Source organism: Wyeomyia smithii, chromosome 2 (genome assembly GCF_029784165.1).
Source record: "Wyeomyia smithii strain HCP4-BCI-WySm-NY-G18 chromosome 2, ASM2978416v1, whole genome shotgun sequence".
Lineage (NCBI taxonomy): Eukaryota > Metazoa > Arthropoda > Insecta > Diptera > Culicidae > Wyeomyia > Wyeomyia smithii.
Window position 1 is genome coordinate 267,367,940 of NC_073695.1, and position 109,889 is coordinate 267,477,828.

General features: G+C 39.1%; 3 protein-coding genes across 4 annotated transcripts; 2 read left to right on the top strand and 1 right to left on the bottom strand.

Annotated features, from left to right (window-relative positions):
* The first annotated feature begins 972 nt into the window (after window positions 1-972).
* Window positions 973-59,694, top strand: LOC129720986 (roundabout homolog 2-like). Of its 2 annotated transcripts, XM_055672988.1 has the most exons (7): window positions 973-2,192; window positions 24,264-24,451; window positions 44,898-45,084; window positions 45,146-46,832; window positions 46,901-47,042; window positions 47,113-47,164; window positions 54,627-59,694. In XM_055672988.1, the coding sequence occupies exons 4-7, from the start codon at window positions 45,150-45,152 to the stop codon at window positions 55,765-55,767; spliced, it is 3,018 nt and encodes a 1,005-aa protein (XP_055528963.1). In that variant the 5' UTR covers window positions 973-2,192; window positions 24,264-24,451; window positions 44,898-45,084; window positions 45,146-45,149; the 3' UTR covers window positions 55,768-59,694. The 2 variants fall into 2 exon arrangements, with proteins under 2 accessions (XP_055528963.1, XP_055528962.1); XM_055672987.1 differs by lacking the exon at window positions 24,264-24,451.
* A 17,959-nt stretch (window positions 59,695-77,653) lies between these two features.
* LOC129723591 (mitochondrial import receptor subunit TOM20 homolog) lies at window positions 77,654-78,978 on the bottom strand. Its single transcript, XM_055677908.1, has 4 exons — window positions 78,604-78,978; window positions 78,454-78,538; window positions 78,148-78,268; window positions 77,654-78,080 (listed from the first exon to the last, which is right to left on the bottom strand). The coding sequence occupies exons 1-4, from the start codon at window positions 78,728-78,730 to the stop codon at window positions 77,949-77,951; spliced, it is 465 nt and encodes a 154-aa protein (XP_055533883.1). The 5' UTR covers window positions 78,731-78,978; the 3' UTR covers window positions 77,654-77,948.
* Window positions 78,979-80,899: 1,921 nt separating this feature from the next.
* LOC129723590 (mucin-2-like) lies at window positions 80,900-106,408 on the top strand. The gene is made up of 2 exons (XM_055677907.1): window positions 80,900-81,641; window positions 104,787-106,408. Exons 1-2 carry the CDS (start codon window positions 81,441-81,443, stop codon window positions 106,170-106,172), a joined length of 1,587 nt encoding a protein of 528 aa, XP_055533882.1. The 5' UTR covers window positions 80,900-81,440; the 3' UTR covers window positions 106,173-106,408.
* Window positions 106,409-109,889: the final 3,481 nt, after the last annotated feature.

The following is a 109,889-nucleotide window of genomic DNA, read 5'->3' on the forward strand; positions in this document are numbered from 1 at the left end:
TAAACAGTGGAAGCAATTTTGGGAAACAATGTTATTAGTGCATTTTGACGATGCTTCTTGTGAATGAAAACATTTGTAGTATTCTGAAATGTGGTGAGCTGCTCAATAATATTCATTTTGGGCGGTTATCTTGCATTTACACAAAATAATACTATCTTAAATCTTGATTCTTGAACTGTAAAATATGTTAAAAATAAAATGAAATAAAACATCTGGTTACTAAACTAAATACTAACTGCTAATGTACTACGTGAAAAAAAAGTGAAAAGTTTTACTCCACATGAAAATATTTTAATCCAGTTTTATAATTTCACTACTTTTCTAATTCCACCGATTTTTGACAGTTTTCTTGTATTTTAGTTCATTCGTATTAATGTTGTATTGTTGTATTCATTCATTTTACTCTGTCTGTATTGTTTACGTCTTCACTGCGCAAAATTTCACATTACGATCATTTCAAGTCAAATTTCGAGGGAATATGCTCAATAGCAATTCATAATTTTAAATTAATAGATTTCCTCAACAATTAAAAATAGAAGTTCTTTTCAATATAATTTTAAAATATGAATTATCATCAAAGCCAACATAGCTTCGAAAAACCACCTCCAGAATATGCTCGGTTTTGGTACAACTCCCTCGTCATCGCTAGCTATGACAACTGGTTTCAAAGCTGCCATCTTGCTCTTCTTTCCCCAGCTAAACTCATAGGATTCCACAAGTTTGGTTCAAAATCTACCGCTTGTTGACATCCTCGAACCTCCGGTTGACAACAATATGACAAATCCACCCGTACAAACACACCCATTTCGTATGCTGTGTGCATACTATGTTGCAGGATGGTGTCTCTACCTGCTATTTATGCTACTGCCAGTCGCATCAACATAGAGTCGAGAAAAAAAAAACAAACACACTCGCACCGCAGCGCTCGAACATACACGCACACACATGACAACACCCTTTCTCGTGGACTGTGCTGCCGTGCTGCGTTCTGGCCGTAGAACAAATTCGACTGCGAAAAAGAGTGTACATATTGTGTTTTGGGGAGTGTTTTCTTGAAGAAATGAATTTTCACTTTTTCGCCGTCGAATGGGAACCTGAAAAGTGGTTCAAAGCGTGACCACGAGTGTACGGAAACCGAAACCGATTGAAGTTAGTTCCGGGTGGCCGCGACCGCGGAAGAAAAGTGAACTTTTTCGGACAAGGAAAATTCAGAATTGGAAAACTTCATTTTTGATCGCGCACACATTCAACTGGGACGGGGGGTAAAAAGTGAAGTTGGTAGGGAACGTGTGAAGGGTGATGTGTGATGTGAAAAAACAACTAATGTTGTTCGATAGCAGCAATGAAAGCTAAAAGCATATTGCTGGGGTGTCTTTTCATTCGATAGTTTTTGTTTCCTCTGTCAAACGCTGCGTGTCACTGCTAGAGTTCGTCAAGTTTTCCCATATTGCAAGTGAAATGAGTGAAAAACTTTCGAAACGACGTCGTACGAATGAAAATCAAATTTTCATCACATGCACGCCGAGGAAAAGAGGATTCATCCCCCTTGCCTAATGAGAAGAGTTGCCTCATTTCGGCCGTCTGTCCATTTGCTGGATTTACCCTTCGTGTGTGCTACTCTATCTCCACTCCAGTAGTGTGCAAAGGCGCCTCCTCGCCCTCGTTGGAGCCCCTGGCTCTCTTCTTCCATTGTGTGTGATGTGCGACTATTTTCCGGGCGTTTCTATCGATCAGTTACTCAAATTTTCCAAGTGGCGCTTTGTTGGACGTGTATTTTCAACTCTAAACAAAATCCCCGTTAGCGGTAAAAATGTGATCATCGTGAAATAGAAGTGGCAACATCAGTTTCAAGCTTGCTGTTCCCCTTTCACGCCCACGCGTGATTCGAAGAAGAAAAAAGAAAAAAAAAAGCATACACAAATAGTGTATCCTCCATATCTGAAGTGAAAACAAATCACAGTAAAAGAGAAGATATAAAAAAATAAAGAAGAAAACCGTGCATTTAAACCTCGTGATCAAAGCGAAGAGGGAAAAAGTGGAATAATTTACACATCAAAGAATATCTCGGCCCAGCATAGAACAGAACACGAAAACGAAACAAGCGGAAAATATGGATCAATGTTCGAGGAGCCTGCTGGTGTCTGCTTTGTTCAGCACGATTATCCTCGTCGGTTTATATAATCCAGTTGAAGGTAAATATATGCCCGCGTACTGGCAGCAACTACTCCTAATGCTTTGAAAGTCGTCCGTCCTTCTGCACAATTGCCACTGTTCCAGCCAGGGCTGGCGTTTCATTCATAACTCTTCGCCTGGTCTATTCAGGCTTCCACACATAAGGTTTGAAGCCACCACCGACCGTCGGGATCCACAGGGGAAATGAAAAGATGAACCGTGCAGCAGCACAGCTTCACAGTCGCTAGCCGAAAATCGATATTTTATCGGTGCTTTGAAAATGTGTGACAAAACAAAAAAAAAACGTTGAGAGCGGAAAGCCGTGACAAAAGATTTGTCGAGCGAGACAATTTTAGGGACTAATAAAGAAAGAGCAATTAGTCAGAAAGAGGCCTTTTGAAGGCAGGCTGAAAACATGCTTTTGGGATGAGCCCATTATGTGGCCGCAAATGAGGTGCAAATTTAAAACGAATCGAAATTTTAGGGGGCTTTGGATATTTATATCCGATTTGATTGTATTCTACTGAAGCGTGACAATCCGTCGTGATGAGAATGGCTTATTGCCACGTAGATAATTTCATTTTGATTTGCTAAAGTGCCACTTTGTCGGAACTTCGATAGCTTTGAAGTAACAATTGATATTTTCACCGCGCTATCTCTGCATCGACATTTAATCAGTGGCTAGCTGTGGTTGTAAAATGAATCTCAAATAAAATGCCGAAACCGAACATAAAATTAGTCAAACTTGTTAAAGGTTGTGCAAAAAAACATCATGAAAGAACAACATGGAATAAACCCTTCAACATACCTTGGATCAAAATTCAATACCTGCGCAAATACTCACAATCCGCCTTTTTATAAACAAAACAGTTGTGGAAAATAAAATTGTAATATAAGCAGACAACTAATCCACAAATAAATAAAACAACAACAACAATGCATTTATTCCTCCCAGAGCACAGGTTGGACAACGGCTGCTCTTTGATTTAATAGAACTTCTTCCCTCGCCACGTTTGATTTTGGGAGACTTCAACTCTCATGGCGTGGTTTGGGGTTCCCCATACAATGATAACCGCTCCTCTTTAATCTATAACCTTTGCGATGACTTCGACATGACTATTTTAAACAACGGTGAAATGACACGTATCCCGAAACCTCCAGCGCGCCCAAGCGCTTTGGATCTATCCTTATGTTCGACGTCGCTACGGTTGGATTGCACATGGAAGGTAATCCTTGATCCTCACGGTAGCGACCATTTGCCTATTCTTATTTCAATTAATAACGGGTCGACTCGCATGCGACCAATTGACATTCCGTATGACCTCACACGGAATTTCGATTGGAAGTTATACGAGGAAATGATTTCAAAAGCGGTCGAGTCGATTCAACATCATCCACCACTTGAAGAATACAACCTCCTCGCGGGCTTGATTCTCGACGCCGCGTTGCAAGCCCAAATGAAGAAATATCCCGGCGTAACGATCAAAGAACGGCCTCCCACTCCGTGGTGGGACCAAGAGTGCTCCGATGTCTACACGCAAAGATCCGACTCGTTTAAGGCCTACCAGGAGGGAGGTATACCTGGCGACTATTTACGGTATTCGGAGCTTAATACCAAGCTTAAAAGTTTGGCTAAAGCAAAGAAACGCGGATATTGGCGTCGGTTCGTGAACGAGACGTCGAGGGAGACATCGATGAGCACTCTTTGGAACACAGCCCGAAGAATGCGGAATCGCGTAACGGTCAACGAAAGCGAGGAGTCTTCAAGTCGGTGGATATTTGATTTTGCCAGGAAAGTATGTCCGGACTCTGTTCCTGAGCAAAACATTGTTCGCGATGCGTCTCCGGGCCACGACGCGATAGAATCACCTTTTACGATGGCAGAATTTTCAGTTGCCCTCCTGTCCTGTAAAAATAACGCGCCTGGGTTAGATAGAATCAAATTCAACTTGTTGAAGAATCTACCCGGCAATGCCAAGAGGCGCTTGTTGAACTTGTTCAATAAGTTCCTGGAGCAAAACATTGTACCGCAGGATTGGAGGCAAGTGAAGGTGATCGCCATCCAAAAACCAGGGAAACCAGCTTCTGATCACAACTCTTATAGGCCGATTGCAATGCTATCCTGTATCCGGAAATTGATGGAAAAAATGATACTCCGTCGTTTAGACCATTGGGTCGAATCAAATGGTCTACTATCAGATACTCAATTTGGCTTCCGCCGTGCCAAAGGGACGAATGATTGTCTTGCGTTGCTTTCAACAGATATTCAGCTGGCGTATGCTCGCAAAGAACAAATGGCGTCTGCGTTCTTGGACATTAAGGGGGCTTTTGATTTCGTTTCTATTGACATTCTTTCGGGTAAACTTCACCGACAAGGATTATCTCCAATTTTGAACAATTTTTTGCACAATTTGTTGTCCGAAAAGCACATGCATTTTACGCACGGCGATTTGGCAACTTTTCGCATTAGCTACATGGGTCTTCCCCAGGGCTCATGTTTAAGCCCCCTTCTTTACAACTTTTATGTAAATGACATCGACGAATGTCTGGCAAACTCATGCACGATAAGACAACTTGCAGACGACAGTGTAATCTCTGTTACAGGAGCCAAAGCTGCTGATTTGCAAGGACCATTGCAAGATACCTTGGACAATTTGTCTGCTTGGGCTTTACAGCTAGGTATCGAATTCTCTCCGGAGAAGACTGAGATAGTAGTTTTTTCTAGGAAGCATGAACCTGCTTAGCTTCAAACACAATTAATGGGTAAAACGATTTCAAAGGTTTTGGTACACAAATATCTTGGTGTCTGGTTCGACTCCAAAGGCATTTGGGGTTGTCACGTGAGGTATCTGATGAAAAAATGTCAACAAAAAGTGAATTTTCTTCGTACAATAACCGGACAATGGTGGGGAGCCCACCCAGGAGACCTTATAAGGCTTTACCAAACAACGATATTGTCTGTCATTTAGTACGGGTGTTTCTGCTTCCGCTCCGCAGCAAACACACATTTGATCAAACTGGAGCGAATACAATATCGTTGTTTGCGTATCGCCTTGGGTTGCATGCAATCGACCCATACGATGAGTTTGGAGATCTAAGCTGGAGTACTACCATTGAAAACCCGCTTCTGGAGCCTGTATTCTCGTTTCTAATCAAATGTGAGGTCTTGAACCGTCCCGTGATTGAAAATTTTGAAAGGTTAATCGAACTTAATTCTCAAACCCGTTTTATGACATTGTATTTCAATCACATGTCCCAAAATATTAACCCTTCTTCGAATATTCCAAATCGTGTCGACTTATCAAATACTTCTGATTCTACTGTGTTTTTCGATACATCCATGATAGAAGAAACTCGTGGAATCCCGGATCATTTACGCGTGCAGCAGATCCCTAAAATTTTTTCCAATAAATATCGAAACATCAACTGCGACAATATGTACTACACTGACGGATCACTTCTTGATGGGTCCACTGGCTTCGGTATCTTCAATAACAATTTAACCGTCTCCCATAAGCTCGATAATCCTGCTTCTGTTTACGTCGCAGAATTAGCTGCAATTCAGTACACCCTAGGGATTATCGAAAAAATGCCCACGGACCATTATCTCATCTTTACGGACAGTCTCAGTTCCATTGAGGCTCTCCGATCGATGAAAGATGTTAAGCACTCTCCGTATTTCCTGGGGAAAATACGGGAACATCTGAGTGCTTTATCCGAAAAATCTACTCAGATTACCTTAGCGTGGGTCCCTTCTCACTGCTCGATACCGGGTAATGAGAAAGCGGACTCTTTGGCTAAGGTGGGCGCAACAAATGGTGATATTTATGAAAGACCAATTGCCTTTAATGAATTTTTCGCATTTGTACGTCAGAATACGATCATCAGTTGGCAAAATTCTTGGACCAAGGGGGAACTGGGAAGGTGGTTATATTCCATAATCCCCAAGGTTTCGACGAACCCGTGGTTCAAGGGGTTGGATGTAGGTCGGGATTTCATTTGCGTGATGTCCCGGCTTATGTCCAATCACTATAGATTTGACGCGCATCTCCGTCGTGTTGGGCTCGGGGAGAGTGGTATCTGTGCCTGTGGTGAAGGTTATCACGACATAGAGCACGTTGTTTGGTCATGCCCTGTACACCGTGACGCCAGGTCTAGATAAATAGCTTCCCTGCAGGCCGAAGGTAGGCAGCCGGCTGTTCCTGTTCGTGATGTCTTGGCGAGCCGTGACCTATCCTACATGTCCCTTATATACGTTTTCCTGAAATCCATCCACGCCCCAGTTGAGTCCTATCCCCTTCCGTCTACATCCAACCAAACGACAAGAACACGTTAAGACCCCGGATCCGGAAACAGCAATCAGACCCGCACGATACTCTCAAGGCCCAATATGCCAGTCCGTAATATCTTGGCCCAGCAGCGGAACAAATTTAATATGCTGCTTACCTATGGCAATGAAAACCATCAAACAGCAAACCTGTGCTTTTAATGCAAAATATTCTAGCTTTAAGTTAGATTTAGTTTCAGCTCGTAGTCGGCAGCGAGGATAAAAAATTTGCTCTTAGTTATTAAGATACTTTAGAAAGTAAGCTACCAGATATAATTGGCCGTGTCAAATAAACTATAGATGAAGAAAGAAAAAAAACAACAATGCATTTCAAAAATACCCTAAAAACAATTGATAAAACAGAAATTGATGAAATATTGATCAATGATTTTAATAATCATCCAATGTTTTGAAAAAAATTTGACATTGGGTGTTTAATAACTTGAAAAGCCATTCGACCTTTTCCAAAATACAATGGTCTTTTTTCCCGACTTATAATTTATTGTTACCACCAAGTCAAGAATGAAGTTTTTGCATTTTAGAAATATAGAATGTACTGAAAGTTTAATAATAGAAATGTAAAAAAATTAAGCGAATTTTTGGCACTTGACGAATAAAAAGACCACGTGGTTTAAGTCGCAAGGAGGGGAGGGGGTTCGCCAAAACACCACGAAAGACCACGGGAGGGGGGGGGGGTTAAAGGGGTATAAAAAGTGATCAAATAATAAAATATTAAGGAATAAACTAATAACTAATAGATGATAATATCAGCACAATTGAGGGTAGAAAAAAATTTCAAAACAGCAGAGACGGCTCAGAACATGAAAAAAACCTATTAAAATTAGATGAATCATAATCACCTACAGTTGTACCAAATTATACCAAACGTCTTAAAATTACTGAAAAAAATCAATTTGTTGAATAATGGATTTTTTTTATTTGGGGTTATTGTAATGGTTTGTAATGGATTAATTAAACTGTGATACAGCGATTTAGAACTTCTGAAGTGACCTAGTGTAGGTTGTAGGCCTTGTTGAGTGTAACATTCGTTCATACTAAAATTTTTCCAAACACCCCCAAAATCTGAAGTTATGGTCAAAATACTGTTTTTTGGACCTCAGTGCATTCAACTATTTTTAACTCAGTCATTTCTGCACCGATTTTCAATATTTTAGCAGTTTTTGAGTTATATATTTTTTATGAAAACCAGAATTTTTGGTTTTTATCGCACAATTATTTCACGGTGCTACAAATGGAGAAAAAATGCAAGAACTGCTTAAGTGACCTAGTGTAGGTTGTAGGTCTTGTTGAGTGTAACATTCGCTCATACTAGAAATTTTCCAAACACCCCCAAAATTTGAAGTTATGGTCAAAATACGGTTTTGGACTTCAGCGCATACATTTTTTAACTCAATCATTTCATGACCGATTTTCAATATTTTAGCAGTTTTGGAAAGGGGACATAATTTTTCAAAGATTTACAGATTTGTACCAACTTTAGACTTTTCACGCAATTTCTCAACTTAACTTGAAATTGGCCGCCACACAGAGTTATTTATAGTTTAATAATAATATGATTGTATAAGAATAAGAAACATTCGAGGAAATTATTATGAACATCGCAACTGGAAAAAAAAATAAAAATGAGAAAAACTGACAAACTAGTAAAAAAAATCAGCTGCAAAGAAATGCATCCATAAGCATTGAAGTTGATAAAGCAATGGAAATGATAAATTGACAAACAATGTAAAAATAGTTTGCAACTAGGATGACTTGAGAAAATGCAAAATTTGAATCGAACTTTTTTTATTCGACTGACACTTCGCATAACTACATGTTGATATAAAAAACTGAGTATGTTCCACAAGAGACATTTTTTAAGTCAAGAGAATTTTTTTTTTTGAAAAGGTATTAGCACCAGCGTTGCAAAGCGAACGAAAAGCAAAACCTTTCTCTTCCTTTCTGCTTGAGAACGAGACCTATGCTACGCATCTCAAGTCCCTTGCACACACGCTTTCGAGATACTCTTTTCTCTTCATGCATTCCCCTGAGTAGCAGCATGCGCGCACCGACACGCAAAAACTCTTTTGTACTGCTACTCAGCGACTGTAAAAGAGTACGCAAGTTCCTGCTTGCGAGTAGGAGTACTCGACTAAAATAGCTCGACTACTAGTGCCTGAGAAAACGTGCTCGAAAACGAAAACGATAATGCTTCTTCATCTACCCGGTTTTGCTTCGTGCACCGACAGCCGAACGTGGGGGAGAATTTGTAAAGTATCGCATACTGGAACGTTTAGGGTATCGGGCTGCTTTGATAAGTTTTTTTTATTGCAGTCTAATGCAAAACCAGCCGAAGCAAACCGCTACCGAAGTAGTCCATTACGCTGTTTCAAATATTTTTTTGTCCCTCCGCAACTATCGTAATGCATCTTGAGACAATGGTACTCGGCTGGTTGTACTCGCGAGAGGGGAACTACACGCTAGTAAAAGAGAAATGATCCCGGGAGCAAATGCGAGCAAGGAAGACAGCGAGAAAGAACGCGGAATAGCTTGAATGTAGAATTCTCCAGTGTATGATATCAGCAGCAACGAAAACCTCTTTTGAGGTGTTGCATGCTGTTTATGAGTGACACTAACAACACTGATTAGCACATACTTTAGTTAAAGTATTGTAGCTCAGAAAGGTTTGATTTTGTTGTAAGACAATACTGAAGTTTTCAGGAAAAATGTGAAGATCAACACCAAGTTTTGAAACATTTAAAACGTTTAAGTTTTAATAGCATTTTAAACTAAAGTCTACATTAGAAATAGATTAAGATATTTGTTAAAAATGAACAAAATTTAGAAAAAAAAAATCTGAAGAACTCAAGAATAATCGCAAGTGATAATTTCGGAATTATCGGACTCAAGCTATTCATGACTTGAAAAAAATCTGAATTTGAGGTGGTTGCTCTGAAAAGCCTCAAAATGTCATCTGGAATCTAGTTCCGACATCTGGATATAATCCCGATTTCGGAAATACTCACATTAGGTGACATTTGGCCATTTTTAAAGTAACCGTCTTGGATTACAAAATGATGTCTGACCAAATGATGTTTTGGTCTCTGAGCATTATCTCGTTTCCGTAATGACCATTTTTGGCTGTTTTCCAGAAACCAGAAATTCTGAACCACTCCATTTTGGGCCTCTGGGTATCACCATGATTACGGAAATATCTATATTGGGTGGTACTTGATCATTTCCGGAAACCAGAAGTCCGCAGCTGGGATTTCAAAATAGCGCCTAAAGTCGATTTCTGGTCTCTGGGCATCATCTCGATTCCGGAGTGTTCAAACATCATGACATCAAAAATATCTCACTATGATTTTCAACAGATGAGCAGCGAATCCGCCTCACCTGAATGAATATGTACTTTAGTTTGTTTACATGATATAAACTGAATTGGTTAACTTGTTCTGTATTTTATTATCTACGGATTTGTGTAATATAAAACTGAACATGTTTTTAATTTCAATCTATTCCTTGAAAAAAAAAACTTACAAATATTGTGGGAGGGGGAGGGGAGAAGAGAGATGTTGAAACCTTAAGATGCCTTATTATGAGGGGGTCCAAATTCAAAAAAAAAGTTCTTACGTAATTTGTGGATGACGTCTTACTAGAAAGTTGCAATCGGGCACTTCAAAATGAGGTCTGGAGAAGTTTTCTATCCTCTAGATGACACACAGACCTCCGAAATTTCCCTGGATAAATTGGATGGTATTTAACCTTGTTTTCAACTTCAATAGGTTAAACTTTGCGCTCAAAACACGGCTCGACATTTATCAATGGCACAATAGTTTTTTTGGACATGAAACTAGTTAATTTTCCAATCGATTGCTACAAAAATTTCAACTCTAGATTCAATCAAGCAAAGGGAACCAAATTTGACATGAAGAGATTTTAGGATGCACTGCGCCTTCCTCTGGAAACCAGATTCATTAATAATTGATAATTAAAAATATTTTTTTTAAATTTTTCTTTTTCAGGTAGTTATTTCTTAATGTCTCAATCGAATTTTCACTGATTCCTTCTGGCTTTAGATTTTTTCTTGATTCGCGAGTGCTATCAACTTTGCTCTTTGGTCTTTTTCGAAAATATTCAGCAAATAGGACAGTCGCTTTTATATTTGTCTCTATATTCTATATTTGTCTAATTTACCTCCTTGTTCAAATTTCACCATTTTTGTTTTCGAAGTAAAAGTAATTTTAATTTCACTTCTCGATTTAGTCGAGTGCACAGTGGTTTAAAAAACTAAATTAATCCACCTCGCGGTCAGACTCAGCCTTTCTCATTCAAACTTATTATTTTTTTTTTTCTTCACATAACATTTATTTGACACGGCACAAATACAATTTAATGTTTAACGGCGCCAATTATATCTGATGACTTAAAAACTAAAGCAAATTTTTTATCCTCGCTGCCGACTACGAGCTGAAATTAAGTCTAACTTAAAACTAGCATGGGATTTCCAATCAGTGTTTTGTTGTTCAATGGTCGTCTGATAATCGTCGAATGGCATGTATGGATTCGTTCTGCTGAGCCACGATGTCGTGAGTTGGGACAGAGGCTCGTAGTCCTTGGGTCCTGGTTCTGTTGTGCGGGGTCTGGTTGCTGGTTTTGTGCTTAAGGTTCAAACGTGTTCTTGTCGTTTTGTTGGGTGTAGACGGAGGGGAACGGGACTAGACTGGGGCGTGGATGGATTTCAGGAAAACGTATATAAGGGACATGTAGGATAGGTCACGGCTCGCCAAGACATCACGAACAGGAACAGCCGGCTGTCTACCCTCGGCCTGCAGGGAAGCTATTAATTTAGACCTGGCGTCACGGTGTACAGGGCATGACCAAACCACATGCTCTATGTCGTGATAACCTTCACCACAGGCACAGATACCACTTTCCCCGAGCCCAACACGACGGAGGAGCGCGTCAAATCTATAGTGATTGGACATAAGCCGGGACATCACGCAAATGAAATCCCGACCTACATCCAACCCCTTGAACCACGGGTTCGTCGATACTTTGGGGATTATGGAATGTAACCACCTTCCCAATTCCCCTCTGGTCCAAGCATTTTGCCAACTGATGATCGTATTCTGACGTACAAGTGCGAAAAATTCATTAAAGGCAATTGGTCTTTCATAAATATCACCGTTTGTTGCGCCCACCTTAGCCAAAGAGTCCGCTTTCTCATTACCCGGTATCGAGCAGTGAGAAGGGACCCACGCTAAGGTAATCTGAGTAGATTTTTCGGATAAAGCACTCAGATGTTCCCGTATTTTCCCCAGGAAATACGGAGAGTGCTTAACATCTTTCATCGATCGGAGAGCCTCAATGGAACTGAGACTGTCCGTAAAGATGAAATAATGGTCCGTGGGCATTTTTTCGATAATCCCTAGGGTGTACTGAATTGCAGCTAATTCTGCGACGTAAACAGAAGCAGGATTATCGAGCTTATGGGAGACGGTTAAATTGTTATTGAAGATACCGAAGCCAGTGGACCCATCAAGAAGTGATCCGTCAGTGTAGTACATATTGTCGCAGTTGATGTTTCGATATTTATTGGAAAAAATTTTAGGGATCTGCTGCACGCGTAAATGATCCGGGATTCCACGAGTTTCTTCTATCATGGATGTATCGAAAAACACAGTAGAATCAGAAGTATTTGATAAGTCGACACGATTTGGAATATTCGAAGAAGGGTTAATATTTTGGGACATGTGATTGAAATACAATGTCATAAAACGGGTTTGAGAATTAAGTTCGATTAACCTTTCAAAATTTTCAATCACGGGACGGTTCAAGACCTCACATTTGATTAGAATACGAGAAGACAGGCTCCAGAAGCGGTTTTTCAATGGTAGTACTCCAGCTAAAACCTCCAAACTCATCGTATGGGTCGACTGCATGCAACCCAAGGCGATACGCAAACAACGATATTGTATTCGCTCCAGTTTGATCAAATGTGTGTTTGCTGCGGAGCGGAAGCAGAAACACCCGTATTCAATAACAGACAATATCGTTGTTTGGTAAAGCCTTATAAGGTCTCCTGGATGGGCTCCCCACCATTGTCCGGTTATTGTACGAAGAAAATTCACTCTTTGTTGACATTTTTTCATCAGATACCTCACGTGACAACCCCAGGTGCCTTTAGAGTCGAACCAGACACCAAGATATTTGTGTACCAAAACCTGAGAAATCGTTTTACCCATTAATTGTGTTTGAAGCTGAGCAGGTTCATGCTTCCTAGAAAAAACTACTATCTCAGTCTTCTCCGGAGAGAATTCGATACCTAGCTGTAAAGCCCAAGCAGACAAATTGTCCAAGGTATCTTGCAATGGTCCTTGCAAATCGGCAGCTTTGGCTCCTGTAACAGAGATTACACTGTCGTCTGCAAGTTGTCTTATCGTGCATGAATTTGCCAGACATTCGTCGATGTCATTTACATAAAAGTTGTAAAGAAGGGGGCTTAAACATGAGCCCTGGGGAAGACCCATGTAGCTAATGCGAAAAGTTGCCAAATCGCCATGCGTAAAATGCATGTGCTTTTCGGACAACAAGTTGTGCAAAAAATTGTTCAAAATTGGAGAAAATCCTTGTCGGTGAAGTTTACCCGAAAGAATGTCAATAGAAACGGAATCAAAAGCCCCCTTAATGTCCAAGAACGCAGACGCCATTTGTTCTTTACGAGCATACGCCAGCTGAATATCTGTTGAAAGCAACGCAAGACAATCATTCGTCCCTTTGGCACGGCGGAAGCCAAATTGAGTTTCTGATAGTAGACCATTTGATTCGACCCAGTGGTCTAAACGACGGAGTATCATTTTTTCCATCAATTTCCGGATACAGGATAGCATTGCAATCGGCCTATAAGAGTTGTGATTAGAAGCTGGTTTCCCTGGTTTTTGGATGGCGATCACCTTCACTTGCCTCCAATCCTGCGGTACAATGTTTTGCTCCAGGAACTTATTGAACAAGTTCAACAAGCGCCTCTTGGCATTGCCGGGTAGATTCTTCAACAAGTTGAATTTGATTCTATCTAATCCAGGCGCGTTATTGTTACAGGACAGGAGGGCAACTGAAAGTTCTGCCATCGTAAAAGGTGATTCAATCGCGTCGTGGCCCGGAGACGCATCGCGAACAATGTTTTGCTCAGGAACAGAGTCCGGACATACTTTCCTGGCAAAATCAAATATCCACCGACTTGAAGACTCCTCGCTTTCGTTGACCGTTACGCGATTCCGCATTCTTCGGGCTGTGTTCCAAAGAGTGCTCATCGATGTCTCCCTCGACGTCTCGTTCACGAACCGACGCCAATATCCACGTTTCTTTGCTTTAGCCAAGCTTTTAAGCTTGGTATCAAGCTCCGAATACCGTAAATAGTCGCCAGGTATACCTCCCGTCTGGTAGGCCTTAAACGCGTCGGATCTTTGCGTGTAGACATCGGAGCACTCTTGGTCCCACCACGGAGTGGGAGGCCGTTCTTTGATCGTTACGCCGGGATATTTCTTCGTTTGGGCTTGCAACGCGGCGTCGAGAATCAAGCCCGCGAGGAGGTTGTATTCTTCAAGTGGTGAATGATGTTGAATCGACTCGACCGCTTTTGAAATCATTTCCTCGTATAACTTCCAATCGACATTTCGTGTGAGGTCATACGGAATGTCAATTGGTCGCATGCGAGTTGACCCGTTAGTAATTGAAATAAGAATAGGCAGATGGTCGCTACCGTGAGGATCGAGGATTACCTTCCATGTGCAATCCAACCGTAGCGACGTCGAACATAAGGATAGATCCAAAGCGCTTGGGCGCGCTGGAGGTTTCGGGATACGTGTCATTTCACCGTTGTTTAAAATAGTCATGTCGAAGTCATCGCAAAGGTTATAGATTAAAGAGGAGCGGTTATCATTGTATGGGGAACCCCAAGCCACGCCATGAGAGTTGAAGTCTCCCAAAATCAAACGTGGCGAGGGAAGAAGTTCTATTAAATCAAAGAGCAGCCGTTGCCCAACCTGTGCTCTGGGGGGAATATATATTGAGGCAATACAAAGCTCTTTACCTTGTATTGTCATTTGACATGCGACAACTTCGATGCCTGGAATCGAGGGGAGGTTAATACGATAGAAAGAATAGCACTTTTTAATCCCTAAAAGTACTCCTCCATATGGGGTGTCTCGATCAAGGCGAATAATATTAAAATCATGGAAGTTGAGATCAATATTTGAAGTAAGCCAAGTTTCACAAAGGGAAAATGCATCGCATTTGTTTTTATTTATCAAAACTTTAAACGAATCAATTTTTGGTAAAATACTTCTACAATTCCACTGTAAGACAGAGATAGAATCCTTCATATACGCAGTTGAATTAGGCATCGAAGGATACAATCGCTGCAAGGAGAGGCCATTGGGCAGTCAACTGCTTCAAAAATGATCTAACTGTTGGGAGGAATGCTGTAAGAAAAATTTTAATTGGATCGGGTACATTGAAAGTTTCAAAAATCCAGTCCACAATGTCAGAAAATTTCACTAATCCAGAGTTTGTTTCATCAACTGGGAGTGTAAAAGGAGCAACTGGGGTTTTAGATGTTCCTGGCAGTGCTGGGAACTCCTTCTGGGACTTTAAATTTGCCAGCCCAGGAGGAGTTTGCTTCGGTTTTTCCGCAGCACTGTTTGGTTTGTTTGTAACCTTCATTTCACTTTGAGAAATCTTAGGACCTTTTCTGGGAAGTTTAGGAGAGGAAACACTTTTCCTCTTTCTAGACTCCCCAGGATTAGCGTAAGATGCTCCCGCTGGTGAATCGTCAGAATCGGTTTCCTCAGAGGGCAACAGATCGAAGGGGTTCGAAGTAACGGGAGAAGTGGTAACGGTCTTCTTCAGCATGTCAGCGTAGGAACGCTTTGAACGCTCTTTGAGAGACCGTTTTATTTTATCCCTGCGCTGCATGTACACCGCACATGTCGAGAGCTCATGCAGATTTTCTCCGCAGTGAATACACTTTTCAGCGTTAACACTGCAAGAATCTTCCGCATGAGACTCCCCACACTTGCCACAACGTGCCTTATTGCAGCAGTAGGCGGCTGTATGGCCTAACTGCTTGCAATTCAGGCAGTTCATGACGCGGGGCACGTAGAGCCTCACAGGGAGACGAACCCGGTGGATCGAGACGTGGCTTGGTAGTGCAGACCCGGCGAACGTAACTCGAAACGAGTCTGACGGAGTGTATACTGTTTTGCCACCGATGATCGATGCTGACCGCAATTGCTTGCAGTCGAGCACCTTTACTTCGGGACACGTTTTGTTCTTAAAGCACCCTTTGGCACTTTGCAGTATACACTCGACGGACAGACTCGAATCGGTTATGACACCGTCGATCTCCACGTCTCGTGCGGGTATGTAAACGCGATACTCGCGTGTGAAGAGCTCAGAGCAAGCTATATCGTTGGCCTCTTTCAGGTTACCGACCACGACACGGAGCTTGTTAGGCCGGACCTTGGAAATTTCGGTCACGCCCTTGTACTCCTTCGTCAGGTCTTTAGAAATCTGCAAGAGGTTCACCTTTTTCGATTTCGGTCCTGCCTTTGGCCGAAAATAAACAGTATAGCTGCCCTGGGCTCCGTCTGGGTAAAGCCTGGGGCGAGGGGGGACTGAAGAATGAACAGGGGAGGGGGTAACAGAAGGGTCAGGGTCAGAGGGGTTCGGGGATGGTGGCGCGGGAGGCGAGGGATCTACATCCATCGCGCTATGTTTAGCGCACTAGCGCTGACAAGAACACGTACCTTTTTATTTCACCCTTCCAGTAAGGTTGGTTGTCCGATCGTTCGAAGTAGCAGCCGTTACAGCCAGCAGCACCAATACAGCAGCACCAAACAGCCACCAGCAGCGAGCCAGGTGTGAGATCACTCCACACAGCGATACGACTCGCTGACACTGATGGCTTCTTCTTTTTCCTCGTTTGTGTCTCGTCCACTGCTGTAGCACAATCCAGCCAGCAGCCAAATCGGCTTACGCACCAGCTGGCAGTCACGATGCGAAACAGTTGCACAAAGGAACGACCTTGAACCCGGATTTATTTCACTCGACCAGGCAAACAATGCCAACACTTGTTCACACGTCTTTTGTTTTATACTCTATCGGACCGATCACCAAACACGTCCAGTACTGATGCGTGTTCGGCACAGAATGTGAAAACTTATTATTTGTAAAAATAGATTTACATGAATGCTAAAATCCAATAAAGGTATATTCACTCTTTGGGTTCTAAAATATTGATGTTGTAATTAAAGTATAAAATATGAAATTTGACGTAATGTTAGTGCTTCAGAAATAGCGAAATATAAGAAATGACTCTTAATTTCGAACAATTTAATCACGAGCGATACCGGGAACGTTCAAATAGTACGATACCACATTTAAATCATGTTGAGGCCATATATATTGATCAAAGCAGCTATAGTGTTGAATAGTCTTTGAATTTCTTTTCTTTACAAAACTTTTGAACAGTATATCAAATTTTTATGAAGTTTTTTATTTGTAAGTTTGAGAGATGGCTCGTTTGTATGACATTAGTTATGTTCAAATAAGTCGTGTAATACTTGAGATAATAGACTTTCGTTGTTTTAACAATTTAATACATAACGGTTGCTTAAGTTTGATTACAATCAAATAAAAAGGGAACGTATAGAGTAGCCAAACTTTGAAACCACGTGTCCAATCATAATTCATCAGTTAACCCTTAACTAGCCCGTTCATCTGATATCAATATTGTTCAAATCGGTTGCGTAATTTCTGAGATATTGATGTTTCGTGATTTCTACATTTTGATACATAACCTCTAAACTAGAAATCAGATTACAATAAAATTCAATAGGATCTTATAGGGCAACTAGACCTTTCATTTGCAATTGATTTCATTGAAATCGATTCAGCCATCTTTGAGAAAATCGAGTGAGATTGGGAGAGCGTTACACACACACATACAGAAAATGCTCAGCTCGTCGAACTGAGTCGAGTGGTATACGACATTCGGCCCTTTTGAGCACTTTTATACCTTTAGTTTTTGCAGTGATTGCTATACCTTTCTAGGAGAAAGGCAAAAAGTGAAATGATAGAAATGACTTTTAATTTCAACTTCAATCCTGAACAAGGCCGCAAATCATTTGTGAAGAAGAAAAAAACAAGGCCGCAAATATTGAAATAGTACAATATTAAATTTAAATGATGTTGAGACCACATATTTTGATCGTAGCTATAGTTTTAAACAGTCTGCGGGTTTCGTTTCTTTCTATAACTTTCAAACCACATGTTTAAACATTATGAAATTCATTGTTTAAGGGTTTGAAAGCCCATTTATTTGAATTCAACTATGTTCATAGCTTCTGAGATATAAAAGCGTTTTTCACATTCTGACGCAGCGCCAAAACTAAAAGTTTGATTACAATGAAATTCAAAAGCAACCTAAACGGCAAATAGACCCTTCATTTGACACCAAGATAGAAAGAATCGGTCAGACCATCTCTGAGAAAAGTGAGTGTGGAAGAAAGGTGCACATACACACGTACACACCCACACACGAACATATACACCTATACATGCATATATGCAGAAAATGCTCGATTAGTCGAACTGAGTTGAGTAGTATATGACATTCGGCCATTTCAATCATTTTTCTACCTTTTAATTAGCCAGTGATCGTTAGGAGAAAGTCAATATGTTTACTTTCATTATGTGATTTCACATTTTTATGAACAACAGACACAGTTACAATTCGATTGCAATGAAATTCAATAGCAACCTATGGGGCAACTAGACCTTTCATTTGACACTAATTTTGTGAAAATCGGTTCAGCCATCACTGAGAAAAATGAGTGATTTAAACAACCTCAGGATAACTTTTCTTTACATAACTTTTGAACCATATGTTCAATCATAACGAAATTTAAAAGTTAAGGGTTCTGGAGACAGCCCGATCATTTGAAACCAGTTTTATTGAAATCGGTTATGTGGTTTCTCAGATATTGATGTTTCGTGATTTTTACATTTTGATACATAACCTCTAAACTAAAAATCCGATTACAATGAAATTCAATAGCAACCTATGGCGCAACTAGACCTTTCATTTGCAATTAATTTTATGAAAATCGGTCCAGCCATCTCTGGGAAAGTGAGTGAGAAAAAAAAGTTGCACATACACACATACACATACACACATACACACATACATACAGAAAATGCTCAGTTCGTCGAAAGAAGTCGAGTGGTATATGACATTCGGCCATTGGGACCACTTTTATACCTTCGGTTTTTCCAATGATTGCTATACCTTTCTAGAAGAAAGGCAAAACGTGATCGTCAGCCTTTTTAATATAAAAATGCCATTTAAACGCTAAAGTGCATTCGACAAAGTTTTTGTAGATCTTAAGAGGCATCTTTTGATGTAAATAAATTTTTGATTAATTCACCTAAAAGTGAGATAAAAAATTTATTTTTTAATTTATTCATCAAATCAAAACGAAGTCATCAGCAAAGTTGTAGACAATTTTATGTAGAAAAACTTTACTGAAGACACTTTGGTTCTACCTCTTGAAAATCGACCACATACAGGTAGTTTTATACACAGACATTCTAAAAGATTCTAAAAATCGAAAAATACTAAATACCTTCTTCTGGTGTGATTTTAGAGGCCTACTATGTTCTTGATATTTCTTCATATTTTAAAAACACACTATTCTGCCGAACATACCTTGGGCAAATTTTCAACTTTTTCATAGGGTTTAGGACATTTTAGATAAAAAATGCATTTTTTCAAAATAAAATTTCTCTACAAGCTGCGAAAAGCTGCAAAAATAACAGTCTTCACTCGAAAGATGGGGATTAGTTTTAACCTCCCCAGGTGGTTTCACTAGTTCCTTGCAGTCTCTCAAGGACTTTGGCGTGGGTAAAACAAATAGTTTGTTTGGTTTCTCGGCGTTTTTTCATGTTTTTTTCCTCAAACATGTGCAGAATCGAAACGATTTTAGATTTTTCATTAAAAAGTACGGAAAGCATTTGTGTTTAGGACACCGCGCATTATTTGGAAACATAAAAATAGAAAAAGTAGGAGGGTGGTATTCAAGACACGACCGCATGACGTTGACTACCGTATTCTTAAAAAAAAAAAATATTCCATTGAAGCAAATAGTAGAGGGAATTGCAACGCTTCTTTTACAAAACTTCTGTAACAAAATTTCGTGGCTCCAAAAGGTACCAGTTTCCGATTATTCTCGTCCAGAATTCCAGCCATTTTAGTATTTTGCAGTAGCCATTTATTACTAACAGCCACCAGCATAACGGGTGAAACCGGCACGAAATGACCGGTACTATTTTTTTAAGAATACGGTAGTCAATGTCATGCGGTCGTGTCTTGAATGCCACCTTCCTACTTTTGCAAGGTTTTTTCCGCTAGCAGCATCATTTGGTAAAACAGAAAATTCAATTTGCCGCTTCTGTAACAAAATTTAGAGGCACCAAAAGGTGCCAGTTACCGATTATAGTTTCCTGGTTAGTCCGTCCAGAATTCCAGCCATTTAAGTGTTTTGCAGTAGCCATTTATTACTAAAGCCACCAGCATTACGGGTGAAACCGGCACGAGATGACCGGTACTATATTGTATTTCCTCCTTTCAGCTGCTATCACCTAGCGTCCGCATGTCACTGGTGCGGTTTTGGAATCAGAATGATGGGGCGCCGGCCGCTGTCGTAAAATTAACACCAACAAAAAGATGCATATTTGCAAGGTTTTTTCCGCTAGCAGCAGCATTTTGTAATAAAACAGAAAATTCAATTAGCCGCTTCTGTAACAAAATTTCGAGGCACCAAAAGGGGCCAGGTGCCGAATATATCCATGTTTTTGGTCAGTCCGTTTAGAATTCTTTCAAGATAGCGTCCGTATGTAGCCGGTACGGTTTAGTAATGAAACTGATGGGGTGAAATGTTCGAACGGTACGTTTTATACCAAGGCTTCGTCAGATAAATTAAAAGAGGGATGGGCTACGCAAATTATGAAATGGAAGAGACAAATGTTTCTTGAAAGCTGCGCCGGCCGCTGTCACAATATTAACACCAACACAAACATGCATTTTTGCAAGGTTTTTTCCGCTAGCAGCATCATTTGGTAAAACAGAAAATTCAATTTGCCGCTTCTGTAACAAAATTTAGAGGCACCAAAAGGTGCCAGTTACCGATTATAGTTTCCTGGTTAGTCCGTCCAGAATTCCAGCCATTTAAGTGTTTTGCAGTAGCCATTTATTACTAAAGCCACCAGCATTACGGGTGAAACCGGCACGAGATGACCGGTACTATATTGTATTTCCTCCTTTCAGCTGCTATCACCTAGCGTCCGCATGTCACTGGTGCGGTTTTGGAATCAGAATGATGGGGCGCCGGCCGCTGTCGTAAAATTAACACCAACAAAAAGATGCATATTTGCAAGGTTTTTTCCGCTAGCAGCAGCATTTTGTAATAAAACAGAAAATTCAATTAGCCGCTTCTGTAACAAAATTTCGAGGCACCAAAAGGGGCCAGGTGCCGAATATATCCATGTTTTTGGTCAGTCCGTTTAGAATTCTTTCAAGATAGCGTCCGTATGTAGCCGGTACGGTTTAGTAATGAAACTGATGGGGTGAAATGTTCGAACGGTACGTTTTATACCAAGGCTTCGTCAGATAAATTAAAAGAGGGATGGGCTACGCAAATTATGAAATGGAAGAGACAAATGTTTCTTGAAAGCTGCGCCGGCCGCTGTCACAATATTAACACCAACACAAACATGCATTTTTGCAAGGTTTTTTCCGCTAGCAGCATCATTTGGTAAAACAGAAAATTCAATTTGCCGCTTCTGTAACAAAATTTAGAGGCACCAAAAGGTGCCAGTTACCGATTATAGTTTCCTGGTTAGTCCGTCCAGAATTCCAGCCATTTAAGTGTTTTGCAGTAGCCATTTACTACTAAAGCCACCAGCATTACGGGTGAAACCGGCACGAGATGACCGGTACTATATTGTATTTCCTCCTTTCAGCTGCTATCACCTAGCGTCCGCATGTCACTGGTGCGGTTTTGGAATCAGAATGATGGGGCGCCGGCCGCTGTCGTAAAATTAACACCAACAAAAAGATGCATATTTGCAAGGTTTTTTTCCGCTAGCAGCAGCATTTTGTAATAAAACAGAAAATTCAATTAGCCGCTTCTGTAACAAAATTTCGAGGCACCAAAAGGGGCCAGGTGCCGAATATATCCATGTTTTTGGTCAGTCCGTTTAGAATTCTTTCAAGATAGCGTCCGTATGTAGCCGGTACGGTTTAGTAATGAAACTGATGGGGTGAAATGTTCGAACGGTACGTTTTATACCAAGGCTTCGTCAGATAAATTAAAAGAGGGATGGGCTACGCAAATTATGAAATGGAAGAGACAAATGTTTCTTGAAAGCTGCGCCGGCCGCTGTCACAATATTAACACCAACACAAACATGCATTTTTGCAAGGTTTTTTCCGCTAGCAGCATCATTTGGTAAAACAGAAAATTCAATTTGCCGCTTCTGTAACAAAATTTAGAGGCACCAAAAGGTGCCAGTTACCGATTATAGTTTCCTGGTTAGTCCGTCCAGAATTCCAGCCATTTAAGTGTTTTGCAGTAGCCATTTATTACTAAAGCCACCAGCATTACGGGTGAAACCGGCACGAGATGACCGGTACTATATTGTATTTCCTCCTTTCAGCTGCTATCACCTAGCGTCCGCATGTCACTGGTGCGGTTTTGGAATCAGAATGATGGGGCGCCGGCCGCTGTCGTAAAACTAACACCAACAAAAAGATGCATATTTGCAAGGTTTTTTCCGCTAGCAGCAGCATTTTGTAATAAAACAGAAAATTCAATTAGCCGCTTCTGTAACAAAATTTCGAGGCACCAAAAGGGGCCAGGTGCCGAATATATCCATGTTTTTGGTCAGTCCGTTTAGAATTCTTTCAAGATAGCGTCCGTATGTAGCCGGTACGGTTTAGTAATGAAACTGATGGGGTGAAATGTTCGAACGGTACGTTTTATACCAAGGCTTCGTCAGATAAATTAAAAGAGGGATGGGCTACGCAAATTATGAAATGGAAGAGACAAATGTTTCTTGAAAGCTGCGCCGGCCGCTGTCATAATATTAACACCAACACAAACATGCATTTTTGCAAGGTTTTTTCCGCTAGCAGCATCATTTGGTAAAACAGAAAATTCAATTTGCCGCTTCTGTAACAAAATTTAGAGGCACCAAAAGGTGCCAGTTACCGATTATAGTTTCCTGGTTAGTCCGTCCAGAATTCCAGCCATTTAAGTGTTTTGCAGTAGCCATTTATTACTAAAGCCACCAGCATTACGGGTGAAACCGGCACGAGATGACCGGTACTATATTGTATTTCCTCCTTTCAGCTGCTATCACCTAGCGTCCGCATGTCACTGGTGCGGTTTTGGAATCAGAATGATGGGGCGCCGGCCGCTGTCGTAAAATTAACGCCAACAAAAAGATGCATATTTGCAAGGTTTTTTCCGCTAGCAGCAGCATAAACATCGGAAACAGAAAGTGACAACAACAATAACAACAAAGTCAGATCGATTGTATCCGTTAGTGTCGACTGTGCTTGGGAAGAGAGGTAGTGATTGGCTGCGCGGTATGATTTAGACAATCGATATTAATTACCAATTTTTCAATAGTGTATCTCAAACAATAGTTTGTTTTTGTTACATAAATTTAACCGTAAAAGAATTTCTGATCGATTTATGCCAAAACCTCGAAAACCTGATTATAGATGACTGCAAAATAAGCGCTCAAAACCTGACCACTTTTCTCTGGTTTTCCCTGGTTGAATTACTAGATTTTTAAATTCAGGGGCCTAACTTCGATATAGACGTTAGTCAACGTCAAAAAATTATTTTTTTCCGAAAAAATGTTTTGTCACTAGTGTATGTAGATGCCGAGGTGTTTTTTTTTTGAACAAAATTAGCAACATTCCTCGACGTCTGTCTCTGAACTGACATTTTCTTTTCAGAATTCAACCATTGGAAAAACGTCAATAAATGTTGCTGATTTTGTTGAAACAAAAAAAAAACCTTGGCATCTGCATACACTAGTAACATAACAATTTTTTTCGGAAAAAAATAATTTTTTTCTATCCTTATGTTTCCAAGTAATGTACGGTACCGTAAATATTGAAGTTTTTCCTACTTTTTAATACAAAATCAAAAATCGTTTCGCACATCTTTGTAGAAAAAACATGAAAAAACGCAGAAAAACCAAGACAAAACTATGTTTTTTTCACCCACGCCCAAGTCTTTAAGAGACTGCAAGAAACTAGTGAAACCACCTGGGGAAGCTAGTACTAATCACCATCTTTCGAGTGAAGACTGTTGTTTTTGCAGCTTTTAGAGAAATTTCATTTTGAAAAAGTGCATTTTTTTATCTAAAATTTCCTAAGCCCTATGAAAAAGTTGAAAATTTGCCCAAGGTATGTATGATGAGTATGATTTTTAATTATGAAGAAATATCTAGAACATCATAGGCCTCCAAAATCACACCAGAAAAAGTTATTTAGTATTTTTAGATTTTTAGAAATTTTGTGTCTTCAGTAAAGTTTTTCTACATAAAATTGTCTACAACTTTGCTGATGACTTCGTTTTGATTTGATAAGTAAATAAAAAATAAATTTTTATCCCACTTCCAGGTGAATTAGCGACTCAATACCTTCAATGCTCTATAACGGCACCGGCCATGTCTTTGCAATCTGGTGGAAAAAGGGAAGAGATGTGAGCGTGATCTTTACTGTTGGTGACCGTGTTTAACTCTGCATCTCCACAAAGATCACAGGAAGCAAATTTTGTTGTTAGTAGGGAAGGGTAACGTTGGCCTTTGGTAAGTGATGTGAGCGATAAGAACAGTCCCTCCACAGTTATGGGTCACAGCTACAATTATGGGTCACTTTCACACAAATACGTCTATTCTCACGAAACTGAACAATTTTCATTAGCAGTGGTGTTTTTTGTAACTCACTTGTAAGTTCATTCATGCGATTAAAATGATTTAAAGTTGAAAATGTCACTCAAAATTATAATTCTGCTCGGTGCAATAAGTGAAGTGATACATAATTGTAGTAATGTTACATCTTGCGGTACACAATTGTGGGTCAGTCCATATTTTGGCTATTTTTTTTACTTTTACATGATTATGCGATGATTAAATAACTTATTATCATGCTTTTGTAACAATAAAATTACTTGCGTTATGTTTTCGATGATTTTATAGTCTGAATGATTTTGAATGCCAAAAGTGACCTTTGGCTATGTAAGCGATATTTTTTTCCCAACCGATTTACACGCATCAACTGCAGTGAAACTAATTGTTGATCGAAAGTACACATCAGAACACAGAAATAGATAGTAAAACATTCGTAGTTGATAATTTTTCCGATTTTATATCCATTTTTGAACATTTAGACAACACGTTGACTGACCCATAACTGTAGAGGGACTGTACATTATATATTGCGATTCTATTGGTGCGAAAGCGACGCGTTCCAGAAGTATACAAATGTTCGTGAGAAAGCAAACGGGGATTCGAACCAAGCCTGAGAATGAATTCACGCTTCTAACTAAGATTCGAATTTACGGTCATCTGCTTATCAAAGCGGACGCTGTAACCTTGTGGCTACCAGCTTCCATTCTGCTATAATTGATTGAAAATTGAACCAAAAAAAAAAGGAAAAGAAAAAAAAAGAAAACCTGATTAGAGTAATTTTATGCGCTTTGTTTATATTTATATTTTATATCTTAGTAAATTCGGCCATTGGGTGTCAAAAAGGAAGTAAGCATGCGTTTATTCTTAGGCTCCCCCACTACTTACCTCAGACTCTGGCTCAAAGCAAAAAATTAAAGCAGATTAAAATGAAACAAATAATTTCAAGAACCGCAACTATGGTAAAAATAACAAGAGAAATTATAAAAAGGAAGAGAGCGTTCCCATGCCAAATGATCTGAAAAGTCGCAAAAACTCTTAGACTCAGGAGATTTTCTAAAAAGATTGTAACTCAGAAATCTTCGACTGTACAGAAAAACTGTTTGAGAGAGAGAGAGATAGAGTATAGAGAACAAATGCACCTTGTTTAAGAATATACACGCCAAAAAAAAATCTTTTCAGTACGGAAGTTACTAAAAGAACACTAAATTTTTATTTACAAAAAAGAAAAGTTGAATTTTTTCCTAAATTAAACAAAAAATGATAAGTCGGTCGCGAAATATTTTTAGTCCATCATTTTCCGATTTTGACAGTTTTTACCAGACAAAAACAACTACAAGCATTTTTTTTTCGTTTTCTTAATGCTAAACAACTCGTTATCATAGTTTTAACGAAGAAAAATACTATATAGATGAATGAATTTTCCCAAACAGCCGGTTATTAAGATAAAAAAATATTGTTGAAAGTCTCCTTCCGACACTCCCTTCGAACAAAGGGCTTCGAAGAAAATCTGTTTCCGCAAATTTGCATACCATTGGCCGTTTCATCTCGAAGCTTCAATGTCTACGTACTTTTCATGTGGGTTATGCACAAACAGTTCATAATTCAACTCTCCTAGAATGTTTGGTACCTACCGGTTTGTCCACCGGGCTTGTTGTTGCAACCTACCACACCGAGATTATTTTTCACAGACTCCGGGGTACGGCGTTTGTGTGTCCTCTCGTTTCGGCTTTGCTTTCCGAAACATGTGAGTAAACAGTGCCACAGTTGCAGCCGCCGCGCCATATGCTAGGGACCACAACAGAGAAAAGATGAAAAAATACGACAAAATAGGAGAAAAAGTTGAGTTGTGTGATGTACTGCAGTTCGTTGTACGCTGACTGGCACTGACTGGCCTGATTTCACACTAGAGAAACGATACATCCAAATGAAATGCAAAACAAAAAACTTCTAGGGGAAAAGACAACTTTCCGCTTAAAACAGAAACAGTGTCTAATCATTCTGTAAAATTTTAATGTTGGTGATAGTTGATGAACCACAAACCGATTTCGTCTTTTTACGCAGACTAACTCAAAAAAATCCCTAAGCGATTCAAAAAAAAAAACTCTACGTGTTATGAGCCGGAAAAAAACTCATGCACCCTATTTAGAATACAGCCATAGATCATAAATTTCGGCAACGCAATGCACTCTTTCTCTCGGAGGATGCACAGCACACCCACTTCACTTTCGCTCCCCGGCGGCGGTGTGTTCTCCTCCTATATAGCATCATCTTCGCTACGGGTGTGCTCTTGACGGGTTCTGTCCCCGGGTTGGTTGCCGGATGCTGGATGCCTGGTTCTGTTGGCTGCGGTGTCTGGTCTGATGGTGGCTGCTTTTGATTGCATGCTTGCGTCGAACAAATTGCTCTTGATGTTGTGTGTTTATGATATGATGAGGAAATTTCAATATTATGAATATGAGTGCTTCATCGCATGAGGCATGCATATTGAGTTCAACCAAGTGGCGAGACAATTTATAAACACACAAACTCGACGTAGGTCGACCGGCAGGCAGGCAGGCAAACGGGTAGACCGGCTGCAGTGTTGTCATTGGAATTGAATTCCATCTAAAGAAGTTAGTTCACAATTGAAGGACAAAGCCGATGCTCATTAAACATTGCATCATCGACCCTCAAATGTCGTACGTAGCTTGGTAAATAGTAGAATTGAGTCGGGCGATAATTAGGATTCTATGAGTGGAATTGAAGATTATGAATGAATTGAATCAGTGCTATCGATATTTCATTTGGAACTGCGGGGTGAATGCTGGAAGGTGATTGAAAATTTCGAATCCTAATCTTCTAATATGATTAGTGAACCGCATAACAATCCCATCACCCTAACGCTATTTTTACTATCTTGGATATTACCGAAACGATTTCAAGAGACTGTCATTAAGATAATGGGGGCTGTTTATTCTAAAGACTATGCTCTGTTGTTTTGAATTTACCGTCCAATAAGACAGTGTGTTGGAGAAATGGTATCAAAGAATGCAAATTTAAAATTGCTTACTTTTGTTCCAATCAAGGTTGTCATTATCCTAGATAAGTCTAGAGTTTGCTACGGATTCTGACTACGTGTCAGACAACTTCAAATTGTTGAGATATTTGACAATGAGGAAGGTTTTTGGCGGATTTTTATAGTCGCGTAGAATTAGTATAGCATACCATAGCCTTTTGTATTGTACACATCGGAGTATAAGTAATTAAAGTAAAAATAATAAAAATAAAAACAAGTACATAATCTGTTGTCATAAGATAGAAACTTGAGACTGATTATTAGATTATTAGATACCTTGATACTTCACTCGACACTTCAGGTTTTAGTTTAGTCTTGGAGGAACGATATTTTGGTATCATTTTTTGTCTATGTAAACCATATTAGAATCAAAATGAGGTATTGTATCGTCGAGTTACCCATATCTGGTTATTATGTTATTACGATATTCTCTTCTGCTCGGGTAGGAATGTTAGTTCAACATCTGCTCAAGAAGGTGCAAAAAATCCATACTACCTTTATAAATGTTACAGAACTAAGGATTTTGTGTAAGTAGGAAAGGTAATATCCAAAGCATTTCTATTCTGAGAGTGATGTAATTCAAAGGAATTTATATATAAATATTTAGGCATTAAAAAAACTTCTCTCGACTCACACATTAATCGCGAATAGCATGAAAATCTCTTGTTCAAGCTTTGCGCATATTTTTGTCAATCAATCGCACACAAATTTAAATCTTCGCTAGTGAACGGCGGTGGTGCTGCGATCGTATCTAATTGGATATGCGGGAGAGATATGCGGAAAGAAAGTTGTGAGCCAAATGAACATGTTAAAATCCGAGCCAACGAACAAGAAAGGTAATACATTGAGAGGTATTGCAGTCAAGTACAATAAAGGATATATTTGTTTTCACACGTTTTTCGTGTTCTATTGCTTAACAGTGATTTGAGAATACTCCAAAATTGACTTATCAGTGATTTTTAATTGGTGGTTCACAAACCGTCTGCATGGTAAACACCTAAATTAATCCACCTAGCGGTCAGACTTAGCCTTTCTCATTCAAACTTGTTATTTGTAAAAATAGATTTACATGAATGCTTAAATTCAATAAAGGTACATTCCCTCTTTGGGTTCTAAAATATTGATGTTGTAATTGGAGTATAAAATATGAAATTTGACGTAATGTTAGTGCTTAAAAAATAGCGAAATAAAAGAAATGACTCTTAATTCCGAACAATTTAATCACGAGCGATAGCGGGAACGTTCAAATAGTGCGATACCACATTTAAATGATGTTAAGGTCATATATATTGATCAATGCGGGTATAGTTTTAAATAGTCTTTGAATTTTTTTTCTTTCCAAAGCTTTTGAACCACATATCAAATTGTTATGAAGTTTGTTATTTGTAAGTTTGAGAGATGACTAATTTGTATGACACTAGTTATGTTCAAATAAGTCGTGTAATACTTGAGATAATAGAATTTCGTTGTTTCAACAATCTTATACATCACGGTTGCTTAAGTTCGATTACAATCAAATGAAGAGGGAAAGTATAGGGCAGCCAAATTCATCAGTTAACCCTTAACTAGCCCGTTCATTCGATATCAATATTGTTCAAATCGGTTGTGTAGTTTCTAAGATAATAAAGTTTCGTGATTTTTACATTTCGATACATTACAGACGAAGTTACAGTCCAATTACAGTAAAATTCAATAGGGTGTTATGAGGCAGCTAGAGATATCGGGATTTCACATTTTTAACCATAACAGGCAAAGTAATAATCCGTTTGCAAAAAAAATCATTAGGGTCTTATGGGGCAACAAGACCTAAACACATGTTCAATTTTCATATCATTCAAAAGTTAGGGGTTTTTTAGGTAGCCCGTTCATTTGAAACCAATTTTGTTCAAATCGGTTGTGTAGTTTCTGAGATATTGATGTTTCGTGATTTTTACATATTGATACATAACCTCTATACTAGAAATCAAATTACAATAAAATTCAATAGGATCTTATAGGGCAACGAGACCTTTCATTTGAAATTAATTTCATTGAAATCGGTTCAGCCATCTCTGAGAAAATCGAGTGAGATTGGGAGAGCGTTACACACACACACATACACACATGCAGAAAATGCTCAGCTCGTCGAACTGAGTCGAGTGGTATACGACATTCCGCCCTTTTGAGAACTTATACACTTTTAGTTTTTGCAGTGATTGCTATACCTTCCTAGGAGAGAGGCAAAAAGTGAAATGATAGAAATGACTTTTAATTTCAACAATCCCGAGCAAGGCCGCAAACATTGAAATAATACAATATCAAATTTAAATGATGTTGAGGCCACATATTTTGATCGTAGCTATAGTTTTAAACAGTCTGCGGGTTACGTTTCTTTCTATAACTTTCAAAACACATTATGAAATTCATTGTTTTAGGGTTTAAAAGCCCATTAATTTGAATTCAACTATGTTCATAGTTTCTGAGATATAAGAGCGATTTTCACATTCTGACGCAGCGCCAAAACTAAAAGTTTGATTACAATGAAATTCAATAGCAACTTAAGCGGCAAATAGACCCTTCATTTGACACCAAGATAGAAATAATCGGTCAGACCATCTCTGAGAAATATGAGTGCGAAAAAAAGGTGCACATACACACATACACACCCACACACGAACATATACACCTATACATGCATATATGCAGAAAATGCTCGATTAGTCGAACTGAGTTGAGTAGTATATGACATTCGGCCATTTCAATCATTTTTCTACCTTTTAATTAGCCAGTGATCGTTAGGAGAAAGTCAATATGTTTACTTTCGTTATGTGATTTCACTTTTTTATGAACAACGGACAAAGTTACAATCCGATTGCAATGAAATTCAATAGCAACCTATAACTAGACCTTTCATTTGACACTAATTTTGTGAAAATCGGTTCAGCCATCTCTGAGAAAAATGAGTGAGTTTAAACAACCTCAGGATAACTTTTCTTTACATAACTTTTGAACCATATGTTCAATCATAACGAAATTTAAAAGTTAAGGGTTCTGGAGACAGCCCGATCATTTGAAACCAGTTTTATTGAAATCGGTTATGTGGTTTCTGAGATATTGATGTTTCGTGATTTTTACATTTTGATACATAACCTCTAAACTAAAAATCCGATTACAATGAAATTCAATAGCAACCTATAGCGCAACTAGACCTTTCATTTGCAAATAATTTTATGAAAATCGGTCCAGCCATCTCTAAGAAAAGTGAGTGAGAAAAAAAAGTTGCACATACATACACACACATACACACATACATACATACATACAGAAAATGCTCAGTTCGTCGAAAGAAGTCTAGTGGTATATGACATTCGGCCATTGGGACCACTTTTATACCTTCGGTTTTTCCAGTGATTGCTTTACCTTTCTAGGAGAAAGGCAAAAAATAATGATCAATTCTGGTGAAAGTATATAAAATTAAACATAAATATAAAATTTAAAACTTCCACGGTTTTTGTGATGCTCTTTATTATTTCCCAGGACTTCCACCGTCACCATCAGTTATACGAGTCGAATGAAAAAGTTAGTCAACATTGCGCTTTCAGAAGAGATCTGGCACCTCTGTCATGTGAAACCTAGTTGCCCAATTGGCGGTTTTTTTCATCGCTTTTCTTTGTTAGGGAATTAGAACTACGTTGTCCATTGATGTGAACTTTTGTAATATATTCCGGTCAATTGCTATACGTGTCCGCTTACAAAATACAATGACCACTATTGTTGAGTGATCAGGTACCTGCACCGACACGCTCCCAGTCAGGTGAAATATGGTTTATGAAGCCAATCACCTTCCCAGGATTCAAAGCCAAATCTTTTTGGGCTGTAAACAGCCACTGCCAAGAAACCTTGATCTGCGTTTAAATAATGCACCACAACTGCACAGCAGATGTTCCGATGTCTCGCTTTCCATATTACAAAAGCGACAGATATCTCCCTGAACCCGGCCAATGTTCTTTAAATGATATCTACTCGGACAGTGCCCCGTTACTAGGCCGACGTATGTTAGATCCTTGTTTTGCAACTTCGTCTGCCTTTTCATTCCCACCAATGCCACAATGTCCTGGAACCCAATACAAATTTACTAAGTTTGTTTGACATAGCTGTCGCAATGTGAGAATACATTCCCAGACAATCTTGGATGTACATTTATAAGCATCAAGTGCTTTCAGTGCTGCTTGACTGTCAGAGAAAATACAAATATTTGCATGTTTGTATTTCCTAGTCAGACACACATTCGCACATTCAAGGATTGCAAAAATCTCTGCTTGAAACACTGTTGGCCAGTGTCCAATTGCCACAGAAACATTAATTCCAGGGCCGACGATTCCTGCACCAATTTTGGTACCTATTTTTGAGCCATCTGTGAAAAATATCGTTGAACCGGGACGGACATCAGGAACTCCGACTTTCCAGTCTGTACGCGACGTTACGCATAGGGAATATCATGATTGTCCTGAGGTGCCATCCAGTCTCCATTCATACTCATCACTGGCCCTCTTTTAAAAAGGTTAAGTATAGTCAGGTGACCCACAAGATCACCTGACAAGATAGTTTTTGTTCTTTTGAGCCTCAAGGCACTCTTTTCTGCTTCTAGTTGCACGTATTCGTACAACAGCAGCAGATGAAGAATTGCATCAAGAGCTTTTGACGGGGTTTCATTGCTCCTGTTATAGCAATGCACGCAAGTCGTTGAACTTGATCTAGCTTTGTTCTAGCGGTGGACTTTTTGGCGGGGGTTTTTGGCCACCACACTAACGCAGCGTAGATCAGTTTTGGACGTATAATTGATGTGAATATCCACATCACCATTTTCGGTCTAAAGCCCCATTTTCTCCCAACGGTTTTGGAGCACAACCAAAATGCACTGATTTCTCTTTTTGCAAGCATGGTATGAATCCAGTTAACAATACTCGTGTGAAACCCTTTGTTTCTCATTGCACAAGACATTGAAGAATAGGACGCATTATCAAAAGCACCTTCAATATCCAAGAAAGAGTACAGAAAGAGTACAGTTTAGCTGAAAGTGACCAGTGTATGAAGCGCTGTATAGTGGATTTTCCAGTTTGATAGGCAAACTGAAACTTTGAAAGCGGTTTTGTTTGCATGTAAGATGCATAAATGAAATCATTCAGCACTTTTTCCATTGTCTTCAACAAAACCGAAGAAAGACTAATGGGTCTGAATGATTTAGGATGCGTCTTATCACGCTTCCCAGCTTTAGGTGTGAAGATTACTCTTACTACCCTCCATTTTGATGGAATATGATTAAACCTTAAACTGGCCTTGAATATCTCAATGAGAGAAGGAATTAGTATTGCTTCACCTTTTTGAAGCAATGCTGGAAATATTCCATCTACACTTGCAGACTTGAAAGGCTCAAAGGATCTCATAGCACTTTCCACCCTGGTTCTCGTAAAAATTTCATCTGCCACATCTGATACAGTACTTTCCGTTCTAGTAGACCCAGAGCTAGTCTGCGTAGAACAAATTTCAACTAGATCAGATATGGCTGAATCCGTCTTTACAATAGAACCGGGAAAATGCGTTTCCATCATTAGATTTAAGGTATCACGAGGACCACTAGCATAGATTCCGTCGTGACGCTTTAGATTGCCAAGCTCAACGGTATGATCTTTGGCAAGAGTCTTTTGTAACCTGGAAAAAACTGGAGTCCTTTCCATAGATTCACACATTTGAACCCAAGACCTCTTTCTAGATTTCCGGATTTCATTGCTATATTTAGTTAAGGCTCTTCTATATTGAGCCCAATCTGAAGTACGTTTTGCTTTATTAAAAAGTTTCCGACTATTTTTTCGAAGACTTTCTAGCTTATCTCTCTGTCTCTCTCTCTCTGAGTATCTCTACTAATTAGTTAATAGTTTTATCACGGCTTGTTCGACTAACTCCAATACAAACAAAAGACTTTCCTTTTTTCCTTTTTTCTTTTCATCCCCGTAGGACCGTAGTGGTCGGGGTTTGTCCGTAAGGCCTATAGATCTTCAAGCGATTATGCCGGACGGATTGGTCTATGGTGAACCGTTCAAGCCCCGGGCTGAAATCAGCTATCATAATCTGCTCGTCAATCTGAGATAGGCAGTTTGAGACGGTCATTTGGTCTACGTTGTTTGTCATGTCGTATTTTTGTGTTTGTTTGGGTTGAATTTAGGGTTATTGAGTGTTCAATTGTCAGTGGGCAGATAGATATATGTGATCAATAAATTACAGTGGCGTCGGGTCCACCTGTGCAACATGTGCACTGCACAGATACCCCCTATTCCCTAATATCCAAGCATATGCAATTATCGAAATATTATAACCTACAAAAACAAGTAAGCACACTAGTGAAACCCCTCAATTTGAAGCATCAAACACTTTGGTTTGATTTTCTTATTTCATTTAAGGAAAAAGAACTCGAATAAATGTTTGGTGCACATGTGACGATATCAGCCACGCGACACCTCTGATAAATTTAAATGTTATTATCTTCGTTTACCTTTCGTGTGTATTATCTTACGTTGAGTTTGGCCTAGCTTCTTCGCCGTAGAAAACATCTTCGGTGTCGCTTAGACCATTGAGCTCATAAGAAACCAGTGAAATACCTATGCTGTCGCCATCAGATTCGCTATCACTCAGCGCATAATCCGATTCCTGTATATGGTTGTATAACTCCTTTGTCACTTATATCTCTTCAACGATAGGACAGTTTTTTACTCCTGTATTTAGTATTTAGTCACCAAGACTCTGTTATATACCCTATTATGAAAGGGAGAGGATTATAAGTTGAAAAAAAAACAGAAAAAGATAAACGAATAATACAAAAAATAAAAAGAATAAAAATAAATAAATATAAATTGTTATTAGTTCAACGATGCAGGCTTCTGGTAAGTTGGAATGTTGTTAGGGTTTACATGCTCTCATTCATCCCCGTGTAACTGGGTATGAGGCCTATAAAGAGACAAAAACATAAACAACAATCGCTTCTCTACCAGACCTTATCCGAACAAACCAAAGTGCAGTATCTTTGTGATATTGTTTCCCATAAAGTCCTGAGTCAAAAGCCATCATTTATTTTATAATTTATAGCATTTAATTTTTTAATTTTACAATTCACGACTCAAGAACCCTGTTTTTGATGTTTAGAGTGACATAGCTGTTGTTCCCGGTAAATTTGAAGTTTTGCTCACGAAGATACTGTTGGTATGACTCAATTGGCTTTTGGTCTGCAACATCACAACTAAGTAACACTCGTGTGCATCTTTCATTGATTTGTAAAAATGCAGACAAGCCCTGGGACCTAGAATGTAATCAAGCATCCTCAAGGTTTTACTTTTGCCCAGGGAACTCCAATACAAACAAAAGACTTTGAAAATAAAATGATACATGCTTCGAACGATTCGCCGAGAAGGGATTTTATACTATTCCAGGCAGCAGAAGAAATCAAACTTTTAGCAATTTTTCCGGTCATTAAGCAAAATACTCGTGAAAATTTCGATTTTACTACCACTACCACTACAGCACCATCATCATTACGCGGAAAACAACCTTTATCACTAGAACCCTACGTAGAGGTAGAACGACCACAGCGCTTAGTTGGCCTTGTTGCCAGTACTTTCTCCAATTTAATCGACGCGTCAAGTTATGCTAAAAGTCTTGCTGCAACTGTTGATTTCAAGCATTAGAATTCCAACCGATTTTTTTCTTTGTTAAGAATACCACAATTACCAGAGCCCGGTTCCAAAAATCGTAAAAAATCATGCTGCTTGAAGTACGATAAATGATCAATTTTTAAAGTGAACCAGTTTCAAAGTAGATTTGAGTTATGATAAAAATTTTAGGTAAACACGATAACTAGAAATATCTTTACTTGAAATTTAAAAACTAAATTTGATTCTTGGAAACAAAATCGAGGGAGAATTCATATAATTGTTTTGCGTAAACTCATAGAACTATAACAAGAAAACCTGAAATTAAAATTTTACAAAAAACTCGTAGATCTCAGAAACTGGAAGAGATAGAAATTTCGTGTATTCTACAAAATTTCATAAAATTTTTTAATCTACAACTTTGTCGAAAACCGCAGCGTTCAAGCGTGTAAGAGAAAAAAAGCTGGCATCGCTGCGCCATCTTTGCGGAAAAATCGCAAACTAATCTAAGCATCCGAATGGAGGCCCTAACTTTACCAAGAAACTTAGTACAGGGCAGCGAAAAAATTTTCAAAATCAAATTCCCTGATTTTCCCTGAAATATTACATAAATTTGCCTAATATTTTTCAGCACTCAGCACAAAAAAGAGCAACGTTGTTGAACGCAACTCTTAAATCTCATTGGAAAAAGTATTCGATCAGATGTGAAACCGAACGGTAGCGGTCCCGAATCAGCCTTCTATGATAAAAAATCAGTTTTTGTACTTTTCAGGCTCTAGAAGCCGTTTAAAAAAATCGCATGTCGGTCAATAAATCTTTCCTGATTATTTTCCAGTTTACCCTGATGTTTCCAAAATTTCCTTGATCGAAAAATCAAATCCCTGACATTCCCTGATATTCCAGGTGTTTCCAGGTTTTCGCCACCCTGTTATAGAAGATCGGAAACCGTTTGGTACCATGAAAGCGATAATAATTTCGTTCTGCTAAATTTAATTTCTGGCTCAGTGTCCAATATACAGTAGCTTCTGCCTTTGTATAGATAGATAACGGCGCCGGCTACACCTTGCGATCGGTTATCGAAAGAAAGGAAAGAAGTGTAACAATCGTTGTTGCCAGAGATGAAATTTACCCCTGCATCTCCAACGACTGTGAGTGACGGAAAGGAAGAGGTACATACTTGTCACCATGGTATAAATGACAAATTTTCAAACTCTAGCCCTTTCCTTTATACTTACAGTTTTTTTATGACATTCGAGAGCGTTTCTCTACAACAGTAGTTGTATTTGCAAAATAAAGGCAGCCTACAAATAGTTTTGCGTTTACAACGCTGCCGTCCCGTTCCCCATACACGAATGTTTTTTATTACCTTTCACTTTATTTCCATGTCGACGATGCACAGAGGAGTACCTAGAACAAAAAGCTGGCTAAAATAAGAAAAAAATTTTTTGTCGCTTTTTGGTGCCGCTATATTTTTTCCTGCAGCTTAAATAAATGCTCCACAAAATGCCATCACTCGATGAACGTTAAACGGTATTATCATATGCTGGGAGCGCTGTAAACATTGACAATTTTTTTTGGAAATCGAACCATTTATAGTAACGAGTTGTGCCAGGCATCAAAAAAATGACAATTGATCAATATTTTGCAACAAATGAGTTCTTCATGTTCAATGCTAATAAACCGGTTGATAGAAATTCCGAAATTTCAAAATTATAGTTACTCTTAAAAAGTTTTAGAAATTAATGATTTTTACGTATTTTCGAGCATTTTCAATATTAAAAAAGTTATCAAATCTCGCGGAATCCGATCATATGATCATCGGAGGAATGGAAGTTCATAACATCACGAACACATCCTCGCAAATATCTCATCCGGTAACGTCCGGATTGGCATTTGCGACCCGTTTGAAAATTGTTGTTTATGACGAATTTTGACGCTAAGTGTTCACGCGTACACGGGAAATTTAAAAAAAACCTGATGGGTACCCTGATGGGTGCCTGCCTCACGCTTAAAACAGTGTTTCAGCTCAACAAAGATGAAATGAGATTAGTTTAGTGAATGAATTTCAACTAATTCAAGTTAACTTAAAAAATAACTTGATGCACAGAATCAATAATCCAGGTAAAAAACACTCGGTACAAAAGGCTTTTTCCAACCTACGTAGGTTCCACGAGGCATCATAAAATTTGTGAGCATCAAATTGATAGGTCTAAATGAAGATATTTTACTACATCATTTTTTTGGTAAATTCTTCAATTTGTTTCGCTGCCCTTTTTGCGAAAACAAATCATTCGAGCGTATTACTTCATCTGCTCAGTAACATTAATGAAGACACATAGGCTATGTAAATGCAAACATTAAGTTGTTTGTGTGATATTTAGAGTTACTTTTTGATATAATACTCGAACCAGCCACTTCCACTTCTCACTTGAATATTTCCCAAAATATTGCTAAATAGCAGCGAAAATAATTTTGGCCAGGTTTTCACTCGAGTTACTCCTCTGTGCGATGGTATGTATAGATGTATAGAACATCCGGTATGCGATACACACATCTTTCAGTACACAGCCGCTATATTTGCTTTTTTTGCACGAAGGCTATCGGTAAAACGCTGAGCAGTTTGTATTTTACTACTTACTCGTTTCATTTTAGGATGTTCTGTTGCCAATACGTCCCCAATGTGATTACCCGACTGCCAACGCGGGTAACTATCGACACATGGCAATAGAAAAAGTATTTTGAGAATACAGTAAAAAGGCTGTACTCTTGGAATGCCTGCCATTACTTTTCTTTATCTAGTCTCGTTAGTAACTCTTGCCAAGTATCGGCAACTATAATATTTTCTGACCCATTCAACTGTGTGTCGCCTTGACTTTTTTTGAAATTCAGCGCGGGGCAAGGATTAAAGTTGGGAAGAGAGAGCTTTTCTTTGCCAGATCATTAGTTTCCGTGTAAATTTAAAAGCGAAAACAAACTTGACGGGGACATCACCCCATGCTATGGCGAGATAAAAATTCGTTCCGAGAAGCTGACCAAAATCTATCTTTACGTTTGTTTGGTCGTCCATGAGCAAGTATCCTTTGTACTTCGTCAAAACTAGGGTTTGCAACCCCGGGAACGATTTCCCGGAAATATTTATTCTCGGGATCCCGGGAATCCCGAGCTCCTTGAAAAATTTTCCGAACAATATTGAGCATGAGCATGAGCATGATTGACCGCCCGCGGTTGCTACTCCGTTATTGCCAGATTAGCTGTAATTACACAAAGAACCAACAGATGATGTCTGGGACCAACATGCATCCTCAATGTGTAAAAACAGGTGACCTAAATCTTTATATTAGGCAATACCAGCGCCGGCCGCATCCGAATGCAGGTCAAAGAAGGAGTTTGTATAGGAATATGTTGACGTGATACTCGCTTTATTGGAAGCCGAGAACACCTCTGCACTTCCACGAGAAATCACTGGGATGTTGGATAAAGGGGAAGGTATACAGCAGGGTTCGTTTTGGTAAACGATGCGCTAATGTCGGGTTCTTCAGAACAAGTGCCGCGTCTACAAGTTTATTACATCCGCCACGATATTCATAATGTGATTCGAACTTATTTAGTTTGACAATGTAACACCGCAACAATAAAACGTACGCGAGGATACAGGATTTTTTACTAAACCGAGACAACTTGAAATTACCGTATATCTCCTCGTAAGGTGATACTCTTTATACCTAAAACTATTGCGCGTTGTTGATCCATCTGTAGATAATACGACCTCATGGAAGGTACCGACGCGGGGGTTGAAATGATATTTATCGACTGAACGAAATCGACTTCGATTTCCGATGTAATAATTTAGATGCAACGCGCGAGCAGTCTCCGACTTAACGTTGATGAAGATGAGAAAGATATGATGAAATATCTGGGTTCACTTCGCGAAATCACCACACGCCGGAAGTCCATATATCAGCAAAACTCGCCCGGGCTGAATACGCGTTTACACCGAAGCGTTACGAACAACCGCTTTAATCCCCCCGGCCGACACATACGCGCACAACTCGGCGTTTACGTCGATTATCTCTTAACAATGTACGCCTAATACGCCTAATAAATATGAAAATTGGCAATGTTCCATGCATTCAAAGCCTCAACAATTTAATAAAAGCAAATAAACATATAAGCCTGAATATATTTTTAAATTTATTGACAAAGTGCCGAACTAGTCATAAATATAACAAATTATGTAAAACAACTGGTCAAAAGCTAAAACAATCAAAAAATCAAAGCATATGATCCCTGAGAAACACATACTCCAAACTCCACAAACCACACTAACACTTTGTGGACAAAAATAAAACTTGTTACTGAAACCCTGCGGAAAAAAATACCGCGCACACAATTTCAACGATGAAATCAAAATCACTCTGTATCTGTTTTCTCACATAAAGTAAAACTAGAAACAAGCATCAAAATATCACTTTACAATACAGACAAGACAAAACGTATACTTAGCTTTCATCTCTTCATTTTCTAGTTGTTTTCATCGTTTTTGGACTTTTCTTTAAATGGAAGTACAGTGGCAACATGCTTGTATGCCTTCACACACTCGTTTAATCCATACAACATTTCATTCGTTGAAAAGAGATAGCACATAAACACTGTAAACGGCGATGCATGGTTTTGATCTTATTGGCAAATTTTCACTTCAAGTTTAATTAGATACAAGCCAAATATAATTTGCACTATGCCAATGAATAAATCCCTAATGAGCATTCAATCACTATAAAACTATGTGGAGCAGCTGCTCGAAAAACACTCTCCTTATTGTATGTAATAACACCACACACTCCACACTTTCAAACCGTCGCCAAGACAGCGATAGAAAAAAAAACAAGAAAAAATAAACACTTTGGTGAATCTAAAAAGCAACGCAATAATATTCAATTTTCACAATTAAATTCACTTTTTTTTTACTTTTTTGTGGAACTTCACACTTTTCGCACTCAGCACATTTCAATAGAACACCTGTATATATGTTTAACAATTCTTTAGGTGTAAAATTACCGAAAATCACCAAACAATGTGATGATTTCAAAGCAGGAACCAGCTGGCCAATCTTGATCACGGCCTCGCACAACCATCCGCGAACTTTTCCAAGAAAAAACAATTTTAAATTTAGAAAATAAACTCACTCCGCGATAACATCTATAACGAACATGCACTAAATTTAACTAACTAACTAAGCACTAACTAAATTAAACAATTTTTCTTCCGATATAACATGCGAGCGAAAAATTTTTGCGTCCGATTTCGGTCATGGCTTGCTTCGACCTTTCTGAAAAATTTTCCGAACAATATTGCAATAAAATTAAATATCGTATCAAAACACAATTATTACGTAGGCATTCAAAGCTCTGAAACCTGCCTGTCAAACACTCAGCTTTATCTTCAACAAACTAAATGTATTGGACTCTTCAGTTTCTAATGAAATGTAGCAAAAGCGGTGATTTAGAAGTTTTCTAGAAATCAGACACCAGCGGTGATCAGCGATCTTAGGCAAAGTTTTACAGAAGGGAATTACATTATTTGGGCTTGACGAAAAATTGTCAGCGGATCTAAGGCCAATCGCATAATAACCCTGAATCCTTCTCTTCTGCTAACATTTGCTACAAAAAATCGATCATGAATTTCTGGAGTAAACTTGAATAAGTTTTGTTTTTCAATCCGTTTTTCATGCGAATTGATGATGAAATTGTAAACGATTGTTTGATACCTTTTATTAACAAACTTTATTTGAAATCTCATTTTTGCTAAGATTTTTTTTTCATTCCCGGTTCCCGGGAACAGTGCGGTAAAATTTCCTACTCAATCGAAAATGTAGAATGAAAATGAACAGTATAATCACTCTATTTCTAATGAAACAGTTATCAATCGTATCATATTGGTGAACATTTCATTTGAGTAACTGCAGTTCAATTTCCTTTGAATAGCTGCACGTATTCAATTGCAAATGAGTTACTATGGTGTGTCGCGAAATATTGTAAACAATAAATCACTATCGAAACCAAGAATGAATGCAATGTTTTCAGCCTAAGTACATTGGTCCTGACGACTCTGTTGATATGGGTTTGGTTTTTGCTTGCGAAAGTGGAGGAAGGAAATATTTTTGCTTTTGTTTTCACACATGAATTGACAATTGCATATGAGAATTCGCGTGAGTGCGACATTTTATTCTCTCTCGTTATGCGCGACGAAATGAGAAACGTCGAACGTTTCAAAAAGTAGTCATCGGTGCAGTTTATACGTTCTACTGTTGACCATTGTGAAAACTGATGGATCTGGCGGTTGTTTATAGTCGAGGGAGATTGCAGATTGATAAATACGCTCGAAATTTGAACATGCTGCTCCTGAGCACGTTCAAATCAAATTAATATTCAGTAAGTACTATCTCACTAGTGGTTCTGTAGAAAAAGTTATGATATCTTCATTATAGGACAAAATATTTGCTAGTTCCTTTGCATCAGAGAGATTCATCAGAATATTATCTGGATGGTAGAGGAGCCTTCGATAGGCCCAGCGAGGAAAATGGCATGAAAGAATCAGGCACTGCAAAATAGTAAATTGAATAAAAAAGCTTCGCGGTGTTTTTTTTATTGTCCAACCTATTTCAAACGGCGGACTGTATGTTGCATACGGCAGCAAATAAACGATATCAGTTTTGTCAGTTCTCCGTTTAAAATAGCTTAGGTCCATTCTGGAATAAATTTAGTGCAGCGTATTTCACTCGCGAGAATCAGTTGAAACACAAAGGACTGACTCAAATGAAATGATGCTTGTTTCAATCTACAGGTAACTGCATTGTTGCTGAGATTGTGCCATGTCTCGAAAGAATGTGTGGTCACTCAAATGAGTGAACAGGTGGAGGTATGTTGCTGGATTGTGAGAAAATTAATCTGGCCTGTCAAATCAAGGCTTCTATAAGTAAACACCACGTTGAAAGGATGGTTGCTAGGTTTTACCGACTCGTTTACAGTTATCATTTTCAAATGAGTGACTGGAAATTTTACTGCACTGCCCGGGAATTCCCGGGAAATAAGATTTTTCATTCTCGTTTCCCGGGAAATCCATTCCCGGGAATATTGCAAACCCTAATCAAAACCTTCTCAAGCACGTGTTTTGACTACTGGGTTTTGTTGAAGCGCCCTGTTGAGTTGCTCGCAGGAACGGAATGAACGGTAGCCTCCTTGACGTGAGTTTGTAGCGATACTCAGAGGGAGAGATATGCGGAAATAATGTTGTGAGCCAAACGAACTGTCAAAATCTGAGCCAAACGAACAAGAAAGGTAACAACACATTGAGAGGTATTGCAACAAAGGACTCGTTTATTTTCTTAAGTTTTTCGTGTTTTATTGCTGAACAATGAATTAAGAATGCGTCAAAATTGCATTGCACAGTGATTTTTAACCGGAGGATCTTTTGTGTGGTTAACAAAATAATGAATAATTGTGGTGAAAGTGTGTAAAATTAAACATAAGAATAAAATTCAGCACCTGCACAGTTTTTGCGATGCACCTAATTATTTTCTACCGATTATACGAGTCAAATAAAAAAGTAAGTCAACATTGCGCTTTGTGAAGAGATCTGGCATCTCTGACATGGGAAACCCAGTTACCAAGTTGGCGATTTTTTTCATCGCTTATCTCTCCCTCTGAGTATCTCTATGACTATGCACAATTATTTTTCTTCTTTTGTTTACAATGTAGCACAACTTCCTTCAAACTTCACGTATCGAGATGAAACTTCCAGCACTCAAAAGACGAATAGTTACCAAATATATACCTCTCAAAACATTTCAAATCCGACCACTAGGGGCTCTGCTTTACAACTGACAATATTCCCGGGATCTAAAGGAAGCAGACCTTAACCTTTCCAATAATTTTCTTTTTTGGTCTCAAGAGTCGCTTTTTCGAAATCAATAGTTTAATTAAAAATCTTTCGTTAATTGGCTTTTTAACAATATTTAGTTTATTTTGGAAATATTTTTTGGCTTTTCAAAGAATTTGTCGCCATTTCGACATTTAAAATTGATTTCCTCCATTCTGAGCTGAATTTGAGATTGGATTAATTTCATTTTTGGACTTTTCTATCCTCGAAAGCGTTTTTTCACTATACTCAACACGATCTTAGAATATTGTTTTTTTGACCTTTACAATTGTTTCCCGCCATTCCAAAGCAAATTGGAGATTGCTTTTGCCCATTTTCTAAAGTATTTTTCGCTCTTCTAAGTTCAACCGGGGATCATTTTTCATTTTGCCTTTTAATAGCAGTTTTACGCTGATTATGATTTTTTTATGTTTGAAATTGTTCTTCGCCTTTTTGAGCGCAATGTATGATCATTTTTCTGGAAGAATTTTTTTATTTAAATTTGGCCTTTTTCGTTTTCTGACCTTTGAAATATTCTTGCGCTGTTCTGAGTCTAATTTGAGATCAATCTTGTTTTTGACCATTTTGAGCTCAATTCGCGATAATTTTCTTTTTCGGACTGTTCTATCGCTTGTAAACTTGTCTTGGAACTTTTTTTTACTTTGAAAGTGTTTCACGCTATTCTAACTTGATTTTGGCATTACTTTCGTATGCAACGATTGCTAGAATTCAATATATTTCTTTGGTCCTTATACATGAATTAACGTCATTTTCGTCAGCTTAAGTTGAGATGATGATCGTTGTACACAATTTGGAATCATTGTCTTTTTAGGCGTTCAAAAACGTTTTTCTGAGCTCATTTTAAGATCACATTCGTATTTGGCTTTTTTGGACTTCGAAATTTCGTGTTCAATTTGAGATTTTTTTTTTTGATCTTTTAATGAAATTTGTCACTATTCGAAACTAACTTTAAAATCGTGCTTTGGTAGAAGGTACTATTAAAAAAATTTCAATTCTGAGAAGAAAAGAGAAAAAAGTAGCAGAACAGGTTTGAAAAGTCTGAATCAAAAGTTAGATGAAAGTGTGATAAGACATTTTTTTTTTTCAGTCGCGAAAATAACGCCTCCATAGCATTGTGTTTAACTGATAGGGGTGAGCAATAGAATAGGCGGCACTGGAATGTAATACAAATATAGATTCTGGAAAAATATCCCATCTTAATAGTTTAATTTGATAAAATACCATGCAGGAGGAGATTGCGAGTTCAAGTCCCGTCTGGATGCGCTTTTGAAATGCACTTTTTTCCATTTTGTCGACGGGTGTTTGATTTTTTATATTTTTGAGGGTGTTCAATAGTACGTTTTGTTATTCATGTCTGAATTGAATGTAATAATTCTAATAAAAGCAAAATTTTCGCCTCTCTTTATCTAATAGCTTCAGGTGACAATAGTCACCGTAGGAAGCAATTCTTTGGCATTGAAAAATTACACCTGTGAGTGTGTTGATTGATCAACGTTCACTATGAATTTTTTTACTCTTGCTCCAAGAAACGTGTTATTTCTGATACACAAGAAGTAGCAGATTGAGCACTTCGTGTGAAACTTCTATTGGCGACAATCTTTAAAGCAAAGCACCAACATTGTTAATTAGTTTGTAACAACTTCAACTAACCTCTCATTATATTCGATTATCATTGCAGCACAACTGCGACCACGAATACTGGAGCATCCGGCGGATGCGGTAGCAGCCAAAGAGGAACCTCTGACGCTCAACTGTAAGGCCGCCGGTCGGCCACCGCCGGATATAACCTGGTACCACAACGGGTCACCGCTCGGGTCTTCCGACCGCCGTGTGATCCTCCCAGAAGGATCGTTGTTCTTTTTGAAGTAAGACAGTCATCTCAGTTAGGAAATCAACCGTTTCTAAATTGAAACCTTCCATTTTCAGAGTAATGCAGAACAAACGGGAACAGGATGCGGGTGTGTATCACTGTGAGGCACAGAATCCCGCTGGAGTTGCAATCAGCAGGAATGCAACGCTGCAGATCGCCATGTTGAAGGATGAGTTCCGGACAGTACCGAAAGACACAGTGGCGCTTGTAGGCGGTCCTGTAATTTTAAACTGTACACCGCCGAGGGGAATTCCGGAACCGTCTGTCCTCTGGATTAAAGACGGCAAATTGCTGGACATCAGTGGAAAACGGTTGTCCATGGTTGATTCTGGTAGTTTGATGATTTCGGAGATTCAGCCGAACGACACCGGAAAATATGAATGTTCAGCACAAAGTATGGCCGGTACGAAGACTACACCGTCGGTTTACTTGAAAGTGCTAGCACCCCCAACGATTGTGAAAAGTCCTCACGATACCGAAGTCCTCGAAGGGGAAGGTTTTGATCTCCCGTGCGAGCTGGCTGGTGATCCCAGACCGGTGGTAACCTGGCGTAAAGAAAGTGGCCGTCTTCCAGAAGGAAGATCCCGCAAATTATTGGACAACACGCTGAGGATAGAGGACGCTCGCCAGGAGGACGAGGGAAAGTACATCTGCGAGGGTCACAATGAGGGTGGTAATGTAACCATTTCCGTCTATTTGTACGTATACGAAGCACCGACCTTCATGGAGGCACCAGTGGATGTCGTGATCAGGGAGGGTGAAGGAATCACTCTGCCCTGTAGGGCCAAAGGGCGGCCAACTGTGCGAGTATTCTGGGATCGAATTGATAAGTCACACGTGAATAATAATGGAAGTAAGCCCATTAGTCAGGATCAGGCCACTCATAAGCCAGCGGAAAAATCCAAGAGAAGTATTTTGTTGCGAGCAAACGAGAATCACGTGCGATCATTCGCACCGGAGACGATCGGAAACTGGTCGATAAAGATAGAACCAGTTTCGGAGAAGCAACTATTTCAACTGCCACACACTGCGCGAGTCCAGTTGGTGCGAAATAAACGAGAATCTGTCGAATCTAGCATAGAACTGGAGGCAATCTCCAGTACAATCCCTTCTCTAGTCAGTAATAGTATTGTACATTTCGAGGAAAACGGAGGTCTTACATTGAAGGCGATCAGCAAAGCGGATGAAGGATGGTACGCCTGCGCAGCTATTAATGAGGCCGGTAGCATAGTGAAAAAGATCTTCATCAAAGTTTTGGATAAAGATGAATCGCTCGAAGCTCGCAAGGAGCAAATCCATACATACGACCAGAGTCGCTGGGTTAGCGAACAGTTTATTGTGCTCAACAACGTGTTCACCATTTCGGCTAGTTCGATTGGAATCTCGTGGGACGTAACGGATAGTGCCACAAAAATGCCCCTTCGTATGTATTATCGGATCGCTAGCGAACCGATGGCCAGTTTCCTGTACAATTCAACCTTCGAAAGCCAAGTCACTGTCAGCAATCTCAAGGAGTTAATTTTAAACGATTTGCGACCATTCACGGAGTATGAAATTTTCGCCAGCATTCCCGAGGGGCTGTCCGGTTCGGTTTCGAACATTCGACGGGGAAAGACCCTCGATGGGCCACCGACAGCAGCGCCAACGGATGTGCGAGTGGGTGTGATCAACACGACGGCTGCGTTTGTCCGGTGGTCTCCACCGCCGGTGCATTTGCTGAACGGGGAACTGACTGGTTACAAGGTTTGTGTCGCACAAAAAAAGCTTCAGTGTGAACAGTTAAATGTACAGATTTTTTTTCTTGGTTTTAGATCCAGATAAAATCCAACACCACAAACAAGGTGCTGGGGCAAATGGTGCTGAACTCGACCACACAATCGGTGGTGATTAACAGTTTAACACCTGGGGCGATGTATATAGCCAAGGTGGCAAGTTTGACGGCCGGTGGTATTGGTTAGTATTTGAGTGGGAATGAGGGCTTGTTTAAGATGGAATTAACGTGAGATTTTCTTTCTCTTCAAAGGTCCCTACAGTTTGCCAACTCCCCTGCACATGGATCCGCAAAATATTGTTCGGTAAGTAATAGAAGAGGAAGGGCCTTGATTGATGATACGAGCCGTGCTAAAAATAGCATATTCTTTCCTCGCGGGGTTTACCAGCCCTATCGTGAGCCTATCTCTGTTAATTGGCTCGTTCGTTTGAGATAATCATCTTTAGGGAGCAAAAGACGGTAATTGTATGAGCAAATGGCCTTTTTTTAAATTTATTGTCAAGATCAAGAAACCATCACGGCAAATAAGTTAGCCTCATTTGGGCATTTTGTTACGGTCTTCATATCAGTGTTGGTATCTGGACATGAGTGACACAATTACTGCTGTAAACGAAATGCAATCTTTGTTCTTGTTTCAAAGATTTTGGCGAGGTTTGTCTCTAAAATTACGTGTTATGTACTTTTTAGGTTGATATCTGGGTTTTTGCGACAAACAAAAAACGAACCAAAAGCTGTACTTCGGTTTTCATTACTTTTCAATGTTGCCTCTCGTTCTACCATTCGAGATTCTATCTTCTTTGCATTCATTTAAATTTTTCCTTTCCATGAGCCCGCTGCATTGTGTTACTTCTATAATAGCGGCTTTTCCTACCTTTTGATACTCGTCGTGCTCATTTTTCTACCTGTTATTATATCAACTAGTTTCTGTTAAAATGCATTCGAAATTCTGATTTTCGGTGTTTTGGTTTTTTCAAGGCCGTTCATTTGGTAGATTCGGATTTTCAATTTCCTGCTTTTTAGCATGGTTGATCTTTCGGATATTCTGCCTTTTACCATATTTACCATCCATGATTCTCGTTTCGATGTTTATTGGTATTTTGGGGCTTCTGAATTTCGTATACCGCCCCTTCCAAACTTCCGTGTTTTCTAACTTTTATGATTCGGCTTTCCATGACTTTTGGAATTCCTATTATCGTCGTATATAGCACAATCCTCGAAAATTATTGACCTGGGACCCGAACAGACCTTTAAAGCTAGCTAGTTTGGTTTCAAAAATCACAAGGGTTGTGTTCATATTGTCTGACATTTGATTCGCATATTTTTTTCCAAATTTTAATGAGGCACTCTTACAAAGGAACGGAAGCCTGTTTCCACACTAAAAATTAGAAAACCGGCCGAGGTTTTGATTACCAGGCTCCATGATATTGTGTTGTTGCCGAAACAAGGCAGAGCAGCACTGGAGAAAGTGCCGCTGCCGCTTCCTGTGCTGCTGAGTTATGTCCGAAGGTTGCACTATGCAATAGTTAAATGATTTGTTTGAGCAGAAGCAGGTTTTTATATAGCCTAGGGTGCTATTTCTGAAAGATGTTGTAAGAGGCCACACCCGTTTCATAACTGGCTCCTCCTTTTTGTTAGGCTTAGTCTCCTCCCAGTTTCGCTAGACGGAAGACGCGATTAATGTCATATCTTGTTGACAACCGGAAAAGGACCGACTAAGCTCTCACACACGCAACAATATAACTCGTACTGTGTTGCGGCTTGGAACGACAAGCGTTTTCTCCCTTTCCTGTCGGATGGAAGTAGATAGCAGAAGATGCAGCGCACTCACAGTTACGCAACAGTTTACAGTGTTGCATATTGCAGCTATGCGACTAGAGGACAACAAAATTCTTTTTGGTGAAGTGCTACCGAATTTTAATTTACACTTATAAATACGGCATTACTGGACAAGAATGGAACAAAAACTATGCGGTGTGAATATATATGAAATAACATTTCACTCTTCATTCTGGTACAAAACTTCCTAAAAAATGTTTAATCTTATCATTTATTAGTTTTGTCCTAAAAAGGGCAATTTGTTGCTCAATTGAAAATCCGATATGATGCTAATCGCGTCTCTGAGGTACCCCGACAGTGGAAATAAGGCACTCCGACGATACAGTGGGGAGCTGTTTCCGCACTGTATTTGAAATTGGGTATATTTCTTCCTGTTCCGTTTATGATTTTTTATTTAACACCCCTATATAGCGGAGCTTACCGAGAGAAGTAGTTCTACGTAGATTGGTTATATTCAAAGATTCCACACTCTACTGTTAAAATTAGGTTAAAATTCTACAAATTTACTTCTTCACTTGGAACGGATTCGTAGTTTACAAGTTACAAATTATTCAACAGATGCAGTTGAATAAATATTTTCAAAGTTCTTTGTTCTTGAGAAGAAAAATAAACATAATCCGTATTACGGAACCCGCTTTCCAAATGTTTCACAATTCTACCGTTCTTTCCGATTTGTGAGTTTGATAATTCTTCTTTCTGCTTTTATTTTTAATGTTCTGCCCAAGGATGAAAATTATCACTTGCGCTCATTTTTTCGCAAGCCAATTGCTAATTTAAAAAGCACAATTCTTAACAACTTTGTACGACGAACTTGAAGTTCTGAAGTAGTGCTACAGCATTATCGAAGAGAGTATTGCTCGCACTCAAACACCGGAGCTGTGAGAGGACATTCCGGTAAATTATCGCGATAATTATCACGATAGCGATAATTTTATTAAATCTGCTCTCACGGCTCCAGTATTTGAGTACGAGCAATTCTCTCTTCGATAAAGTTGTTGGACTCAAAGTTCGCCATACAAAGTTGTTCAAAAATGTACTCATTAAAAGTGCTATCGGCTTGCGAAAAAAGTGAGCCTGAGTGATAATTTACACCCTTGGTTCTGCCTTTCAGTAATGCTACATTTTTAAATTTTTGAGGAGGAAAGGCAGTTAACATGAAAACCGTTGCTGTTTTTATACATAGCAAAAAAAACGTTCAACCTAGGCTTTCATTGATTTCTCAAATTTGCATTAGGGTAGGGAATTTTAAGCAGCTTAAGCAGTCTCCTGTGTATTGAGACGAAATACTCGAAATGTGTAGGGCGAAATAAAAACATAAGTATATCAATTAACCCGTAATCATTTTCTCTTGTTTTCAGATTGTAAAACTGATTTAGCAATTTAGAACCTATTTAAAGAGTGCCTCATCTGTTTTGTAGAGGATATTCTTCAGCAACCCAAATGGCACCCGAATAGCTACAATTTTTAGTTGATTTTTTTCTCTTGTTGTTTACTCTAAGGTATTTTTGTATTGAACGGAATTTTATCAATGTTTTCGTTCCAGTCATTGAAATTGCTGACATTGATCGAAATTCAAAAATTTGAGTCCCGTTTTCTTAGACTGATTAAAATAGACGCCACTGCTTCAACCATTCCTTACTCTACCTTTAATTCGTGTAAAAAGAAATTGTTCATCCCAGCAGGGACGGCGTCACATTATTTCCCCGAGTGGGTAGTAAGGAATAGGGAAGGTTCATGGGTGACAAAAGCGTAGCCACCAGGGCGATCTACTGATACCTGAACATAATTTTACGAAAAATCGACAGCATCAACAATAGGGTGCCAATGGAATGTTTAAGAAACATGAGACTTTCGAATTTCGTTCAGTAGTAATATTTCCCATGAATTTTCCATGGAAGGTAATTATATAGGCTCACTTGCAGAAGCTTTTCCAAGCCCTTGCGAGTGGCTTTCCGGAACATTCGCCATGGTGGATGAAAACATGCGTGTAGGCATGTTTATGAGTTCTTTCTTTGTTTTATTCATCAATTCCTCCTCAATTTTCGCGTCAAAATTGTTGGAGAGAGTCTTGCGCTTCTGGTCTGCCCAGAACCTCTGGATGGGACGCAGCTGGGGAACGTTGGGTGGGTTGGCCGACCTGGGTAGCGCATCGATTTTCAGCCGCTTCATCTCCTCCAACGATTGTTTCGAGTGGTGGGCCGACAACATATCTGGCCAGAGCACCGCGTCTTCGCCCCTATGGTATTTCTTGATGAACGACGCAACTTTCGGCTGGTTCTTCGTACTATAAATTTCCCCGTTCACGGCCAGTACGGAGCTTCTCGCTGATTTTCAGCCACAACAGCATCTTCTTTGGGAGCTTGGTGTGTGAAATGAATTTCACCTCAGAGGTCACTTCCTTGGTGGGAAATGTAAAATACGGACTGCCCTGCCAGTCGTTGTAATCCAGGGTGAGATAGGTCTCGGTATCAACCACTATCACGTCGCGATTCGCCGGAAAAATCGACTCGACCATCTTATTCAGCCGCTGACACTGCGTCATTGCCTGCAACTCCGAGACCAATGGATGGGACTACCGCTTTCTGATGTCCATGTTCGCCAGGTATTCTGTAATGTTTGGCCGGTTGAACCGACTTCCCGATCAAGCGTACGCAGCTATGTAGCCACTTTCCCCACGGTCCTCCTCTTAGTATTCTTTGGAGCTTTTTGACGCTCAGAGCCGTCGGCCGTCCGGAACCGGTCTTTCTTTCGATGCTCTGATTGTAGTCCAACAGTGGCAAGATGTTGTATATACCGGACCAAGCGTAGCCGGCGTCCCTTCTCTGTACGATGTATGTTTTTGACGCGGTGAGGTAACGTTCTCCGATTGCGCACAGTTCAGAACGGAGTAGCTTCACTGTTTTCGCCATTATAGTTATAGTTCGAGTCATATTTTCTCTGCTGACTCATGGGTTACTATGATTGATGCTGCATGGGTAGTTTCGTAAGTGCGTGTAAAGGTAAACTCATGAAAAATCGACATTTTTTGAGCATTTTTTTGATGCAAACGTTAGTACTCAAAAATTTTGTATTATCGGAAAAAGTCTCTATCCAAAATTTGAGCTTAATCGAACTTCTGATAAGGTTTCACCTACAGTTGTGAAAGTCTTACATTTTTGACCTACCTAAAAATGCACAAGAGTAGTTCTTGAAGTTTCCAGAATCGAATTTTTTTATAGCAAATCTCTTTGAAATACATGAAATGTCGAGATCTGATGTTGTTTCATAAAAATTTGTTTTAAATACAAAAACTAAATTTCAGGGACATGAAAACATTTGCGTTGGAAGACTCGAGCAACACCCGAACACACAAGAGACACTCCCAGCTCGAACATTTCTTTCATCGATCAAAAAACTGTAACTTTGACCGCTTTGAGGCCCTACTTCACGAAGTCCGATTAAGCTCAAATTTGGCATGGGAAGTTTGTACGGGAAAACAAAACTTCAGAACTCTATCGTAAATGAAATTTAGAACTCTATCGTAAATGAAACGATTAAAAAAATAATCCTTTTCCCTGAGAAACGTTACAACTGTACATAAATCTGTAGATTTATAACCTCTCGCTCAACTATATCCATCAAAAAATCTGTCGCTCGCAACATTACTTTTTTTGGTTTTGTCCGGTAATTCCGTGTGGGTAAGTACCCACATGGATATATTCCGAGTGGGTACTACTACCTATGCTACCCACAAGAAACGCCGGCCCTGCATACCAGATTATCAACCCTTGACATTAATAGAAATCTGGCCAAACGTCGGTTCTCTAGCCGTGACGTCAGCTTCATATATACACGTGGTCATCGTTTAATACTTTTCAACTACATTATTTCTTAATACTTATTATGTTATTCAGGTTGCAATACAGCATCCTTCCTGGCAATGTTGTGTTTTTTCAAAGTAGGTGTGCAAACTTTTTCTCGTTTCTCGCGTTCCATCTTGGATAACTTTTCAACGCGTTTACCGATCCCGACGAAATTTTCACAACTAAGTAAACAAACCTTCCAGATCAGACCGCTGTCATTAGTTTCTCGGTATGACAACTAGAGGCGCTGCAGTGAATAAAAGGAAACGGCCAAATACTGAGTGGAACAAACCTTAAAGCTATCACTGAAATCGCTTTCTAGACGGTGGAAAATACCCCTTGTATCCCGTATGGGATTAAAGCCATTTTTAGTCATTGCATTCATCCTCCGTGAGTCCAAACATACTTTTAGTTTGCCATTCGATTTACGAACCGACACTAGAGGGTTCGCCTACTCAATAGAACATTCTTCGATGGCATCTAGTTTTTTGTATCGCTCAATTTCTCGGTTCTTCTCCACGTGTATGGCCGATGAACGTTTGTGGCTGTCGTCTTGGACTCGCATCTTCTTGTAAGATGATTTCCTGTTCCAACAAGGTCGTCCGTCCTACAAGAAAATAGTCTAACGATATCTTTTAAGCCTCGCCATTCTTCTTTTGTTAACTGTTTTTCGACTGCCTCCGACGTCGTAGTCGCCGAATAAGGCAATCCACGAGACAGTTGCGATCAGCTGATTTCAGTTTGTTTTCAACTTTTGACAGCTTTAGGTTTGTACGAACGGTCGCAACTTGGATGCAATTCGGATCGAAAAGCGTGAAAAACAAAAGTTTTCCAATCGGTTGCTCTAGTTAGTAATACGCGGGGCAAGCCTTTACACAGCAATAGAATATCACTTTAGATTTATTTTCCGACACTACGGCTGTGTTTTGGTTTGGCAACTTGAAAAACAACAACAATAACAAACGTACAAGCAATGATACGTCACCCGTGGATTGCCTTTTTATCTGGTTTTTGTCTGCTCATAGCCAGTAATATCTCGATAGGGTAGATAAAAAGGTGGTATAGTTCTGTTTGTGGCTCTCCTATCTTGTATAGCTCTGCAATCTCCTCGAAACCCGTATCTGATTCCTCGGCTGTCTCCTGCCTATTGCCTTGATCTCTCCGTCACTTTCTTATCATGAGAGTTCTCGTTCTCCTGCCAACGTACGCAATACCGCAGCGGTCGCGTGGTTGCCCTTCGGAGTGAACTTTGCCACAAGCATGGGATAACATTGAGCAAGCTAAAATTTTTCAAAGAACTAATCACATAAAATCCACGCTTAAAAGGAAGAATGCATGAAAGACCTCCGCGGGAGTAATATCTTTCATATCCATGGCAATCAGTTCAGCACTCTCCCTAGGTACTAATTACCGAGTAACGTCCTTCAGTCATAAGGCGGTTTCATTACAGTAAGGAACCAGGTATCCGCTCTTAAAACTGCCTTTTGTAAACCTTGGTTTGGTTACCTTTGCTTTTGGATCATAAGGAAAAGAGCATCTTGTTCACTGTCCTAGTTCGCTGTTGTCAGTTACCGGGAAACCCTCTGGCCATTTCCACTCTGGCCACCCTCGATTCTTGTTGTTGTCGACAGTTTAGGTACATTCTGCTTTTCATGGAGCCAAAAACATACGCTGGTAACCAGAGTTGAAAGATTTCTGTCAGTAAAAGATCTTGGATATTGAAGTTGCGTTCGAAAACACAATCTATTCTTCTATGGCGAAAGCGATGAGGAAGATATCACATGTACCTACTGGATTTCTGGCATGATTGCACAAATAGAAATCACTTCAAAGCTAGGAGGTTCATCCAGAACTGTAATAGCTACGGAAGAATGCCCGCAAGGAGGAGTACTTTCACCACTGTTGTCATCTTTACTGCCGGCTGACCTTCTCAGAAGCTTCGAAGATGAAGGTTTCGAAGTTGTAGGCTTCGCAGATAACATTGTCATAACGGTAAAAGGAAGGGTTGAATTTAGTCTTGGAAAAAATGAGGGTTTTATGGGCCTGCAAATATACGTCAATAATATTTATTTGTTTTTCTTTCTACAGAACGGACCCTACACCGAGTTACTGGATGTCGTCGTGGATGTCCGGCACGGCACTGGTGATTCTTTGCGTGGGTCTCATCGGGGGAGCGGTGTTCGCCATCTTCTGGGCGATCCGAAAGAAGCAAAGCGTAAAGGCATCCTATCCCGGTCCGTCGGTAACCACAATCATCCCAGATAAGCAGCATACGCTTTGGTTGCACGGAAACACGCTAGTTAAGCCATCACACTCGCTAGACCCTCCAAGCACTAGCGAGTACGCAGAACTAACCAACAATACGCAGAACATGAAGAGCAACAACTGCATTCCACCGGAGCCGTACGCAACGGTGACTCTGCAGCGCAGTGGAGCCGTTCAGGAAGAACCCTGTATGAAATGTGCCAACAGTCCGCAGTCCAGTGAATACAACGCCCCGATGAGGGAACCAATCAACATATCAGATGTACTGCCACCACCACCGGACCATCCGTACGGTACATATCGTCCGCCGACTAGCATGACTATTCGAACGAACCCGGCTGCCCTGTCCCCGCAGATGGTCCGCAAAAATCATGGCCCTCCGCCGATGCCAAACCGTTGGGACACAATGCCCCCACCCATACCGAGCTTCCCGCAAAACTGGATTCGACCACATCACATGACGATGAACAATGCCGAAATGTACTCAGAGAATGACTACGAAAGTGGTTCCGTATTGTACGAGCAGTGCTACCGACCCGATCAGATGCCCCCGATCGTGCCGCCTCCCAGCAATGGTAGCCACTTCTTCAGCCACGCCGGAGAACCAACGGAGGAATTCTACCGTCACATGAACATGGAATTCGCCGAAGATCTCGGTTTCGAACCTGCCAGTCCACCGGCACCCTGTCCGGAAACACCTTTCAACAGTAAATTCCTATCAAGCGGCGGCGTCTCCGACAGCCCCGTCATATCGCGCAAAATCGGTGTAAGCACAAACCCTCGGGGACATCTGCAGAACAGTGTCTCCAGCAATAGCAACAACTACAGCAATAGTAGTCAGCATAGTGCTGGCCAGAGCTCCGAGAGCGACAGTGACAACCGGTGGGCTCCGGCCCGGACGAAACGCAGCAGAAGTAGGTCGAAAAGTAGCGATCGAAAGTACAATCGAACTCTAATTCGATAAAAGTCGCAACGCTACGCGCTATGCCATACTAAACTCTCTATTATACGTATAAGTAAGTAATGCAAAAAAAAAAACGCAGAAAATTTCACCTTCCTCTAGTTAAGAAACTGCGAACTAGTAACCGATCGAAAATAAGCAGAAGCAACTCTAACTCTCTTAGTAGCATCATCTTTATCTCTAACAAAACAAAAAAAAACAAAACCAAATAACAAATCGTAATGAAATCCCTATTAGAGCTATATGAAATAACTTTCACTACTCTCTCCCTCTCTCTCTCAGCCACACATACGCGATATCTCAATCTACTATTTCCTCTCCACTATCACTAGTCTGTACTACAACCGGAGAGCGAAAGGTTAGACGAGAGAAAACGTAACAATCGCTTACCGAATAATTTCCAAGCAGTATGTTTCGAAAACCGTTTGGGTGTGGAACGACCAACCGAAGTAACTTCGGTTGACAGTGTGTGTGTGTGACTCTATTTGGACTAGTCTCCCCCCAGCGTGCAAACTAGCGTAAGAAAAAAAAACAAACAAAAAGCTTCACGAGGCTCAAAGTAGTATTAGATGGCAGGCTTGTTATACGGAAACAAAAATATTAACATTAACTTTTCTAAGCATTCGTAAAGTATACACAGTCTTTCAATGGGAGGGGTTTTGACAGCATCTTTATGCTGCCCGGCCACCCAGAGAGAGGATTAAGATGGACTTTGTCTTCTTGTTGAATGTGTGTTGAGAGTCGTTCAGGCGTTCGACTCTTTTTGTGTTCTCCGTTCAGCAATGTTGTTCAATCGGTGTTGACTTTTTTGCTTTTTTAACGGTCGTGTTAAAAAATTGTAATATCTTTTACGAGTTTCCCACTCCACCCGATTTGCCGACTAAGCTGCGATGCGAAATTTCACGAAAAGGCGGAGTCACGCAAATATTGGAACGACCGGTGACGTTATATAGAACGCCAGTGTTGCCAGGTTTCAAGGAGAATCCGGTAGAAAGAAAAAACTGAATTTGGTGGTAATCTGGTGATGGATAACCAAAATGGTTTACCAAGGGCCATTTTTTGGTAAAATATTTACAACAAACAGTTTTTGTACCATCTGCACCAGAATACAAACGATGATGATCAACTGAAAACTTCTAAATCTGATGAGAAATGAGTGAGATGTAAGCATTCAAAACCTGACCACCTTTTCCAAAACATTCAATTAACTAAAGTAGTACGTGATTCTGATAAGATTTGTAGTTTTCAAGTTTTGGCCTTTTAACATCAAACTGGTCAACCTTTGAATATTATTTGAAAAGTTACTCTTGAAAAAAAATGTTACGAAAAAAGCACCCTAGGGTGGCAGTCAACATATGAGCCAACTTTGCTGAATAGAATTTAGTGGCAGTTCAGCGGAACCTGGACTGCCGTAGAATGTAGACTGGGTTTTGTAGATTTTAATTGCTTGTTACCACTTATGCATATTAAGATATTTTCATTTAAAAGCTACACTCCTTCACCCACATACGTTCCACGCCCAAATATTGTAGCCAGATATAATAGGGTAGGCGAGAATACTACGCACTAAAACTTCTCAATATACATATACAGTAAAACATCCGGGAGTCAGAAGAAAATACATAATTATCCTAGCGAGACGAGCGAGCAGTCAAATTGTGCCATGAAAATCAAGTGAGTTGGTCAAAACACACAATAGATGAAAAAATACTCTAAACACAAAACAAAAGAAACAAAGCAAATGTAGTACGAAAGAAAAACTACACAAACAGGAACGCAAAGCAGTGGACAAAGAAAAAGATCGATGAATATCGTTGTTGGTAGTATAAATTGAATTACAACAAAACAAAACAAGTAAAACGGGACATAAGAAAAAAAAGAACGTTGCATATTTACTTTCTGTTGCCATAAGTTGATGGTGTACCATATTGCAGGTAAGATAGTAAGCGTGAAAAAAAATAAACAAGCCAACCAACATAAAACGAGCAGATATGTGTTCTTATTTTCATGTTTCTGCACAGAAAAAATGAAGTTATTCTGTTCAAGAAGTTGTTCTTTCAGTTTCAAGTTTGATGTTTACAACCAAGCATGCAAGTTGAAGGTAAATTGATTATAATTCAAAATTTTGACACACGAGAAGAAAAATCAAAACATATGACACACAAATGACGCGAAAATATCAACTGTGATAAACAAAACTAAAATAATGAAAACACAAATAATTGAGTAACTATATCTAACTTTAAAACGGGACGAAGGGAGGCAAATCCAAGCTGTATAAAAAGCAACAATGCACATAAGTAAACACACTATTTCTCTCACTCACACACACATATACACACACACAAACATACCAACAAACAAACAAATCCGAAGCACACAAACCTTCTCACAGATAAAAAAAAAAACTAGATAAAACGAGAAAGAAACAGAAGCTGAACGCCACTCAAGACTCTGATCTCACTCCACAAAGATTTTTATTGCACATTATTGAAGGATATTACTAAGGAAAATGGTAAGAATGAACGAATTGGTAAATAAATATATATATATTGAACAGCAGAACAATGCATTATAATTATATTAATTAATTTATTGCCTTAACAGTAGCTATTACGGGACATTAACATGAACAAGTCGAACATTGGGAAGCGAGAATACAAAGCAGCAGAATTATATGTATTAAACGCAATAATCCAAGCATAATCAACTTATTCATTATAGCATACAACAAACAAAATAACGTATAAGCAAAGCATAGAAAGTGAAGAAGAGAACAGAATAAACTCGAGAAGACTTATTTTACATTATTATTAGCGAATATCATTAGCGATATTAGAATCCTAGACGATAAACAAACAAACAAGAAAACAAAACAATACAAAACTTAACTATTGAACAGTTCAATTTTATTATCCAACAACATCAGCAACCGCAGCAGCAAAAACCAACAAAACAGATCAGAAGCCAACATCCCAAATCGACTATTTATAAACATAATCCCCTATAGTAGCAAACAAAAAGAAAAAAAACACACTCATTACCAATAGAAAACCATTTCCTATGGTAGTTACTTAATCGTTCATCAAACTATGAGAAGAAAACATAAGTAAAAAAAAGAAATATTTCTCTATTCATCATCCCCCACATAGCGCATTATTCTGTAGTGTCATTTGTAGCAAAATGAAACACACATAATAAAAATAAACCAACCAAGAAATATCGACCGAAGCCAACTCGCGACGTTATACAATAATTTCGAACTGAAAACAGAACATTCATTCCAAGATACCATTTGCTGCAGATCACCAAAGCCAAACAAGAGCAGTATCATCACAATTTGGTTTATTTTCTAATTATTTTCTTGCAATCGCTAAAATTGCTTCGTAAATGAAAAAAAAAAACAAAAACAAACATCCGGCTTACGCACGGATGGAAACGATCTAGAATACATCCACATCAGAGAGGGAAAAATACTATACACTAAAATAAAACGAAAAAAAAACTCTTTCAAACAAACGCTCGTATGTATCTCGAAGCCATATTAGCCGCATCTTTTCGCTTGAAACGCTATCTCTATTGACAGAACTAGGAAACTCGTAAGATTAGGTAAGTAGAGGAAACATTTAACAAAGCAGAGAGAAAACGGGAACCCAGAGCAAACAGGCAAGAAACAAAGAAACACACAAACAAACAAAGTCATTAAAAAACCTACAGAAGCTAGAAACGGTTTGGCCATATTTTACTTTTAATTTTGTGTTTGAGAAATTTTAGAGACTAGTTTTTAAAAACGGAAATAAAAACAAAAGAACAGCAGAGGAAGAAAAAGACGCCGAAAAAAAAGCGGAAACAAATAAAAAAACAACTAGAAATACAAATGAGCAGGTTAGCAGTTTTCCATTGAAATAAATTAACAAAGAAAAAACACAAGCACACTTCTTTTTTTTTTTTGAGAAATCCTTTCCTTTTTTTCAGCATTCGACGTAGATGAACGTTACTCTAGAATCTCAGTGTAAAAAGTGTACGATCAGATATGAAACCGAACAGTAGTGGTCCCGATCAGTTTTTACGTTAAAAGCCGTTTGAAAAAGAATCGCGTATCGGTTAAAAAAATTTCCCTGATTATTTTTCAGTTTTCCTCGATTTCCTTGGACCAAAAGTTAATTCCCTGACATTCCCTGATTTTCCAGATTTTCGTCACCCTGTATAAATTTTATATCGTCTGCAAACCTTCAAAGCTGATAGTAAGTCACTTTTAGTGACTTGGTCACTATTTTGAGGCCGGTTATTAAAAAATCCCTTTATTCAAGGCAATTTAACTAAAGTCAATTTTTCTTTCATTTAATCCTTACTTCTAAACTATTTTATATTATGTCGCCAAATCGAAACCTTTTTGTTATTGTTGCCATTATACCTGATATTATCCTGCAAAATTACATCTATTCACTGTTGATTTGATGTCCTAGAACACGTTAAACCACGCAAGGGAGAGGGTTAAAGGGCAAATCACGTGGCCTTTATTTTTGCTGACTTTTATATTTTTATATTTCATTCAAATTCTATTTCAAGCCAAGAGTTATTATTGTTGTTACAAAAAAAAAACAATGTACTCGGGAGTGTTTTTCGGCCTTGCAGTCTATTAATCAATCACATGACTTAGTACTGTACTATCATCCGACGTTTCGGTGTTTATTACACCTTCTTCGAGGAATTCTGAAATAAGAAATTTTAGTCTCTCAAAAATCACTTCTTACCCAGTATTTTACAAGTACAATTTTCATGTTAGTAAAATTTACATTTAAACTTTTTGCCTTTCTCCTAGAAAGGTATAGCAATCACTGGAAAAACCAAAGGAATAAAAGTGCTCCAAAGGGTCGAATTTCGTATACCGTAAACTGGGGTGACTTTGATCACCGGAGTGACTTTGATCACTGTACCTCTTTTTTGAAAATGTGGCAAAAAAGCGCTCGTAGTGCTTGGGACTTGTCGTAATCTTCACTGAATGCGTGGATATATGTTCGCATTGCTACTACTCATGCATTTTCTGCTATTTCAAGAGTGTTTTTCATGCTAAAATAATAATTGAAAATAAAGTGTATTTTTGGCGACTTTTGTTGCATACAAACAATCGGTTCAAGCAGATTCAAAACAACAAGTTGCAATAAGTAAAGTTTTTTTATTTTGTTCCCAGATTAGTTCTTAAGATGAACAAATATTATAATCAATACATTTTATTGTTATTTTTGCAAGTTTTTCCTCAAAGGCAATGTTGAGTCCCAATATTCTCCACAGCGAAATACATATTTCTTCTTAACGAAAACCCAAGACGAGAAGTAACATCCAAATTTGGCCAATTTCATAAGTCATATTCCTCGTGGACTAGTTTTTGATGATTTTAGACCACCTTCTCTCTCAGTGGATAACAATTCATATATATTCTAAAAATTTTGTATGAATCTTGTACATTCGCCATTATAAACTGTTCACGTAGAATTTGAATGGCCCCCAAATTGCTTTCCATATTCATAAACTCGTTTAAGCCGTTTAAGGCTTTTCAATTTAGTGAAAGTAGCAAAGTGTTACACCAAATTCATCAAATTAATGAAGTGATCAAAGTCACCCCGGAATGATGATTGGTGTAAAATTTTTAGAGCATATTTAAAAACAGCAAAAATGTTGTTAAACTTTTGAAGTAGTGACTGAGTCTTTTTCAATGCATGCCAGTACTTATTTTAACCCTTTCCCGCTCATGGTGACTCTAAAGCACCAAGAATTATTTTATCATATCTTGACATAAAATAGTTTATTGTGCTTACGATTGTTCCATAAACTTTTATATGCTGCCTCAGAGCATCACTGGGCATTTTTTTCAAAATACTACAGTTGACAGTAATTTTAGTTAGTCTACAAAGTGTTCAGCTTGAATTTTCTCGCGAAGCTATGAATTTTAATGATAAAACTTGTGAGCGTTAGAGGGTTAAAAATATCGAATAATATTGTTTTCAGTATATTCGGAAAATATTTGAAATACAATCAAAAAAGTGATCAAAGTCACCCCAGTTTACGGTATCAATCGACTTAGTTTGATGGGCTGAGCATTTTCTGTTTGTGTGTGTGTGTGTGTGTGTGTGTGTGTGTGTGTGTGTGTGTATGTCACGCTCTCCCAATCTCACTCGATTTTCTCAGAGATGGCTGGACCGATCTTCATGAAATTAATTGCAAATGAGAGGTCAAGTTGCTCCATAAGATCCATTGCAATCGGATTTTTAGTTTAGAGGTTATGTTTAAAAATGTGAAAATCACGAAACATCATTATCTCAGAAACTACTCAACCGATTTTAACAAAATTGGTTTCAAATGAACGAGCTACTCAAAAAACCCTTAACTTTTGAGTTTCATGAAGATTGAACGTGTGGTTCAGAAGTTATTCAAAGAAACGTGTTCTGGAGAGCGTTTAATCTCACTCATGTTTCTCAGAGATGGCTGAACCGATTTCCACAAAATCAGTGTCATTTGGAAGGTCTAATTACCCCATAAGACCCTATTGATTTTTTTTGCAATCGGACTATTACTTTGCCTGTTATGTTTAAAAATGTGAAATCCAGCTTTAAAAAGAAACATATTCCGAAGACTACATAAACTCACTCACTTTTCTCAGAGATGGCTGAATCGATTTCCACGAAATTAGTGTCAAATGAAAGATCTAGCTGCCTCATAACACCCTATTGAGTTTCAATGTAATCGGTCTGTTACTTTGTCTGTAATGTATCAAAATATGAAAATCACGAAACTTCATTATCTCAGAAAGTACACAACCGATTTGAACAATATTGGTATCAAATGAACGGGCTAGTTAAAAGTTAATTGATAAATTTTATAGTGATTAAACACGCGGTTCAAAAATTGTGAAAAGAAACATGTTCCGGTGACTTTTCAAATTCACTCGTTTTAAATTCAACAATCTTAGAGTCAAATGAAAAGTTTGGCTTTCCTATAGGCTCCCATTTTATTTGACTATAGTCGTATTTTTATTCCATTTGTATCTGTACTGTATTAAATTATAAAAACAACGAGCGTCTGTTTTCTCGAAGATCACACGACTTATTTGAACATATCTAGTGTCATTTGAACGGGTTGTCTTTCAAACTCACAAGTAAGAAATTTCATAGAAATTTGATATGTGGTTTAAAAGTTATGAAAAGGAACGAAATTCAAAGACTATTTAAAACTGTAACTGCTTTGATCAAAACATATGGCCTCAACAAAATTTAAATTTGGTATTGTGCTATTCGTAAGTTCCCGGTATTGCTCGTGATTGAAGTGTACGAAATTCAAAGTCATTTATTTTATTTCGCTATTTCTTCAGCACGAATATTTTACTCCTAATTAATACTATTTTAACTTTTTGCCTTTCTCCTAGAAAGGTATAGCAATCACTTGCAAAACCGAAAATATGGAAGTGCTCCAAAGGGCCGAATGGCATATATCACTCGACTCAGTTCTGTATGTATATATGTATGTGTGTGTTCTCTCACTTTTTTTTCTCTCACTCTTCTCAGAGATGGCTGGACCGATTTTCACGAAATTAGTGTCAAATGAAAGGTCTAGCTGACTCATAACACCCTATTAAATTTTACTGTAATCGAACTGTAATTTCGTCTGTAATGTACCGAATTGTGAAAATCATGAAACTTCATTATCTCAGAAAGTACACAACCGATTTGATCAATAGTATTATCAGATGAACGGGCTAGTTAATGGTTAACTAATGAATTATGAATTAACACGTGGTTTCAAAGTTTGGCTGCCCTATACGTTCCCATTTCATTTGATTATAATCGAACTAAGCAACCGTTATGTATTAAATTTAATTTAAACGACGAAATTCTATTATCTCAAAGATTACACGACTTATTTGAACATACCTAGTGTCATACGAACGAGTCATCTCTCAAACTTACAAATAACAAACTTCATAACAATTTGATGTGGTTCAAAAGTTATGGAAAGAAAAATTCAAAGGCTATTTAAAACTATACCTGCTTTTATCAATATATGTGGCCACAATATAATTTAAATGTGGTATCGTACCATTTGAATGTTCCCGGTATCGCTCGGGATTGTATTGTTCGAAATTAAAAGTCATTTCTTTTATATCGCTATTTCTTGAGCATTTACATTACGTCAAATTTCATATTTTATACTTCTATTACAACATCATTATTTTACAACCCAAAAAGTGAATACACATTTATTGGATTGAAGCGTTCATGTAAATCTATTTTTACAAATAATAAGTTTGAATGAGAAAGGCTGGGTCTGACCGCTAGGTGGATTAATTTAGGTTTTTAGTTTTTTTTCAGGTGAGATTTTTGCTATACCCAGAGGCGACACCGCCATGGAAAATTTTAGGTCAATCGGTCTTCAGGAAGTCTTGCCTCAAAGTGACCAAAGTTTAGCTTTTTTGACTGATAAAGAATGCAGGCTCATGAAATTGTTTAATTCGATTTTTTAAGCCAAATGTCTTAAAAATGCATAAAATGTCAGGTCTGCTGTTGTGATATCATCAGATGTCAAAAAACCGTTATCGAAAATTTTTATGAAACTGTAGGTCAAAAAAGTAAAGGTTTGATCGCTTTGAAGCATGACCTCCAGAAGTCCGATTGCAAAGGATGAGTTAATATTAAAGACCTTTGCCAGGAACTTGTAATACAAACATTTCCGTGTGCGTACGTGCGGAGAAAATAATGACCGCACGAACTCAACTCTATTGCTAGATTGATTTTATCAAACAAATTCTACTCAACCCTAACCTACTGAAAAACTGGAGAATAAACTGGCAAACCATATTGAGAATGAATGAAGCTTCATAGCGTGTGACAAGGGCGTGCCAAACTACTGTTTTCCTAATCCCATTTTGATATATCTACACAGTGCAACAAAAATTGACTTTTTTTCCTGCCTTGGCTTCTATATACATATTTTTTGTGTATTTTTATGCAAAACTAAATTTCCCCGAGTTTGAACATATTTCAACTTAAGGGGCGACAATGACACCATTTTGAATTATTGAGAAACCGATAATTTTTTGTGGTTTTTTCGACGCCATTTTGTTTTGAAGCCAAATATCAAAATTCTAAGAGTTCGTCCACATATTAGCATCTTTTTACAGATCTGAAATTGGACAAAAACTGAGCTCAAAACGGTGTCTCTACGAAACCGGGTTTGGCATAGTTTTAGTAAATTTTACAAAGCAAAATAATATCGAATATTTCCGAGCATTAATGGTAATTCGCTAATATCTTAAAGTGATAGTCAAACTATATTTTACTTTGAGTAAACAAGTCTCAGAAATCGAATGGTAGGTGTCTGATATACGTAAAATGTCAGCAGATAAACCTATTTCAGTATTGTAGGGGAATTGGGGCAAAATCGACATTTTGCTGACATTTTACGTTGATCAGACACCTACCATTCGATTTCTGAGACCTTTTTACTCAAAATAAGATATAATTTGACTACCACTTTAAGATATTAGCGAATTACAAAAAAAGTACATGAAAAGACCACGTGATTAAAACCGTAGGGGACGGGGGTTTGACCAAAAGACCACGGGAGGTAGGGGTATAACAATTGATCAAAATATGACCCCGTGGGTTAAGAACGGCTTGATTTCTTTTTTACTAACTTTTGGTCATTATTTTGTCATTTTTTTCCCTATTCTTGGTCACTATTTGGTCACTTTTTCCATGAACTCAGTCACTAAAACCACTATCTTTGACATCGTTGATCGCTATCACCCCTGCAACAGACCACAGTAGAGGTGACAGAACTCCTCCCTGTGGGCATCCCTTCGCAATTCTTACGTATTCAAGAATCCGAACAACAATAGTTATGTCTAGGGTACGTTTTATAATAACACCTACATTTCATTATTTTTTTTATTATGAGAAGCATTATCAAATGCTCCGTCGATTTCCTGAAATGCGGCAAACAAGGTCTCTTTAACTATATGTAAGAGAGCTTTGTAGCCGCAAGGTTACAGAGTCCGCTTTGATAAGCAAGTGGTCGTGGGTTCGAATCTTAGTAGAATCAGGCCATTTGGTTGTCAAAAGACTTTAACATGGGTTCATTCTCAGGCTCTACACTACATACCCTTCCTTCAAGCTGAATTCTATAGTACCCTTGCTGACTTTCATCCTAACAAAAAAGTCCCTCTTATAATAAAACTGTTCTGAGTAACGTTTAATAGTTCTCTTCAGGGAATTGTAATTATGACGCGGTCTTGGCTGGAGGAACGAGGTTTCAATAAGACTCCTTCCTTCTGACCTGACCAGAGGTGAAGCATTGAGTGCCTCTTCAGGGAATTGTGATTGTGACGCGGTGTTGGTAGGAGGAACGAGGTTCGATAAGACTCCTTCCTCTTGACAAAACAAGTCCTTCTTATAATAAAACTGATTTCAGAAATATTTACCCTCAACAGGGAATTGTAATTGGCGATATTGGCACGAGGAACGAGATTTCGATAAGACTCCTTCCTCCTGACATAATAAGTCCCTCTTAGAATAAACCTAGCCAGAGAGGAACGTTAGGTGTAGCCTCAGTTCAGGGAATTGTAATTTGGCGATATTGGTAGGATAGAAAAGAGGCTCGGTATAGTAGAGCAGTAAGCTTGAAATGAAAGGGTAAACTCTCACACACAAGCACGGATATAAATGAAAAGCGTATCATTCACTTCAATAGTGATACTGCCAATAATATGAAGTGCGAAGTACAGAAAACACCTGGGCAATATCACAATAGATCAAAATGTCTCTGGTCGTAGTGATGAATCCACACAGAGGAAAAAAAGGTACCTTCGATATAGCGTCACTCGATATACCGTAAGGCGCCCTATTTCTGCGCGGTTCTTAATGCTGCGCACTTCATAATAAAATGTTAAAAAACATCAATTAAAAGCAGAGTTTCAAAAATGATGTTTGGAAGTCATTTCCTATTTATTAACTGTTAACTTTCTGCATACGTTTCCTTTTTTACTAAATGGCATCTACATTTTGTTTATTTGTTTATTTGTTTATTTCTAAGTGCATCATCTGACATAAAGTCTTAATAAAAGGATAATCATTAAAAGTAACTAGAATTAGTTAACCTACGTTTAAAAATATGACTAGGAACACCAAAATCAAAAAGATGCTCGACACTCGTGAATGTTCTCACACAAAAGGCAACAGGTTCATAATAACCATAGTTCGTGCGATGGAATTGGTTCAAAAGCATCGAAGAGGGCCTCAGCATACGTTGAGATGCACGGAAATTCATCAATGACAGCAACTTCGGGGAATCCAGTTCAGCGTTTAGAATCTTGGCAATGCATACAGCCTGTTGTACTTTGCGGCGGTGCTCTAGAGTGTCTAGTCCAAGCAGGCGGCAACGATCCGGGTAGGGTGGCAGATTCGTAGGATCACGCCAAGGTAGTTCTTTCAGGGCCAATCGGACGAAACGTCTCTGTATACGCTCGAGGCGCAGGTTCCATGAAAGCTGGTGCGGACTCCAAACCACACTTACGTTTTCTACTAGGGGTCGTACAAGTGAGCAGTATAAAGCTTTTAGACAATGGGGATCCTTGAAGTCACGTCCAATTTTTGCGATGAATCCTAATTGCCGACTTGCTTTCGAAATAATTGCAGTACGGTGACTATCGAAGGTCAGCTTTCTGTCAAGTATAACTCCAAGGTCGTTGACGTAATCTACTCTGCGCAGCACTTCTCCGTCGACAGCATAATCAAAAAGTATTGGCCGTTCAATGCGGTGAAAGGTTATCACTTCACATTTAGCAATACTTAGAATTAGCGAGTTTAGTTTACACCACGTCACAAAGGTATTTAAAAGTGATTGTAGATGATAACAATCCTCGATGGTGCGAATCGCCAAGTAAATTTTTAAATCATCGGCGTAAACTAATCTGCAACCAATCCCAAGTGCATCAGCAACGTCATAGAAGAATATAATGAAAAGAAGCGGTCCTAGGTTACTACTCTGTGGTACGCCAGACTTGTTCGTGAACGCAGACGATACACCTGATCCAAGCTTAACTTGCAAAATTCTATTACACAGGAATGATTCAAGCCATTTAACGAACCGTGATGAAGCACCAAGACGGGAAATTTTGTTCAGCAGTATTCGATGATCAATTCGGTCGAAGGCAGCTTTGAGGTCAGTGTAAATAACGTCAACCTGTACGTTTCGTTCGAGTTCAGAAATACAATTCGACGTGAAATCCATCAGATTTGTTGTTACAGATCGCCCAGGAACAAAACCATGCTGGTCCGAAGAAATGTAGTTGCGTGTGCAATTCAATACAATAGAGCTAACAATGATCTCGAACAATTTATACGCAGCTGACAGATTAGTTATTCCACGGTAGTTTTTGACATTTCGTCGATCACCACTTTTAAAAACCGGAAACATATAGGAGTGCTTCCATACCTCGGGAAACTTCCCTTGAGCCAAAGATTGGGTGAAAATTGTGCAAAGTGGAGCAGCCAGAATATCAATACAACGGCACAAAAGAACGGCCGGTATTCCGTCGGGACCAACAGTGTACGAACATTTAAGTTTCTTAGCGGCGGTAGTAATCATGTCATGTGTGACTTCAAAAATGTCAAGATTAACAAGGTCGGCTGGCACATTAGCCGCAGCACGCCGAGCATCGTCATTTGAGGCACAATCCGTGGCAAATACTGAAGAGAAAAACTTCGCAAAAAGCTCACAAGAGTCAGAGTCCGAGCAGGATGCCATTTCCTCCAAATAGACGTCCGAAGGAGTTGAGCGACTTTTCCGTTTTGAATTAACGAAATTCCAAATTTTTTTCGGATTTCTGCGCAAGTCTGTTTGAACTCCCAGAACATATGATTTGTAAAGACTAGAGTTTAACCGCCGATATTCTTCACTTGAGCGTGTAAAATTTTGTTTAGATTCGTAAGACCGCAAACGGCGAAGCCTGCGCAGGCATGCGTTTCGTTTACGCTTTAAAACTCTTAAGCTGTGATTACTCCAAGCTGGAGTGGAAGGCTGTTTCACAAATGGTAAATTTTCTCTAAGCCATGAACCAACAACTGAGCAGAAGTTTGCTGCCATCAAGTCCACATCGTTACTGTTCAACAGTGCTGGCCAGTCAATGTTTGAAATAAAAGCATTAAAAGCTTCAAAACCGATTCTTCTGTAGTTTAATTCCCGTCTCACGGGTGTGTCACTAGAACAGCCAATCGCATTATACAAGTTAGTAGTAGAAATTGTCAGGGGGGGATGGTGTACATCAACGGGTAGCATCGGGGCAACACTCTCATCAACGAAGATTTCGCAACCAGAGGTGTAAAATACCAAATCGAGCATGCGTCCAAGTTGATTCTGAGTTAAATTTCCTTGGTTCAAGTTTAAAAAATCCATACCGTCAATAAGAGTAGCACTTGCGTTCGATAGTTGCGTGGATTCATTGTGCTTAATGACACCATTGTAGTTTGCCCATACAATACGCGGTTGGTTATAATCCCCACATACCATCATGATGCTATCGACTGCGCTGCTCGCAAAAAAATCTCGTAGGGAAGCGATGTGTGCATCAACAATGGTACTGTCGTTACTCTTGTCAGGGGGAATATATATAACACATAGCAAAAACTTCAATCCATTGATAGTGGCTCTTACGCATACCTGTTCCAAACATCTTCCGTGTATAGACTCAAACACAACGCTAGCGTGATGCCGTGCGACAGCAATCAGAACACCGCCGAAAGAACGTTTGTTGCTGTTGAGTGGACTTCGATCGCATCGAAAAACGTTGAAAGCGTTACCGAATAACTGTGGTGAAAGAATATTATCGTCCAATCCCGTCTCGGTCAGCATAATTACATCGAAGCTGCAGTCGGTGGTCGCCAGAAAGATGTCGTCAACTTTCGTCCTCAATCCGCGTACGTTCTGGTAGTATATACTAACGATGGACGCATCACGGACAGTTTTCTGAAAAGACGAGCCATACAGCACAGGCGGCGCAAAAGAATTAACGGAATACTCGCCTCTGGCGGGAGCCCGTGAGCTCCCACCGTCAATAAAAGATCGCAAAAGAATAGGTTCGGTAACAGCACACGATGCGGCAGACTGTGATCTGCTACTAGGAATTAGTTTTTTGGACGATCGACAAACTCCCTGAATAAAAGTCCAGTTGGCCAAGAAGCAGGATCTAGGGCAATGGATTTCAAGCCCGGGTCCAATCCGATTTTGTACGATACATATGAAAAGTAACTCGTGTCAGCACCTCGCTGCACTAGTCGTATAACTGCGATGGGCTCACTTCCATTTAAGCAACGAGAAACAATTTTTAGCACGTCGCCGTCGCTTATTTTTGGGTTTAGACCAGATAAATAAAGCCAAAGCATTTCTGTGCTGCTGCAGAAGTAATAGACTGCACAGAAAGATCGCTGATGTCGACAGTGTTAGTGCCGCGATCAGAAGCAATTTCCACTGGCAAGCGATCAGCACGACGACGCTTGGGGTTTCGTACAGACCAGACTGGTGTGGCTGATAAATTTGTTGGGGTGCTAGTAGAACCATCAATATTCAGCGGTTTATGCGGCATGCTATCAATTTTCTTACTCAACCCCTCAACTACCTCGGCGAGTCTTTGCACTTGACCAGGTAAGTCAATAAGCTGTTGTGAATGCGGGGGAGATTGTTTTGCTATCATGTCAGCCACATAAGCACCGATCGATTGACCGTTCAGTTCATCTCTACAGTGCGGGCAAATAAACATTATTTTACCTTGCGAAAAAAGGTCTTTACAAACTCTGCTGTTGAATCCACAGCACTGTTGATTAATGTGGTAGCGAGCATCACAAAATCCACAACGGATCGGTTCGAGATCATTCACTTCAAGTTTGCACTCGCCGCATAATTTCTTCTCCATGATGAATAAACGCCTTTCGATAGGCAAGAAGAACACTAACGATAAATGCTCTGCTACACGATGCCAAACAATAACAATGCCAATGCCAGCACACAGTCCGATCCACTTGAGTATTGGAAAGGGTCGATTATCACAAAAGGTAACTGTTCTTCACACTTCTAGTGACCACTATTAGCTCAATATTGGTTTCGAAGCACAGAAGTAACTCGAGAGCACGGGTTTTCGATGAATCAACGGAATTTAAACGCAGGTAGTAAAACTGAATATATATAATTTTGATACTAAGTACGCAGAATTAGGAGCTGCGCAGAATTAGGGCACCTCACGGTAAGGTACATATTTATATTATGTTACAAATACCTCCGAAATTGGTATGGAAACTTCTATAAACAACATATTGGTTATCTTGTCAACATCTCTGCTCACTATTGATTATTTAGGGAGTGTCCATAAATTACGTTACACTTAGCGGAAGTTTGAAAAAAAAAATTAATTTTGCCGAGAAAACATGATATAGTGTGGATGGGAACGGAGGAGCTGATAAAAAAATTAATTCAAAGTTTGACTCCTGAACAATCTATTCGAAATTCAAAATACAATGCTCAAAAAAAAACTCCAAACCCAGTTTTTTTTATAAACCGCACTTTACCACCCTCTCAGCTGAAACAAGTTTTGATTTAAAAGAGAGCATTTTTATCAAAAACGTCATAAAACCTAGGAAAAAGTTGAAAATATGCTTAAAGTATGTTCGGCAGAATAATGTATTTATCAAATCTGAAAAAATGTCTAGAACCTAGTAGGCCTCTGAAATCACACCCCAGAAAGTTAATCAGTATTGTTTTTTAGACATTTTGAGAATGCGCGTGTATAAAACTACCTTTGGTCTATTCTCATGAGAGAGAACCAAAGTGTCTTCAGCAATGTTTGCCTACATAAGATTACCTACAACTTTGCTAAAAATTCCACTTTAATTTGATAGGTAATACAATAAATAAAATTTTCATCTCACTTAATCAAAAATCTATTTGCATTCAAAGTTTCTCCTTAAGATATAAAAAAAATGTCGAATACACTTTGCAATTTGCAAAAAATGCAATTGCATTTTTACACTCAAAGGGTTGACGATCACGTTTTTCACGTTTTAAACCACTATGCAAAGTGCATTTCTGGGCCACTTTTATGTGTAATGAAAAGATTCAAACGGTCATTTTAAAATTCAACGAGGAAAATACAAGTTTAGAAATCCTGAAGGACGGAGAAATAATTGAAAAAGATCTCAATTCGTAACAGATATTCATGGTTCTTATACATCGGACCAAAAATTAAAAAATGATTAGAAAAGAAAGAAGTAGTTTCGATAAAAATTTGTATATAAAATGGAAAATAAGAAACTAGTAAAACTACATAACGGCTTGAATTTTTTTCACCTTTTAATGCTTTAGACTACCTAATTTTGGATGCAGCTAAAAGTCTCCTAAAAAGCAAAAAAAAACTATGTGATTTGAATTGTACTTAAAACAAGTTGGTTCACACTTATAGTTGGATTCTATTTCCAAAATAAACTATACGCAGACAAAAGACAACAAATAAAGTGTTTGAAGCCCTATTGTTGGAAATGCTTCATGATTCGATATAATGTACAATTCGATATAAAGTACAAATTAAAATTCGAAATGTACCTTATATCGAAGTTTGCCTGTATTTGTAATCATCAAAACCATTAAAAAACCCCTACTCAAAATCAATCGTGATTCAAAAAAAAACTAATAGCACAAAATGGCATCTCTAGTCCATAGAAACATCTGTATAAAGTTACAGCCAAGTCAGAAATGACAATTGAAAAATATAAAGTTGTCCTATGATGCATGGAATTGTTTATCTACTCTCAAGACTACTATGTACTATGTAAGTCCAACTCCATGAGCATCCTTGGAAATAATCAGGACTCAACGAAGCCTTGCAATGCGTTTCTTTTGATACCATAGTCCCGGAAATAATTTTTAATGAGTTGATTTCTTAACAAAAGATATATCTTTATTTTCCCATTATCGTCCGCCATGAAGAAAGTAAACTAATCATAACCATGAGGAAGTAAACTAACCTGAACCTTAAGAGACGTAAAATATTTATAACCTTGAGGTACGTAACAAACGAATAAAAATCTAACATGAACATCGCATAACATGATAATTTTAGTTGTCATTTTCTTATTACTCCGTGAAAATTGCGGGAAAGTTTGAAGGTCTTATATCCACATACATTTTTCATACGATTGGTATATTTCCCTAACGCAGACTTCAAAAACATAGACGAAATTATTTCACACATTCAGTCATTGGCTAGCAATGCCAGCCAATTGGCATCGCATTCATCACCCAACGTAAGCGACGAAGGAAGAAAGCAGAGATGCTTCCACGTGATTGGTTCTTCCCCCAATCACCCAAGTTCTCTACACTGAGTGACGCTATAAAAGGACATTCCGTGTTGAGAGAAGGTTATTCCCTTGTCGACCGTCAAAGCGAACAGTTCGGCTTCCCTTCGATCAGAGTTGGACCCCACCAGTGGTAATCTAATTCAGATATCGTTGTTGGAATACAGCCCGAAACTGGACGTGATCGGCACTGGGGACTATTGGAAGCCGTTGGAAGGGACCATTGGATGACTTGAAAGCCGTTTGGATGCTGCCGATCGTAATTTGTGTAAGTATAGTGTGTCGTATACCAAGTGTGTGTATCTGAGTAGCATTAGCGTGTGTATGTGTGTGTGTGAGTAGCGTGTGTATGTGTGTGTGTGAGTAGCCTGTGTATGTGTGTGAGAAGCGAGTGTATGTGTGTGTGTGTTTGTGTGTAAGTAGCGTGTGTGTGTGTGTTTTTGTGTAAGTAGCGTGTGTATGTGTGTGAGTAGCGTGTGTATGTGTGTGTGTGAGTAGCGTGTGTGTGTAGCGTGTGTATGTGTGTGTGAGTAGCGTGTGTATGTGTGTGTAAGTAGCGTGTGTATGTGTGAGTAGCGTGTGTGTATGAATGAAAGTGGCGTGTGTATGTAAGTGGTGTGTGTATGCGTGTGTGTGTCTGAGGAGCGTGTGCTTGTGAGTAGTGTGTGTGTATATGGTTTATGACAGGTGTATGTGTTTTTTTTTGTTCATGTTGATTCATGTTGTTGATGTGTATGGTATTTGTACGTTTGGTGTGTGTTATACACTATGGTGCTTATTACGGGAGTCACTTCACGGTGGAATATATTTCACTTTCACGCTCACTTCACTTTTTAAGACCTATTCCCGATTCCACTACAAGTGAGGTGACAAAAATCACCTCCGTGGAGTGAGATTGGCAGTGAAGTGAAAATGAGAATAGGACAAATGGAATGAGCAAGTTTCCCAGCTCAAAAATTTCAAGTCCCGGAAAGTCGATTGAGCTGAAATTTTGTATGAGGACATTTTTCGACAAGAGAAAACTTTTGAGCCCTACCACTAAACGAAATTCGGAGGTAAATTTTTCCCTTACGTTCCACCGGCCGCAGCTCAAAAAAATTGTAAGTCCTAGAAAGTCGATTTTTTTAAGGAAAAAGAAAAGATTAGTCTTGTTACTGGAAAGTAAATGCTATGTATATTATCACTAGATTACAAATCATTCGATTTTAAAACTTCCCTATCTTCGTGAAATCATTTCACCGTTCAAAATGGTCGTGTAATAATTCCACGCGAAACGTTGCTTTTTCCGTTTCCACTTCACTCATATGACACTCATAATAACCCAGATTTCACGGCAGATGTCACCTTGCGACGTTTTTCTCACTTACGTGAGTCCCGTAATAGGACTTCATTCACTTCACTCTGATTTCACCGTGAAGTGACTCCCGTAATAAGCACCTATGGCTATGGCAGAATCAAATCTTTACACCCACAATAGTCCCACGTCAAGCTCACGTTTGTGCACTGAAGCACATACCCTTTAACTTTTATTCATAGTTATACTTTTATGGGCAGCCATAAAAAAACTAAGGACTAAACAAAGTATGACATTGCCCGGGACCCGGACCAATATTTGTTAAGTTTTCAAAGACAAATAAAGGATTTATATACGCACGATTAAAAACGGTTTTGTATTGTTTCGGGGCCCCACACCACAGTGGGGCGACTCCATACAAAGGCTGGCCAAGCAAAAAAAGTGTCGATGAATGCGACAAAAACTTGGTATTTACATAATTTTGGGGCGCTGAACACGAATTTTGCATCAATTTTTTGTTTGGGGCCGTCCATGAAGCACGTAATCGAATTTTCAATATTTTTTGGCACTTCTGTCCTTTTTTATAGAATTATATAATCTTTGACCACAAGTAGTGCCACCAGGCATCCTCCCCATTGAAAAAATACGTAATTTATGGATAACCCCTCGAACTAAACAAATTTTGCCTAAATATATATATATATATATATATATATATATATATATATATATATATATATATATATATATATATATATATATATATATATATATATGTATATATATATATATATATATATATATATATATATATATATATATATATATATATATATATATATATATATATATATATATATATATATATATATATATAATAAACTAAAACAACATAAGTAATACAAACTAATTACAAACTGAAGAAAATCATCATCAGCATCATCATCTTCCGCTGTGATCACTTAATTCTCGTGTTAAATTTTTTTCTAGAAAATTTGAAGTTCATTATACTTATCTGCAGGAAAATGTCTCGCTGCAATTTTCATTTCTTCTAGTAATGTTCGATGTTTCATTGTTTCATATATATGTTATCTCCCTAATCCGGTTTCTATGGTTCAAAGAGGACATTTAAATACATATATAACACCATGAATTGACAACTTACTAGAAATTGAGTTAGGTGGTGCCGCTGAATAATAAAATTCAACGAATTTGTGAATTTGAAAACCAAGACACTGGAATGACACAAATGAATACGAAAAGATATGGAGGGCGACGACTATTCTTTGTTTTTTTTTCTCATAAAGCAAAATGTGTGCTTTACTTTTGTATGCCAACGAGTGCGAAGCAAAAGCAATCTTCAAACGGGCTATTGTTAGTCGGAGTTTGATGGTATGAATTTCCTGCTAGTATTTAACACTTCAATCAGTTTAGCGAATTCCATGATCATAAATTGAAAAGGGCTGAATGTTTTTAATATTGTTTTAAATTTGTAGAAAGTGATAAAGTTTGACATAATAAAAAGTTTAATAAAAATTCGTTTACTATTTTCTTATTTAACATTTATTTTATAACTTTAAATTGATAAAGTTTGTAATTTTCGCCCAAATGTTTATTTTATTCTTACGGATCGAGTTCGATATCACAAATTTCCATTAATGGGGTATCATGGTTATGATTAAAATTAATCCTGGATGAAATTTCAAACTCAATAAAAAAAAAATGAAAAAAACTGCTATCGTTTTTTTTCACTAAAGTGACAATTTGCGCAGTTTTGAGCAGCAGCGGACAGTATGCATTTGAAAGCTTACGTTTTTACCTAAATTTTGAATGTAGTCACAACCGTGGCAAACTGCGGCAACTAAACTTTTAAGCTACTTTTCTACAAAAAATCACGTTGTTTTTAAATTTTTTCTAGTGTCAGGCCTATGATGACCAAATTTCACGATATCTAATGAAAACGGTTTGTTTTGCACAATATTTACAACTTTTTCTTTGACGTCAAAAACATCCAAGCTATCATTGAAGCTACAGAGCGTTTCAAAGTAATGTACTTTTTTTCAAAAAAAAAGACAAAAAACGTCAGTTCGCCAAGCTTTGAAAAGTCATAAAAAATTCAGATTACATAATATTGCGCTCAAAATTTGGATTTAGACACTTGAATGTTATAGCAATAAAGGAAAAATATTATGAAACAGCTAACGGAAATTTTTTTTTTGACCCCACTGTGCACACACGTGAATCCGGCTCTGGTTGAATGTAATGATTGTGCGCAAAATATAATGTATGTGATTACGATAATGAAAAATCATTGTATAATTTTTTATGAATACTAATATCTACTTTGAATATCATCGATTCACTTACCTGAAAACAGGTACCCATTACAAAATCAGAGACGCACAGTCACAAAACAAATAAACGGTGTACCACGTGGGTAAAAATCATTGTTCTTTTTTTAGATTTTTTTCAGAGCACCCACCTTCACTTCTTATTTTTACTCTTGTAACTAAACATAATTATTAGTTATAGAAAACGGGATTTCTTGAAAAGATTGGACGAATAAAACCAAAAAAACTATGAGAACAACTGACATGAAAAATATTTTCACTTCCGTTTACAAGCATGGCTTGCTTAGATATCGATTCATTAATGATTCCCATGAATCGTACTTCAGTGCCACCTGAATGTCAAATTTTAATAGGGTAATCGCTCCATTATTCATCTCAACAGCTTAGTGCACCAATATTCATCTAATTTCTCTCATTTGTCCAATTTACCGGCAAATTTCTACAAATTTTTGGAAGTATATCTATTTGCTTCTCGATTTTCTCAAGGGGCTGAAAGTTTTACGTTGAAAATATGGTAAAATTTGACGTTAAATTGATCAAAAAGGCCTGATGAGATGAATATAGGTATTGAGATAAATATAGGAGCGGTTACCCTAAATAAACAGACATTTTTAGGTTTAAATTTTATACAAATTTCATTGGTTTTATGTTTAAAAAATGCAATGGACAGATTAAGTACCAAAGTTCTGTTCATTCAGAAAAAAATTCAGATAACAAGACTGATTCGTCTTGAATGCAGATAAAACACTATGAAATGTGTTACTAATTTTTTAACCCACAAACAAATAATCGGTGCATTTGGAAAAGCAAAGGAATTTCGAAACATTACAGTAAGGGAATAAACAAAGACAGCATGAAACAATAGCCAATACTACGTTGTTTTCAGTTTCTAAAGCTCTCTTCTCAACCGTCTGAATAAATGTGTTTTGTTCTAAAGCACTTCTTCTTTGTTGCCGCTCTGCTCTGTTGTACGATATCAATCAAACTGCAATGTATTTTGTAGGACTCGGTGCCGTGAGTGCACTTAGTATTTGGTAAAAACGATCCCTCCGGTCGGTATGCGCTGGCCGGAAGGAATCTTTACGAATCTTTTTTTCTCTCTGTGAATATGCAGTGTAGTTATAAATGACTTTACCGAATTCGAGACCACTACTCCAGATCGTCGTTCATGTCCTGCAGTTTAGCCCGGTCGCTTTCTCCACCGCCGTTCTGGTTACCGTACTGTCGCATGCGACTGATCAACATTGAGAACACTTGGGCTGGCAATGTTTGTTGGAGGACCTGAAAATATTGCGAGTAGAGATTTTATTCAATGTTCATTAAATTGATGCAAACTAGGGCAACCTACTTGTAAAAGTTGTGCAGGTTGACCGCATACGATAACTGCGTTTGCCAGATGCTCAACACCGGTCTCGATGTCACCAGATGAGATCAGAGCTTCTCCCATTTGAATTTCTTGCAGGAAGAATCTGCAAATGAAAAAAACAATCAATTTTAACCTTGAACTATACTATAACAAAATAGAGCAAATTTGGTGAAAAAGAAAACTGATTACATAAACTTTCCAGAACACAAGGCGCAGCACTTCCGGAAAATCAATAAGAACTATCTTTGCTTCTCTTGTCATTGATGAAAAAAAAAACAAAACACTTACCTCTGCACCTCTTCGTGATCGGCCATGTTGGGCATATTCGACTTTGGTCCACCAGCAGCGGAAGCTGCCTTTTTCGCTTTCCGTCCTGAGGAGTGGCGGAGCAGAACGTTAGTTTATTAGATTCAATTCCCGGCACCATTGAATACTCACTCTCGCGAAGCTTCTTCTTGAAATCCGGATCCTTGCGGCGCTTGTGATCGAAGTAAATGCAGTAGCCGAGGAAGAGCGTTCCTGCGACTCCGGCCGCGATCCCAATCGTCGTTTTGCTGATCTCCATTTTATTCCGCTCACTAGGGCCACCCACCAAACAACGACCAACTCGGAGTGAAGGGTCTTCACGGGAAACAGGGAAAACCGAAACCCGCGGACGAAACTAGCAGGACTAGCAGTCTTTCCTTTCTACGCAAACGGCACTACTCGCAAAGTTTCACACTAGTCGCGTACGTAACAGAGCAGTTTTTTCGAGTTTTTCCGAGTTTTCTATTTCGCACTGAACTGACAGCCGAGTTTCGGTTGCCTCGTGCTGTGCTGCTGTCAAAGGTGGTTCCCAGTGCGAAAAATATGTGGTATCAACATCAACTGTGGTACCTGAAAGAGGCTTCCATAGAAGATGCTATGGGTAAAAGAGGAAACGGTGCTCACTACAGCCGATTTTTTCAACTTCTGCGGATTAAATTGTAGTTAGGGGTAATCTTCTTATTATTCCAGTCATGAGCTCACACAACAGTTATCGGTAATGCTGTGTATATATCTAGTGTACTCTAAACACATTTTAATTTGCAATACAGGATTGATTGGCTGTTATCTTCATTTGTTACTGGATTCTTTCAGGTAGTGATTGGTTGTTTTGTTGTTGATACCCAACAAACAATTATAAATCAGTCTATAAAGCTGTCATTCAGTGAATTTCTGCTCAACGACAGCTTAATGAGCTGATATGCAATAAAATTGTTGTGTAATACTTCACCAGTTTTTCAAAAAAGTGTCTATCATTTATTGTTCTTCTGAAAATTTAATCATATAATAAAGCTGGATTGAATCATGCTAAAAACTCGTAAATCTGCTAAGAATTTGCTGATGTATAGGCGCTCAAAACCTAATCACTTTCTATATTTTTGCATTTTTAATTTTCATTTTACAGTTTGGATCACCGAATTCGGCAGAATTTTATTGAGTTTTTGAACGACTAACTTAACCGCGAACTGTCAAAAAGAAGCGAGTATTTAGGGGGACATACTTGAATGGCGTAGCATTATAGGGCGTATCATCACTGGTTTTCTAGGATGTAAGAATCGCGATATTAGTTAATATCAGGCTAAAATACGAAGGATTTCGTGCACGCTGACCAATCTGAGCAACTTTGCTGAACACCGCAACTTTTTAGAAAGTCGGAACGAAGAGATAAGATCACAGCTTTCTGGGTCTTCGGAAATACGAGATATCTGAAGATTCTATGTGATGCTAAACATTCCGGACGGATGCTGCAATATTTAAATTGGGTGTTGCTTGCTATATTCCGTGGAGTGATTCCAAACTTATGACGGGCAATAATGGCGCAAAAACTTAGATATTCATGGTCATTCGAATCGGCTGGTTGCTGTATTGAAAGTTTAAGTTGATTCTTGAAATCATTTTCACCAGCCTTGTGAATACAGAGACTGTATTCGTTACACCATTTGTATTCACATGATTGTCATATTCTAATTTAGGAAAATTAAAAATAAATACAGCAAAAACTACTTTTAGGAGAGGATAAACATGTTTCCTTTTACTGTACATTAGTACAGGGGAACGAAATTTTCCAATTTATTGGAAGAACTAATTTATGATTTACACCTTTTCGACGTAACACTCGTCGATACTTTTGTTTGTGTCACTCTAGTGTTAACAAACGACAGCGGTGAATCATTAAACATTCTCAGAATCGATAAACAACCTTTCGCATACGATCGGCTCCGGTTTGTTATGTTGAACCGTCCGTTGCTCGCTGCGGTCGGAGGCTTCAATGTCGTCGTTTGTCTCGCAGCAGCAAGCGAACGCGTTCAGAATCCGCGATCCACTAATGCTGATATGATGATGCCATCAGTGTTTCCTCGTCAGTTCCCACAACGCCTGCTGGGGTCAAAGTTGTTAGTTTGTTGTTATTAACGACCGCTCTACCGTTGATAATCGGCTCTTCTCATTCCTTTTCTCTCATGATGTTTCCGCAGTGCGGTCAGCTTTTGCTTAAAATCTTACATTTTATCTACTCTAACCTTAAAACAGCAATTATACTGGAACAGTAAGCCCTATATTTCTAATATACTTTAATAAATTCAAATTGAATCATACAATTTCTAATTCCGATTAGACATTGAGATTGGCAACTATCGCGCCTCGCTCTCTGAGTCTCACGTGCACACAACGATTACTAATTATCTCGCGTATTTCTGCGGTCGCATCGCGACGGCCGTTCAGTCCAGTTTGGTTTGTGCATCGAATCAATGCTGGCGCTAATTCGCTCCGCTAGTGAGTCACTGGAGTGGAAAGAGTGAAAAAAATCGATTCAGCCGAAAAAAACAATCAGTCAAACTGAGTCATTCCATTTGTGCGCGCGCGCCCGTTCACGCTCCCTCTGCCACCGACTAAGGGCAGACTGGAGTGCATCGCGCTGGTCCGTTGGTCAGTTGAACTCACGTCGTCGCGGACTATCCAAGTGGCACGTGCTGTCCGATACTGCCGATCGTGACTTTAAAATAGTGATCTGAAATATTAATTTGCCATAGCCTGATCGGGTTTTACGCTAAATTGAAAAACAACCGGTGGCCAGTGTGAAAATCGCATACTAAAAGCCTGAGCAAACCTGCCTCGGGATTCGCGAGTTTTACGATAAGATAAGATAAGCTTATATCGCAGCAAGAAGCTTAACACTGAACGGTAAGCTTGTTAGTTTGTGAACTATTCTGCTCCCGAAAGGGTCATTTGCGGTACGCACGTAACCGGGCCCGATGACGGTTCTAAGCTCCGGAGAGGGTGGTGTTCCACCGCCTCCCCCACCGCCGATATCGATTTCTCCATCGCCCATCACCGGAACGAACGGGACCGGACCGGACCAGAACCTGCTGCTCTTGGACATTCGTAACGGAATCACCTTAAAGCCGACCAAAACTAGAGATAAAAGCACACCAGCGTTCATAAAAAAATCCAATGTAAGTCGAACAAGTGTAGATAAGTGCATACATACAAACAAACACGGGATACGTCATGCAAAGTTCGTTTTTTGTTATTTTGCTTCTATTACTAGCTCATCCTCACCGGCTTAGCGATATCGAGGTGTTTTTTTTTTCAACCGCTTGCTTACGTACATTATAATAAATTCAATGTCATCCAGCGCTACACGGGTGGGAATTTCCTACAGTCAAAGTACATATGTATATAACGTCGGAGTTTATCTCAAACAGGTTGCTTCGACAGCTGTAGCTTCTAAAAGCGTTGATCATCAAACGAGAAGATCAATTAAACGGGATGATCTGATGCTGCTCGGGCAGAGCATGAAATCTCTATATCGATTGGGATTACGGGAGATCAAGATCTTTGATGTCTGTATCCGTAAGCTTACGTGTGAGCTAATGTTATCAAATGTCAATTATTTTCATTTCATCACAGCACGCCGGCAGCTTAAACTGCTGTGAAAAACCTAATCATCACTAAATCAAAATAAATTGAGCGTGCCCGATTATGTTTCAAAAAATCGTGTCCGCTCGAGAAGGCTTGTGTAATTTATCGAGTGATTTCGAGATATTTTTACAAAACTGTCACCCACCAGTTTTTTGTCGGATGAACTTCGCAACACTCAACTTATTTGCGAAAAGACCCAAGCAAAACATTCGCTATCGAAATATGACTTTTTATTTATTATGTACCTGGAGACCCACTGGAAAGCTGAAAAAGGCACACATGAAAATACAATTGAATAATCTTTTAAACCGCTCTGCAACATCTACAATGTGCTACAAAGAAGCACCCTGGAATCGTTATTTTTTCTCTGTTTGGCAAGGTTTGATTGTTGCAAAAAATGTGATAGTGCCTGCGACGTCTGTGCATTTGAGTGCGAGAGCCGTACTACATTACATCCTTCGATTATTATAATTTATTTTTATGAAAAAGAAAAGATTATTTACGGTTGCTTCTGATTAAAATAGTGTTTTGAAGTATTTTGTATAGCATAAAATAAATACAATTGAAAAAAATCAAAAACAATATAATCTCAGGTAATCTCAGCAAACAAAACGTGGCAACATTCGTTTCTGTAGTTAAAATAATTTACGAATCATTTTGCGACAGCTTGGCTTATAAACTTTTATGTTTTATTTTCACGTTTAAAATAAAAGCAAATTATTCATCACAAATGAGTTTTTGTGTAATCTATACGATAATTTTATCATCTACTTCCAATTATTTGAATCGTTGAAGAATAAGAAAATGTCAAAATAGTTCTAATTATCCAAAATGATAGAAATAATACCAGAATATATATCCAGAAAAGAAACATTTATTCTAAACCATCAAGAATAGAATTAATTCTATTCCGTCAAATTCGTCTATTCCGTGAAAAATGGACAAGGACAGAAGGCGTGACCTAGACTAAGAACAAATTTTCCTCATCCAGGCGGGACTCGAATCCGCAAGTTTCTATGTCTTCGGCATGGTGTTTTGACCAATTAAACTACTGGGAAGGTAGTCTCCTCTAAGAACAATATCGTTCATCCACTAGGGTAACAGGGGTGTTTTGGCCCACTTACATAATTTGGCCAACCCATGAACATTTTTCGCATTGTATCTGATGAATTCAATGAATATTAGGAAACAATGTATGTATCATACAAATAAAATACCGAAGAAGCATACTAAACTATAGTTTTCGGCAAAACACTGACTCTAGGTAGCATTATTTTGGATTCAGTTCACGATTATTCAAAACCATACCTGCGTGAACTCGAAGTCAAGAGGAGGTAGTAGCACTCAACTCAACTTCCGAAATCCGTTGTAACAAATATGTATACTTTTGAAACAATTCATTGTTGTAGTAACATCAATAAAATACCATAGCAACAGCTTTTATACTCTGACAAGTTGGAAAAAAGTTAAATAATAACTAAAGGTACACGCAAAAGTTCAAGTCTTGTACAATCACTACTTCCCGATTCACACAAATTTTGCACTAAAATCGCACAATAAATATGTGAAACGGATAACGCAGCAGTTGTACTGCGAATACATTGACATAGATTGAAATCAGAATATGTATCATATATTGACACTTTATTCCTCACACCGAGTGCATTAGTTACTTACTCTTTCTCCTTTGCTCGTAGGTTTTCCATGCACGTGCGACGAGACTAGATACATTGTGCCGTGTCAAATAAATGTTGTGAAAAAAAAAGAGACTAGATACGTCACATATAGTTTGCAGGTTGCTCTTTCGCTTCTTTTTCGGTTCGGATTGCGACGGGCAAGACGATGTCTCGTCGTTTTATGAAATGAGCGAGACACCCGTGCTGTACATACTTGATGCCAGTGTTGTTAGTCTCACTCATACTGTCGGTGCGTGCTTGCTGCTACTCAGGGGAAAGCGTGTGTGCAAAAGACTTGAGAAGCGTAGCATATGTCTCGTTCTCAAGCAGAAATGAGGAGAAAGGTTTTGCTTCTCGCTCGCTTTGCAATGCTGCTTGATACCAGCTGAAACTGTTTAAGTGTAGTAGTTTGGAGATGACAAATACATTGAAAAAACGCTAGAGCATTAATTGCGTTATGCCCAACACGCAATCATTGTACTGGTTTCAAACCACATCAACAATTGCGCTAAAAACGCAAAATTTTGTACTGGTTTCGCACCATCCAACTTTTGCGTGTAAGGCCGAAATATGTTTATCTCTGTCCAAAGCGGACACATTTTGGCCATACTGAGCCATTGACATCTCTATACCAAGAAACAGTGAATGACAATGAACTCATGTCCTGGGCTCAAACTCATTTATGCCCGCTGGCAGCTGTCAGATAAAGGTGTATGAAAAATGGCATCTCGTTTACTACGTTGAGATGTCAGCCCTTGGAAGATAGTGCGATCAACCCGGTGGCATCACCAGGGCCGGATTTAGACGCTGTGGGGCCCGGGGAAAATTTGTTCGTGAGGCCCTCTTTTCTTAAAAGATTTAGGTATTGTTCTGGAAGGTGACGAGCAAAAAAAAAAGGTTGCCCTAGGACTAGGGGGGCCCCTTCAATCGGGAGGCCCGGGGCATTTGCATCCTTTGCCCCCCCCCCCCCTCAAATCCGGGCCTGGGCATCACTGACGTTTACGTACAACATAAGTGAAGCCAGCATTAACTGGATCACTGGATCAATTTTACATGCAATTTGACAGCTGATTCATCGAAACACGAAAAAAACAGTGTTCATACGTGCATACAGTATCGGCGTTCAGCGGCAGTGTATTTATGTGTTGTTTTCGGGTTATGTATTTATTGCACATAACGTCGAGTGCTTTGCTTGATGAAACAAAAAATGAACGCGTTGCATTATTATAGAATGTACACAACGTTTGTTCTTGCCGATTTCGAACTGCGGTGTTTCTTGCAGGCAGCTGACATCGCGCGATGATTTAATGATCAACATCTCAACGTATGTGTGAATGAGATAAATTATCAACGCTACTTTTGAACATTTACAAAGCTAAGCTGACCTTTTTTTAAATGATTGAAATGATTCGAGCGCATAACTCTGTACAACATATATTATGCTTCGTTCGTCATGCTTACACTTCTGTGTGCACAAACCTTCAAAAACATAGATGAGACTAGCGCCACTGTTTTTCACGGCAGCTTCAGGAAACAAGGCCGATGCCACCGGGTTGAGTGCGATACCATAAGGCTGGGCCAAGTTTTAACAGCTCTTTGTTTACCATTCGGCCGTTAGGTGCTGAATGAAAAAACAGGTAATTATTTCCTAATTTATTACAATTAACAATATGAAACTGACTGCAAAGCCTGCGAGAGTGATATAAACCCGATCTTGCAATTTCCAGAAACCTGAGAAAGAGTTGTTAGCGCAGCTGATGGTTTATTAGCAACTAGATAGATTTATAACAGAGCTGGGGGTATTTGCAGTAAATTCATTTTACAACGCTTACTTCAACTTCTTTCGAAAACCAGCCTGGTTATCGACAGGGGCGTTCCACGACGGATCAAATCTTCACCCTGCGACAGCTCCTCGATAAGTTCCGAGAGTACAACTTACCGACTCACCATCTGTTTGGGGATTTCAGGGCGGCATACGACTCAATGAAAAGGACCGAGCTGTGGCAGATCAAGCTGGAACACGGTTTCCCTACGAAACTAAGCTGAGTCGTATGACGTTGGGATCGAAGTCGTGCGTGCGGATAGCTAGCGAGACATCAGCCGCGTTCGTAACGTTGGATGGACTGAAGCAGGGTGTTGCGCTCTCCAACTTACTGTTAAACATCGCTCTTGAAGGTGCAGGTCGAAGAGCAAACGTGGAAAGAAACGGTACAATCATCACGAAAACTTACATGCTTCTTGGTTTTGCGGACGACATCGATATCATCGGTATCAACCGTAAGGCCGTGGAGGAGGCCTTCGTAGCTTTTAAGAGGGAAGCAGCGAGATTAGGACTTGTCATTAACTCTGCCAAAACAAAGTACATGGTGGCTGGCAGACAGCGTGGAAGTCCCCGTAGTGTTGGTGCTGAGGTGGAGATAGATGGGAAACGATTTGAAGTGATTGACGAATTCGTTTATCTTGGTACGCTTGTGACATGTGACAACGATATGAACTTCTGCGATCGATACTTGGCGGTAAACTAGAATATGGAGTGTGGCGCAGACGCATGAATCACGAGTTGTACCAGGTATGCAAACATGCTGATATAGTGAAGGTAATACAGCGGGGCAGGCTTCAGCGGGCTGGACATGTAGCCAGAATACCTGACGAGAGAGCCGCCAAAACTATCTTTAGTAGAGAACCAGGAAGAGGCCGTCGACTCCGTGGTAGGCCTCGCACGCTGTGGAAGAAGATGCACGATCTGCTGGTGTACGAGGAGACTGGAGAACAGCTGCCCAAGACAGAAAAAGCTGGACATCTCTAATTCGCTCGGCCCTAGACCGGTTAGCGGTCCGTTAGCCAACAAAGAAAGAAAGAAGAAGAAGACTCCCGCTTCTTTATGAAAACTAACAGATAAGATCTGCATATCAACCAAGCGCCTGTTTTTACTTGTTGAATACTGTGGCAGGGAGACTTTTCGTGAAAATATTAGCAAGCTCCTTTCGTGTAGCGACATACTCCACCAATATAGAACCATTTTGGACGGATTCATGGATTCAGTCATACCGAATGTCGAAATGTTTCATGCGCTTTTGATCTCGCGGTTCTGTTGCAATGTGAAAACATAACTGATTGTTCTCAAAAATGACCGTAGGGTTTTTCAAAATGGCGTTGAGTTTAGAGGTATTTACAGGGTGATAAAAAAGTCCGGTCACACAGGAAAATCTCAAAATTTTAAAGAATAAGAAGAAAATGTGAATCTGGCTTTCATAGCTTTATTCAGTAACTCATAAAGATACTTCACAGACGATATCTCAGAATTACACCACCTTTCTCTGATCGAACCAGCTTCAGACGTCTCGGAAAGTCGTCGCAAGTGGTGCGCACGTGCTCCATCGGCATCTCGTCCCAGATTTTCGTGATAACTCGCTTTAATTGCTCCAAATTTGTAATTTTATAGTCGTTTAGCTTCGACATCATGTACCCCACACGGAATAATCCAGTGGATTCAGATCCGGAGACGACGGAGGCCATTCATTCTTCGAAATGAAATCGGTCAAGTTTTCCTCACACCACGCCTGAACAACCTTTGCGATGTGGGATGGGGCGCCATCTTGCTGGAAGCAGTAGTAATCGTCTTCAAACAATAGTTCAGCTTGAGGCAGAACATTTTTATTCAAAACCGTGTCCAGGTAGTACGCTGCGTTGATTTTGACCCCTTTATCGATAAAAATAAGGGGCAGTTTACCTCTCTTGCAAATGGCTCCCCAAACCATCACTGACGTCATATTTTGGAACCGGGAAACGTTCAGCTTGTGCGCAGGAGCTTTCTGGAGGCTCACACTCCAAACTCGATCATTTTGGCGATTGACTGTTCGCTCCAAAAAGAACAGCTTCTTGCCCGAAAAAATAATCTCGTCATCTGCGCGCCAACCGAGCGACTCTCGCGACCGTTGGTACCTCTTGTCCTTTGTAGCTTTGGTAACCCCATGAACCACCTGCTTTTTGTACGTTGTAAGTTTTGAATCCTTGCGCAGAAGCAGGCGGATTGATTCTCGGTTCATTTTAAGGTTCCTGGCCAGCTTCCGTGCAAATTGGGCGGGATTCCGGCGAATCCGGTCTCGTATAATCTTTTTCAGCCTTGGAGTTCTCACAGACCTTGATCGTCCAGATCGTGCCTTGTCCTCGGTGCTTCCGGTCTCTAGGTACCGGTTTATGGTCCGGTACACGAATTTCCGATTGATTCCGAGCGGTTTTAGGTGTTTGAATATGTGTCCGGGTTTTTACCCTTTCACATATTCAGCGATAACTCTGCCATGGCTCACAACTCAATGTAAACAAACTGCACAGAAACGGAACTCTGCCACTTTGGGCAGCAAAGTTAACCCTTTCATTTGAAATATAGATGGCACCAGAGAGATGCAACGTGTAGGCTACAGGCGACCCCAAAAAAGTGTGACCGGACCTTTTTGTCACCGTGTAGGTATTCCTGGGGCAAAATGCACCAGTTAACGGTAATAGAGTATATTCTTGTTAAAGCTGAGAGATACAACCAATGTTATACACTGCATTCCCTTTTTACGCGATTGATGCGTCCGCGCAAAAAAAAAATCGCGTAATTTTGAACAAATCGCGTAAAAAATCGCGTAATTTGGAACAAATCGTGTAGAACAAAGAACGCGTCGTTTTGACAAAATCTTTCGCTATGTGGTAAGTACCTGTGTATGTGTGTATGTATGCGAATACGAGTGTATTTATACGTGTATGTGTGCATTTGCGTGTATGTGTGTGTATGTATATGTATGTATGTATATGTGTGTGTATATGTGTGTATGTATGTGTATGTGTGTGTTGTATCTTGGTTCATACACAAATGTTTCCCATGTCACAAGTCGCGTAATTTCGAGAAAATCGTGGTGCTTATTACGGGAGTCACTTCACGGTGAAATATATTTCACTCTCACGCTCACTTCACTTTTTTAGACCTATTCCCGATTCCACCTAAAGTGAGGTGACAAAAATCACCTCCGTGGAGTGAAATTGACAGTGAAGTAAAATTGAGAATAGGACAAGTGAAATGAGATTGTTTCCCAGCTCAAAAATCCCAGAAAATCGTTTTTATCGTTTTTTTAGATAACACCAGATCTTGACGTGTTCTGCATTTCTAAGACATTCGGCATCAAAAAACATGTTTTTTCCGGTATCGAAAATTTCCTGAACTAGTTTGCATTTTTTCATCGGGCAAAAAAATGAAAATTTGACCGCTTTAAGACACGAATCAAATTCGGATTCGTTTCGTTACTGAAGAATAAATCCAATATTTACCATTAGATCACAAATCAATCTTAAAACTTACGGCATCTTCGTGGAATCATTTCACCGTTCAAAATGGTCGTGAAATAATTCCACGCGAGACGTCGCTTTTTCCGTTCTCACTTCACTGATATGACACTCATAATAACCCAGATTCCGCGGCAGATGTCACTTTGCGACGTTTTTCTCACTTACGTGAGTCCCGTAATAGGATTTTGTTCTCTTCACTCTGATTTCACCGTGAAGTGAGTCCCGTAATAAGGACCCGTGTAAAATAAAATCACGTAAAAAAGTCACGTAAAAACAAAATTCAGTGTATACTGGACATATATACTGATCAGTGTGTACTGATGCTAAAACATTATAGAAAATGCATAACACACATTTTTTTAGGTGAGTATAATATTTTTTAATTTTTTTTTATTTATTAATAATTTTAAAAAGCGTCAATCGAGGCAAAATGCACCCTTGCTGGGGTATAATGCACCGCAACAAATGAGGTAAAATGTACCCTGTCCACGAGGCAGAATGCACCACAATATTGGGGCAGTATGGCTCATTTTGTAATCTTATAAATAATGGCAAAATGGTTTTCTTTGGAATTCCATACACTCGAGCGGTACGTTTTTTTGGAAACACCGTTTTCGATTGCCTCTAGCACCGATCATGGACCTCTGGACAATGCTGGAAACGAGATGAAAAAAATTTGTTTACAAAGAGTCCTTCTGGCCCACACTACGGGAAGCGTTATGCCCAGGGTTACAAATTTTCACTGTCTGTGGTAGATTCTCAGTTGAAACTGAAAACTACGAATATCAGTACCAACACGAAGGAGTTGAAAGCGATAATGGCAGCATTACTGTGATTTCGCACACGCTTTGTTGCTCTAGCGATACTTATGCGTTGTAGAATGAAGGTGCCTACCTACTTCATTGACTTCATGCAATGGATTGGCTCAGATCAAATAATTTCGATATCAATTGAGATATATCATTTATTTCACTGACATGATGTTTGACTGATAATTGACTTGGGTGACACTCAATATCAGTTTGAAGAGAGTGAGAGTGAAACTGCTGTTGTATCATTTTCATTTTCCTGTGTCGAAATTTACGTAACAAAAGAATGTTTCTGGTTACATAACGGTAATTCTCATTGAAACTTACCGATATTTCATCAGAAATATTTTGCTCGACATATATTCGATGCAATAACACTCTTCGCTGGTAGGAAACAACAATTGAAGAGCAAAGAACACTTTTCTCAGCTGAGAAAAAAATTAGATCGTATGCAACGAAAACTTTTTTTGTATTTTTGTATTTATTCACATTTTCTGACATTGTAGTGCTGCCAAATTAACAGGGTGACTATGAAAAACTTAGATTCAAATAATAAAACTATTATTTTGTTATTAAAATCTTTCTCCCATGAAAATCGGAGGGGGTGCACCTTGCCTCAACGGTGCCTATTACCCCAGGTACCCCTATTCCTCAACCAGGTTGCTTCACATGCAGTTTGACTGGGAGAATTGTATTCAGCCTCGGTGGAACTCAATGATAATGACAATGTGTTCCCCACGAAATTGAATTTCCAAAAATCTGAAACAAATATCCAGATATTGTAAATGCTTTCCAAACATTTCCGGGTTTCTTACCGATGGTGGTTGAACGTTTTGCAAATTGATTTAGCATCACACAACATGCATTGGGGACAATTGATATGGGGGATTGAGTCAATTATTTACACAGATCAAGTAAATAATTTCTCAAACATTTAAACTTGCCCTGAAGCTCAAACAGAAGATTATAGCTTTTTAACCATTCCTGTGAATTTTGGTGCCTTGAGCAAAGATAGAAGTGCGTCAAAAAGTCACAGAGTAATTGTCCACGGGGTTCGCCGCCTCTACGTTTACTTACGAGAAAACTCCATTTCAGTCTCTGAAGACTTTGTGCACTTTCAACTTTGCAAGGGTCACCAAAATTCGTAGGTTGTAACACCAGAATTTTGTTTTAAACAAACGAGAACGGATTCGCGCTATTTAAACAAAAGCAATATTACTAAAAGCTAGGAGTCAAATTGACGCAGACTATCTTTCTAGGGTTCTGCCAGTCCCACGAGTGCTAATCTCTAAGTAGTGAATACTGGGGAATTTTGTCCCGAAAAAGATTTCAGTTCACTGTAGCGAAGATAGTGATAATCGTAGTGAACAAGAAGTCGGATAAGTGGCTACTTACGTGATCCATGGTTGGTGCTATAAAAAGTGCATCTTATCAGGTAAACGATGAGACGAACATGGTTCGTGATGGATGTTTAATTAATACATGGCTGAATCACTGGAAAGCCGATAAGCCTCGTTTGCTACCAGTGTCGACTTTAAGATTAACTGCAACAAGTGACAAAAATCTGCTTCTGATCAACACATTTATCAGATTGTTCTGTAATTGGACTCAACCCGACAAGTGCTGGTGATAAACCTCTTACCACCAAGAGAGAGAGGTTATGCACCGATTTTATCGTACAATCACTTGTGTTGTTGTGTCATAAAAAAAGTCATTCGCAACAGTACGGTACATCAATCATGGATTTGTTTTTCTTCGGTAAACGACGACGTGAAAAGTAACAACAAACTCACAAACTGTTCAATATGTAGCAGTTGCCATAAGCCATTTCTTCGGTCATTTTGGCTCTGGCCTCTGTTGTTGCAGGCCCCGACGACGGCGTCGTCACTCGGTCTCAGTGCAATTACTTTTATTTATCACACAGCAAATACGCCGTGTGTACTTTGTGCAGTGTGACATCGTGAAGGCGCAATTCTGACTCATTGTAAGAGCTAGCAGTTTCAATGTTTGAACGCACTTCTCGGTTGCGGCTTTAATTAGTCCCCCAGTTTCCCGAGAAAAATGCGACCATTTTTGTTTAGAATTCAATTCGCGTTGTTGCGAATTGCTAGATGAACCTCGACTATTGTGATTAATATCGCTCAACCTGCCCCGGCAGAGGTAGGTTAGCTCGAATATAAATGGCACGAAAACGAAATAATAAAATGCCAGCCTAGAGTTAAGAGTAGAGTTGCTTTTGGAAAATTACTACCTAAATCGGCAGCTGCGATGAGTTCACACACTTTAACAACGGGTAATTATTCGAGTTAGATTTCGCCTTTCAGATAGTAAGTTATCATTTGTAAGACTGCCAGGGAAATGTTGGTGGAAAGTTTTTTAGGGGGAAATAGAGTATTTGCTTTAGGATGCCATAGAGAAAAAAAAAACGAAACTAATAGTCATTTGCCTTCAGCTTCAATAAATGGCCAATTTTGGTTACTTTCTCTTATGGCTCAGCTGGTGTGCCGCAGATATTCATTGATTGATTAGCTTTGCTTCGGCGATAACGTCTGTCGAGGAGAGGCAAAGTGCGATTCAATCGTAGCCGTATGTTTCTGTTATCAGAGTTTTGAATGGTACGGATTTTCATTGGTCGCATGTTTCCAGACTAAACCATTAAAAATTTCCAAGGTGACTTTAGTCGTAAATCGAATATACTGCAATTTCTTCCCGTTTTAATAATTCTACTTTGTGAAATAACATGACAGATATCACGCTAGCTGTAATATGATAGACACACCCGTGATGCGGTGAGGACAAACACGTCGCTTGCGATTGCTTTGATCGTTTGAGGTTTATTCAGTTGTAGAGTGAACCTGCAGCGCATCAAGGCAATAGTTTTAGTCAGGTGCCAGGGTAGGCATTTGCATTCGAGAATAAAAAGTAATAACCTGCTGAACGGACCTGACTTGCTTCCTCGACATGACAATGATTTTGTAGAATGTTTATTTGTTTGATGTATGACTACTCGAAGGATGATTTTTTGTCACAGGAATAGCGATAAAAAACTAAGAAATAACTCGTTACAATATTTACTTGTGAATAGTTATAGTCACTTACATAGGTTTCACATGGCATATGACAAAATATTTCATTTAAAATTGATTAGTTCCGATTATGCCTATATTCAATGGAGCGCACTCGTTCCGTTGAATTACTAATTAGCGACGCTTATTTTGAATTAGCAAATAAGCACTTTGCTAATTTACGCTAAATTTGGAATGGAAGGCACAAAAAAAGTTCTTTGCAAAAATGATATGCACCAGATACGGCTTTCAGTTTCATTTCATTTAAGGAATACGATCACTATAACCTACACACAAATAACGGTTTGTGACGCTTTACATTCCACGTGAACAGATTTTTAAAAATTTTGACCTCCATAGAAATTCTAAAAATTTTGTATGGACCATGGACATTTCACAGACCCCTCCCCTCAAAGCTGTCCACGTGGAATGTGGATAGCTCCTTACGCACTTTTCGTTTACTAACGGGTGGCAATTAAAAATGTTGATTTTTTTTCTACTGCTGTGAAAAAAGTTGGATGAATTCAAAGAGCTTTTAATGATGCCGCAACAAGAGCGTTGTGCGGCCTTCAAGTCCGCTTTTTGAATGCGACACTTGATTCTACCAATCAACTGTTCGCAATTCGTTGATTTCCAGTTATTTTTGCACCGAAGGAACTCAGAATCCTAAAGCATTCTTCGATTGGACGACACTGAGGTAGATTCGTTGGGTTGCGTATTAGGGATACAAATGAAGTTGAGGGGTTGTTGAAGAACGTTTTTCGTGAACGTTGGTCGAAACACAAACTTCTCATCGGTGTGGTGTTTTTCAAAAATGGAATCACAACTTTGTTCAAACATTCGTTCTGCTATAGATTTTGATGAATAGCTAAGCCACCAGGCTTGAACCAAGATTTAGACAAAAAGGAAAAAGCGACAATCCTTTTGATATTTTGCCTGAGCAAGAAGCTGGTGAAATGGAAGTTATGAGTAATGAAACAATACAAAATGTCAATTCTTTAAAAAAGGAAAAAGTTCCACCTATTGTGGTAACTATTTCTTCTTCAATATTTTCAAAAAGGAACTTTCAACGTTTGTTTCTGACGTTAAAGTTACCTATCAAATTGGGCGTAGAGGCGAATGCCGCTTATTAGCCGACTCTATAAAGGGTCGTAATCGTCTTATTCAGTATTTAACTGAAAAGATGTATAAATTTTTTACATATGACACGAAGAGCCGTTCAAGGTCGTATTGAAAGGTCTCACCAACGATCAAACCGTTGATGAGATCAAACTTACTTTAACAGAATTACTTGGCATAGCCCCTACCCAAGTAATTCTAATGAAACAAAAATCAAGAGGCGATAACAGTCAGAGAACTGGAATTTCCCTTGTTAATTATTTAATTCATTTTAACCGCAATGAGGTTAACAACTTTAATTTTTTTGAAAAAGCACATGCTTTGTATAATGTGCGTGTAAAGTGGGAAATTTATAGGAAGTATGGCGGAGGTGAAAAGCATATCACCCAATGCCGTACTTGCCAACGTTATGGCCATTCCAAATCCTGTAACATGGACCAAAAATGTCTTAATTGTGGAGACTCTTCTCACAAAAAGGACACATGTCCTGTGAAAGAGATAAAAATTTTCGCTGTGCGAATTGTAACGGCAACCATATGTCAAATTTTTATCAATGCCCAGTCCGTTTAGCAATTGTTAAGGCAAGGCAAGGTGAACAAAATTCAATTTCTCAATTAAAACCAACTTCAAAACAAAATTCTCCAAGCGTACCAGTGACGCATAGTTTACCTACTCCTTTGCATACCCGTTTAACTTATGCACAGGTTACAGGTAGTTCGAACATTATACCGCCTAGTGTTGGTAGTTCGAAAATGACCGTTAATATGGGTAAGCAAACACGCTAGAAAATAATTGTACACCTATTACTCCAGCTAATATTGCTGCCGAAAATATTTTTTCTAATGTCAACTGCCTGGGGCCTATTACGGCAGGTAAACTCTTATTTGCAACAGGCAATGTTCGATCTTATGAACGCCATGTTGCAGGCAAAATCAATGTTTGAAGCCATTCAAATAGGCACAAATTTTACTATTAAAATTGTTTCCAATTTAAAATTTAGCAATGATTTTAAATAAAACAATTAAAATATTAAATTGGAATGCTCGCTCATTGAAGGCCAATGAGAATGAGCTTTTTAATTTTTTAACAGTAAATAATGTGCATATTGCAATTATTACTGAAACATTTTTGAAACCTAACATAAAATTAAAATATGATCCCAATTACGTGGTTCATAGATATGATAGGATTCAGGGTTCCGGCGGTGGAGTTGCAATTGTTATTCATCGCCGAATCAAACATCGTGCTCTTCCCCACCTTGAGACGAAAATTATTGAAACTTTGGGAATTGAAGTTCAAACTGAACTTGGGACTTTATTTATTGCCGCAGCATATTTACCATTTCAATGCACACGCCAGCACAAAAATTATTTTAAAGGTGATTTACAAAAACTCACCAGAAATCGTTCGAAATTTTTTATAATCGGCGGTTTTAACGCTAAACATCGTTCATGGAATAATTCTCAAAGTAATTCCAATGGCAAAATTTTATTCAATGATTGTTCTTCAGGATACTAATCTATTCTGTCTCCGAATAGTCCTACATGCTTTTCTTCCGTAAGAAACCCTTCAACAATTGATTTGGTGCTTACAGATCAAAGTCATGTATGTAGTGATTTGATCACACATGCTGACTTTGATTCTGACCATCTTCCAATAACTTTTTCTTTATCACATGAATCAGTTTTAAACCTCATGAGCTCTGTTTTTAATTATAACAAGACTAATTGGGAAAGATACAAAACTCATATTGAGAGAAATTTCAATAATGAGCTTGATTTGCAAAACGAAGTGAATATTGATTCCGCTTTGGAAGCATTAAAATGTGCAATTGTTGTTGCCAAGAATTATTCTGTTCCAAAGGCTCAAGTGAAATTTGATTCCCCATAATTGACGAAAATCTTCAACTTCTAATTCGTTTGAAAAATGTCCGCAGACGTCAATATCAACGTTCTCGTGACCCTGTTTTTAAAACTATTTATGAAGATTTACAGAAAGAGATTAAACATAGATTTACTCTTCTGAGAAATCAACATTTTGAGACTAAAGTTGAAAAATTGAAACCATATTTAAAACCTTTTTGGAAGCTGTCGAAGATTCTTAAGAAACCTTCAAAGCCTATTCCAGTTTTAAAAGATGGTGAACGTTTTCTTGTATCCAATGAACAAAAGGCTCAAAGACTTGCTCAGCAGTTTGAGAGTGTTCATACTCCAAATTTGAATTTTGTGAGTCCAATTGAAAATGAAGTCACACGTCAATTTGATTTAATTTCTTCCCAGAATTTTTCACCTGCAAAAATAATTGAAACTAACTTGAATGAGATTAAATCAATTATTAAAAATTTCAAAAATATGAAAGCACCTGGTGACGATGGAATCTTTATTATACTAATCAAACATCTCCCTGAGAGCACAATGGAATTTTTAGTGAAAATTTTCAATCGCTGCTTCAAAATTGCATATTTTCCCAATTTATGGAAAAATTACTCCAATTTTAAAACCGGATAAGAACCCAGCTGAAGTTTCAAGTTATCGAACAATCAGTTTGCTTTCTTCAATAAGTAAACTGTTTGAGGGGAGCTCCGTAGCCGCAAGGTTGCAGAGTCCGCTTTGGTAAGCGGGTGGTCGTGGGTTCGAAGCTTAGTAGAATCAGGCCATTTGGTTGTCAAAGGACTTTAAGCATGGGTTTATTCTCAGGCTCCCCACCACGAACCCTTCCTTCAATCTGGATTCTACAGTACCCCTGTTGACTCTCCTCCTAATAAAAATAAGTCCCTATTAAAATAAAACTGGTGTGAGTAACATATAAAAGTTCTCTCCAGGGAATTGTAACTAGGCGATATTGTTAGGATGGACAGAGGCTCGGTATAGTAGAGCAGTAAGCTTGAAACGGAAAGGTAATAGTTACACAAAAGCACTGATATGAATGATAAGCGTATCACTTGCTTCAATAGTGTTACTGCTGATATGAAGTGCGGAGTACAGAAAACACCTGGGCAATATCACAATATATCTAAGCTCTGGTCGCAGTGATAAGTCCACACAGGAAAAAAAAACTGTTTGAGAGAATTTTTGCAAATGAACAGTTTGGATTTCGCCATGGGCGTTCCACAACTCATCAATTGCTCAGAGTTACTAATATGATACGAGCTAACAAATCTGAAGGTTATTCCACTGGAGCTGCTCTTTTAGACATAGAAAAAGCATTCGACAGTGTTTGGCATAAAGGTTTGATTGCGAAATTGCAAACTTTTAATTTTCCAATTTTCCTAATCAAAATTTTAAAAAATTATCTTACTGATCGAACTCTGCAGGTTGTCTATCAGAATTTAAAATCTGATAGATTTCCTGTCAGAGCAGGTGTACCTCAAGGTTCAGTCTTGGGTCCAGTCCTGTACAACATATTCACTTTAGATCTTCCTGATTTGCCTCCAGGATGCACAAAGTCATTGTTCTGCGATGACACAAGCATTTCCGTAAAAGGAAAAAATCTTCGTGTCATATGCAGTCGATTGCAGAAAAGTTTAGATATTTTTTCTTCCTACTTGCAAAAGTGGAAAATCTCTCCCAATGCTTCTAAAACTCAAATGATAATTTTTCCGCATAAGCCTAGGGCTTCTTTCCTCAAGCCAAACAATAATCACGTTGTCAAGATGAATGGGGTTATTTTAAGTTGGTCCGACAAGGTTAAGTACTTGGGACTAATTTATGATAAAAAACTTATTTTCAAAGAGCACATTGAGAGTATACAAGCCAAGTGCATCAAATATACGAGATGTTTATATCCTCTCATTAACAGGAATTCTAAACTTTGTTTAAAGAACAAACTTTTGATTTACAAACAAATTTTTAGACCAGCAATGCTTTATGCTGTACCGATTTGGTCAAGTTGCTGTTCAACAAGGAAGAATATAATAATAAAATTCTGAAAATGATTTTGAAGCGTTCCCTTGGTTTGGTACACTCGAATTACATAGACTTACTGGTGTTGAACCATTAGAAGCTATGTCAAATAAAATTATTAACAATTTTCGACAAAAATCGTTGCAATCCTCAATTGCTACGATAAGCTCTCTTTATAGCCAATAAGTTAGCAATTAAGTTAGTTGTAAGTTTACTTCCCCTTTTCTGACAAGTAGGTTTAAATCCCTACGAATGATAAGTCCTAACTGCGAAAGCAAACAAATCCTAACAATTAAAATTACAAATTTCCAACAGTGTTGAGAAGTCACCATTTGTGATTGGACACACATACTCATTATTTACTAATATTTATCATAAATACTTCAGCTACTAACAAATCCCCCCCTTAAAAAAAAAAAGCTTTCTAAACACCCACGTCGTGTGACAACTTGGGTTCTAGTGCCAATTCAATAGATTAGGGATGAGCGAACGGCTCACGAGCCGTTCATATGAACCGGTTCTTAGAAAAGAGCGAAAGAACGAACGGCTCACGAAAAAGAGCCACCGTTCTTTGAGCGCAACAGAACTGATGGGTTCGCGCGAACCCGAAGTTCACCGAGAAAACACGAACTGTCAACGCTCGTGAATCGTTGCGAACCATGAGCCGCTCATATGAGTCGGTTCAGAACGGTGAGTGAGCGGTTCAGAGCCGCTCTTGCAAAAGAGCCGTTTCGCCCACCCCTACAATAGATCATACCCTGGTATCTTTCAGAAAGGATTTTGGTAGATACATAGCTACAATTTGTGCAGATACATGGCCAGCAGGTCACTACGAACCACCGTAAATGAAGTCTATTGAAAAAGAGAAAAAGAGAGTATTGATCTTTGGACGGGTTGTTGGTTGAGCGGGCATCAAGGTGGGCCGCTGAAAGATCCGAAACAACTGGAAAAGGGTAGGTTTTCGAAGTATTTCTTTAGCTCCCCGTGTTGATTGCAAACCGTTGTCTGTTGAAAATATAAACATCTTTGGCTCAAACTTAATTTTTTATTTTTTTACTTTTATTTTTTACTTTTGTAAAAATGAAGCGTTTGAGAAAACGGGAACACTCGGGCCTGTGTTTACCGAAGCTTCTGAAGGGCTGTTTTATTTAGAACACTGTGGGTTCCCGTTTCGTATAAGCACTGAAGGGCAATGAAAATACCCTTCGTGGCATCGCTTAAAACACACACGCAGTGGTGTGGTGGGTTTGGACATGCCTGGTTTCAAATGGCATTTGCTTGTTGACCGAGATTTACGTCACAATCCAAACGCCTGCTTCTGTTTACCTTTTTTCGCTACTAGAACAGACGAATGTCTTCTTCTTCCTCCCCTGTATATACCTCATTGGTTCGAAGTGACCTGCTGGCAAGTTGTCACACGACGTGGGTGTTTAGAAAGCTAATTTTCCTCTTTTAGGGGGAGTAATCAATCTACAGTAAAACTTGATAGTTAATATTTTAAGCAAGCTCTCCGATAATGAAGATAACGTGAGCAAAATACTGAAGGTATGGTTTTGCTCACGTTATCTTAATCCTACACGAAAATGTTTGACACTACGTAGGGGTGTTTAGAAAGCTGATTTCTCACTTTTAGGAGTATAAATCACACAACGAATACTATCAAAATATAGGGATTGATATTCTAAGCATTTTCTCCGAAGATACTATGAGCAAAAAATCACGCTTTCCAGCTTAATTTTACGCGAAACTGTTTCTCATCACGTTGTAGAGTTTGCAATAGCAGCATTCCGCAGCAGTGTTGCTGGAAAAATTCAATGTTGAGCCGTTCGTCAGACATTCGATCAGTTTAAGGTGAATAACTTTTTCTACAAATTTTGTAGCGCCTTACAGTCTTCAGAAGAATTATCCCCAGGAAAATTTCCTACAAATATCATGTATTGGTTTATTATCATGTATTGGTATATTTTTAGGAGCCAACTGGAAATTTCTAGAGGATAAGTTTTGAAAAAGTGGATTTTCCCGTATTAAATCGTATGGAAACTTTAAAAATCGGGCGCAAATCAGCCGTTCCACCGATCGATCTGAAAAGTTACACAGTTGTTACAGGACCCATAAGGAACACGAAAAGTGCATGGGAGCTAATATTTATTTTTTGTCCCACCCTAGTGCACACTTCTGAACGGAGCAGCTTCATTGTTTTCGCCATCACGGTTGGAGTTCGACTGATAGAGCTGTCATTTTTTTCTGCTGACTAATGGGTTACTATAATTGGTGCTGCATGGGAAGTTTCGTCAGTGTGTCATGTGAAGGTTAACCCCATGAAAATCGGCAGTTTTTGTCTTTTTTCTGATGCAAACGCTAAAACACTTTTATCCACTCTCTTTCTTGTTATATCTTGTCTTGTTTTTGACGTAGGACTACGTCTTTGTTTTTCATACTAGATTACATTTTGTGAAATTGAAAATGAAACTGGCAAATGTTGTGTCAGATTTGAAACGATTATTATAGCAAGCGAACGACTTAATGCATCTTAGTCATTTATGTTTCGGTGGATAGATAAAATGTGTGACAACTGTTTGATAAAGGGTAATTTTTTATGAATTTGGTTTTTCTTTAAAAAAACGCATAAAAATTACAAAACTGTTTGAAATCTTTATTTGAGCCGATAAATTGGTTTAAGCTATTAACTACCATATGCTACGTTTTAAATGGTCCATACGAAAAGTCCAATTTTGGGTCACTTTTTCGAGCATTTCGGCTGGTATCTCGCGAATAACGCGTGTAATGTTGTCTTCCAAGGCTGGAATTGTTGTTGGCTTATCCGCATACACGAGAGACTTAACGTAGCCCCACAAAAAATAATCTAGCGGTGTTGAATCGCATGACCTAGGCGGCCAATTCACCGGTCCATTTCGTGAGATGAATTGCTCACCGAACTCATTCCGCAATATGTCCATTGATTCGCGCGATGTGTGGCACGTTGCTCCGTCTTGCTGGAACCACATGTCAACAAGACCCAGCTCTTCCATTCCCGGCAAAAAAATCAGAAATCATCGCACGATAGCGAGCGCCATTGACCGTAACGTTGCGATTTTGATCATCTTTGAAGAAGTACGAACCAATGATTCCTCCAGCGTGTAAACCGCACCAAACCGTGCATGTTCTGGGTGCATTAGCGATTCTTGTATTGCCTCTGGTTGCTCTTCGATCTAAATGCGGCAATTTTGCTTATTAACATACCCATTTAACCAGAAATGAGCTTCGTCACTGAACACAATTTTTTGGTAAAAAGTGGATTTTCGGCAAGTTGTTCTATGGCCCAAAAATTCGATTATTTGTAAGCGTTGTTCAGGCGTAAGTCTGTTCATGGGGAAATGGCAAACCAAACTGAGTGCATGAGACTTTGAAAGCTGTCAGAATTCCCGCGTGAACTGTCAAATCTGAATACACGAAAAACCAAATAGCAAAAAAATCACCCTTTATAATGTTTAACATTGTTGCTTCACTGCCTAATGGGGAAAAAAGGTAAAAAGTTCCAAGGATAAGATTTCCCATGCATTTCCCTCGCTATTGGCTTGCTTCCCGAGCACGGATAACAATAACATGGACGGAATAAATTCCACTGCCTACATATTTTGACTCAACAAAGTGTTTTGTTCCGTTTGTCTTTCTCGAAACTGCGTGGCCACGCCCTAGTGGCAAAAATCTACGCTGAACTCGATACAAAAGACTGCGTATAGAAAATTCAGCTTCAGTCTAGTTTGTCACACAATAGCGAGTGGAGTATAGCTGTTAGAGGTACGCGACATTGAGAAAAGAGAGCTGCATACGAGTCAACTCCCAGGCATTGCGGAACATGTTACCTTTATTTTGCATACGGCAGCAGCAGTTACCATCGTACGCTGCAGGATATTTTGCTGGCACAGCTACTGGAGGGCACAGCGGAGAGCAAATTATATCATGCGCGGCCAACAAAATATTCAATGCTACCGATGGTGCGATCATCAGCGTTCTGTAGCACAAATTTCATACTGAGGATTATAGAATCGGTTCTTTTCAGAACTATAGATGCTTGAAGATAAGAGTTATGAGAATTAATCATTATCCAATTTATTTCTTTTGCTTTTCAAGATTTTACCCTTTTTCGCCTCAGAAATAACTTCTGGTTACGCCACTGCATCATACAAGTAAAATAAAGAAAAGAAATATTTATTTTATGTTCGTTAATCGCAAAATTTCAGTAGTTTTTGTGTGATTTGATTATCCGGAAAACTCGGTTATCCGGAATGAAAATTTTTTAGATTTTCCGGGTAATCGCGTCCGACTGTATTACTAGTGTAAAATTTTCATGTATTCATGCATCGTTAGTTTTACAATAACGACCATCAAATATAAACTGTAGTGTTGCCTATGAACAGTTCATCGCAGCATATAATACATACATTTAGTCCTGCGTCACCATTTCATACAACCCCTAGGGCTGTATACCTTGTAGTATTTTTCTTGAGAACCGTTCGCCCAATCATCTTGTTGTCAAAGAAAAAAATGTATGTATAATACTGAGGATAAATTAAAAAAAACATGTATTTTCCTAAATATCAAAAATTGTTGGAACTTAATTTTGAAATAACACGAAAACTGATGCATTCTGAATGTTTTTGATTTCCAATGACTGTCTGAATCTTTTAAAATCATTAGAACACAAAAATTTTGAAAAATATTGATATTAGAATTTTTTTAATTTAATCTTCCATAAAAAAGTTTATTTTCGTTTCTCCATCCTAGAGTTTTTTTAAGTAGCGTTAGAGCTTAAAGTTTCTTAAATAAAAAAATCAACTCTTTTTTTAAATTTATTTTATTTTATTATAAATTTATTTTATTCAAAAAAAAACCTGTGGAACTTCGAATAATACTTTGTATATAATAATAGTCTAAGCTTCAGATTGGTTTCTCTTTTTTCTTTTTTTTTTTCTTTTTTTTTCTTTCTTTTTTTTCAAAAACGCTACCTTACAGCCGCTATTTAACTGCGGTTATTCGGGTGTTTTATCAGAATGCTCGTGGACTTTGGACGACGTCATTTTGTTAGACGTAATCTGATATGGAGCTACCACTTTCTGTAACCCCTTATTACACTCCAAACTCATTACGCACTCACAGGCGAATCATCTCTGCTTCATTGCAAAAACATTATGGTTTGTTCCTGGGCGATCTGTAACAACAAATCTGATGGATTTCACGTCGAATTGTATTTCTGAACTCGAACGAAACGTACAGGTTGACGTTATTTACACTGACCTCAAAGCTGCCTTCGACCGAATTGATCATCGAATACTGCTGAACAAAATTTCCCGTCTTGGTGCTTCATCACGGTTCGTTAAATGGCTAGAATCATTCCTGTGTAATAGAATTTTGCAAGTTAAGCTTGGATCAGGTGTATCGTCTGCGTTCACGAACAAGTCTGGCGTACCACAGGGTAGTAACCTAGGACCGCTTCTTTTCATTATATTCTTCAATGACGTTGCTGATGCACTTGGGATTTGTTGCAGATTAGTTTACGCCAATGATTTGAAAATTTACTTGACGATTCGCACCATCGAGGATTGTTATCATCTACAATCACTTTTAAATACCTTTGTGACGTGGTGTAAACTAAACTCGCTAATTCTAAGTATTGCTAAATGGGAAGTGATAACCTTTCACCGCATTGAACGGCCAATACTTTTTGATTATGCTGTCGACGGAGAAGTGCTGCGCAGAGTAGATTACGTCAACAACCTTGGAGTTATACTTGACAGAAAGCTGACCTTCGATAGTCACCGTACTGCAATTATTTCGAAAGCAAGTCGGCAATTAGGATTCATCGCAAAAATTGGACGTGACTTCAAGGATCCCCATTGTCTAAAAGCTTTATACTGCTCACTTGTACGACCCCTAGTAGAAAACGTAAGTGTGGTTTGGAGTCCGCACCAGCTTTCATGGAACCTGCGCCTCGAGCGTATACAGAGACGTTTCGTCCGATTGGCCCTGAAAGAACTACCTTGGCGTGATCCTACGAATCTGCCACCCTACCCGGATCGTTGCCGCCTGCTTGGACTAGACACTCTAGAGCACCGCCGCAAAGTACAACAGGCTGTATGCATTGCCAAGATTCCAAACGCTGAACTGGATTCCCCGAAGTTGCTGTCATTGATGAATTTCCGTGCACATCAACGTATGCTGAGGCCCTCTTCGATGCTTTTGAACCAATTCCATCGCACGAACTATGGTTATTATGAACCTGTTGCCTTTTGTGTGAGAACATTCACGAGTGTCGAGCATCTTTTTGATTTTGGTGTGCCTAGTCATATTTTTAAACGTAGGTTAACTAATTCTAGTTACTTTTAATGATTATCCTTTTTCATTAAGACTTTATGTCAGATGATGCACTTAGAAATAAACAAATAAACAAATTAGAAACAAAACCCTTTCGTAGCTACAACACCTAAGCAAATAGTATCAATTTTCAAATGAGCAATATGAACAAAACACACTTTCAGCGGTAGTAACATCAATCATATTTTTTTTTGCTGAACACTCAAAAAGCAAAATGATTGTGCTAAATGCCATCAACACTAGTCAAAACCCAATCAGTCATCGATTTTTGTAGTGGGAAAATAAAAGAATAAAACCTGCTTATCAATCAACACATTCTTCACCTTGCTAATGCATGGCACCCGATAAGGGGAAAAAACTTGAAATCGTTATCAGACCGCTAACCTATCTCCCATAATTTATTTTCAGGGTGTACATAAGCCCCCATCGCCGCCACCCACGCAGGCCGAGAATGAAACCGCATCCCCTCAGGAGGACATGAAAGATGCCCTTCAGGAGGAGCTACGTAGTACTCTTAGGCGAAAGATCAAGAAGCAGGATGTCGAAATGGGTAACTGTGCGAAGAACGATGAGATCGAGAAAGCAATGACCATTAACCGAACAGAGATTCAGCTGAAGGTTAACACTTCTGCCAGTTCCTCCCCAAGTATGCTACGTAGAGATGCTAGCCCTGTTGTGAAGAGCCCTCTTCTACCGAGAGCTGCCTTGAACACTGATAACGCAACTAATGGAAATAGTGAAAGCTTGCCCAAGCCACTCGAGATAGTGAAAAGTCCAGTTTTGCAAAGACCACCAGCAAAGCCAGAAAGAACATTCACTACTCAAGTGGCAAATAATGCCCAGATAAATAACACAATTGCTACCAATAACGGTCTAACTCAGAAGGAAGTCCCCAGAGCAATGAGCCCGGTAAAGTCCTCAATCGTCAAACCAGCGACTAATTCCAAGCTAGTAGAACCTGGTACCCTAAAAAAAGTTCCCCAACACCGGGAGCTTAAGATTGACGTCAACTCCACCGGCACAAGTGACGGGCTGAAAAACGCAATCTTATCACCGGAAGTGAAAAGCGGTTACGCATCGATACGACCATCCCAGATAAAGACACTCACCAAACAGGGCAGTCTGGTATCGCACACTGACATTGTGGAACAGCCCAAACCCGTCATCAAAAGTCCCATCGCGCTGGTAGAGTCCCCAAAACCTTATCACTACTCACCCCCCACACCGAAAGCTTCGAGTTCTCCCAGCAGTGGGCAATCGTCACCACGAACCCCTACCCGAACAACCATACTGGACACGAAGTTCAGCCGTAGCCTCAAATCCCCGCTTTTACCGACAGCGATGGACCCGAATGCTCCCATGAAAAAGCTACTAATATCACATCCGAAGGCAAGTTTCACCCTGCCCCGAACTAACAAACATTCTACCCGACAAACCATTCTACCGTCCGAGAGGGGCCATAGCACAGACCAAAAACCAGTATTCCGTATTCTAACAGCACTGGAACAGGCTGAACGAAGCGATGCCGTAGTAAAATCCGATGGCAATCAACAGCCGACCCAACAGCAGCCTTCCACCACCGTGAAGGCTGATGTCCCCGGAACGGAACCGGTCCTGACATCGTACGTTAGCTTCGCCAAGGATTTAGCCAACGCACCGAACAACTATCCGGACAAGGTCACTACGAAGTCCACCACCACCGTGAAGCAGGATCTCTTCTTCGATAACATGAACCTGCGGGACATCAAGATCGATATAGTCGAGAACGGACAGCTGAGAGTTACGAACAAATAGGCGGGGATTATGTTTGTGTTTCAGGCAGCTAGCGTAGAAAGATTTTTCACAAGATGTGAGAAGAGTGAAAACGGTTTTCACGACCTGTTGGTGTATGTTTTAGTCATTTTTTCCTATATAAATATATTTTTCCTGGTAATATTTAATATGAGAAATATAAGCTTTTTAAATGTATCAAAGATGCGATGAGTTTAAAAATAATTTGTGAGTCAATAAAAACGTTATATCCATTCGCAGTTCTCGTCGAAGAAAAACAACATTAAGGTCAATAAAGAATCCCTAGTCTCCAGGAACTCAACCTACCGATCTTTTCGCACATATCTGGAGTACTTTGTGATAGGGTCGTATGTCTAAACGTAAACTAAACGAGTGAGAGTTAAATCCCTTGTACTTCAGAAGCACGAATCAACTCTCACCCGTTTTGTGTACATTCATTCCGTTCAGACATACGACCTCATCACGAAGTACTACAGATATAATAGATATGGCCGTGAGCATGAACGAATAAAGCAGCATCGAATGTTTCTCGCAAATATTTTTGATATACCAATGTTTCTCGTTGATTTTATTGCGAAATCCCAGGGTGGCGAAAAAGTTATCACTATAAAATTCCCTGATTTTCCCTGAATTATAATATCAATTTCCCTGATATTTTTCAGCGCTAAGAAGTGCAAAAAATGAACGAAACTCTGCAAACCCCGTTGAAAAATGTGTTCGTTCGGATATTAAACCAAACAGTAATTTTTTTTTAGCCTTTTACGCCCTTTTAGACTAAAAAAATCCGTTTTGGCGCTAAAAAGCCGTTTAAAAAGAATCTCGGTCAAATTTTTTTTTCTGATTGTTTTTTAATTTTCCCGAATATTCCCTGTTCTCCCTGATCGAAAAATGAATTCCCTGATTTTTCGTGTTTTCCAGGTTTTCAACACTATGAAATCCGTGCTCGAATTTTACCAGAGTTTTTATTTTATTTATATCCAGTTTGAGCACTAGGGCAAAACCTGTGTTTACCAGTGTAATTTTGTTGAGAATCAATAAAATACGTGCGTGAAACTTTCATCGATAGTCTGCACCGCTGACGCATGCATAGAGTAGCGATTCGAGCGCTATTTATTAGGTATTAAGTGGAAGCTGGATTGTTACGTTTAAAGTCGTCTAGTGAAAAGAAACCTAACCTGAAAATTGTATGAAAAAAACCATCGTCCAATTTCAAATTTTTTGTGGAAAACATACGACTTCGCCAGTTAACGGTTATATGTTATTATTACATTTGAATATCTTATGAAAAGAGTATCCGCACCTATCTTTACATAAATTCATTCAGTGAATAATATTATGAAAAACGACGACTTTAATGAACGATAAGCCATAGTGTGTCATGAAGAATCAAACATATCTGTATTGCCGCGCATAGTATGTTGAGAAACAACGCAACCGCTGACTTTTCACTGACTGACGATAACTAATCAATTCACGAAAAGGCTTTAGAATAACTCATTCCTATTTAATCTCCCGTCCAAGCAAGACGTATTTTTAACTAATTAATAAAACTTAACTGTTCTTGAGTTCCCGTCTCATCTTTATGGTTATGGGCGACACACGCAGAGAAACTGCGGCTCAAGGAATCCCGCAACTTGCTGGCACCAGCTACGATACCTGACAGTTCCGCGTCAAGATGTTTTTACAAGCTGCGAAGGTTTGGAATGTTATCACGAACGATCCACCGACGGCTGAAGCGGACAAAGTAAAATTCGAAGAAGCGGATTGTAAAGCCAAGTCACTCCTGGTGATTTTTATTGCGGACGAGTATCTCGGATGTGTCCGCGACAAATATACTGCGAAGCAAATGAGGAAAAGTTTGGGGGACACTTTCGCGAAGAAATCGACGGGACGTCAATCGCTGATCCGGAAGCAAATCACAAAGCTGCACCTGAAGGAAGGAGGTTCCATGCGTGCGCACCTACTGGAGTTCGAAGACCTAATACAACAACTTCGTAAGGCCGGTTCAAAACTAGAGGAGAGTGATGTTTGTTCGTCGCTTAGTCTCACGCTACCAGAATCATACGATCCGTTGGTTACGACCCTTGAAAATTAGCCAGAAAAGGAACTTACCTACGACGTAATAAAGACGCGATTAATTGACGAGGAATCAAAACGAAACGAGCGGTCCCAGAGCTTGGGATTCAGCAACGGACCAAAAGTCGGTGGTGTTTATGGCGGATTGCAATGGTACCAGGCAGGACAGTGTCGGAAGGATCATCTTTAAACTTGACTCCGGTTCGAGCGACCATCTCGTTAACAACATGAAGTTCTTTGCATCCCTGATCGAATTAAAGCAACCAGTAAGGATTAATGTCGCAAAGGATGGGCAATCAATTACGGCAAACCAAAAGGGAGTTGTCACTGGAACTAGAAACCGTGGAGTGCATATACAGGCCAAAGACGTGTTGTTTGTTCCGGATGTGAGAGACAACCTCATGTCAGTCAAGAAGTTGGCAAAGACAGGCGTTGAAGTCGTGTTTGGAAGCAAAATGGCCACGATAAGGAAGAACGATCTGTAATTGCCACTGCTCCCCTGCGAGGTAATCTTTATGAGTTGGAAATGAAGGTTGATCAACGTCAAGCAAATTTGTGAAATTCGGATTCAACCAACTTATGACATCGCCGACTCGGTCATCTTAGCGAAAGCGGCATACAAGTGATGGTTCGTGAGAAGCTAGTACATGAAATGGAGGTAAATGTTGAAAATCTTTATTTCTGTGATGCTTGCACTCAGGGAAAACTGCGCCGGGACCCATTCAATGGCACACGCGAGAAGGCCAGTCGCATGTTGGAGCATATTCGTTCAGACGTATGCGGTGCGGACCAATCGAGCCACGTTACTTTGCATCCTTCATCGACGACCATTCTCATTTTGCGATGGTTTTTCTGATCAGACGGAAATCGGAGGTGTTCTCGACATTCCAGGAATTCGAGGCAATGACAACTGCAGCGTTGGGTATGCGTATTTCCTAGCTGACGGTGGATCAAGGCCGGGAATATTGTTCCGGAAACCAGAACCGCTTTTACAAAGCGAAGGGCATTCAAATAGAGCCAACAATTGCATACTGCCCCCAGCAAAACGGAGTTGCGGAAAGGTTTAACCGGACCCTGGTTGAAAAGGTGCGAACGATGCTGATAGACTCGAAGTTACCGAAGTCCATGTGGGGAGAAGCTGCCTTGACCGGCGTTTACCTTATGAATCGCAGTCCTACTTCTGCCTTGAAAAAAGGAGTTTACTCCTGCAGAAAAGTGGAAAGGACAAAACCGGATCTAGACAAGGTACGGATCTTTGGATGTCAAGCATATGCCTGGATACCCAAATGTTATCACAAGAAGCTTGACGCAAAAAGCAAGGAACTGGTGATGGTGGGATATGCTCCCAAGGGATACAGACTGTCGAACAAGCAGGCGCGCAAGTTTGGGGATGCTCGTGACATCAAATTTAATGAAAGTTGCTTCCCATACGCTAAACAAAGCAGCAAACACAATGATGAGAGATTTGTAATTCCCATAACGTACGAGCAAGAAGGGGATAACGATGAACAGATCAAAGCTGATAAGCGGAACGATGAACCGCTGGCTGATGAAAATGACGAGATCGTGATACCAGAGTCAGAAATCGAAAATGACGTGGACAACGACGACGACGAGCCCGTAGCGCTCCCTTCGCAACTTGAA

Bases quoted from the DNA above. Each gene is read 5' to 3' on its own strand.
- LOC129723590 (XM_055677907.1), top strand. From the start codon at position 81,441: ATGACGGTTCTAAGCTCCGGAGAGGGTGGTGTTCCACCGCCTCCCCCA. The intron at 81,642-104,786 runs GTAAGTCGAACA...ATTTATTTTCAG, and splicing joins CGTTCATAAAAAAATCCAAT to GGTGTACATAAGCCCCCATC.
- LOC129723591 (XM_055677908.1), bottom strand. From the start codon at position 78,730: ATGGAGATCAGCAAAACGACGATTGGGATCGCGGCCGGAGTCGCAGGA. The intron at 78,269-78,453 runs GTAAGTGTTTTG...TTTCATTTGCAG, and splicing joins GATCACGAAGAGGTGCAGAG to ATTCTTCCTGCAAGAAATTC. The intron at 78,081-78,147 runs GTAGGTTGCCCT...CAATATTTTCAG, and splicing joins AACCTGCACAACTTTTACAA to GTCCTCCAACAAACATTGCC.
- LOC129720986 (XM_055672987.1), top strand. From the start codon at position 2,111: ATGGATCAATGTTCGAGGAGCCTGCTGGTGTCTGCTTTGTTCAGCACG. The intron at 47,043-47,112 runs GTTAGTATTTGA...TTCTCTTCAAAG, and splicing joins TTTGACGGCCGGTGGTATTG to GTCCCTACAGTTTGCCAACT. The intron at 47,165-54,626 runs GTAAGTAATAGA...TTCTTTCTACAG, and splicing joins GATCCGCAAAATATTGTTCG to AACGGACCCTACACCGAGTT.